At 59.7% G+C, this 106,810-nt stretch overlaps 4 protein-coding genes across 10 annotated transcripts; 1 reads left to right on the top strand and 3 right to left on the bottom strand.

Moving 5' to 3' along the window:
* Nucleotides 1-8,941: 8,941 nt before the first annotated feature.
* Nucleotides 8,942-72,159, bottom strand: CACNA1S (calcium voltage-gated channel subunit alpha1 S). Of its 3 annotated transcripts, none has more exons than XM_082450184.1 (44): nt 71,592-72,159; nt 69,897-70,002; nt 57,091-57,230; nt 54,855-54,997; nt 54,565-54,717; nt 52,098-52,303; nt 50,708-50,811; nt 48,905-49,050; nt 48,399-48,480; nt 46,448-46,608; nt 43,767-43,992; nt 43,060-43,267; nt 42,037-42,157; nt 41,615-41,729; nt 41,023-41,116; nt 40,272-40,341; nt 37,374-37,506; nt 36,640-36,769; nt 35,537-35,596; nt 34,188-34,294; nt 33,681-33,768; nt 33,316-33,423; nt 30,823-30,875; nt 30,455-30,601; nt 29,858-30,059; nt 29,312-29,470; nt 27,919-28,029; nt 27,022-27,105; nt 20,838-20,894; nt 19,923-20,051; nt 19,697-19,762; nt 18,937-19,028; nt 18,183-18,342; nt 17,050-17,177; nt 15,956-16,052; nt 15,538-15,640; nt 14,679-14,780; nt 14,298-14,422; nt 12,836-12,964; nt 11,877-12,127; nt 10,664-10,749; nt 9,880-9,971; nt 9,573-9,686; nt 8,942-9,455 (listed from the first exon to the last, which is right to left on the bottom strand). In XM_082450184.1, the coding sequence occupies exons 1-44, from the start codon at nt 71,741-71,743 to the stop codon at nt 9,204-9,206; spliced, it is 5,592 nt and encodes a 1,863-aa protein (XP_082306310.1). In that variant the 5' UTR covers nt 71,744-72,159; the 3' UTR covers nt 8,942-9,203. The 3 variants fall into 3 exon arrangements, with proteins under 3 accessions (XP_082306310.1, XP_082306309.1, XP_082306311.1); XM_082450183.1 differs by having other exon boundaries at nt 9,573-9,701; nt 71,592-72,155; XM_082450185.1 differs by lacking the exon at nt 20,838-20,894 and having other exon boundaries at nt 9,573-9,701; nt 71,592-72,155.
* Nucleotides 58,142-61,299, top strand: LOC309655248 (uncharacterized protein). The gene is made up of 3 exons (XM_082450241.1): nt 58,142-59,346; nt 59,929-60,124; nt 60,552-61,299. The coding sequence occupies exons 1-3, from the start codon at nt 58,840-58,842 to the stop codon at nt 60,914-60,916; spliced, it is 1,068 nt and encodes a 355-aa protein (XP_082306367.1). The 5' UTR covers nt 58,142-58,839; the 3' UTR covers nt 60,917-61,299.
* Nucleotides 72,160-72,848: 689 nt separating the features above from the next.
* Nucleotides 72,849-77,049, bottom strand: ASCL5 (achaete-scute family bHLH transcription factor 5). Its single transcript, XM_082450172.1, has 2 exons — nt 74,375-77,049; nt 72,849-74,108 (listed from the first exon to the last, which is right to left on the bottom strand). The coding sequence occupies exon 2, from the start codon at nt 73,758-73,760 to the stop codon at nt 73,233-73,235; it is 528 nt and encodes a 175-aa protein (XP_082306298.1). The 5' UTR covers nt 73,761-74,108; nt 74,375-77,049; the 3' UTR covers nt 72,849-73,232.
* A 12,456-nt stretch (nt 77,050-89,505) lies between these two features.
* On the bottom strand, nt 89,506-103,362 carry TMEM9 (transmembrane protein 9). Of its 5 annotated transcripts, XM_082450104.1 has the most exons (6): nt 103,271-103,360; nt 102,731-102,832; nt 101,600-101,691; nt 97,865-97,973; nt 95,709-95,840; nt 89,506-90,421 (listed from the first exon to the last, which is right to left on the bottom strand). In XM_082450104.1, the coding sequence occupies exons 2-6, from the start codon at nt 102,794-102,796 to the stop codon at nt 90,275-90,277; spliced, it is 546 nt and encodes a 181-aa protein (XP_082306230.1). In that variant the 5' UTR covers nt 102,797-102,832; nt 103,271-103,360; the 3' UTR covers nt 89,506-90,274. The 5 variants fall into 5 exon arrangements, with proteins under 5 accessions (XP_082306230.1, XP_082306228.1, XP_082306229.1 ...); XM_082450101.1 differs by lacking the exon at nt 103,271-103,360 and having other exon boundaries at nt 90,141-90,421; nt 102,731-103,152; XM_082450102.1 differs by lacking the exons at nt 95,709-95,840; nt 97,865-97,973 and having other exon boundaries at nt 103,271-103,362.
* Nucleotides 103,363-106,810: the final 3,448 nt, after the last annotated feature.

Genomic DNA, 106,810 nt, shown 5'->3' with positions numbered 1-106,810 from the left:
AGGTGGGAGACCCCTGCAGAGCATGGACGCCCCTGGGCTCAGCCTCCCTGGGGGCCACCTGGAGGAGCATCTGAATTTCATTTTACTCGCCCCAGGGCTACCCTGTGCCGAGGGTGTTACACGTGTTTTTTATAATCCTCACAACAGTCTGTGAGGCAAATACTGTCATTGTCCTCATTTTGCAGAAGAGGAAATGGGCTCAGAGGTCACTTGGCTAGTGTCGTGGTCATTAGCGCCTCCACCATATATTTCCGGCCCTCTGCCTCTGGCACAGGGCAGGCCGGCATGTCCTCACTCTGGTGTTAGCCGTGGCCCTGTGACTTCCTTTGACCAATGAAATGTGAGCAGAACTCACATGTATCACTTGTAGGTGGAAGCTTTCTGCGCCCCTGGCACCGCACACGAGTTGATGTTGTTTAGAGCGCACGCGAGGAATGAACTTTATGTTGAGCCACTGAAATTACGAGCCTGTGTGTTACCTTGGCAAAGCCCACCCTACCCGAACTGATGTCCTTAGTAAGGCGCAGAGCCAGAATTCTGGTCTGGAAAGATGCCTGAGGGCCCAGAGCCTCCCAGGACTCTAGCTGCCCACCTCGGACTCACAGACGCCCCTTTGGGCTTCTGGTCTCCGTGCTGCACGGAGCCTTGTGGGCAGGTAGAAGGGGGTAGCAGCCTCTCTGCTCCACCCGTCTCCACCCCGCATGATGTCTGCGGATTGCTGGCTCCTGTGCACTCACCAAAGGAGTGTGGTTTCCCATCCACCTCTGGCCGGCTGTGCTGAGCCTCCCTCAGCGGTCCTCAGGGACCACTAAGAAAAGCAATTAGAAAAATCCCAGGGCCTTTCAGTGCCACTGCCCATTGCCTGCCGAGGAACGGTCGTGGAGGTGGGTGTCGGGACACACCTGTGCTAACCCCCAGCTCAAAGCCTGGCCCTGCTCAAGTCACTCTTTCCCTCGGCCCTCACTGAAATAGGGCTGCCGCAGAGGGTTGGGTAACTGCCCAGAGACCCCAGACAGATCCAACTTCTCAGAGGCAACGTGCCAACAGCTGCCATTTCTGAACGTGGTGCCTGGTGCCGTGCAGAGCGCTTCAGATCTGGGCTGTCCTGTACGGCTCACGGCGCCCCCGAGGACCTGGGAGCAGCTATCATCCCCGTAAAATGAAGGACACCGAGAGTTGCCCAAGGTCGCACCACAAGTGGCAGAGCGGGGTTCAGACCCAAGCAAGCTGGTTTCCTGCTTCCTCCTGAGTCAGATCCCTGTGGAGGAAAAGGATGGTGGGGCCTCGGCAGCTGCTGAGCTGGGACAGTGAGGAGAGGGTCCTAGGAAGCCGCCTGCTGCAAAGACTCGGATGTGGATGTTCTAGCAGCTTTTTGCGGCCCCAGACTGGGATGAAAGGGTAAATGTGGAGTATCGTACAATGGGTGCTACTCAGCAATGAAAGGGACAGGACCATCGGTACACGATAGGGCGCGGATGAACCGCAGAATAACTGTGCTGAGCGGCAGACGCCAGCCCCAGAAGAGCCCGTGCCTTGTATGTCCACTGAGGTGGAAATCTAGAAAATGCAACCCGAGCCATCGAGCGGCCCAGCGGGTGCCTGGTTGGGGGAGGGTCTCGAACGGAGTCGGGAGGAGCAGAGGAGGGGTCACCAACAGGCGCCGAGAAATCATGGGGGTGGTGGACATAGCTTTTATCCTGGTGGTGCTGGCAGCTCCATGGGGGTAGACATTTTTCAGAAACAATCCAGCTGTGTACTTTGATTATGTTCAGTTTATTGTAAGTTAATTATCACTCAACAAACTGATTTTAAAAGAGGTCATTTGCTCTAACTTCATTGCTCACACAGAGGTGCAGAGCGGCCGGTGACTTACCCGGGTCACTAGGACAGTCCCCTGGAGTCCTGGCCACCTGAAGGTTAGCTGAGCCCTCTGCCTGGCCCCATGTGGCCTGTGGGCTCACTGAGGGTCCCCCTCCGGCAGAAGGAGGATAGTGATGGGGAATTAGGAGCACAGAGAGGGAAGGCGGATGCACAGGAGGGTGGACACCAGCCAGGGGCCGCGCTGGGGGAGCCAGAGACGAGGTGGCGCCACAGGCCTGGGGACCCGGAGACAGGAGGCGAGGGGGTGGAGCCCCCCCGCCCCACCTGGTGAGGAGGGGGAGACGGCCCTAGCCAGGGCCCCAGAGGAGCCATCCCCCTCCCACTCCCTCTCGTGCAATTAACAGATAACCCCACCCTGCCCGGGAGCTATTGATTTCTGTCCTGGAGGGAGCATCCTTTCTTTGGGTTTTAATAGGTATTTGCTTCACCCAAAAGCTGCAGAGCCAGTGGCCAGCAAAGGAGCATTTAACACTTTAAAAATAGGAGGAGAGGGAGGCGGTGGAGGGCGAGCACGCAGGATTAACCTCTGAAGTGCCAGCTCGGCAAACGTGCAGCCAGATTGAGGATGTTGTGGACAGTCTTGAGTGCCAGCACCCCAGGTGGCGTGTGTGCTCAATCTCACGGGACAATTTTAGGGGAATTTCAAGGGCCCTTTGACCGTGACAGCCTGCATCGGCCTGAGGTGAAATTATCTCTTGAGTCCCTGCCGGTGGGGGGTCACCCCCCATTCCTGACTCCGGTACCAGTTGACAGTGGGGACTCTGCCTTGAGGGAATTAGGGAGGAGGGAGGCTGTCTTTGACTTCCAAACTGGGTTGGAGGATCCCAGGAGAAGGCCCGCCTTGGGCGGAGGGAGTTCTAAGTCAGGACCTGAACTAGCACGAATGCGGAGGGGAGGGGCGCCCAGGTCTGCCTCCCACCCCCTCCCAGCCCCAGGCCAGACTGATGAGCGCGCCTAGGTCTGGCAGAGGAGGCGGTGGGCTCCGGGAGAGACAGTTGAACTCACGGTGCCTGGTGCAGAAGCCGCTGGGCCCTCCTGCAGACACTCCTCCTGGTCCCCTCTCAGAGGGGGCCCCTCAGTGGCGACAGGTGCCAGGAGCGCCCCCCTCATTTTGGGCCTGCACGCTGCCCGAGAACAGTCCTGACCTGGCGCCCACCTTGTGAGGCTCTCTCCCAACCGATGTGTGTGATGAGGACATCAGGACACATATAAACTGCCCCCAAACGAAAGGCGGGGCTCTGCTCCCCAGAGGGGCAGGGGCGGGCTTGTGGTGCTGGGCAGTGGGGAAACCCACCCTCATTGTAGTAGGCTAAATATTGTCAGACTGCCGATTTGTAGACAAAAGGGGCAGAATGTTGGCAATTTCAAGCGATTCCATCTAATGCCCGTTGTTTAGCAGTTTACTTAGTGTGTCTCTGGCATTTGCCCTCCCCCACCCCCCACCCCTCTTCCTTTCTTCCTTCCTTCCTTTTTTCCCTGCTGGGGATACAAAGTTGATAAAGAAATCTGCTACCTTTGGGAAACACTGTATACTTGGAATAACAAGCTGTAGCCTCCCAGTTATGACACAATGTAATAAGTGCTACAGTAAAAGTGAGTACTAGGAGTTATCAACTGAATAAAAAAAGCACAGGACGTGAGAGCTGTGAGTTCAGTTTTGTTTGGGGACTCACTGAGGACTACGGCCCGGGAGACAGGCTCTCGGTAGCTCTGAGGAGCTATTCCAAAGAGGTAAGGGGGGAGTCAGCATATACGCGATTTGGAGAAGGGGTACGTGCACTCAAGCACACCTCTCGGTCAGGGGCTGCTCGTCACCAGGAGCGGATGTTTCCAATGATGATTTTAGTGCTTTTCTAGGTATGAGAAGATGCAAGAAATTGGGCTCATCAAATCTGAAACTATATAACTCTCTGAAGGCCTGTTCTGCTGGTTTCTCACAAAGCACAGAGAGCCTCATTCCTCATCGCTCTGACCTCCTTTCAGGGGGTGTCGAAGGTCGGCGATGCAGTGTCAGTGACTTCATTCTTCTGGAACCGGATGGCGAGTGGCCTTCTCTAGTTGGCAGAGTTTCCTGGGGCCATCAGAGGGGCCCGACTGAGACGGAGGATGGAGGGCTACCGGGTGCAGAGAGGTGCTGGGCGCGTTGGGCTGCATGGGCTTGGACGGGCGCTTGGCAGGGTGTGGGAAGGGGCTTGGGCCAGATCAGTAGAGGACGAGGTGGGGTTGGGTCAGGGATTGTCCTGCGATCCTCCTGATAATACAGGGTGCCAGCAGCTCAAGAGTATCGTCCAGGCCCCTGTTGGACACCTGGCCTCACTGCTTCTCAGTGGGTAATTGACTTGGCTTTTCCCGGAATGGGCTCAACAGCAATACCCACTTCCCGGACGGTGTTGCAAAGGCTAAATGTGATATTGCGTCTGTCAGGAACAGCGTGAACTGGCCTTGATGATGTCAGCTATTACCATTCTCTGCATGAGGACACCGCTGGTGGAGATATTTTAAAGGGCCCACGACTAGAAGTGGGCTAGGCTGGGTCTGCAGGTCTCACTGGCCTCCTTCTGGAACCAGGCTCCTCGCACGGACTCGGACGCTGGGCTCCACGCGCTTTCCTCCTCTGGGTCTTGGTTTCCTTTCGTAACACGGTGGAATCTCCTCTGCTGATCATTTTATTTAAACAAACAGCCCTCAGCTCTCCCTCCTCTGAATCCTCCAAATCCCCGCATCTGACCCTCCACGTGCTGCTCTGACATCCTAGCGTTTTGAATTCGTGTTCGACACCAGAATTATTATTTTGCCCTGTGTATTTATGGCAGGCTTCTTTTAAAATGCTTCTGTTCCCTGGCTTGCTAAACTGGATTTACGTTCCATTTAGGAGATGGCAGTATGGCACAGGAAAAAGAAGCAATGGGATTAGAAAGCTTGGGGACAAATCCAGCCCTGCCCCTTCCAGCTGGGAGGCCCTGCCCCTCAGTCGCCTCATCAGTAAAACGGCAGCAGGAACCTTGGTGAAGCGGGGAGTGTCACTTGCCACCATAAGCTGTCAGGCCCAAGGCAGGAGTGACGTGTTACTGGGATCAGATGCCAGAAAATGGGTCAAGGTTAGCGCTGGGTTGTCAGTGCCTTTTCTAGTGACCTGTGGAGCCGGCCTCCACACCCGAGGGCTACGGCTGAGAACTGCAGGGCCTGTGGGAGGACCAGGCCCGACGCTGAGATGCTGGGCTGAGAGCCGAGCTGCCCGGCTTCCTGTGAGACACTCAGCCTCCTGCCATCGTAACCTCTGGCTTTTTCTGCAGCCAGCGTCTGACAGAACCAAAACAGCAGCTGCACCCCTTCCAAGGTCACTTTCACACCTTCCAGCAGCCTGCAAGCAGGAGTTTATCCCCATTGTACAGAAGGAGGAGCAGAAGCTTGAAAGGGTGTGTGAGCACCTAACATCGGAGCATGGAGGCAGGTGGAGGGACTCGGGGCCGCACGGGTCCAGCTCCAAGGCTGTGCTCCTTCACCTTGCAGAGGGCAGCCATACCCCTGCTTCAGGGACCTCTCGGCCCCATCCAGAGCCGGGCCTGGAAACGCACTGGGACCACAGCTGGGGTGCCTCCCCGCTCTGAGGAGGGCCTGGAACCGAGCCCAGCCTCCTTGGTCCAGAGATATGCTCCAACTGAGCTCCGCACCTTCCAGAAGGCAGGGATGGCTCCCCTGGTCCCCGCACCTGGCATGAGGCTCAGTGCCCACCCCTCCCCCAAGCTGCGCCCCGCCCCCTCTGGCAGATTCCCCCGGCCCCCCAGCAGCGGGATCCCAAGTCTGCAGGGAACTGGCCAGGAGAAGCTAGGCGTGCAGCAGACAGCGCCCTGGCCAGTGCCCGCAGGCGACAGAAGGTGGCCCACCAGCCCCTCTGGACACCGGCTCTGTTGGATGGCCCGGCTGACAGGAGGGGCCTGCCTGCTCCCCCCATGGCCCCAGGCCCTCAGCCTTCCACACCGTGTTCCTTTTGTACTTTATCTGAGTGGCCTGGCGGCCCTCTATGGAGAAACCCAGCGATTATTTGAAGGGGAGCTGGGGAGAGGCAAGATTTTGTACGTTCTGACAAATTAGAATGTCCTGCACGTTGCAGAGGAAACTGCCTGAACTTTCGGAAAGGGTGAGAGCTGGAAGGTTCCTCAGCGCCTGTGTGCATGTGTACACCTGTCACGTGGGCTGGGAGGCCCGGCACAGACGTGCCAAATGGCGCAGCCACTAGGGCTGTGGGGCTGGAGCCACATCGCCTGAGCTGAATCCCGCCTTGGCCCTCCTACCCGCTGAGGGGCCTTGGGCACGTTACCTGTCCTCTCCGTGTCATACTTGCAAAAGAAGGATGATACTTCCTTGGTATCAAGAGGATTAAATAATCTATGCAGAAGGCTTGGAGCAGGACCTGCTGTATTGTTGGTACTCTGTACATGTTAGGTATTGATATAAGATGCTCCGGTCCCACTTGTAAATGGAAACATCCTTCTATAGACCTTTGCAGCGTACGAAGCCCTTTCACGTGTGCCCCAGGTTTTTTAGTTTTTCAGCCATGCTGCGAGGTGGATTATTTCAGCTCCCCACCAAGAGGAGGCAGTGGAGGGGACAGTTTGAGCAGCTGGATGGGTGGGGCTGAAACTGAGGAGTCAGTTTGCACCTCTGCACCTCTGGAGGATTCCTGCCGCTGCCTCCCCGGGGACTGGGCAGTGAGGGCGCGAGGCTGCAGCCCTGAGCAGGTGACCCTGGGCGGGCGGGCTGTCAGCTAGGGCAGGACCACGCTTCTCAGCATTTCCCTGCATTTATCTGACAGTGATTGAGCCGCTCGCCTGTGTTGAAAAGTGCTTAGCTCTGGGGTTAAGGGCCAGCCTGGTGGACCTGCTCCTGCTTTTGTGGAACTCGGCCTCAGTCTGGTGTAAAATAAATGTCACAGAGCAGGGGTGACCCCAGCTGCGATGGGGAAACACACGTGCCCCGTCACTGTGCCACCTAGAGCGTTTGGGGGCATCCGGGGGATGCTTTCTGCAGGAAGTATTAGAGAAGCTGAGATGTGGAAGATGATGGCCAAGGGGTCCGTGGGGTTGAGGGTTCGGGAAGTTTCTCCCCAGAACAGCATGTGGCACTCAGAGGGGTGGGCAGCTGTCCCCGGCTGGGCTGCAGGGGGCTGGGAGGGCGAGCAGGCTGGCATGATGGCCAGGGCTGGGTCGGAGCTGCCTGTCAGCCCAGGCAAGGGTTCTGCACCATATTCTGAGGCTTTGGGGGCCTTTAAGGGTTTTAAGTGGGGGGATAAGACAGCAGGTTTCTCTGTTTAGAAGGATCAGGGTCAGGCTGGGAGGAAGGGGGGTTGGTGCTGGGAGGCTGTTCTGAGGCACAATAGACAAGGCATGAAACGAGGACTGAGTGTCAGGAAAGTCACCATGGGGAGGGGACAGGTTTGAGAAATACTTGGAGGAGGAGTCCCCAGGGCACAGTGGGGGAAGGTAGGAGTTCAGACAACGCTCAGACTCACGGGTTGAACAGGGAGTAGGGCCCTGAGGTCAGCAGGCTGCGGGGACGGGTGAGGAGGTCGACTTTGGACGCAATGTGCTTTTGGCACAAGTGGGACATTCGCAGAGCTGACAAGGAGAAGCAGCACAGGACCGGCGTTTGGAAGAGATGGGCCAGCTGCGCGGTGCGGATTATCAGCACCGCGTTAGGAGAGTGATGGGAGCGTCCGGGGGGCTGATCCCGCGGGAAGCAAGGATACAGGACACAGAACCCTGAGGACGCCTTCCCCGGAGAGGGGGCTGGCCTGGGGACAGGTCACAGGGAGGCTGCAGGACGGAGCACGGGAAAGGGGAGGAAACTCGGGGGAGCCGAGGCCGCAGGCCTTGCAGGAAGGAGGGAGAGGTGACGGCACCTCATGTGGGCTAGAAACCAGGTGAGCTGGGACTCCCAGGGTCTCAGAGCAGGGGCGGGGCAGAAGGCAGCCCACCGGGGCACCAGGCGGGCGCAGGGGAGGAGGAGCCGGCCCAGGTGAGAGACAGGTAGACAGGTGAGAGACGGCAGGTAGACAACAGGTAGCTGGACGGCAGGGGGACGGCCGGGACAGACGTGCAGGTGGAGGAGGGCCGTGAGGAGGGGCGAATGGTGGCTGGGCTGGCCGAGAGGCTGGCTGCAGGAGGAGTGGCTTCCGCTGGGGCGGGGGGCGGGGCGGGGAGCGAGAGGCGCAGCGGGCTGCCCATCAGGCTGGTGACAGGAGCTGTGGGAGGGATTTTCTGGGGGCATCTCTGTGCAGGAGGGAACAAAGCCTTGCTGAGGGTGGAGTGGGGGCGGGTTCTTGGTGCTGAGGTTTGAGGAGGAGGCGAGTGGAAATGGCTACTCTGACGGGGACCCCGGGTCTGCAGGGCACCGGGGGGGTCATCCCCCTGCCCCGTGCGGCCCCCAGTCTGGGAGGCCGAGGGGCCCGCCTGGGGGTTGTCAGGAGGTGCACGGGAGGCCAGTGGGAGAGCTGATGGTGGGGGGAGCGTCTGCCCAGGGAAGACGGGAGGGCACCGGTGGGACCTCAGTGCTAACTCTGCCCCTGGCTGGCTGTGTGACACCGGCACGCGAGCCACCTCTCTGGGCCTCCAACGTGGCATCTTCAACATGGACTCTCCCACTGCTTAGCAGGCTGTGGGGAGGACGAGCGGGTACCGTGTGCAACGGTGCTCTGGGACTAGGGTGTGTCTGCAGCCGGCACGTAGGAGGGAGTGGGGGCCACAGCCCGTGCCTCATCCTGTTACTCACTGCTGCTCGGTGGGGGGGAGAGGAGGTGGGCACTGCGGGCCCTGTTCCCCCAGGCCGAGAGCAGGGCCCCCCCGAGGCTCTGGGCCGTGGACTCTGGCCAGGACGGTGGGGAAGGGTGGCTGCAGGGGACCTGCCCCGGGGGGCTGCCCGGGGACGTCCAGGAGCACCGCCTCCTCCACGGTGGCCCCTCCACTCCTGCAGGAGGACGATGCAGAGGGGGCTCCGTGGAGCGGCGGGGGGCGGGTGCGGAGGGTGTAGAAGGGCCCCCAAAGGAGACGAGCAGAGACAGGTGCCCTGTCGCAGGCCTGGAGACTTTAATGTCCTGTTGGCACTGACCAGGCCTCTTTGAATGACCCCAGAAGCTCCATCCCATCACGCCTCTTGCTGGTGAGGAGAAGGGCCTGTCCATCTACCTCCTGACCTTGTGGGTGGTTCCTGTCTGTTTGTCCGTCTAGCTGCTGAGACGGGGGGCTGCCGTGCTGGGCCAACCCTCCCACGCCAGCCCCCCACCCTTGGCCATGCCGGCTCTAAGCCCAGGCTGACGCCCGTGGCCTTCACAGCCTGTGGGGAATGAGGGTCTCCCGGGAGCCCTGATGCTGTTCGAGGCTTCCCAGGGAGGACCCGAGGCTCCAACACCCCCGGCCACTGGCCACACCCTCCAGGGTCTCTCGTCCCTTGAGAAGCTCGGCGGCTGCCACCTCCACTTCCTGCAGTTCCATCTGGCAGGCTTCCGCCAGGGTGTGGCCCGTTGCCATGACGAAGTTAGCATCAGCCGCCAAGGTGTCCAGGCCCCCTCGAACCAGAGCCTGCAGACGGGAGAGGCGGCCGAGTGGGTCTTCCCGCAGAGCCTCAGCCCCTCTCCACCCCAGGCCATTGCAGGGCCACCCCGGGATGCAGTCCAGTGCCTTCCTAGCCCCCCTCACCTCTCGGATCAGCAGGGTCGTGGCTGGGGCCGGGCACCCGGGGGTACCATCCTCGGGGGGCGCTTCCTCGGGCAGGGACCCTGGGGTGGGGCTCCTCTCCTCGCGCACCAGAGACTCCGTCCCCACAAGCTGTTCCAGGTGCACAGAAGCAAAGACCCCTCAGGAAAGCCGGAGCCCACTGGGATCAGGAAGCCCCAGCTCTTCAGAGGGAGCCCCAGCCAAGACCCCCAGGAAGGGGAGGACCAGCGGTCCCGTCCCTTCTGCTGTTGAATTACCACTGCAAGCTCGCCGGCCTCTGGCCCATTACCTGGCAGGGGGCGGCAGGTGCCTGAGCTCCGGGTATCGCCCTCCGGGGCAGCTGTCCCTGCAGCCTCTCCCCATGGGACTTGCTGTGGGGTCCTGTGGGCCGAGGGCCAGAGGGGCTGCTGACTCCTGCTGGGAGCCCTGGGTCGACAGAGCTCCCCTTGGCCAGTCAGCCCCACCCTGAGATCCTCGGGGTCCTAGAGGGTGACACATGCCGAGGCCCAGCCCACCCCAGGCCGGGCAGGACTCCCCACTGCCCATCCCCCCAACTCTACGTGCCCTGGTCCCTGCCCTTGTGGGTTTGGGAGGGGATCAGGGCCAGAGCCTGACCAGCTTTGGCCAAGCTGATCTTGTGTGTGTGTGCGTGTGACTGTGCACGTGTGTGTGTGTGTGTTGCGGAACACAACAAGCACCCTCGTCTCCTGTGAACTCCAGCCTCCTCGGGCCCCTTCTGTCACACACAGCGGTCCAGGACCCACTGAGAGGCTGCCAGGTCATCTGCTGAAAGGCAGAGCTGAGGTGACAGTGTGTCCAGGGCTGTCTTCAGCCGGGGTGGAGGGGTACGAGCTTCCTGGTGTGCCAGGGAGGGCCCTTTCACAGTGTACCACCCACCCCCGGCTCCCTCAGTCACCTGGGTGGCCCCCTTCCTCTGCCTGGGTGAGCAGCTGGTTCCCATCGCCACAGGCTCCCAGCCCTCCCGGCCGCAGGTTCCCCAAGTGGACGGAAGAGCGGCTCCCCAGGCCCTCCTGGGAGAAGGTCAGCCCCTCGGGAGCACAGGAGAGACTGACCCAGGGCCCCCTGGGGCCGGCCGGAGGCTCCTCCTCTGGTGGCAGGCGTCTCTGTCTCCCCTGGGAGCTCCCCTTCAGAGTGGACGCTGAAATGGAAGCACAGCTGATGGGGCTACGGGCTCCCCCATCCCTGCCCTCTGTGGTCCCCACACCCTTTCCCTCAGGGCCTAGGCCCATCGCTGTGGAGTGGCCAGCCTCCTCTCCTCCGATCTGCACCCCTTTGCTCTCTGGCCCCTCCCACACCTGCCCAGCTCGGGCCTCACGCCCCTGCGGACACTGCGTCTCAACCTCGGTTGCACGTGGATCACCCGGGAGCCCTCACATCTGGTCTCGGGGTGTCCTGCCCAGAGCCCACAGTTCTGGAAGCTTCCTCCATGTCCCTAAGCAGTTAGGTCCTGGGCCCTCTGCCTGCTCAGGACCTACTCTTTGACGTCATTTCGTCATAGTCGGATCACATGGCACGTTCTCCCGACAAGACTGCGATCCTCTGGGGGCTGGGCCAGGTCTGCACGTCCACAGCACCCAGCACCGCGGTGACCCCACGTGCAGGCGCCCTCCAAGACTTGTGGGCTGAATTTGAGGGGTCTCAGGCCAGAAGGGGGTGCAGACAGCCCCAGCCTGGGAAGTAGTGGTTCCCCTGGCCTCTGCCCTGTCCCGCCCATTCCTGAGGTGGGGGAACCCAGCCTCTCCGGGCCAAGGAGACCCCCAGTCCCCGGGCCCCCTGTCTAGAATAGAAGCTCTGCTTGGAGCCCAGCCCATAGGCCACGATGGCCGAGACCCTCTCTGCTCATCCTGCTGTTTTTCCTGACACTCATGTAATCACAGATTATATTCAGCCCTGGGTTGGCGACATGGGAACCACCTGGAACCCAAATCCAAGGGTTGAATCTTAATTCTTCAGGTTTCATAGGATGCGCCCTCTCCTTCTAACCTAACGTGTGCCTTTCCGGGACCCGCCAAGACCATGGAAGAAAAGCACCGCTGGGCACTGACCGACACCGACCCGAGGCTGCCCCCTGCTGGCTACACACGTCTCTGCCGTCCAGGCCGGCCTCCTGCGCAGCAAGGTGTGGGCTGGACCCCAAAGGGCGCAAGGCAAGCAAAGCACACCCTCCACATTTCGGGGTGCCCCCAAAGGCCCGGAGCCCACTAACCACGTCTGCCCAGTCTCACCCCAGCCCCTACATGCCAGGCTGACGGTTGCCGCCACTACCTGGAAAATGCCGGGCTGTTGCCATGGTTGCTCTTGCCACCGGCAACGTTGGCGTTGGCATTGTTGGTGTTGGCACGAGCAAGAGGGTTGGCACTTGGATGTTGAGGGAAGTCCTCCAAGAAGACGGGCGACTCCAGCTCCTCCATCTCTATTTCAGTAAACTGGAGGGGTCTCTGGTTGGCCATGTGTGGAGGCAGGGAGCTGGTCCTTTCCAGGAAGTTGTCCACCTGGCCAAACAGGCCTCCGGTCCTCTGGGGGCGAGGAGGACAGGGGAGGGACTGAGAGAAGGGACGAGGGATGCATGTGCGGGGGCTGCCACCCTGGACGACCGACGGCGCTGGGAACAAGGCCAGAGGAGAACAGACCGGGCTGTGAGGCCGGAGAAGAGACCATCGCCCTCAGGGCGTTCTCAGTTTGATGGGGTAGACAGGACACCCCTAAGAGCTGTACGGGGACCAGACACGGGGACGGGAAACGCAGGGAGTCGGGGAGCCCGGAACCAGGCAGTCTGGAGGACGGGCTCTAGTCCCGCCTCCGAAAGTAACTTGCTGAGCGGTACTGGACACAGACGGTCTCTCTGGGCCACCATTTCCTCATGAATAACCCAGAAGGTTCCGCTGGGTGGTCGTGAGGGCCCCTCCAGCTCTAGGAGGGAGGACAGTGAGACAGGAAGCAGCTGGGGCCTCTGATGACGGGGGCTTCTGATGGATGGCCGTTGCCTCAGGCTTGTGGGGAGGGGAGGCCGGGGAGGCTGGGCAGAGGAAGGTGGGAAGGATGTGACACCTCAAGCAGGTGGGTCATTGGTTCAGAGTCCTGGGAGGTGTGGGCGGCGGGGATCCTCAGCCCCCCGTTCTGCGCGGCGGGGCTCCTGGCCTCCTTTCCGCTCCCTGGCCTGGGACGCACACGCACTGGCGTGGCCAGGGCCTCACACGCACTGGCGTGGCCAGGGCCTCACTCACCCGGAATATCCCTTCCTCCATTGCAGCCTCCACCATGGCTCTCTCCAGCTCCTCCTCGGCCGTCAGGTCTCCCGAGATGGTGCGGCGGATCTCAGGGGCTGCCTCTTCCTCAAGGGTCCGCAGTCCGGCCTGGGGACAGAGAGGGACTCAGTGACCCCTCCAGGCCAGGAGGGGAGGACGCACTGCTTCTCACGGCCTCCCCCGTTTCTAATCCCGGCAACCAAGGCCTCCCTGAAGGCCCAGCTCCACCCCACCCCCTCCTGCTCATTCGATCCCCCTGGGTTCCTGCTCTGGCCGCTGGGATAGTCCAAACCCTGATGGCTCCCAAGGCATCTTCTCTAGGCCTCACAGGGGGTTTCATCCCCCGCCCAGGCCTGCAGGCTGGGAAATCCTCTCATCAGTACAGTCTTTTAGACAAATGATCTCTTCCGATTGTACGTGCCATTTATACCGTTTTTTGAGCTGATCAAAGTTGATATCACCAGCAATGGGACAAAGCAAGACTGGTGTCACCTGATAGTTCGCAATGACAACACAGCATCACTTCTGGGACATTCCTGTCCAAGATGCAAGCCCTCAATCTGTCACGAGGCAACACTGCACAAACTCAGACCGAGGGACGCGCTGGCTGGGAATCTTCAAAGTGTCAAGGTCATTTCAAGGAGAGACTGAGGGACTACAGACTAAACAGATATGACAGCTAAACGCACTGTGTGATTCTGGGTCCGATCCTTTGGCCATAAAGGACATTACTGGCACCACTGGCGCAAGTTGCATGGGGCCTGAGGACGCCACGGGACCGATGCATCAGTTTCCTGATTTTGGCGGCTGCATCATGGCTATGGAGGAGGGTTACGGAGGAGGACGCCCTCGCTGGCGGGAAACACACACTCACCTGTTCTGGGTTGATGGGAATGACTCTCAAACGGTTCAGAAAGAAAATGTTTTTTGTATCATACATGCAACTTTTGAAATTGTGAGATTGTTTCAAAGTAAAAATTGAGATACATTTTTGAACACACAGCCCAAATACGTGAATATTTTTTGAATGTATCCTTTATGTGCGTTATACTTAACGTAAAAAATTGAAATTAAAAACGGGCAAGATAACCCAAAGTTCTACGTTCCTTTGCGTACCCAATGGGTCATTTCAAGCACCTCCTCTCCCCCGGGAAACCTGTCCTCTTTGGAGACCACTGCTCTCATCTAACCCAAGTCTCTCCCTTGTGTTCAGGGCATAGGACCATGGTTTTGGGTCATATCATCCAGGGCTGGAAGGGCTCCTGGTTCTTCCCTTGAGGTCGAAGCATCTTCCATCCAGAGCTGTCATCTCTCCCCCTACTCATCCTGGCTCCGTCCTGCCCTCTCTGCCTCCACCGCTGCCCCCAAGGACACAGAGAGGGAGCTGGAGTCTGGAGACCATCTCAGCAGTGGAGCTCCCTGGTGCTCGGGATGGGCTTACCTGGATCTGCACCGTGTCCTTCTTGGGCCGGTACCCATAATATTCCTCCTGGCGCCTCATGAACTTCCGGAAGTGCTCCTGGATGAGAAACGTGGCGTAGAACTTCCCCACCGTCACCTCGTCATCTGCAGGGGGGGGCAACAGGGGCTGGTGGGCATCTGAGGCTGGGGTCAGCGTGCGGGCCAAACGAAGCCGGGTCCAGGTGCCCCTCGCACCCCCCTCCTCCGCTTGCCGATGTGACCCCGGTGGCTGCCATGGGGCCCACCCAAGGCATTCACGGAGGGCCAGGCTGCTCTCAGACTCCCTTGGGGCTCCCTGGAAGCCACCTTTTCCCCTGTCCTCGGCCGCCTCTGGCCTCTGGTCTCCCAGAGCGGCACCCACCTCCTATGGGAGGGATGACCTGGTCCAGGAGCTTCATGCTGGTCCTCTTCCAGATCCTCTTGATGATGGCCCGCAGCTCCTCATTGGCCTGTTCAAAGTTACCTGGGGGCAAGGGACAGGCCAAGCCAACCGCACTTGACAAAGCCACCTAGCACTCCCCGAACCTCTCGCTCAGCAAACATCGGCTGGGTTTTCCCTTGGGGCGGCTGCTTTGCAGGGAGGGCATCGCCGTTCCCCTGGGGCAGCCTGACCCTCGGGTCACATACGCACTCCCCACTCCCCGCAGGCCTCGGCTTCCAGCACCTGGGTGGCTGATCCGAGAGGCTGTCGCCTCCCATCCTCCCCTCCACCTGCCCAGCAGCCTTCCATCCCCCACAGCCCGTGGTCTGTCCTGCCTCCTCCAGGCAGCCGTCCTGCTCCTCTGCTTCATGCCTGCGACGGTCCTGCTCATCTGGGCGGTAGCTCTGATGCCGCCGGGTCCCTGCGTGAGGGAGACCCCCATCTCCTCCCCCCTCCCATCCCGTCTGTCCTCCCGGCAGCAGGGCCTGCAGGTTCAGTGGGGCCCCGTGCGAATCCAGCAGCAGTCCAGCAGATCCCGGGGGGTCCCACCCCCGTGCTCACCCTGCCACTCCCTGGCCCACCCGCATCAGACCCGGCTGTGTGGGAACAGAGCCTTGGTGACCTTTGCCCTGCAGAATTTTGGGGCTCCCGCTGTGCCCTGAGGGGCATGAGAATGTTGTGGCCATGGCCTGGGTCCTCCCTCTGCTTCTCCCCGTGACTCTTGATTCCAACCTTTAGCTCAGATTCTGGTAGAATCCGCTAGAAAACTCATCCCCTGAGAGGAGGGGACTGCCCGCACCTTCCGTCTTTATCTTGAGCGCTGTGCGGACCAGGGCGAAGAGCGTGGCGTTGAAGGTGACCGTGCCGTCGCTGTTCAGGGGCATGTTCATGCCCACCAGCCGCTGTGCAGAGAGGGGGCTCACTGCCAGGCCGGGACCACTGAGCCGGGGGTCATCCTCACCCGGTCTGGGGGCCAGGAGGGGAGGGGACCGGGCGCTGGGGGGGGATGGGCAGGATGCCCTCCGTGACAGAGGGGGGGATGAATTGGAGACACTGTTGAGAGTTTAGGTCCCAGGGACGTGGGGACCCAGGAGACAACTGCTCTAAAATGACTCACCCAGTCGGGCCCTCGCCAGTGTCCCTGCCCCAGGGCCCCTGTGCCTCTTCCGGGGGTGTGGGCCAGGTGGGGGGCACCCCTCGCTGGCAGCTCTGGTTACCTTACACGCTACCCGGTGTGGGCAGAACTTCCCAAAGCCCAGAGGGGGCTGGATTCTTCTCAGCAGGGTCACCACATCCAGGTGTTTGATTCTGCCCCTGCAGGAGGACGCCAGACCTGTGCACCTGGCAGCCCCACCCAGACCTCCCTTCCTGCTCAGACAATGGCCGAGGGCAGGGGAGTCAGGAGACAGGGGGACGCTTCCTGATTTCCAACCATGCTTAGGGAGTGGAAGCTGAGTGTCCGTTTTAAAGAAGAAACGATGTTTGAATTCACTGTTGCCCACCACCAGGAATGGGCTGTCTTTTTTGGGGGGTGGTAAGAGGCCAGAATCCCCTCAGATACGGGATCTCTGCGCTGGAATCCGGACCTCATTTCTCCCATGGTGGAGCCTTCGCTGGGTTTTAGTCAAGCTACCTCGGGGCTCCTGGGATGTATTAATAGAAGTAGAGGGTATGGATCAAGGGAGGTGGACGCTCACTTCCAGGGACCAGTAGGGAGCTGGAGGCCGTGTCATAGGTTGCGAGGTTAAGTGAGATGATGCATGTCGTGCTTGGTACAGCACCTGACACCCGGGAAACAGTCATCAAATGTGAGCTTTTACCTTCTTGGAAAGAAGGTAAGGCAGCTGTGCTTCCCAGCGTTAAAGTGCACCCGAACGCCCCGAGGGCCAGGTTAATGGCAATGCAGATTCTGATTCCGTCATTCTGGGGTGAGGCCGGGGAGGTGGGGGGGGGGCTCTGCATCTTTATAGAGCTCAGCTTCTTGGTCAGTGGACCACACTCTGAGTAGCCGGGGCCTAAACTGCCTGGGGAGGTAGTGAGTTCCCTGCTCCTAGAAGCATCCAAGCGAAGCTGGATGACCAGCTCCCAGTAAAGGTAAGAGGGCTTCTGCCCTGGGAGGCTGTAGGATCCCTCCCAAGCCTGAGGAACTCCGAGTCTCTGACCCGGGCCCTCGGATAATAAAGGAAGGGGAAGCGCTCTCCTTCTCGTTAGGCTGGAGAGGGCCTCGCTGTCGGACTCCAGGACGGGCTCTAGACCAGAGGAGTGGACGGTTGAGGGAGGGCCCAGCACAGAGCCTGCAGGCGGGACTCACTTAGCCTCTGGGTCATACTCTGCCCAGATGGCCTTGAACTCGTCCAGGTGATGAGGGCCCAGGATGGACCAGTCCCGTGTGAGGTAGTCAAAGTTGTCCATGATGACAGCCACAAAGAGGTTGATGATCTGCAGGAGGAGAACCGTGGGCTCCGTGCTCGGAAAGGCAGGTGGCACGGAGGGTGGGGCGCGGGGGTAATGGGGGTGTCCACAGGATCTGGGGTCTGTAGGTTCTCCCTGCCTGGGCCCTGCCTCCGAGTCCTTCTGGCAACTACATCCCGCACACGAGCAGCCTGTGTCACTCTGCTCCGGCCCACGCGGTGTCCTCTGCCGGGGCTCCTGGGGCTCATCCTTAAAAATCCCAACCTCAGCCTCTCGTCTGCCCCCCAGAGGGATGCTGGTCTCCCCCGCGCCCCCCCCCCAACACCGCCCCTGTGCTGCTCTTGCCTGTTCTGTATTGTTGGGTGTCCCTTTGAAATGCAAGGTGGCACTCAGTGAGCGCCCTCAGGGCTAGGGCTGTGTCCTGTTCACCTTTCTGTCCCCTGCACTGAGCCCAGGGAATGTTAAACGCTCAAGCAAGCGTCTTAGTGAACATAGGAAAGAAAAAGAGTGAAGAGCGAGGGCCTGGGGCTGGGGGGCTCTTTTTCTCCCACGGGTGCAGACAGCAGCCCTGGAGCCTCAAAGCCACCTGTGCTCTGTTTCTGAGCCCACTGCCACCTCCTTCGGGACCTTGTTTCCAGAGTCTCGGCCTCCTCACTGGGGGGCAACCGCCTCTTCCAAGGAAGAGAGAGGGGCGAACGGCTTTACTGGAATTTACTGGCTTTACTGCAATAGACTTTACTCTGTCTGTTTTAGGGTAGAACCTCACTAAATTCTTTTGATTACTAATCGCTAACAACAACAGCAAAAAAGAACCAAGCTTTTAGCGACTCCTCTGGAGCACGCAGATGCACTCAGAACACGAAGCCACACCCAGGATGACCAGAACAGGGACACCCTAGCCAGAGTCCCGTCTCCTGGGTCCCTGAGCTAGGTCTCTGGGGAGACAGAGGCGACGGGAGGCAGGGGTGGGGGGGCGTCACCCTGCCTCAGCGCATCTCCCCGCAGCCCGGCCGCCCCGCCCTCGGGCCTCACCAGGAAGGCACAGAGCATGTAGAAGCTGATGAAGTAGTAGTAGGCGAAGTCGGTGCCACAGGTGCGCTCCTCCCCCGGGGCGTAGTCCGACTCAGGGTCGCACAGCTGGCCATAGCTGCAGGCCAGCAGGATCTCCTGCCACGCCTCACCCGTGGCACACCTGGAAGGCAGAGCGCCGTGGGCCTCTCACTCGGGGCAGCGGCGGAGAGCAGGGCGTTGGGGGGTGCAGGCCGGGCGCCCCTCAGGACCCCGGGTTCAAGTGTCACCCAGTGTGAGCCAGGCCCCACTGCCCCCCTGTGCTGCATGCGTTCTCCCCCAACTCTACCCCTCGTGGGGCGCCACAGGCAGGAACTGAACAAAGAAAGGGGGCTTCTTGGACAGAGGGGCAAAATGAGTCCAGGACTCAAGTCACCGCTGGGGCAGCAAGAGAGCAAGAGAGCTGACCCGGGGTCGGCGAGGCCTCACCCTCCCTCCAAGGGACATTCGAGCTCCGCCTCCCGCCTCAGTGCAATGAGGGTGGGGGGATCTGCAGGACCCCACTCAGGACCGGCTGCCTCCTTTTCGAGCCCCAGGGCACAGTGAAGACGAGGGCCACTCGCGCAAAAACGATTTAAACAGTGGCTCTGGCTGTAGGGGGGTGAGCATCCGAAAAGGACAGCAGAGCCTTGGCGCTTCAGCGCGCAGGGCCCACACACGTGAAGCCAGCCTGCCCCCGCGGACCAGAGGAGGGGTGGGGACAGCAGGGGCCTCTTGCCTGAAGAGCAGCAGCACGGCCTGCGGGAAGGTCTGGAAGTTGTTGTTCCGGTGGATCTGGGTCCCGTCCACCAGGGCGATCTTCCCGAGCATCTGCAGATCAGGAAGCACGCGACGGTGGCACCCGCATAGGTCTCCCCCAGCCCATCTCCCGCTGCCCCCTACTTCCTCCAAATCCCCTCCACTTCAGGCCCCGTCAGACCTGAAGCCGGACGAACTGGGCTGCAGTTGGCCCTTGAGCATCGCGGGGGTATAACTTTACAGACAGCACTTGGGCCTCCGTATCCGGGGTTCCGCATCCGCGGATTCAAACAGCCGCAAATCGTGTGGTACCGTAGTACGTATTTACCCAAAAAATCGCGTATACCTGGACACGCGCAGTTGAAACCTGTGTTGTTCAAGGGTCACCTGTATTATCAAGGTTGGGTGACGGTCTTCCCCTCGAGCCAAAGAAATCTGGGGGGGTGGGCCAGTTTTCCTAACCAAAAGCTAGTCAGTCAATGTAGGGAGCGCCCTGCTGAGACCACCTGAACCTCCGATGGGGCCTTGGAGAGCACTCTGGCCCTTGTCCGGCTGCCCACAAAGCCTCCCCGCCTCCACGCCCCGCGCTGCTTCTGCCTGACTAACGCTGCGCCGTCTGGGGACCACCTCCTTCTCTGGTCCTGCAGCTGAGCCCAGGGCTGCAGGAGGCCGGGCGGGGGAAGGGTCCAGCCTGCACGCACGCCGGCCCGGCCTCCGGAAGCTCTCCTCCCGCCCCTCACCTGCATGCCGATGACGGCGTAGATAAAGAAGAGCATGACGATGAGCAGAGCCACGTAGGGCAGGGCCTGCGGGCGAGGACGGAGGCTCAGCGCGCGGGGCTCCGCCGCCTGCCCCGCAGCCCTGCCCTCCCTTCCTTCACGTTCACCGGGGCCCCGCGGCCTGGGCGGCACGGACGTCCCCGCGGCCCCTGCGCAGCAAACCCCGGGGGTGGGCGGGGCCGCACACCTGGAAGGACTTGATGAAGGTCCAGAGCAGCGTGCGCACGCCCTCCGCGCGGCTCAGCAGCTTGATCAGCCTCATGACGCGGAACAGGCGGAAGAAGGCGCTGGAGATGCGGGCGCTCTCGTCGGGGTCCTGCGGGGCGCAGCCCCAGGATCAGTCCGGGGCGGGGGCAGGGGGTGAGGGCAGGCAGGCGGGGCGGGGCAGAGTGTGCGGTACGAGTCGTGGCGGGGGGACTCCCGGCCCGCCCCGCGGCCCCTGCTGAGCACTGGTGCTGGCCCTCCGGGGGCTCAGGGCCCTGGGCCTGCTCCGCTGGTGGTGACGCGGCTGGGCGCCAAGCAGTGCGCTGAGCGGACAGCGATTCGCCCCCGGGGGAGGGGGGAGGCGGCGGCCAGGCCCCGAGCTGCCACTCAGCCGAGGACCCTGGCAGCTCTCCCGCCCCTCCCCTAGTGTCCACCCAGTGCCAAGTCTCCCAGAAGCTCAGCTGCTCTGCGGCCATCAATTCAGTGGCCACACCCTGCCCCGCACAGGGCTGTCCCAAGCCGGGAGGCCTCTGCCCACGTGCCAGCCTTAGACACTGGATGACTCCGGCCGGGGAGAGCCCCCTGCCCGGCGTCCCGTGTCCCCACAGGCTTGGTGCTGGTGACCTGTCACTAAGGTTGTGTGTCATCCAGTTCTCTCTGGATGTTCCCATTAGCACAGAGGCCCTGTTTCCCAGGGCTCCGAGAAAGCCACTGCATCCATGCACATTCTAGTAGCACAGAGCTCCCACCCGTCCCCACCCGGACCTTCTGGGGCCTGCTTGGGGCAGGGGGCCCTGAGTGCGTCTGCCCCATGCAGCCCAGCGGCCAGGCCCGAGCATGCACGCTGCAGGGCAGAGCTGGCGGGCGAGCCCTGCAGGCTCATGCAGCCTGGAATTACAACGTTCCCGCAGCTGCCACCCAGGCAATACAGTCCCCCGCTGGAGGCCAGGAAAGTCTGTGGAGAGAGAGAGGAGGGGGTGGGGGGGAGGAGAGAGAGGAGGGACACGGTGGGAGGGAGGTGAGGAGAGGCGTCAGAGAGGACAGACCACATAAGAGTTAAAGAGAGAACAAGGCGGAGAGGCGGGGGGTTAGAGACCCCTAGTGGCTGCCGGTCAGGGTCGGGCGGGTGGGTGTTGAGGACGAAGCTGTGGGGACAGTGAGGCCACAGGCTGGGGGCAAGGGAGCAAGGAGAGGAGGGAAGACCGAAGACGGGCAGGTCCCTTCTCGCCTCCAAGATGCAACCTGTGTGTCTGGGGTCTGTGATGCTGGGGCCGTATGGGGGGCGGCACGCGGGAAAGTACCTGCTCCTGGTCACAAGGGGAGTCACACCCCTGTCTCCTGAGTCCAGGGGTGCTGGCCAGCTCCCTTGTGCTGCTGAGGCCCTCACCGGGGTCCCATCCTCTGTGGCAAAGGCCCCCTGGGGGAGTCTGAGACCCCCCAGCAGATGCATCTCTGCCCACACCCCCCCAGCCCCCCACCTGGAAGCAGGACCTAGGCTTCCATCTCAGGGCCAGGGTCTTAAAGGGTGGGCACGGGGTGCGGGGAGCAGCCTTTATTCCTGTTTACTCTGAGCTCCTCCCTTGGGCCACATTTCAGGAGAAGCCCTGTTTCTGGAGTCCTGGGATGGGGAATCATTGCTTTATCTCCTAATTACTTGTGGGGGGACTGGTTCCCAGTATGCTATTTCCCCACCAAGCAGCATTCTCCAGGGCAGCTTTCACCTGGAACACTGGTTCTCAGCCCAGGCTGGGCATCAGAATGCTGGGTCCCCACCCCGGCCGACTGCGTCAGCTCCTGGGGCCTGGGCCTGGCTTCCGGGTGTAAATGCACCCCAGGTGATTTCACATGCAGCCAGGGGTGACAAGCCACGTTCCAGACCTGTGCGGCCAACATGGTACCACCAGCCACACGTGGCTCTTTGGGTTACAGTGAAAATTACATAGACTTAGAAATTCATCTCCTCAGTTGCACTGGCCACGTTTCAAGTGACCAGTAGACACGTGCGGCTCGTGGCTACTGCACTGGACAGAGCAGAGCCGGGATTGCGGAGAGTGCTGACAGGATGGTGCCGCCCCGGTCTGCTCCCCGGTTTACACAGCAGGAATATAAATCAGTATTTTACTTCAAAGTCTTAACGTGACTTCAAGCAAACAGTCCTGGTTAGGGGCATCTGCTGTCCCTAAAAACCAAAAGGTGACCAACGACGCCCTCGGCCCTCCTGCACCAAAGAAACTGTTCTGATTTACCCCAGACTCCCCGGCACAGACCTCAAAACTCCAAGAAGTAAGTTGTAATTTGAGCTGAGACTGCGCTGGTGAGAAGTGCTGCTCTCAGACCCTGGGGCCTTTGGGGGGCTATTTCCCAGCAGGTGCCCTAGTTTGCCCAGAACGCAGCCTGCCCCCCTCGGCCCCGCCCCCTCCGGACCTGCTTGGATACAGGATGCCCTTCCCCACGCCCCTCCTCCCAGCTGCCCCTGGCAGGCACTCTGTGGGGGTGGGGAGGGGAATGCCTTGTGACTTCAACCTCTGGCTCCGGGATCTGCCCCTCCCTGTCCCCTGCTCCCCTCCTTCACCCGGCAGCCACCTCAGCTTCAGATCCTCAGCGAGGCCACCCTGGAGGGCGCCGCCTCTGGGATCCTGATCTCTGGCAGAACCCCCCGCCCACGCCCTGCTGGTTTTCATCCCACCCCCAGGCCTCATCCCCTCCGCCTCTCCTGGGCCAGCTCCTGGGCTCACATACTGGCTACTTGTACTGAGACCCAACGAGCCGGCCCTCAAGGCCACAACGATCCTGGTATCTGACCCCTTGTTCCAGGCCTCAGGGCTGCCAAGCATGACTCCAGGGAGCAACTGGGCAGTCGCCACCAACCCCGTCCCCCCGCCCAGACTCAGACCCCTGCCTCCTGGCCGTGTGGCAGCCCCATCAGCTTCCTGCGGTGGGTTCATGACAGCAGCTGTCCCTCAGAGGCAAGTCACACTGTCACACCCACCGCCCTCCCTCCCCGAGGACTCTGCCTGCTCCTCAGATGCCCTCGCGGCACCCAGCAAGGACACCGCCTGCCCTCCTCCCCCACACCCTGCCCCCTTTCACACTTTGCATTTCTCACGCTTCTGTCTTACACTCATCTTTCCCCAGGGCTCTGAATCGCATCCTTTTCTACCTCCTGTGAGACCCTAACAGTTTCCTCAGCGGTCTCTTCCCTCCTCCATGCTGGCTCCACCCACAGCCTCCGTTTCCTCAAAATGAATGGGAGAAAATATTTGCAAACGAAGCAACTGACAAAGGATTAATCTCCAAAATATACAGGCAGCTCATGCAGCTCAATAGCAAAAAAACAAACAACCCAATCCAAAAATGGGCAGAAGATCTAAATAGATATTTCTCCAAAGAAGATATACAGATGGCCAACAAACACATGAAAGGATGCTCTACATCACTAATCATTAGAGAAATGCAAATCAGAACTACAGTGAGGGGGCTTCCCTGGTGGCGCAGTGGTTAAGAATCCGCCTGCCAATGCAAGGGGCACGGGTTCGAGCCCTGGCCCAGGAAGATCCCACATGCTGCGGAGCAACTAAGCCCGTGCGCCACAACTACTGAGCCTGCGCTCTAGAGCCCGTGAGCCACAACTACTGAGCCCACGTGCCACAACTACTGAAGCCTGCGCGCCTAGAGCCCGTGCTCTGCAACAAGAGAAGTCACAACAATGAGAAGCCCGCGCACTGCAACGAAGAGTAGCCCCCGCTCACTGCAACTGGAGAAAGCCCGCACGCAGCAACAAAGACCCAACACAGCCAAAAATAAATTAAAAAAAAAAAAAAAAAAAAAAAACTACAATGAGGTATCACCTGACACCGGTCACAATGGCCATCATCAAAAAATCTACAAAGAGTAAATGCTGGAGAGGGTGTGGAGAAAAGGGAACCCTCTTGCACTGTGGTGGGAATGTAAATTGATACAGCCACTATGGAGAACAGTATGGAGGTTCCTTAAAAAACTAAAAATAGAACTACCATTCGACCCAGCAATCCCACTACTGGGCATATATTCTGAGAAAAACATAATTCAAAAAGAGTCATGTACCCCAATGTTCATTGCAGCTCTATTTACAATAGCCAGGACATGGAAGCAACGTAAGTGTCCATTGACAGATGAATGGATAAAGAAGATGTGGCACATATATACAATGGAATATCACTCAGCCATAAAAAGAAACGAAATTGAGTTATTTGTAGTGAGGTGGATGGACCTAGAGTCTGTCATACAGAGTGAAGTAAGTCAGAAAGAGAAAAACAAATACCGTATGCTAACACATATATATGGAATCTTAAAAAAAAAAAAAAAAAGGTTCTGAGGAACCTAGGGGCAGGACAGGAATAAAGACGCAGATGTAGAGAATGGACTTGAGGACACAGGGAGGGGGAAGGGTAAGCTGGGACGAAGGGAGAGAGTGGCATGGACATATATACACTACCAAATGTAAAATAGATAGTTAGTGGGAAGCAGCCACATAGCACAGGGAGATCAGCTCGGTGCTTTGTGACCACCTAGAGGGGTGGGATAGGGAGGGTGGGAGGGAGACGCAAGAGGGAGGAGATATGGGGATATATGTTTACGTATAGCTGATTTACTTTGTTATAAAGCAGAAGCTAACACACCATTGTAAAGCAATTATACTCCAATAAAGATGTTAAAAAAGAAAAAAAATGAAGGGGGTCTGCTGCCCTCTAGTAACCGCCTCCCCACAGACTCCGGTGAAGCTGTTTCCTGAACTGGCCGCCTTGATTTCCTGGCCCTGCAGCCCCTGCTCCATCCTTGTAACTGGCTCCAGTTCCCCAGTCTGCTGTCTGTCACCCCGCAGCTCACGGATAGCTCTCTGGTCCCAAGCCCCGTGGCCTTGCCAGCTGGAAGGCTGCGGAACCTCAACCCCCCAGCCTTCAGCCACCCCCTCCCTTCCTTGATGGGGCGGCTGCCACATTCTGGAGTCAGTGACCCTCGGTTCCTGGCCTGCGTTTCCAATGACGCGCCGCTCGTCTGCACGCGCACACCAGCACCCAACCCCAGCACCAGGGCAGAATCGTGGAGGTGGCCCCCCCATCCTTCTTCTCCTCGAGATACTGAGTCTCCTCGATGCCTTCCTTCCCGGGGCCCTGGGCGGCACTCAACTCGTCCCGCTGCACCTCCCAGAGCCGTGAGCTCCCCCGCTCGTCCTCACGTCCACCCCGACTCTCCCGGAACCCCTTCTGCTCCGGGGATGAACTGCCATTCCCAGAGCCAGCCCTCCCCGGGACACAGGGTCTCCTGCCCTCTCACCCAAGGGCTTAGCTCCTGCAGTCGCCCCTGTACTGCCTGATTCTCCCATGAGCCCAGGATGTGCTCTAATTTCTCCCATTTTCAAGAAAACTCTCCTAGGCTCCACGCTCTCCTCCACCTTCTAAGCCATTTCTCTTGGTAGCAAAAAGAGAGAACTGTCCAGGCTCACAGCCTGCCCTGCCTCTCCTCAGCCCACTCCAGCCGGGCGTTCCTCCCCGAGAGTCCCATGAGACTGTCGGGCCAAGCTCCGGGGAGGGACAACACTGGGCGCGGCCTCTGGACCTTCGCTCTCTAAATACCCTCTTCTCTCCATGGCTGGTCTCACCCCCTCCCACGACTCTAAATGCCAGTTCCTCCAGTAGTCTCCGATTTAGATCTCCAGCCTGACCAGCCTCTGCGCGCCAGGCTCGTAAATCCAAGCCTGCTGCAGTGTCTCCATCCGGATGCCCTGCGAGCGTCCTGAGTTGTCACCCCCCAAGCGGGACTCTTGGTTTCCGCCCCACACCTGCTCCTCTGGGAGTTGGCACATCACAGTAAATGGAAGTTCAGTTTCCTGGGCAAAATCCTTGTAGTCAGCGTTGATTAGTTTTCCTCTCACCCTGAATCAAGTTCATCAGCAAATACTATCCGATCCGCTCAGTGCTCCAAGCAGATCCAGTGGCTGGCTACTTCTCCCCTCCTGACCGCCCCCCGGGTGGCCCTTAGTGTCCCCTACAGCTTGCTTTCGGCACAGCAGCCCAAGGGATCCTCTGAGAACTGAGGTCAGAGCGGGTGTAAACGCCTCCGGGGCCCTCATCTCCCCCCAGAACAGAGCCCAGGATCACAAGCGTGGCTCTGCAGGGCCGACGTGATCCGGGCCCCGCCCTCTCTCTGAGCTCCCCTCCCCGCTCACTCCTCACCCCAGCCGCCAGGCCTCCCGCCGGTCCTCAGACACGCCCACATGCTCCTAGCTCCCTGCCCAGGCCTGCGCACGCCCCACCTCACCCCCCACCCCGCGCGGCCCACCCTGTGCTCCATGCAGGGCTGTGCTCGGTACCACCTGCCATCACCTCCCATTCCCTTCACTCGAAGGCTCCACTTGCTTGATTTTTCTTCATCACACGCGCTGGCCACACCAGCCACGCGACAGATTCATTTTCACTGTCCGTTCGCTCCCCCGACCACCCCCGCCCCGTGCTCTTGTTCCTTGCTATACCTCTAGCCTGTGGGAGGCACTCAGTATTTGAGGAGTAGGTGAAGGACCGCCTCCCGAACTGTGCCCCCTGCTTGTAGTCGCTCTCACCTCCTGCCCTTCGCCTCCAGGGTAACGTTTTAGAAGTGTAGCTTTCATCCTTCCACGGCCCTGTTCAGAGACCTCCAGCGGCGCCCACACTGCCGGCTGCACAAGGTCTGCACGCTCGTGTGCTTCTACTAACCGACCTCTCCGCGCGCCCCAAACCTTCTGTTCATTCGTCTCCCTCCTGCGCCCTTCCGGCAGCAGCCCTGCCTGTGCTGCTTGCTCCCACCTCCCTTTCCTTCAGGAACCCCTTCAGATAGCGCCACCTCCATGAAGCCTTCCCTGACCACGCCACCCAGGGACGACCTCTCCCTTCTACCGTGGCGCTTGCCGTGGGCCGCCTGGCACACTCATTGTGCCTGGAATCTGAGGTGTCTGTCTGCTCTACAGGATTTGTAACCCGGAGTGACGGGCTGCACACGCAGCGGGTACCCCGCAAGGGTCTGTGGCCTCAGCCCCACGCCAGCAATGGCTGTGCCCGCCCGGTACTCACGTCAATCTCACTGAGGATGACGTCGATGATGCTGCCGATGACAATCAGGAAGTCAAACACATTCCAGGGGTCCCCAAAATAGCCCTGGGGGGAGGGGCCCGGGGTGAGCTGTGGAGGGGAGGGGCTGGGGTCCCCAAAATAGCCCTGGGGGGAGGGGCCCGGGGTGAGCTGTGGAGGGGAGGGGCTGGGGTCCCCAAAATAGCCCTGGGGGAGGGCCCGGGGTGAGCTGTGGAGGGGAGGGGCTGGGGTCCCCAAAATAGCCCTGGGGGAGGGCCCGGGGTGAGCCGTGGAGGGGAGGGGCTGGGGTCCCCAAAATAGCCCTCGGGGAGGGCCCCGGGTGAGCCGTGGAGGGGAGGGGCTCAGAGGCCAGCAGAGTGCAGTGGTCCCTGTCCGGGGCAAGCAGAACTGCAGGGCCAGGCAGGGCTGGGCCAAGATGCCACTTCCCACGGGTGGTCCAGGGCCCCACCCACTCCCGCTCCCCTCCCTCCAGAGCATAAAGTGGTCCAAGGGGAGGGCAGTGTGCCTGGGAACTCAGGACTTGGGGTCCTGGTCCACACGGGGAGGTCCTTCATCCCCCGCTTGAAGCCCAGTCTGGTCTGGGCCTCGCAGGCAGACCTGACACGGGGGCCGGGGGTGGGCAGTGGACGTGGAACCCAGGACACAGCAGGATGCTCCCTGGCCCAGGGGCCGCTCTTCAGAGGCTTAAGGGAAAGGGGGCCACGAGACAGGCTCAAAGAAGGGGCGGGGGAGGGGCGGCCACATCTAGTCCTGCCGGCCAGTAGCGGCCTGCCCGCCCCGGGCTGAGCAGGGCGGGAGCAGAAATGCCGAGGGAGGGCGTCCTGCAGGACGAGGCCGTGAGGGCTCCACGGGAAGGCCTCATCCTGCCGCAGGACTCACCCTGGCCTTGAACGCCATGAGCTTGAGGATCATCTCCAGCGTGAAGATGGTGGTGAAGGCCACGTTGACGACGTCTGAGATGTGGTTCATCTGCTCTGACTGGCTGTAGTGCTGCGGAGGCCCAGGGAGGAGCTGGGGGCCGGCTCTGCCCCTTGCGGAGACACCCCCAGAGCCCTGCTTTCTTCTGCGGGGCCCTGCCCACCTTCCTTTAACCTCAGAAAACCAGAGCCCGCTCTGGCAATGTGCAGAATCCTACCAGGCCTACGGCCACGCCCTCTCCCCTCGAAGGACCGTGAGGGGAGGAGGAGGGGGCCGACCCTGGTCTCGTGAACAACACACGTCTGTTCCTGGAGGCCAGGAGGGAGGCCCCCCAGCAGGGCTCTGTGAGCAGCTCCCCGAGCCGTTTGGGTACAGGACCAGGAGGGCAGACCCCTGGTTCTAGGTGGGACCGCCACCCCCTGCAGGTGGCACCTGAGATCACCAGGCGCCCGTGCCTGCAAGCTACCCCAGGACACCGAGGCAGCCCCAAGCAGCGCCCTCGGCCGCCTCGAGCCTCCCTGTGACCCTCCTGAAATCGATGTCCTTGTAACATTTCCCAGGAATCTCTCACCCTTTTTAAAATAAAGTTGACACGACCGCACTTCCTCCACAAAACCTTCCCAGGTAGTAGAAGGATCTGGCGTCTCCCCTGCCCCGCCCCGTCTTGGCAGGGCTGCCTGATTCTGCTGCCCAGCTCAGGCCCCACGTGAGCCGTGGCTCATGAGCCCCTGTCCGCTCTGGGCCCGCTGGCTCCGTGACTCCCTTCCCAGACCCTCCCCACCGGCAACGCGTGGTCGTGTCACTGCCAGTGGCTGGGGCTCCGGGGCCAGGGAGCCTCGCTGTGTGATCCCATTTATGCGGGGCGTTAGGGGTCAGCTGCTTGATTAAGGCTTGATAACGCCGCTGCTGATTATGACTTGTCTGTAAAGTGTGCGCGTCTCCTCAGAGACACCTGTTCCCTGAATATTACATCCCCTTTTCTCGGGACTGGAGCTGACATTGCAGCCATCTCCAGCATCCGGATGTGCAACAGCAGGAGGAGAACAGAGAAGGCGCTTCGTGCTTCCCACACAGCCCCACCCTCCTGCGCAGCCGTCTCCTGGTTCCAGAGCAGCCACAGCCGTGTGTGCGCTGGAATTACGGCCCTAGTGAACCGCTGAGTGCCTGGCACCCGGGCCTGCGTCCAGTTCACACCCCTGCCCCACGTGGCACCTCAGCACAGTGCCTGGCACAGAGCAGGTGCCAGGAAGAGTCTACCGGGGGCAGTCAGCCTGGAGCCCCGCTCCCCCTGCCCTGCCCAGGCCCCGGCCTGGTGGGCGCTGGTCTCGGGGGGCCTGGTCCCCGGGGGCCTTACCTGCATGCCCAGGCAGATGGTGTTGAGCATGATGAGGGCGAACATGAGGTACTCGAAGTAGGAAGAGGTGACGATGTACCACACCTGGTACTGGTACGGGTTTTTGGGGATGTAGCACCTCAGGGGGCGGGCCTTCAGGGCGTACTGCACGCACTGGCGCTGAGACAGGACACGATGGGCAGGTCAGTACCCAGGGCCGCCCCCCACCCACGCCACGTCCATGCCCACAGGCTGGAGGGGCCCTGCATTCAGCAGGCCAAGGGCAGCTGTGGCCAAGGGCCTCTGCTGGGCTGTTGAGGGAAAGAGTTCCACTGGGCCGGGGTTCCCCTGGAACCATCACAGCCCATTTCTAGCACGGCTCTCACCCAGCCCAGGGGCTCTGGGCATCACGATGGGTCCACAGGAGACCCCACCCGACCACCGTGCGCTGCTTCAGGTGGGAGATGGGTCGGAGGTGGGTCTGGGATCAGCCCCTGCCCACGGGCCCTTTCCCCGGCCTGAGCCCTGGCCTGGTGGGCGGGGGGCCCAGAGCAGGGGGCCCAGCACCTGATTCTTGTCCAGCTCGCAGTTCTTGTACTCGGTCTCCCCCTGCTCCTGGAAGGTGACGATGACGAAGCCCACGAAGATGTTCATCATGAAGAAGGCGATGAGGATGATGTAGATGATGAAGAAGATGGCCATCTCCACGTGGTTGTTGTACACGGGGCCCTTGTCCTCCTCGTGAGAGTCAATGGCCCTGTACAGCAGCCTGGGGTGGGCAGAGGACAGAGGTGTGCCGGGCGGGGCGGTGAGGCAGAGCCAGGCCGGGAAGGGCGGGCTTGGTCCTCCCAGCTGTGGGGAGCCAGGGGGGGGCCTCTGGACAGTCATGCGAGGGGGGAGAAGGTAGGGCCCTGCCCAGAAAGGCTGAGCAGGTGGAAGGGGCCTGCCTTCCATCCTCCACGGGATGCCCTGGCTCCCCGCAATCACTCGGGCAGAGAGGCCTACACTGTGCCACCCCTGGTCGGGCTGTCTCTGGAGTGAGCGCTCAGCACCCCAGTCCCGTGCACACGCCGCGGGAGCCGGGGTGGCTTGCTGCAGGAGCACGGGTGGCTCCCAGGCCCTCCCCGGCCTCTGGCCGCATCGCCGGGCCCCGCCCTCACTCACTCAGGCCACCCCTCGAAGGTGGACACCGTGAAGAGTGACATCATGGCCGAGAGCACGTTGTCGAAGTGGAAGTTGCTGTGTGTCCACTGGCGGGGGCGCAGCTCCATCTGCGTGGGGTCCCCGTCCTTGTACACATAGTAGTAGCCCCTGAGGCGGGAGGCGTGGTCACCGCACTGTGCTCGCGGGTCCCCCTCCAAGTCCTCTGGGCCCCGGACGGTGAGTGTGGGGGAGGAGGGCAGGTCTGGACCGGGGACCCCTCCCGAGGTCACTCGAGGAAGGGGCTTCTGTGAGCCTGAGGGGCTCAGTTTCCCAGTCCCCCCGCGGAAGGGCCACCCTGCCCCCCCTGCCCCCCCTGCCCCCCCGCACACCTGCACTCCTCCTCTGTCATCTTGGACAAGTCATTGCAGCTGAAGAACTTCCCCTGCATCCAGGAGGGAGGGAGGGAGACAGGTTGTCATGGAGACAGGATGGAAAGATGGGGTGGAAGGGAGGAGGGAAGGCAGGGCCTGAGGGCAGCCTAACCGTGGGGGCAGGGCCCCAGGATAGTCTCCATCAGGTCACTGCTCCCTCAGCCGCCCGTGGGCTCCCCGCCAGGCAGACAGCTGCGAGGCTGGGAGCCAGCCCCTCAGACGATGAGCTTTGCTGAGTGCCCCAGGCTAGGCCTGAAGAAGGGAGGTATGGAGCCAGCTTGGCCTCTGCTTCCCGCTCAGGAGCCCCTGCCCCTGCCCGCACTGCTAGGGCTCCCCATCATGGAGCAAGAAGAGGGGCTGCCCCACCTCCCCACCTTCCTTCTCAGGCCCTGGGGCGGTGCAGGGATGGAGCCCAGCTGGGCCCGGATGACACATCTTATCTCAAAACTGAGCAGGGGGGCTTCCCTGGTGGCACAGTGGTTGAGAATCTGCCTGCCAATGCAGGGGACACGGGTTCGAGCCCTGGTTTGGGAAGATCCCACATGCCACGGAGCAACGGGGTCCGTGAGCCACAACTACTGAGCCTGCGCGTCTGGAGCCTGTGCTCCGCAACAAGAGAAGCCGCGATAGTGAGAGGCCCGTGCACCGCGATGAAGAGTGGCCCCCGCTCGCCGCAACTAGAGAAAGCCCTCGCACAGAAAGGAAGACCCAACACAGCCAAAAATAAATAAATAAATTTAAAAAAACAAACAAACAAACAAACAAAAAAAACTGAGCAGGGGTCCCGGCACGCCCGCTCCCCCAAGGCTGAGTAGGGGAGCTCTGTGATCCCCTCTGCTGACTGCGGCCCAAGCAGTTTCTCCTTTGATTTACATCACATATTGGGCGCCCACGGAAGATTTTGTTTCAACAAAAGGAGTTGATTGCTAGGTCTGACTGTGGCTAAATTAAGTTTGAATCCATAGATGCTCGTCTGGGTCCCTCAAAGGTTGGGAGAGGTAAATGCCTTGGCCAGGGACCCAGGAGCAGGTGAAGGCACGGCCACCCTGTCACTGCAGGCTCTTGCCGTCCCTACCACCTCCCCCTAATGTCACGGAGCAGAGGGTGAAGGTGAGGCAGGGGACGTTGGGGCAGGAGCCGGCAGAGGACACCGCTGCCACTGGGCAGGGTTTTGGGCACTTGAAACCAAACACCCAATCTAGTACGGAAAGCAGATATAGTACGGATACACGTGGCCAGTGCATTACCAATGTGATGTAAATGCCACCTGTACCTGGAGCTTGACTACCATCTGGGCAGGAACTGGGGGTCTGTCGATGAGAGACTAACACACACAGGGGGTTGGGGGTGGGGGAGCAGCTGCTCGCTCATTCTTTCGGGGAGCACGTCTTGGGGGCCCGGATGGGTGCCAGGGTGAGGATGAGTCCTGCAGAGACTCTGCCCTGAGCGGGTCCTAGGGCCCCCAGGCTGCAGAGGCAGAGGCTGGGGATGGGGCGGGGGGGGGGGCCCTGGCTGGAGCTGTGGGATAGGGCCGAGTGCAGGCCACTGTAAGCACTAGGTTTGGCGGCTAAGCTGTCTCAGTCCAGACGCCCCTCCCGCCCCTCCAGGCCAGAGACCAACAGGACCCGGTCCCCTATAGGTCCTCTGGGAGCCCCACCCTGACGGCCCTCCCCAAAGCCTGCCCCTGCCCATGGAGAGGGCCTTGTGGGGTTTGCTCCATGGCCGCCTCAAGCCCTAGCAGAGGCCCGGGCCCAGAGGAAGTGCTCCATAAGTGTTTGTTGAATGAATGAGTGATTGTAAGATGATGCCATTGTATGTGTAAGAATGACGGAGGTTACATAATCGTGATGGTGCTTTGCGGGTGGGAGCAGAGGGTCATGGAAGGAAGAGGGTCATGAATGTGGGCGGTGCCCTCAGGTGTCCGTGTCTGTGTCCTGCAGGTGATCTAAGAGCCAGAGGCATCCAGAGGTCGGCTGCACAGGAGAAGACGGCCTGTTGGGCTGATTGCCATGCGGGAACGAATAGCGGAGTTCTCCCAGGAAAGAGAACAGAAGCGGGGTGGCTCCCAGATGTGAAACGACGGACCCCCACCCGCGGAAGCTTGCGGGAGACACACCTGCTGGCGCAGGGGGTGCAGAGGCTGGGGCGGGTGTGTCCTGGAGGGGGTGGAGAGCATGACAGTGGGGTGGGTGCTGGCAGGCCCGGCAGGTGGGGGCCTTCATCGTGGAGAACCAGCAAGACAGCAGGTGGCCCGCAGAGCCCCGGGGGCCAGGTGGGGCGTCACCTAGGAACCAAACTCAGGCTCTCGACGGCTTAGCCTTACCCCTATGCGTTCAGGACATCTGCCTTCACGGTCTGGGGCTCCCCTCGTTTAGAGGGAAACAGACCGGCTCTTGCCTCGGCCCAAGAGCTGGCACCGGAGCTGGGGGAGTGAGGGCAGGAGGGGCTCACCTTGAAGAGCTGGACGCCGATGCAGGCGAACATGAACTGCAGGAGGGTGGTGACCAGGACGATGTTCCCGATGGTGCGGATGGCCACGAACACGCACTGCACCACGTGCTGGGGAGGGAGGCCCGGTCGGCACCTCTCCCCATCCCCTCGCCGGCCCGTGCCAGCCGAGGGGCCCCCAGGGCGCAAGCTTAGTCGCCTCCCGGCTTGTTGGGGGCAGAGAGGGGCTCATGGGGGCACGGCTGCCCAGCCACACCCCACCCCCATTGGGCAGAGGGGATGGGATGGGCCCAGCAATGGCCGGGCTGGCTGGCTGAGTGAGCCCTGGCAGCCCCGTTCTCCCCCGGGGTCCCGCCGGCCCCGCTCACCTTCAGCCCTTTGGCTCTGTTGATGGCCCGGAGCGGTCGGAGTACCCTCAGCACCCTCAGGATTTTCACCACGGAGATGGTGCTGGACCTGGCGGGCAGCCTGCTCAGCCCCCCGCCTGCCCCCAGCTCGCCGCACCCACGCCTGCCTCCCCCAGCTCCCCTTAAGCTCCGCCCCAGGATCGAGGCGCCTCCCGGCCCCTGGGCTGGTTTCCTCCAGGGCTGCCCACAGACCCCGTCTCTCCCATCAGACCGGAGCGCCCTGGGCACCGGGGCTGTGCTCCCCGTGGGGCTGTGGAGGGGACTCCCTGCTCCTGTCCGCATCCCCCCTGGTCTCCAGCACACGCTCTGCCCACCTAGCCTTGTCACTCAGTCCAGCTGGTGACAACCCAAGGGACCCCCCCCCCAACCCTGGCCTGTGGTCCCGAGAGACCGTCCCCTTGTGGCTCAGTGCCCACCAACCAACAGCGGCTGAGCTGCCGCTCTGGGGCCCCGGGTTGCCCCGCTCACTCGAGTCCTATGGAGATGAGGGACACGGCCACCACCACCAGGTCCAGGATGTTGAAGTAGTTGCGGCAGAAGGAGCCCTTGTGCAGGAAGGCCCCGTAGGCGGTCATCTGGGGAGAGAGGTGGCATCCTGGGTGGGGAGGACCCTGGGGACACTCCTTGCTGGGTCCTCAGGGCATTGCCCTGTTCTCTGCACCCGCTTCTGGGAGCACTGACACCTCTCACGGGCAGCGAGGCCAAGGGAGCCCTGGGTCTCCTTCCTTACCCAGCCACAGGGGGGTGCCCTGCCCTCTGCTCTGCAGAATAATACAATTCTTCCTCCTCCTCCTCCTCTCCCTCCTCCTCCTCCCTGGAAAGCATTTTAGGCGTGGTTGGGTCAGGCTGAACAGCCCGTCAAGGACTGAAGACCTTGCCCAGGCACCCACCCCTGCACGCGTGCTATATCTCAGCCCAGAAGGGCCACTTTCTCCTCTCTGAGCACATCCCAAACATCGCTGTACAATGCGTTTGCCTTGTTTTGTCCTCCTTGACTGCCCCTGCTCTCTCTCTAATGAAGTCCTGTCCAATTTCAAGGCCTAACTCTAAAGTCACCACCTCCAGGAAGTCCTCCTGGACCTCAGGGTAGCCACCATCTCCCTCTGATCCATTCCTTTAATAATCGGGGCCCTGAAAGAAAGGACTGTCCTCACTTCATACTGCAGCCGGCTCTGGGCCTGCTCTCCCTTCACGGCTCCCCTCTCCCCTCCTGGTTCACGGAGGTGAAGGCTGGGGTTCCGGGTTCCGGTCACAGATGGGAGGTCTCTGCCCCCAGACCCCATCCCCCACCAATGATGGTGTGAACCCAGTGTGTCCACCTTGAGAACGGGAGGGCAGCGGTGTGCTATGGACAAGGGGTGGGAGGGCCGTGAGAGGGCGGAGCTGCCAGAAACCCCACCCAGGGTGACAGCCACTTCTCTGGGATCCCGGGGGAGGCCTTTCCGCCGCTGGTAACAAAGGCCCGGGAGCAGATCACAGCTTAGGCTAGTTGTGCCTTGACTGTGGAAGAACGTGCCCCAGGCTTCAGAGACACGCAGGGGGCTCTGCTGAGAGCCCCACAGGCCGCGGGTTGGCTGTACCTCACGCCTCCACACCGCTACCTGCTTACCCACTCACCCCAGCTCATGAGCTGAGACCGTCCGGTCTCCTGGGTCCTGTGGATCTTTCCCTGCTGCTCTCCACCACCTCCTTGCTTTTCCCTCCTCCCTGCAACCCAGCCCCCGGTGAGCCCAGCCTGTGTAAGCAGGAGCCACAGCGGCTGGTCCTGGAGCCGCCCTTCGCCCAGGCTGGCTGGCTGGCTCGCAGCCTTCGCTCACCTTGAGCACAATCTCCACAGTGAACACAGAGGTGAACACGATGTCAGAGTACCCAAGGACCTGGTGACAGGGCAGAGGTCGGTGAGAGGAGGAGCAGTGACAGCATCATTACCTTCATCGGCATCACCACCATCACCATTGCCGCTACCATCACTATCATCACCGCCACCATCACCATCATCACCACCATCCCCACCACCATCACCATCCCCATCACCATCCCATCCCCACCACCACCATCACCATCACCATCATCACCACCATCCCCACCACCATCACCATCCCCATCACCATCCCATCCCCACCACCACCATCACCATCACCATCATCACCACCATCCCCACCATCATCACCACCATCCCCACCACCATCCCCACCACCATCACCATCCCCATCACCATCCCATCCCCACCATCCCCACCACTATCCCCACCACCATCACCACCATCCCCACCACCATCCCCACCACCATCACCATCCCCACCACCATCACCATCCCCACCATCCCCACCACCATCACCATCCCCATCACCATCCCATCCCCACCATCCCCACCACTATCCCCACCACCGTCACCACCATCCCTGCCACCATCACCATCCCCACAATCCCCACCACCATCCCCACCACCGTCACCATCCCCACCACCATCACCATCCCCACCATCCCCACCACCATCACCACCACCATCACCATCCACATCCCCACCATCCCCACCACTATCCCCACCACCGTCACCACCATCCCCACCACCATCCCCACCACCATCACCATCCCCACCACCATCACCATCCCCACCATCCCCACCACCATCCCCACCACCATCACCATCCCCACCACCATCACCATCCCCACCATCCCCACCACCATCACCACCATCATCACGGCTAATATCCAGCAACAAGAGCCTGTGTAGGCCCAATGCTGTGACAACACTCTTCAGAAGGAGTGGGCTGGGCAGTCTAGGCCCTCCAGGGATTTAAACTCTAAGCAGCTCTGATGCCCGCAGCCACACAGAGGACACAGTGAACTCTGGGCATCAGGGTGAGGTGTGCGGGTGACTGAGGCTGGACGGGGGTGGGTGCTGAGCTGGCCGCTGTCACCTGGTTCCTCACGGACTCAGTCCGGATGGGGTCCTCAGCAGCCAGCGCGGCACTGCTGAGCAGGATGAAGAGCAGGATGAAGTTGGTGAACCAGGTGGCGTTGACGATGCGATGACACAGGACGCGGATCCTGCGGGGGGTGGGGGGAAGGTCAGCACGCTGTGAGCTGGGCGTTCAGGCCCCAGCAGCCTCCGTCGCTGGCTCCCTCCCTCCCGGTCAGTGGAGGAGGACAGCCGGCATCTGGGTGGTCTCTGGCTGGCCTTGCCGGGCCCTGTCCCACCTTCTGTTCCTGCGGCCCCAGCCCCATCCCACACAAGCCCTCCCCCAACACTCCACGCCATCCCACGGCATCCCCACCAAAACAACGGGACAGGCCGATCTCCATCCCTGAGGCCGACAGCTGAAACTCCATGAGGACTACAGTCTGTACTTTAAAGGTGTAAAATTGTGAAGCCACTGAGAACTATAGCTTATCCCCTTGTCCTGCTCTTGGAAAGGAGCCAAGAGATGTGATCCCTCTTAGGAGGAAGTAACTGATAAGGCTTAAAGCATTACTTCTCCCAGAGATTCTAGCACTTTCAACTGGGCACAAGGTCTTAAGCTAAAGGAGTGACTTTCTCACGGTGTAATTGTAGGCCCAGGGAGTCGGGAGAAGGGGGCCTTCTCAGAGCAGGAAGCAGCCCTCTCTGAGAGCCCCACCAACCACCCTGCCCCGCCACCGAGGGGCCACCCACTTATTGGTGGGGCTGAAGATGAAGAAGGCGCTGGCTTCTGGAATGGGCACCGCCTTCTCCTTCAGCTGCAACTCGGCCAGCGGGCGGGGTCGTGGGCTTATCGGGATCTCGGGCTCCTCTTCCTCATCATCTCCTGTGGGGGAGGGGAGAGAGAGGTCGAGGTGTCTTTCCACGTTTCACTGCTCCCCTGGCTCCTGAACCCAACCGTGAACCCCCAGCAGCCAGCAAGCAACACGGGGCACGAGGGCACCAGCAGAGTCCAGCCAGGCACCTCCCTTCCTTGTGGCACACGGGGCTGAACTGTCCAGACAGCTGTCAGCCTCAGAACCTCCCCGACGTCGGGCCAGGAGCAAGGTCTGGGAGCCTTGCTGTTGCGTCTCCTGTCTCGGGGCTGGGCGCACCACCTCGAATGCTCACGAGCTGGGGGTGCCGGGGGGCCCTGCTTTGCACGAGGCCGGAGTGCTGGGCCCGACCCCGCCCCTGACCCTCACGCCAGGCAGGCCTCTGACCCTCCTGAGCGTCAGTCCCTCAGCTCGTGACATCGACGAGGGGCAGGAGGCCTGTTGAGATAAATACACTCGGAGCTTCTCTCCTGGGGTCGGGTTCCAAACACCATCATTCAGGGAGGAACTGCCAGCACGGAAAGAAATCAATATTCTTTTCTTCCGGGGCAGGTGTGGGGTGGGAGGGGGTGGGAGGGGGAGAGGGCCCCTCGGGCTCATTTGCTGAGTCTCAGGGCCTTGTGAGAGGGAGCTGTCCCCCCAGGTCCTCAGCTCCAGACTGGGGGCACTGTGGGAAGTTGGGGTGCCCTTTCCTTTGTCCCCTCACCCACAGTTGTCTCCTGCCAGCCCCTGGCAGGGTTCTCCTGCTCTCTCCACCACGGCGGCCCGTGCAGGGTCTCCTCCCGAGACCCCACTTCTTCCTCCCAAAGAGCATCCTAATGGGACATTTCCTGCCTCGCCTGGGACCAAGGGCCCCAGAGGCACATTTTATGCTTAATCGCAGAGACTGTTAATTCTTAGAACTCGCGTATTTGCTTTCTTTTTCCGCCTTAATTCTGAGTTTCTCTGTCCGCGCCCACCGTGTTAACTTCGTTGTGCATATCTTTCGTTGTCAGCCATTTCAGATTATTTTTGGAAAGAAGCAAGATAAACACATTCAGCCCCCTTGGTAAGAACGCTCCTCCGCAGCCCACCCCACAGCCCCTCCCCCCACCCTCCCCCTTCTCCCCAGCCCCTGCCCCTCCCCCACCTCAGGTTTCCTGGCTCAGCATCTCCCACCTGCACAGCGGCCATTCCCATCTACTGGGAGATGGTTATTAGATGAAACAGATCAAGTTGAATTATTCTAAAACCCAAATGTCCCTTCTGGCAGGTATTTGAAGAATTATCATTAATCTTATCTATACCAGCTCCATCCTCCCCACATTTTACTTATCAAAATCTTTACATTTTACTTTGCAAAATCCTTGCATTTTTTTCCTTTCTTCTTTTTTTTTTGGATTTCTATAAGGCTTTTTTTTCCAGTTTTAATATTTTTTTACTGAAGTGTAGTTGATTTACAATGTTGTGTTAATTTCTGCTGTACAGCAAAGTGATTCAGTTATACATATATATACATTCTTTCTTTTTTATATTCTTCCATTATGGTTTATCATAGGATATTGATGAATGGATAAAGAAGATGTGACACACACACACACACACACACACACACACACACACACAATGGAATACTACTCAGCCATAAAAAAGAACACAGTAATGCCATTTGCAACAACATGGATACAACTAGAGATTATCATACTAAGTGAAGTAAGTCAGAAAGAGAAAGACAAATACCATATGATATCACTTATATGTGGAATCTAAAATATGACACAAATGAACCTATCTATGAAACAGAAACAGACTCACAGACATAGAAAACAGACTGGTGGTTGCCAAGGGGGAGGGGGTTGGGGGAGGGATGGAGTGGGAGTTTGAGGTTAGCAGATGTAACCTTTTATATATAGAATAGATAAACAACAAGGTTCTACTGTATAGCACAGGGAACTATATTCAGCGTCCTATGATAAACCTTCATTCTATTTATTGATTGCCTATCTGGTGCCAAACACTGCTATTTGGAGCACAAAGGGTCCCCCCTGGAGCTTAGACTCACGAGCGCAAACAGATGCTAATCAGCTGATTCCACAAATAGACATGAAATCGCACCAGTGACCCAGGGCTGGAAGGACCCAGGAGGGAGCTAAGAGAGATCGACAGCTCTTGGGCACCAGCCTCTCCCAGGTGGCCTTTTAACCTTCACCGGCTTGGGTGTTCCCTACAAGTGTTCCCTCCTTGGCACCGACGAAGAGGGTTCCCGCTGCAGCCACAGGCTGTCTGCACCTGCGAGGCGCGTGTAGCGCGTTCATGGCTGTGCACTACCCACCCCCCGCCCCTCCACCCTGGTCTCCTTCATGCAGATCTTCTTCCTGGTCATCCCCTGCGGGACACGGACGGTGTGAGCAGCCTGCCCATCTCCTGCACCACACAGGCGGATACACCCCCCTCTGTGAGCTGTTCTGTGTGGCTGGAGGGGCTGGAACAGACGACGTGGGTGCCCACGAGGCTCTGGGCTCCTCGAAAACCAGGTCCTTAGCCCTGAAGCGCACAGCCAGTGCTCAGTAAATACTGGCTGAATTAATTGAAAATAAAATGTGTACATTTTCCCACTGTGTGTATTGTAGGGAGAGGCAGGCTGGCAGACGGCTCATTTGCAATACGAGGTACGCAAGGGATGTCTGAGTCCTGATCTCCTCGTGGATGGGTCCAGGTAGGGGGACACACAGGAGAGATCTCGTCCCTGGGGAGAAGTCACCCCAGCACACCCGCCCCGGGGTCCCAGGACTCTTACCTGGGAAGTCGGCTGACGGGTAGGGGTCCTTCACCTCATTGACATTGGATTCAAACTCATCGATCTTCAGCTGGAGGAAGGAACACGATGAAGGTGAAAATCCAAGCTGTGGTCCCCACCTAATGCGCATCGACTGGAGGGCCGTGCGGGTGTCAGCTCACCTAAGCCTCCCTGTGGCTTGGGGCGGGGTGAGGCAGTGGGTGCTATTACGTCATTCCCGTCTTACAAAGGAGAAGCCAGGCCCAGAAAGGTCAGCCAGGCCGCCCAAGCTACCAGGACCCCAGCCCGTCTGAGCCTGAGCCCCTCACCCCTGCTTAGTTCTCGAGAAGAGAGTGGATTTCCCCAGGCCAGGACCCCTGCTCTGGGGGCCAGTTCCTGCCCCTCTGAGCTCTGCTTCCTTGGCTCCAGGAAGGCTGAGCAGGGCCAGGCTGACAGGCGGGGCAGGGCTAGGAACGGGGGGAGGCTGGTCTGGGCAGCTCTGTGGGGAGGGGGACACCCTGACTGGGGTGGAAAGCTGGGACTCAAAGGAAGTCTGGTTCCTGGATCGGGGCGTCTGTGTCCTCAGTGCAAAGGATTCCCTGAGACGGAGCTGCCCTCAGCTGGCTGGTGCCCTCAGCTGGCTGATACCAAGGCAGACAGCCCCTCTCCTGCCTCCCCCTGCCCCCCAGCACCCTAAGGCACCAGGCGAACAGGGGACTCTCAGAGGCCCCTCCCTGTGCGGCCCCTGAGAGCGCCCCCGTGACGGGCTCACCTTGGCCGTGGTGGGGATGCCCTCCCCCTTGGGTTTCTGCTCCAGCTTCTTGGCCACTGTCGACTTCTCCTCCTCTGACTTGTCTGGGAGCCCCCTGGGTTGGAACACCAAGAAAGCCCAAGGTGGAGGCCCAACTGGAAGTTTCTGGGGGACGCGCCCAGCCTGAGGACACTGCAGGCTGACCCCGCCCACGGGCCGGGCGCATCGCATCCTCCCTCCGCAACGAGGGAGCAGGATGGGCGGCCCGCCTGCAGCAGTGCAGGGAGCAGGACGGGCGGCCCGTCCGCCCGAGACCGCGCAAGCTCAGTGTCAGCCAGGCCCAGGGGCCGAGGCCGCAGAGGGTTAAACAGCAAACTCTCAGGTGCCGGAGGCTCAGCAGAGGGAAGGGACTCCCTCCAGGAAGCCTGGTGACAGGGCGGAGGCCCAGCCTGCCTGCCGACTTGCCTCCAGCCCTGCCCCGGGGACCTCAGAGACTCAGCCATCAGCCGCTGGGGCAGGCGTCACAGTGGTTTGGCCTCTGCTCCCCAGGGAGCCCCTTGCCCAGAGCGGGCGGAGCCCTGCGTGTCCCTCCTGCTGGGCGCGCCCCACTCACTTGGACATCTTCCTGCGTCTCCGCTCCTCAGCCTTGGCTTTCTGGGCCGAAGTCAGGCTCTCCGCCTCCGCCAGGTTGTCTACCGCGATGGCCAGGAAGACGTTGAGCAGGATGTCTGGGGCGGCCCGCTAAGGAGCTCGGGCGGTGGGGAGGGACGCCTCTGGGGGTGGGCTTGGCAGGACCTGCCTCCTCCTGTGCTCCAGGCTCCCCATCTTTCTGGGACTGATTCCTCCCACCTGTCACCAGTCACCCTGTGTTCCTCTAACCTCCCGCCGGAAGGAAATGTCCTACAGCTATACCCGCACTGCTACCTGCTTTGTCCCACCTCTCCACCCCAGCAGAAGGCCTGGGCACCCTGACCCCGCTTTACGCCCAAGCCCCCTCCCCAGGCTCTTTTCTGTGCCCTGCGTCTGGGGGGATACAGTTGCCGCAGACGAACAGGATGATGAAATAGATGCAGACAAGCACCCCGGGATAGGTCGGGCCGCCGTAGGCCAAGATCCCGTTGTACATCACGGAATTCCAGTCCTCACCTGTCAGCACCTGGAAGGGGAGGGAGGGTGGGCGACACAGAGGGACTTGAGGGTCTTCTCTAGAGACTGCATTGTCCAAAAGTCCCCTTCCAACTCTGCCCCCAGACCTGTCCTCTCTCTTCAACCACGGCCCAGGGTGAAAGTCCCTGCTCTCCTGAACCTCTTCCAGGGGTCGAAAACCTTATCGTTGGCTCTTCGGGGCCAAGGAGCTTGATTGTGGCATCAAGGCTTCCACGAGCTCTGTTCCTAAGGCCCAGGCTTAGCTGTGTTGCCCACACTGGACCCCTTGCCTTTCCAGCCCCCAGAAAGAGTATGAAATGTCAGGTGCCTTGAAAGGCAGGATGCCCGACCAGCCAGTGGGGTGAATGAAAGAACAAGGGTGACACCATGTGTAGGGCCGGCCGGTTGCCACAACTGCCCTTCCCACTGGCAATACCGAGGTGGCGTCCCTGAGTACTGGCCCGACAGAGAGGAACGTGTGTCCGCTCTGCGCTCAGGCAGCTCGTTCCGGAGGCCAGCCGTGGCTTTAGTGAGCGGTGGCCAAGCCATGTCCCCGCAGTGGGAAGTGGCTTGTGATCCTCTGGGGCTTTTGCAGCCTTGGGGAGGGACAGCCCACCTTGTCTGACCTTGCGCTCAGAGATTCTAGTAGCACGTGGGAGAGAAAGCTCCCTGCGCTCCCAACTCCTTCACTCATTAACTGCTGCCCTACTGTGGGCCAGGGCTCTGCTGGGCGAAGGGACGAAGACACACAGGACACACTGGGCACAGCGCCCAGCCTCCAGAGCGTGGAGGAGACAGGCGACTATGGCCTGGAGGGGATGCGGGGGCCCGGAGGGTGACGTCAGATCAGGGAAGGCTTCCTGGAGGAGGTGATGCCCGATCTCCAGTGGCAGGCAGCGGGCTTTAGCCTACCTGGAAGACGCTGATGAGGGCCTGCGGGAAGTTGTCGAAGTTGCTGCGCCGCACCTCCGTGTCCTCAAAGTTGTACCTGCCCCCGAAGAGCTGCATGCCCAGGAGGGCGAAGATGATGATGAAGAGGAAGAGCAGCAGCAGCAGGGAGGCGATGGAGCGGATGGAGTTGAGCAGCGAGGCCACCAGGTTGCTCAGAGACGTCCAGTACCTGGAGGAGACGGGCAGCCCCCACTGGCGTCCCTGCAGTCGGGGCGGCTTGGGGGAGGCTGGGGGCTGGTGGGATGCGGGGGGCCGGCAGGGCTGCCTGGATCCGGGCTGCACACCCAGCCTCCCTCCGCCAGAGCACAGATCTTGGTCTGTTATTTCATTCTGTTAGTAGGACGGCCGTTTAGCTGCTGGTGCCACCACTAGACTCTGAACCCCATGGGGGTGAGGACCACTCCTTCCCGTGCAGCCCCGGCCCAGGCGGCCGTCCCACCACTGCCCCCTTCTCTGCCCTCCTTCCTCACCCCCCTTCTCCTCCTCCCCTTCCGTCTTCCTTTCCTCCCTCCCGCTCCCAGGCTCTTCTTTTCCCCTTTCTTCCCTCTTTTCCGCACCACAGACAACGGTGAGAGGTAAGAAGAGAGGAGAGGCCCGAGGTGGAAGGGGGAAGGCGCTTTCTCCTGCAGAGGCGCAGGCTGGGGCAGTGAGGGCAGGCGGGCGCTCACTTGGTGATCTTGAAGATCCTGAGGAGGCGGATGCAGCGCAGCACGGAGATGCCGAGGGGCGTCATGGCTCCCGACTCCACCAGCAGGATCTCCAGGAGGCCGCTGCACACCACGAAGCAGTCGAAGCGGTTGAAGATGGACATGAAGTACTGGCGCAGGCCCAGCCCGTACATCTTCATCAGCATCTCCACGGTGAACAGGGCCAGTAGCACCCGGTTGGCGACGTCTGCAGGGTGGGCCACGCAGCTCAGGGTCACTCTCCTCCCTGCCCTGCCTGCCTTGGCCAAGCCCTCCACCGTGGACACCCTCCCTGCATTTTCAGGGCATCTTCCTTTCCCTGCCCTCCAGATCCAGGAAAACCTGGTGAATTTTCACCACTGAAGGAACACAATCTAGATTTCTAAAAAACTAAACGACCCTGTGTTCAGCAGGTCCACCCTCCTCACTCCACCGATCAACCCATGAGCATTTTAACCCCATTTCCCTGATCTCCCAGAAGCACTGACACTGTTGATCAGCCTCTTGCTTTTTTTTTTTTTTTTTTAAACTGGCGGGATCTGAGTTCCCTGAACAGGGATCGAACCCGTGCCCCCTGCAGTGGAAGTGCAGAGTCCTAACCGCTGGACCGCCAGGGAAGTCCTCTCTTGCTTTTTTCAAATGTTCTCTTTCCTTGGCTTCCAGGACCCCACATCCTTCTGCATTTCTCCTGCTTCTCCTGTTTCTCCTGCACCTTCTCTGCAGATGCACCCCTACCTCACCCCTGAGTGTTGGACTTGAGCTGTGCACACGAGTACACACCATCCTCTGGGGATCTGGTGATGTCTTCTAAGACCACAGCTTCGATTGCCATGCCTGCCAATGACTCCGGATTTTGACTCTTCAACCCAGACTTCTCCACTTGAGTCCCAGACCTACTTTCCATCTGTCTCCTCAACATCTCACTGGGATGTCTCGGAGGCACCTCAAACTCAACATGCTCAAGTCTAAGCTGATAGGTACTGCCCGTCCTCCCCCATCCCCCCAAAATACGTGATCACTGACTGTCCTCCCCATCTCAGCAAGTGGCACTGCCATCCATCTATCTGCATAGGCCAGGAACCTCAAATTCATCCCTGACTCCTCTTCTTGGGCACTGTTCACATCTTGTCCACATTTGGTCATTGACAGTGCATTGACAATGCTTGGCACATTCAAGGGGCTCTCAGGAAGATTGGTTGCAAGGAATAAATGGATGGATGGATGGATGCAGGAATGGATGCATGGATGGATGGATGGATGGATAGATAGATGAATGGGTGGATGGATGGATGAATAGATGGATGGATGGATGAATGGATGGATAGATAGATGAATGGGTGGATGGATGCATGCATGAATGAAGGAATGGATGCATGGATGGATAGATGCTTGCCTGGATGGATGGATGGATGAATAGATGGATGGATGGATGGATGGATGGATGGGTGGATGGATGGATGCATGCATGAATGAAGGAATGGATGCATGGATGGATAGATACTTGCCTGGATGGATGGATGGATGAATGGATGGATGGATGGATGGATGCAGGAATGGATGCATGGATGGATGAATGGATGGATAGATAGATGAATGGGTGGATGGATGCATGCATGAATGAAGGAATGGATGCATGGATGGATAGATACTTGCCTGGATGGATGGATGGATGAATAGATGGATGGACGGATGGGTGGATGGACGGATGCAGGAATGGATGCATGGATGGATAGATGCATGCCTGGATGGATGGATGGATGGATGAACAGATGGATGGACGGATGGGTGGATGGACGGATGCAGGAATGGATGCATGGATGGATGAATGGATGGATAGATAGATGAATGGGTGGATGGATGGATGGATGAACAGATGGATGGACGGATGGGTGGATGGATGGATGTATGCATGAATGCATCTGATCTGTAACATTGTTTCCTATCTCCTTTCCATAGAAGAAGACAACCTTCTTTTCTATTTTCCTTCTTTTATCTCTTTCATTATTTTATTTTATTTTATTTTAGGCCACACTGCGTGGCTTGCGGGATCTTAGTTCCCTGACCAGGGACTGAACCCGGGCCACAGCAGTGAAAGCGCTGAGTCCTAACTGCTGGACCGCCAGGGAATTCCCTCTTGCATCATTTTAAACATAGTGTCTTCCTACTATCCAACCTCCCCTCCTCTGTAATCCTCCTCTTGTTACCTTATATTTACCTCCACTGTTGCCCTCCCTATATTGACGTGACATCACTTATCAATATCTGTCTTTTCTTCTGGCTCAGGAAGCTCCTTGGCGGCAAGAGAGGTACATGCCTTCTCCGTGTGCCCCGCGTTCTTTTCTGGGCCTTACACAGAGTATGTTTGTAATACATAGTTAGTGAAAGATTACTGTTTCTGGAGTAGAACTTGAACTTGGATACATGAAGTGCTCAATTACTGGTCATCTGTAGGTCCAGTGTCTGTATTTGTGATAATTTTCCCAGACATCTGGTGAGCACCTGGAACGTCCCCAACTTGTTGCTGTTATTGCCCCTGGTAATGCCACGAGGAAAAGGGTACCACTGCCTAGAATTTCTAGAAAACAATGTCAACATCTAACTGACTTCTTCTGCAAAACCTGAGGTGCCGTTGGCCAGCACTGGCCATCAGCCGCGTGTCTCACCTTGCAGGTGGGTCAACCAGAGAGGTTGGTGGTGGTGCTCCGAGGCAATCGACAGGGTGTTGAGGGCGACGATCAGGATGACCAGCCAGTAGAAGACCCTGGACTTCACCGCATCGTGGCACTTCCAGCGGAAGACGCGGTTCCACTGCCTCCAGTGTCGGCTGAGAAGGTGGGGGGGCGGGGCTGAGGTTGGGCTACTCCAGCCCCTCCCCAAGGCCGCCTTCAGGCCGCTCCAGCCACACTTAGTCTCACCACCCACTCCCTCCTCCAGCCACGTGAGAGGGCCGAGGACGTGAGCTGCAGAGACAGATTGCAAATCTTGCCTCTTACAGCAAATGTCTTCACCTTTCAAAGGAGAATAGTGATGATGCCGACCTCGGGGGGAATTAGAGACAATGCCCGGCGCAGAGTAGGGCTCCATGTGTCTCCACCTTAATTAAAGCAACACTGGCATGCCCCGTTTTGCCCGTCATAAAGGCAATTCTTTAACAAATTGGTCGTATCTGGTGTAGGGGAGGGTACGCAGAAAGGCACCTCCACTGTCAGATCGACCTTTGTGCAGCATTTGCCAAGGTTAGAACCTGCACGCCCTTTGACCCAGCAAGCCTGTTTCTAGGAATCTGCCCGGCAGAAACGTTCACCCTTATGCACAACGGTTCCCTGTGGCACTGTGTGTATTGCCCCAAACTGGACAGATTACATAAACAGACTACAACATATGCACACTGTGGAATATTTTACATTCAAAGATACATCAAAAGACAGTGTGTGAGCTATCACACCTTGCAAAGATGTGGAGGGACCTTAAATGCACGTCACTAAGTAAAAAAAAGACGATCTGAGAAGACCACACACTGTGTGAGTCCAATTAAACGACATTCTGGGAAAGGCAAGACTGTGGAGACAGGAAGATCAGTGGTTGGTTGCCAGGGGTGGGAGGTGGGGTGTGAACAGGCAGAAACAGAGGATTTTTAGGGCAGTGAAAATACTCTATATGATAGATACTATAACGGTGGGTACGCATAATTATATGTTTGCCCAAACCCACAGAACGTCCAACACCAAGAGTGCGCCCCAACGTAAACGATTCACGTGGGGTGACGATACAGGTTCATCAGTTGTAACAAATGGACCATCTGCTGGGGATGTTGATGGTGGGGGGCGCTGGGCGTGGCTGGGGGAGGGGCAGGTGGGCAATCTCGGCACCTTCGGCTCAATTTTGCCGTGAATCTGAAACCGCTCTGAAAAAAGAAAGTCTTAGAAAAAAAAAAAAAGGTTTGTGTCTGTATAAAATTGCCCTCGATAGAAAATTCTAAATTTAAAACGTCAGTTACTAGTTTATGTGTGGATTGTATTCATTTATCCAATGAGCCCTCCTGTGTGCTGGGCACTGTGTTTGCTTCTGAGGTGACAGTGGTTAATATGAGAAACCTGATCGTGTAATAAGTGAAAACAAAACCAGAAAAAACTGGGGTGTGTGTGTGCGTGTAAGAGAAATGAAAGCGAACAAGAGGCTTCAGAGGGATACAAATCTAACCGTTACCATGGCTACCCCTTTGAAGGGCAGAGAAGGCCTTCATCTTTTCTTTGATGTTATTTCTCTATTGTTGGATCTTTCAAAACCACAGTCATGTATGAATTTGGAAAAGGAAGCAGCCAGTCAGACAAAACACACGGTCCTCTCCAGCTTCCTGTCTCCAGCCCCCTGCCCGCAATGCTCATGGGGCTCACAGGCTAACTCCCCGTTCTGGAGCAGAGCTTTCCAGGACTAATTACCCCACCGGCTCCCAGCTTCTTCCTTACGTGGTGAGTAAATAGGTCATCTGCCCAGTGCCCTCCAACTGCGCTAAGGGAAAGCGACCCAAAAGCCACCTAGGGCGGTGACCGGGGTCTAACTACACGTCTCAGGGAGCTGCGGGCTGGGAGGACCCGCAGCTGGGCAGATACTCACATAAACTGGATGACTTTGTTCAAGCCTGCGATTTCGTACAGGCTCTCTGTGTCCGAGCCACCTTCATCCAAAGCCAGCTTCCCTGGGGACAGACAGGTACAGTTGGCCAGGCTTCCGGGCCGCTCTGGGCTGGACACACCTGGAAAGGGCCCGCTGACTGGGGACACCTGTGACAGCGACCCTGGGTGGGCCTGGACCCTTCCCTCTGCGCTTTCCTGAGCCCTAGAGAGCCCGCATCGGCGGGGAGGGCGGATCACCAAGGGGCAGTGCAGCACTTTGGTACTTTGTGCTCCGGGAGGGCCCAGGGCACACCAGGCCGCCTCCATTGCAAGGTGTCAGGCTAGCCCCCTAGGGGCCGGGTTTTCTTATCTGCAAAGTGGTGATGCCGTTCCTGCCTGATGGGCCCCCTGGGGCTGCAGCGGGGTAGGGTGTGGAGGTGCCCCTGTGGGAGCTGACCGCGAGGGCAGCTCTGGGGGGGCCTGCCGACCTCGGCCCGTGACTCCAACCTTCTCTCAAGTCGTCCACATCCATGACCTCGCCCTGCGTGATCCAGCTCAGGTAGCCCCGGAAGTCCTCGTCCAGCTGCTGCTTCTCCCGCAGCTTCTGGAAGGTTCCCCTGGACTTGGCCTTCTCCCGCTCCTTGGTGAATTCCCTGCAGTGGAGCAGGGGCGGGGGAGGAAGAACGCAGTGGGAAGGATGGAGCTTCCTGGGGCGAGGGAGCCCGTTCTGCGGCTGGACGTGCCCCCCCCGGCCCAGTGTTGCCTGGGGTCCGGGGCCCTTTAGGGAGGCTGAGGGGCGGCCCTCTCTGCCATCACCAGCCCCGCCCTCCAGGGCCCCTACCTCGTTCCTTCTTCTCCTCCCGTCTCATTTCTCCCGCCTTGTCTTGGGTGACCTTGGACATAGGGTCCATGACTGTCCATTGCCCTAACAGAATTGCCATGGACCCTCCGATTTTCCGTGCTGCCCTGACCCTTTAGGCTGCCTGAGGAATTTAGCTCTGCTTACAGACTTAAGGCCCTGGGGGACCTGCTCCTGGGCAGCACTGGAAGGAAAGGACCCGAGGGTCAGCGAGGGCTCAGAGCAGCAGAGGGAGCCCTTGGCCCCAAGCAGGGTGAGGAGGGGAATCCAGCCCCGTCCTCACTGGGCTCTGAGGGGTGGCCTGGGGGCAGCAGGGTCGGCTCACACCGCCTGCACCCTCAGCTCTGCCCAGGGCAGGGTCCAGGAGGGGTTCTTGACCGTTTTGTGCCCTGGCCCCTTTGGGGGTCCCGTGAACCTATGGGCCGCTCCTCAGAACAATGCTGTAAAATGCTCCAAATGAAACCATAGCTTGACAAAGGAACCGATGTGTTAAAACATAGCTGTTGAACTATAAAGTGGTGATAAAGTAATATATACGCTTCTTTATTGAATCATTAACTAGCAAGATCAGCTGCAGTCTAATAACTGTCATAATTTTGAAGTAGTAATATTTGCAACACCTGTGATATGACAAGGGACTCCTGCTGGGACAAGTCGTGGGCAGAGCTGGTACCACTTCATGAAAGGAAGCGCTGCATCTCAGTTAGACTCGAAAAAATAAAGGCAAGTTCTTCCTATTTTAGTCCATGGACCCCGTGAATTCTATGTCCGGAGTGCCTGGAGGGAAGCTCCTGCGGCGGGTGATGGCAAGGCACAACGGGGCTGATGGCCACTTCCAGGCTGCCCACCGTAGCTGGGTGGAGCCGTCACAGAGAAATAACGACCGTGAGTACTTAGCACTTCTGATGTGCTGGCCTCCATTCTAAGTCCTTTATAGGTATTAACTCATTTAATCCTCCCAACAGCCCTGTGAAACAGGCACTGAAATTATTCGTATGTGACAGATGTGGCTCATGAGGCACAGAGAGGTTAGGTAATTAGTCAAAGGTCACACAGCCACCAAGCAGTAGTGCAAGGGTTTAAACTTGGGACTCTTGCTCCAGAGTCTGTGTGCTTAGCCCGAAGGGCATGCTCAGTGCCGAGATTCAGCCCAAGCACCTCCAGGGACAGGAGGCTGGGGTCTCAGGGGCTTCACGTGGACAGAAGGAAGCGAGGATGGGAGAGGGCTTGAGGAGAAGGGAGAAAGGTGAAGACTGGAGGGGCTCCTGCCTGCATCTGTTCTCTTCCTGGCTAACAGGGAGCATGCTCCTGGCTAAAGGGGACCCAGGGATGAGTGGGGGTTCTAAGCCACATCTCCCTGCCCACTTCCTCCCCTCCTCCCCCGCCCCCTCCTTTCCCCGCCTCCCCCCCTTCTTCCTCCCCTCTCTCCCAGCTGTCTTTGAGCCCCTTACCCGCTCAGGACACCCAGCACCAAGTTGAGGATGAAGAAGGAGCCCAGCAGGATCAGGGTGACAAAGTAGATCCAGGGCCACTCGTTCCCAATGGCATCGTTGACCTGGTCCAGACGCAGGTGTGAGCCCCATCCCCGACGTGAGGGCTTAGGCCCCCTTGTCAAGCTGGCCCACGCACCGCACCCGACCCCGGGGGCAAGGTGAGAGGCCATCTGGGTCCAGAGAGGGAGCCTCTTCTAGCCTGAGGGCCTGGGACTGGGCCTTGCTGATGGCTGCCTGGCCGGTGGGACTGACCCCTGCCTCCCTCCAGCCCCCGGGCTCCCTGCCTGATCCTGTCATGCCGGCCACCTCCAGTCGGCCTCTTTACAACCGAGATTTCTCACAGTGGAAGAAGCACTAAAAAGCCTTGGCCCGCGCTTGGCCGGCTCCTTCAGGAAGCACGTCTGTGACCCTGGATGAGGCGCCAGCATCTCTGAGCATCGTTCCATCTGCCCCCTGAGCTGATGTGGGAGCTCCCTCCTCACAGGCTGGTCACGGGCAAAACAACATGCGTGACCGTCCTTTGAAACGTTTAATAATTGGCTCCCATAATCCGAGTGTACGAGAGCTACTCACACTAATCCTTTACATTTGCAAAGCATTTGATGGGTTTACAATCGTCCCCCATAGGCAGTGTCACCCCGCGGCTGAGCTCCGGGGTTGGAGCCGGATGGTTAGAGGTCAATTCTTGGCCGTGTCGCTCACTAGTCCAACAGCGGCCAAGTTATCGAACGTCTCTGAGCCTCGGTTTCCTTATCCGGAAAATGGGATCAATGCCTCCCATCGTTGGAGGATCAAAAAAGAAATGCAACCTAACTCTCGTAACACCAAACAAGTAACCTTCTCCAACAAGAGAACTTCTACAGCACTATGTGCCCGCACTGTGGTAATTCAGTTAATGCCCCACTAACCATCATAACCACCCTATGATGGAGCTAGTATTTTCATTTTATAGACGAGGAACCTGATATCCAATCACATTTTTATGGGAAAGCAATCTTGACCAGCAGCAAGAAGAGAGACTCAAAGGGCCCTTCCTTCCTCAGGAAATCTGACATTCCAGGCCATCAGGAGCAAGTCACTCACAGCCAGGCTTAGGGGCAAGTTAGGAGATGAGACCAGAACCCGCAGAGCTCCTGGTTCCCATCCCTCACCTGCTCTTGGGGCTGTGGACACAGGTGGTACCTCGGCCTCCTCCAAGGATGCTAGGACACACACCTGAGGCCCAGAAGGGCTCCCCGGGGAGGGGCGAGGAGAAGCAGCAGACCCTCAGCCTGGGACTGGCAGGCCCCACCCGCTCCCGGCGAGCCTGTGTTGGGGAGACAGCCGGCGGGCTCGGGCCCAGACCCACCCAGTAGAGGACGTCGGTCCAGCCCTCCATGGTGATGCACTGGTACACGGTGAGCATGGAGAAGCCGAAGTTGTCGAAGTGGGTGATGCCGTGGTTGGGGCCTGGCCAGCCGCCCCGGCACTCGCTGCCGTTGATGGTGCAGGGGCGCCCTGAACCCGTCCGGGCACAGGGCGACGGCTTCTCGTTCTCCACCGTGGCCACGATGTCTGTGGGCAGGCGAGGGTGGTAAGCACCGGCGAAGGGGCAGCAAGGGGGCAGCAGGGTGCGGGTCTCAACATCAGGTTAAAGTCGGGGAGGCGGCCTTGCTGGGAGAGTGTGGTGCAGACCATGGGGAGCTGGGCTGAGGGCACGGATACGGATATGGATACGGCTACAAGGATACGGACAGGGATACAGGCGTCTGCAGGCAGGAGCTCAGGCCCAGGGCCTCAGCGGAGGTGCGGCTTCTATGGACTACACCTGATGAAGCAGATGTGACGTATCGTTTGTCCCCACAGAGTTTTGTAAAAGGAGGCAGCAGCCCGGCAGGGGCGGAGGTGTGGGCCGGGCCTCACGCTCCGACTTGAGAGCTCTGTCTGGGATACAGAAGTGGGGACGCGCCCCGATGCTGGGATGCGCTGGACAGACATGCAGACTGGGGGTGGGTCTGCTCTTAGGGGGCGTCCCCAGCAGGCCTTAGCATCCAGGGAGCCCCTGAATGGTGCTCTTATTGTCTCTAAAGCCTGCAATTTGGATGACATCTGGGTCCCCTTTTCCCCTGGGTAGGTTTGGTCTCCTTTTGTGTTCAGAGAGGTCAGATCGTGAGAGATGGAGTGGCCTTCCTTAACCATGTTACCACGGGGCTCAATCCTCAGGAGATGGGACGGGGGGCACAGATGGTCCTGAGCTTGGCGTGTGGTCCCCAGCCCCACGAAGCTGGGTAGCCCCCATCCCAGAGGGGCTTGGTAGCGCTACTGGTCAGCACTGGTCAAGAACTCGTGTGAACACCAGGCGAGACCCTCGAATTTCGTTTGAAGATTGTGCTAGAAAGCCCCCTCCTCTCTGTCCTGCTAATGCCTATGAGAGGATGGAGATTTTTATGGGGGCAGGAGGAGGCTGAGATGGGGCCGATTAGGAACAGGACCAGCGAAAACGCTGTGAGAGCTGTCGTTGGAGCTGGGTTGCCTGTCCCCTTGGGGGAGCGCAGGGAAGTGGGGAGGGTCCCCCGAGACTCTGCAGGTCTCCGCCGCCGAGTTAGAGGCTCGTCCTAACAGAGGTCACCACTGTCTTGTGCCGGGTCCTGTCCCCGCATCCCCAGTGTCAGCGGCCCTCGGCCCGGGGAGGCTGAGGACCAGCAAACCGCTGCCACCTGAGAGCAGGGACCCAGGAGTGTGGTCCATCCTTTCATAAAAATGCCCAGACTCTATGTGCCCCCTCGTTTCTCATTCTTTGAACAGATGTAGGGGCGGAGTTTTCCAGATCCCACGTGACATGTGATGTCGCAACAGACCGAATGCCGCGATGGGAGAACTTGGCCGACATCCACTAAGCCAGGTCAGTAAAGAGGTCCAGAGAACATGTAAAACGGTACCACTCTTCTCGCCAAACATTTTTGGTTTGGTTTGGGAAAATAAAGTTATTTTTCAATAATTTTTTTCAACTTTGAAAAAAGTATATTATTTACATTAGTATGTAAGTGGTCTATTACTGTTCTTTTTAAAATGAATTAATAAATGAATACTATGACATTTTTCTCGGTTTTCATTCCTAACACCGTACACATCAACAGACAAAATCTATATAAAGAAAAACTCTTTGGGACCCTCAATAATTTTGAAGAGTGAAAAGGGGTCCTTTTTTTCTTTTTTAATTAAATATTTTTTTTTTGGCCACACGGCATGCAGGATCTAAGTTCCCTGACCAGGGATTGAACCCACGCCCTCGGCAGTAAAAACGTGGGGTCTTAACCACTGGACCACCAGGGAAATCCCCCAAAGGGGTCCTGAGAGCAAGCAGTTTGAGAGATGCTGGCTTAGAAGGTATAGCTCAAGTTCATCCAGGCCCCAAGGTAGCTTATCTCTGACCACGGGCCATTTGGCCTTCCGGTGCTTTCTGAGTCCCATTCAGACCCCACCCTGTGGGCCCTGGACTAAAGCTAAGACTCCAGCTACAAGGCAAGTACAGACAGAAATTCGGGCTGATCTTGAGCCTACATCTCAATCCACAAGCGGCCAGAAAGCCTAAGGACACCAGCCTTATCTGGGGCAGGGGTGCTTCAGAGCAAGAACCTGACCGCTCACTCCCCTTGCCCCCTGACCCCAGCAGAGCTGTTTCCCCCCCCCAATCTCCCTTGTCCAGGAGAAACCCATCCCCAAGGTCAGCGGGTGGCGGAAGCAACGACCTAGTCCTGGGGCTTCTCCACGGCTGGGTGAATCCCCGTCCCGAGACGTCCCCAGACCTTCCCGACAGCCCGGCCCGGGAGGCTCACCCGTCCCGATGAAGTAGCAGGTCTTGTGCATCTTGCCCTTGAACAGCTCCAGCCCGATGATGGCGTAGATGGTGACCATGAAGAGCACAAGCAGGGCGATGTGGAACAGGGGCAACATGGCCTTGAAGATGGAGTTGAGGACCACCTGCAGGCCTGCGGGGCGCGAGGGCAGGGGGAGAAGGAGGACTTAGCCCCCCTCTTGGTCTCCTGGCCCTCCCTCGGAGCCTCTGGGACACCACGGTAGGAGGGGGCCCAGAGCTGGGGCGAGGGGGAGGGGCTGTGCCACCCACTGGGCAGCCCGGACACCAGCCGGAGCGGTCTGAGCACGCGGAAGGCCCTCAGAGCCTTGACGTCCAAGCCCGCGCCTTTGCTGCTCATGGGGGCCGTGTTGCTCTGGATGATGTTGACCTGCTCCAGAATCACGGTGAAGACCCTGAGGAGGAGAAGAGGGAGAGAAGACGGCCCCGCGGTCAGCTAAGCCTCTGCCCCAGGGGGCAGGGGCCCTGTGTCCCATCCATGCTCAAGGTACCAGTGGAAAGACTGGGGGGAGGCGGGAAGGTACAGTTCATCAGCCGCCAGCTCTGGTCTGGTGACGCCCGTCTGGGGGATTTTAGAAAAAATCCTGAGACCCTGTTCAGGCTCAGTAAGAAGAGTGTTGGGTCCATTTGTGATGGCCCCTCTGGGTCCTGAAGGGGGCTGAGATGCTGGTGCCACGGGCAGCTACGGTCAGGCCCGGGGGCCGAGTACACCCCGTGGTGGGTGGAGGGTTCCAGCAGCCCCACACTCGTGGTCGGAGGAAGGGGGAACGCGGAGCAGAGAGCCCGGAGCTGGTTCTCCCTCGGGCTCTCCTTCCCTGCATTTCTGCCAAAGCCCCTTTATGGTCCTTCCTGCTCTCAATTTACTCAGATTGCCATTATCCTTTGAGGTCTATCTCAGGTCCTTCTTCTTTTTTTTTTTTTTTTCAGGTCCTTCTTTATGAATCCTTCTGTTGACATCTGGACCCCCCGGGCTGCACCGCGTGTGAAACAACGGTGCGCTGTGTGGCCTTGTTCTGCACAGGCTCGTGGCCTCCAGCCAGGCGGTCTGTCACGGGCAGAGGCTGATTCACAGAATTCTCTTTTCCCTGTTGTGCCTAAAGCAGCACTGGGCAATTAGTAGATAAGCAACATAATTTTTATTGAGTGGAAGGGTAGCCTAGTGGTTAAGAGAGCAGTCTCTGGAGCAACAGTGCCTTGGTTTAAATCCTGGCACTGCCACTGGCTGGCTGTGTGACTTTGGGTGGGTTGCTTGACTTCTCTGTGCCTTACTTTCCTTAAATGGAGAAAATAAGAGGATTGTTGGGAGAATCAAATGAGATGGTACATGTAAAGCACATAGTAAGTGTATGATAAACGCTGCTGTTATAATTAGGGCATGGCTACCAAATCTTATGTTATGGGCTCAACCATGTTCCCCCCACTCCAAGTTCATATGTTGAAGCCCTAACTTGTGGGGCCTCAGAATGTGGCAGTATTTGGAAATAGGACCTTTAAATCGGTGATTCAGTGAAAACGAGGCTGTTCAGGCGGGCCCTAATTCAATCGGACTGGTGTCCTTGGAAGAAGAGGGAACTTGGGCACACACCAAGGGTGCGTGTGGATGGAGGAAAGACCACGTGGGGACACAGCGAGAAGGTGGCCATCAGCAAGCCAAGGAGGGAGGCCTCAGGAGAATCCAGACCTGGCCACACCTTGATCTTGGACTTCCAGCCTCCAGAACAGTCAGAAAATACATTTTTGTGGTCTCAGCCCCCCAGTCTGTGGCATCTTGTTATGGCAGCCCAAGCAGGCTCATACAGGTTATTAAACGTCTGTTCTCATGGACGCAAATAACAGGTGCTCAACACGGGTCCATGGAATAAACGAATAGATGATAATAAAGCATGAGAAATTTATGAACGTCCAGAAACTGCTGGGCACTGGAGCCACTCACACGTTTCCAGTTTTGTGTGAAGAGAATAAGGAGGGAATTCCCTGGTGGCGCAGTGGTTCAGAATCCACCTGCCAATGCAGGGGACACGGGTTCGAGTCCTGGTCCGGGAAGATCTCGCATGCCATGGAGCACCTAAGCCCATGTGCCACAACTACTGAGCCTGCGCTCTAGAGCCCGCGAGCCACAACTACTGAGCCCGTGTGCCACAACTACTGAAGCCTGCATGCCTAGAGCCCGTGCTCCACAACAAGAGAAGCCACCGCAATGAGAAGCCCGCGCACCACAACGAAGAGTAGCCCCCGCTCGCCGCAACTAGAGAAAGCCCGCGTGCAGCAACGAAGACCCAACGCAGCCAAAAATAAATAAAATAAATAAATAAATTTATTAAATAAATAAAAGAGAGAGAATGAGGAGACTGGCGGTGACTGGCTGGGGAGTGTGTGACCCGTGGGCGCCCCCGCTGCCCCCGGCCCACACCCCTGCACTGCTGCACCTGCCTCCGGGCCCTCGGGCAGCCCGCTGAGCTCAACGCCACCCCACCCAGGCCTCACTCACCCCAGGAAGACGATGACGAAGTCCAGCACGTTCCAGCCGCTGCGCAGGTAGGCGTCCTGGTGGAACAGGAAGCCGTAGGCGATGATCTTCATGGCGGCCTCGATGGAGAAGATGATGAGGAAGAAGTACTCCAGCTTCTCCTGTGGGGAGAGGCAGTCACACCACGGCTCCCCTACCTCCGCACTCTGCCCCTGCTGCTCTGCGGCCTGATCCACACGCGTCCCCCGCCACCAGCTCCCTCCCTCCCGCGGGTGGTCCCTCCCCAGGGGGCCACACAAGGCTGCCTCTGCCATTTTGTGTTCTTAGCTGATCCCTAGCTGAAAATGCCACATATATTTCCATCTGGTTCATTTCCTATCTTACTCACTACAGTATAAACTTCATGAGGTGTGGGGATTTGTGCTATTTTTTTTTTTAATGACTTCACCTCTCAGGCCTAGAACTGGACGAATAAATGAACGGTCAGGGCAGCCCCCAGAGTGAAGGCCCCCAGCTGGCTCCTGTTTGGGCGGCTTTCTCCTCCCTCATCCTGAGGACTCACACACAGTAGGAGGCGGGGGGCATTCCTCGGGACTCCAGCTGGGCCTGCCTGGCTGGTCAGGGTCTTACCTCTCATGCACTTTTCTGTAACCCCCCGGCCCACCCCAGCGGCACACACCCGCTGCAGGCAGCCTGTTAAAGGGCACGAGTACCGTCACGCCGGGTGGGTGTCGGGGGTCACTGTGCCTGGACGAGGCCCCACAGGTCGGAGGCCAAGGGTTTCGGCTTAGTGTCCCCTGCAGAAGGCCTTGCCCTGTAGGCCGGCTCTCTCAGCCCCCCTTCCTGGCCCGGTCACCCTTCCCTGTCCTCTGGGCCCAGGAGAGAGCTATTTCTGAAGAAGCAGGTCACTCTGTCAGAGCTCCAGGCTGACACCGCTGTCCTTGCAGCCATCCCTGCCAGGCTGGCGGCTTCTGAGAGCTCTGCACACGCGCCCTCACCAGCTACCCCCCTCCCCAAGCCCGCCCCGCCCCGGACCGGGCTGCAGCCCTGCAGGATCACAGGAGCGCGTAGAGAGAACTGGACCACCGTCCTCTGGATCTCACAACCCAAGCCCGTGTCACCGTCAGTCACCCACACCCACCCCAGAAAGCCCGCCACCACCGGGCCAGCACACTACAGAGCCATCGCTGTATTGGGACCACACCGCTAGTGACCTGGGAGAGAATTTACTTTAACTTCCGAGTGGGTAGATGTGGAAAGCAAGGGAAGAGGTCGCCAGCGGCTCATTGCTATGGATCTGGTCCCAGAACCCTCCCAACTTGGTATTCAGAGCAGTTTCCTGAAAGCAAGATCTCCCTTTGTATGTTGAGGGGGAAACTGAGGCATATATGGGCTAAGCCTGCTTTCCTTAACCTGGACCCTAATTCCTTCCACCAACTTGTAATTCCAAAGCTTTCTCCTTCCTCCAGAAAACGGTAAGGTAGGGTTAGAATGCAAAGCAGCACCGTTCCATTCAAGGGCCTGTGTAGGGCCGCCGGTGGGAATTGGGGCAATCGCTCAGCGGAGAGGCCCTGCCGAGGGCGTCCGGGCGGCCCCTGCGAGGGGGTGGGTGCAGCATGGCCACGGCAGGGCTGGGGGGTGGTCCATTCCCCCGCAGGGCAGGCTGCCCGGGAGGCAGACACAGCATTAGAAGAGAGGCAGGAGGAGTAGAGTGAAGCTGAGTCAGTGTTTAAATGCCCACGTGGCTGCCACCCCAGGGGCAAGGCAGAAATGGGCTTCAGGGGAGGGGAAACAGGGCCCAAAATAGTTGCCGTGCTCACAGGCCGGGCGGCCGGCCATGCACCCGGGAGGGCTGCCCACACCTGCCCCTGCCTGTCTTGCTGCCGCCTGGCTCCCAGGGAGCTTGTCGAGGGCCATGGGGTCCCTCAGGCTCCGCGGCCCGACCCTGGAGCGCCTGGAATTACAGCACTCTGCGTGGGAGCCCTGCATGCGCACACCCCATCCCCCCGCCCTAGGAGAGGCAGGGGGACGTGTTCCTTCCTGTGTCACAGAAACTGTGCCACCGATGTCACACTGGGTGGCCCCCGAGCCCCTCTGGCCTGGGCCCTTTCCCTGGATGCCGTGGGCGGCGCTGGCTGTCTGTCCAAGATCCACGTCATCAGCCTTCCCAACCCCCCACCCTCCCATCCCCGCTTCCTGAGGCGCCCCCCTCCAGCGGGCAGAGAGAAGCAGGGGGTCTCTGGCATAGGGGTTCTCTCAGCAGCTCTGTTTCTTCGGGTGAGTTCCTAAGCCTCCGCGAACCTCAGTTTCCTCGTCTGTAAAACAGAGATGGCGATTGCTCCCTGCCGGAACCAGCGGAGGACAGGAGACCGTCGTGTGGGAGCGTCCGCCTCGCCGGGCCCCTCCCGACGCTCGGGGGGTGACAGCCTTTCCACACCGCGTGCACTGGTTCTCGCGGACCTGTGGTCCAAGTTCTTGTCTGGGCTCCGTCCGGCCCACCTCTAAGCCGACCAAACACTCCCTGCCCCAGAACCCACTCTTCCGAGGGGTCTCTGTCTTGGCCAATGGCACTGAGTTGCCCAGTGGGGACACCTGGGGTCTTTCCGGACCCCTCCCGTTGCTCTGCCCTGGGCACCTCCACCCACCCAGCCCAGGCCTTTCTGCTCCCTAACATTTGCTGGATCCGCCTGCACTCTGCACCGGCCGGCCTGTCCCCCAAACTCGCACAGCCTGTGTCCCCACGCCTCCCCGGCCTGTACGACCCCTTGACAGCCCCCGTGTGACGTCCAGGCCCCAGCTCTCCCGCTGCCCCGGTCCCGGCGCCCCTGCTCACAGCGGCCCCTCTGCCTGTGTCCCCAGGTCCGTCACCCAGCAGACCTCTCATCTGCCCAGACCCCTCTGAGCCCCCAGGGCGAGCTCCTCCTGTGTGTCCCGCAGTCCCCGTACTGTTGTGCGGCTCTCCACCACCCTCCGCCAAACTGCAGCCCCCCGAGACCACGAGCGGGGGCCCCAAGGGCGGCGGTCCCCCTGGTTTCTCTGCCACAGGACAGAAGAGGTGACGTTCCCCCATCAGCAATGGGAGTTGTGCGGGGGCCAGGGGCACCCGTGGGCAGCTTCCCTGAGTCTCTGTTGGTGGTGGCTAAGGGGAGGCTTGCGGCGGGACTCCCCCAGCCCACCAGGCAATTCCAATGTTCACCCTGGGCACGGCTCCCCTCCCACCCCCGAAGATCTCTGGGGCTCAGGGCTTTCGCCCTTGCTGTTCCCTCTGCCTGGAAGGTCCTTCCCAGATAGCCCCACGGCTGCTGTCTTCTTTCTTTAGGACCCCAACTCCAAAGTTGCCACTGAGGCCCTCCGGACCCCTCCTCCCCTCCCCCAGCTGTCTTCTTCCCCTGCCTGGGGTCTTTGTCAGCAGCTGTCACTGCTTGCCATGCTCTGTTTCTCTCTTTCCTTTGACTGTCCCCCCCCCCCCGACCTGAATGTAGAGTCCAGAGTCTTTGCTGTGTCACCTGCGTCTAGAACCACGCCGGCCACGTGGGTGCCTGATGTGTCAGTGTCCCTGGCGCTGGTCCACTGTCATCACCCTGGGATGAGCGACGTAGAGGCTCTGAGAAGCAGCACTTGGGAACCAGAGCGACGTGCCACAACCTCCAAGCACGTGGGTGAATCACAGACCAACGTGGGCTGTGAGTCCCACACGGCACAGACTGTGACATGGTCCCGCGTGGGAGGACAGCTAGTCAGCCCACAGCAACTTAACAGCAATTTAACAGCAACAAACTGGTCTTGCCTCACAGATTGTCTGCAGAGCTCTGCTCTGGGGTACACAGTACTGCCTGGCACACAGTAGGTGCTCCAGAAATGTTTGTTGAACGAATACACAATGGAAAATTTAACCTCTGCCGCCACATACCTCAAAAGCAGGTGTGGGGGCTTCTCTGGTGGCACAGTGGTTGAGAATCTGCCTGCCAGTGCAGGGGACACGGGTTCGAGCCCTGGTCTGGGAAGATCCCACATGCCGCGGAGCAGCTAGGCCTGTGAGCCACAATTACTGAGCCTGCACGTCTGGAGCCTGTGCTCCGCAACAAGAGAGGCCGCGATAATGAGAGGCCCGCGCACCGCGATGAAGAGTGGCCCCCACTTGCCACAACTAGAGAAAGCCCTCGCACAGAAACGAAGACCCAACACAGCCATAAATAAATAAATAAATAAATAAATTAAAAAAAAAAAAAAGCAGATGTGGCCTCGCCATCTCTATTCCTGAGAAGGGACGCTAGACCCCAGGCCCCGTCCCCCCTGGCCCCCGGACCTCAAGGGAGGACCATAAGCCTGTCTGTCTCTGAGGCGAGGGCTCCGATACCAGCTCCCTAGAAGGAAGGACCTTAATTACCAAACGTCCCTCCACAGACAGGCCTCTCACTGGGCCCCTGGGGCCACGCTTGGCCGGAGGTGGGCCTGGTACGTGACCCTGACCCACAGGCCTTGCACCTGCTTCTGGGGGCGCTGGAGCCAGACCCTCCCAAAGTCCTGGGCTGAAAGCAGCAGGACTCAGGCTGCATCCCCCGCTCTCACTGCCTCTATTTTCGGGCTGCGTCCTCCCTCTCCGAGGGTCAGCTACCCTGGCCCGACTGCTCACCCGCCCTGGCAGGCCCCGGACTCTGTGGGGAGGGGGTGGGAGTGGGCTGGGCTCCCTCCAGGGGGCCTGCGCGGCCTCAGTCTCCCTGTCTGACTGCAGAGGGGCTGCACTCCTGCCCCAGGCACCGGGGCTTGCCCGACAGCTGGCCTGGGCCCCAGCCTCCCAGCCCCCCGGCAGCCCCTTGGAGGGCTCTGGGATCTGCAGGGTCCACAGAAAGACCCTAACAGGCTGGTCGGGGCAGGGCTGCAGAGAAGCCACAGGCAGCTGTAGTCACAGGTCCTGGGAAGGCGGCCGACCCATCCCAGGGCTGAGGCTCCTTCCTTAGGGTCAAGGCACTGGGACCTGTTAGGACACAAATCTTACTTGGGGGGGGACGGGGGTGGCATTCCACTCTATTTGTTAACTCTTTAAGGCATGTCTGCTTCAATGAGCCAAAGTGGATTTGGCTGAGGGACGGGGAGCTGGTGCTCGTAGGGGGGTGGCCCGTGGTGGTCCTCACAGCCAGCGCTCGGAGCAGGCTGGCGCGCACTGCTGCCACGAGATGCTTTTACAAGTCAGTGACTGTTTCCCTCCTGGAGTCATCCCCTGTCTCGCCCCTTAAGCAGATGCTGGGCCCTCTGCCTCGGGAGAGGTTTGGAGGCAGGTCCCGGCTGGTGGTTTCCTGAGGCCCAACCCTGGTGTGGGAGGCATGGTGGAGGCATCTCCCCAGCAAAACAGAGACCCACCCCAGGGTTTGGAGGTTCAAGGGTAGATCAACCTTGGGCCTGCTTCCTAATAGCACCCTGAAGATGTGGCTGGGTCTGGGAGAGGGCCCTGAGGACCCCCGGGAAAGCAGGGTCCAGGCTTGCCAAGGACTCCTGCTTCCTGAACTTCCTGAACGTGGAGACAGCGGACAGTGGCCTGGGGAACCATATGGCCAGAGCAACATGGCCTCGGCCCAGCTGGACAAGGCCCTACAGCCCTGCTTCTTGGTGCTGCCTGAGACCTGGGGCTGGGGCAGCAGGATGACCAGAGAACAACCCTGACTGAAGTTCTCTCCATCCCAGAGGGATGTGGGCTTAGGACCCAAACAAAGTTGGTTTCTAGGAATAAAGATGGTACTTCTTGGGCACCCCAGTGGTGGGTTGAGCTTCACCCCTACTCTGCTGCTTTTCCTACGTGCAGCTGAGGGATGTGGGGCTTGGAGGGGAGTGGGGCTCCGGCCCACCTGCCCCGACTCAGCCAACAGCGTCTCGGGGAAGCCGGCCTGGCATCCTGTGACCGCGCCACCCACAGGTGTCCCGGGCCCTGGCATCTGTCTCCATGACCACCTCAGCCTCCAAGTCTGGAAAATGACCTGTTGGAGTGAGGGAAGTGGCTATATTTATCCCGATGAGCTCTCACCCAAATGGATGGGGTCTGAGCGGGCTTCTCTACCACCCTGCCTTCCCCTTGTCTTCCCGCAAGGGGAACCAGCTCCCACGGGTCCGGGCGGGTCAGGCATGTGGGGCAGTCCAGACAAGGGAGCCAGCGGAGCTGAGGGTCACAGAGGAGGGGCCTCTTCGCCTGGGGTGGGGTGGTGGTGGCGGAGGAGGGAAAGCAGGGAGCCCACCTGGGAGAGGGCGGGAGATGGTACTGTCTTGGGTAATCGTGGTGGCAACAGCTCTGGGTCACTAAGCTTGTGTGCCAGGCCCTGTTCTAGCCACACACACACAGTTCATCCTCACAGGGACCCTGAAGGGGGCACTCTTACCCCCAGTTAACAGATGAGGAAACTGAACCACAGAGAGGTCAAGTAATTTCTCCAGGATCGCTTCTGAGTGGCAGGGCCATAATGGGAATCCAGGGTCCGTGGCCTCAACCACGCCGTGCTGGGAGGGGGAGAAGGGGCACCCAGGGACCCCTGGAAGGGCTCATCGGATCCTGTCCCTCGCCCCCCAGGCCTGGGCTCAGAGGGCCTTGGCCGTGGGCTAGGAGCACTGTGAGGGCAGAGAGGGGACAGCACGGCCGCCTACCCAGCCACCCCGTGTGCCTGCCAGACACTCGTCACCATGACGGTCCTGGGAGGGCAGTCCCCTGCTCGCCCAGGCACGGAGGAGGGCTCTGGGGCTCACGGCCTGGAGAAAGCTGCCACCAAAGTCAGCCAGAGGCGCTGTGGCTGATTGAAGGCCCGTGCTTTGCCAGGGCTCCCCGAGACCGACCGGCTTGCGCCAAGCGCTCAGGGCGTCTGTGAAGGCTTTGTTCGTCCACCGGCTCAGTGCCTACGCGGTGCCTGGGGTGAGGGGTGCAGGTGAGGGTGGGGGACTCTGAGTCCCCTGGGTGGGAGAGGGCAGGCTCCGAACGGGGCCTGAAAGCCAAGCTTTCCTGTCATTTTGCCAGAAGCTTGTCCGGTGGCCCCGGATTGGATGCCTGTGCCCTGCAAGTCCAGGGTCTCTGACGGGCCAGGCCAGAACTGGGGTCCTTCCGAGGGGAGGTGGAGTGGGCTGTGGCCTCAGCAGGCACATTCCGGACCCTAAAAAAAGACAGCGCCCTGGATGCCAGAGGCTTAGCCGGCAGCAACCGGAGCCCCAGGAATGTGCAGGGGCCGCAGTCTGAGGGCAGGCGGGCTTGGGAGGGAGGGAGGGAGGCCCCGGAGGGGAGAAAGGCCCATCCAGTCCCGCCGGCCTCCCCGCGCCTGCAGCACCAAGGCTAGCTTGACCCGTGTTACCAAAAACCATTTAGAGCTCGGAAATCAGGCACCGTGTCCTTGTTGGAACCTTTGCTAACAGGTCTGGCCAAGGAGTCTTTCGTTGTCTAGGGTGGGTTTCTCAGCCTCAGCACTCCCCGTATTTGGGGTGGGCAGCTCTTTGTTGGCAGGAGCGGGGCTGTCCTGTGAGTTGCAGGGGGCGGGGGCGGGGGAGGTGTAGCAGCACCCCGGCCTCTGACCTCTAGACGCTAGCGGCGCTCAGGACACAGGCCCCTCCCCAAGTTCCAGGCTCCGCCAAATGCCCCTCCCCTGCCCCGCCCTGAAAACCACTGACCTGGGGACCGTACCTTTGTTTGAGTCTCAGGATTCTGCCCAGTAGAAACACAAATGGTTTCTGCCTGATAGAAACCGCCATCCCATGGACACACTTTCATTGCCCTGTAGCCAGCTCAGCGTCCCACCCGGCAATCCTAGCCTATCACTTTTTCTCCAATAGCATAGATTCCTGTTTCTCAGATTCTCTTTGAGCCAACTCTACCCTCCTCCTTGTTCTCTTACGCGTTGAACTAACCTCTGACATGCGTTCCTTCTATATTTTAATCAGTTTTTACTTTCAGTTTGTGGGCAAAGTGATAGATAGATCATTTCTAGCCTGTCCCAAGAACTGGTAACTCTGGTCACTGCTGTTGTTTTTCCACGTGGGTCCCCTCAGGCTGGCCCAGGCTGGAATGGAGACCCTCCCAAAGATTTCCTTTAATTAATTCAGTCAGGGGTCCCCCAGGAGCAGGGCTCCTGCAGGCCTCAGGGAGCAGGTAGCCCTTCGAGGGGCAGAGCTGGACTTGCAGGGTCCTGGTCTGGGCTGGGGGCCAGCGCCCTGGGTGCTGGCCTCAGCCTTCACCTCCCTGCCCTTCACTGGCCCCGGGGCAGCTCAGGGTCTATTCCATCCTCCTGCTTCCCTGACACATGGTGCCCCTTTGTGACGGGTGTCCCCAGCCTCCACTCGCCTGGGAGAACCCCGGGACAGCTGTGTTAGCCGCTGGTCCTGCAGGCCTAAAGCAGCCTGCTGTCTGGGGCAGGTAGGGGTGGGGCTGGATCTCAGCATCTGTCCTGGCCTGGACGGGCGGCACCTCCACAGTCAGGAGAAAGTGGGGTCGCACGCAGGGAGGGGCCGGGACCTGCTGTCCTGGGACCCGGCCCCCCCAGGCCACTCCCCAGGGAAGCAGAGACCACTCTCCTCCTGTGTCCCCTTCTGATGTCCAGGGAGCCACACCCAATGCCCCACCGAGGGTACAGGTCTGCCCGCGGAGTCCACTGGGCATGCGCTGTGCCTCCGTTTATTCATCTGTAAAAGTGAGAAATATAATAGTGCTGCCTTGGGGGGCCGTGGTGGGCATTCAGGGGGATAATGCACTGAGAACATCAGAGCAGCGCTTGGCATGGGGCAGGTGCCCGGCAGCTGAGGATGAAGACGATGATGGTGACGACGATGATGATGATTGGCTGGAGGATGGGGCCGGGGCCGGGGTTAGGAAAGCCGTTCAGATGAGTTGGATGTTGGAAGGAGAGGAGAAGGGTTAAAGAGATTGGGGACAGATGGTGGGTGGGGTGAAGGAGAATTTTTTGTCTGAAATAATCCTTTGGTCATAGCTGCCAGGGATTATACACTTTGACTCTGGGACAACCCGGAGTCTCTGTGACCAGGGGCTTTGTGGCTGGGGAGCCCACGCCGAGGCACTGTGACCCCCGCATGATAAAGATTCCTTGTGTCGATAGACAATGTGGCATAATTTATAAGGGCTTGACTCATCCAGAACCTTCTGTGAACTTTATGGTGTTATCCCCATTTTACAAGTGAGGGAACTGAGGGCACAGAGAAGTTAAGTAACTTGCCCAAGATCACACAGCTGTAGCTCCAGAGCCCACTGTCTGAACCACCATCGGCTTCTCCAGCCAGGCTGATGCAGCTTTCAGCCTCAGTAAGAGCTGGGGGGAGGAGGAGGAGGGGGAGGAGGAGGAGGAGGGGGAGGAAAAAGCTCCCGGAGGGCCCCCCTGCCTCCCAGGGGAGATTGTTCCCAGGACAGGTGTCGAGGCTTCCCTCCCACGAGCGAGGGTGCCAGCTGCCTCAAGTCTGCACATCAGGCCCCTGTGGGAAGGCTTTCTTGCCGCCTGACCTTTCCCCCTTCACCCCAGCTAGTCTGCAGTCACCCAAAGTGAGGGAGCTTCTGTCACCCAGTGCTCAGACCTGCAAATCTACGTGCTGGGTGGACGCAGCCTCTGCACCTGCACCATCTGGGGTTGACCTCGCCGTCCCCCTCCCCCAGCAGCCTGCTCCTCCCCCAGGAACGCCTGTCTCGGAAAGTGATACCACCGTCTGCTCCGTCACCCCCTCTGAAACCCAAATGTCACCCTCGCCGTCTTCCTCCCCTCCCCCACGCTCTGTCTGCACGCCCATCAGGCACCGAGGCCACAGATCCCCCCTCCTAAATCTCCCACTTCTCCGTCTTCACCGTCACCTGGGCCTCAGTTCCACTGGACACCACTTTCCCTGCTTCCGCCCACCCTGCCAGCCCCCCTCGCTCTACCTGATGGCCTGAGAGATGCTCCAAATCCCAGCCCATCTCTCTCTACTCATGCCCCCAGCCCTTTGCCCACGTGGCCCCTCACCCAGAGCTCTCCTCCTGCGGGGCTGCGACAGCCTCTCCTCCATGCCCCACCCTCATCCGGGACCTGCTCCAGGACTGGCCTGCCCAGTGCAAGATGCAAGTGCAGGGCGCTTGTTCACAACCTGTGCCATTAAAGTGCTCAAATGCCTTCCTTCCACGCTCCCTTTGTCAGCCTATCATGGTGGGGTTTATGGCCTATTTAGTGTTTTGTGGAGGGTGCAGACCCGCCCAGGCACCTCCCCTCCGTGACCCAGCGCACATGCCGCCCCCAGCCATGCCCTGGCCCTTCACACGGGCCCAGTGCCTCCACCCAAGGAGACACTGAGCACCGGGAGGGTGGTGGGCCGGAAGCTGGACCCTGCAGGGCCCTCTCTGAATGGGCCGTGGTGCTGTCAGCCCAGGCTGGGGACAGCCACCTCTGTGGTTGTCCTGACACACCAAAGGGCACGTGTGCCAACCCTGACGCTCCCAGGACCACGCCCAGGCTCTGCCAGGTGGCCTCCCAGGGGACTGAGCTGAGAGTCTGTCCTCAGAGACAGGGGAGGGGTGGGAAGTGACAGAAGGCAGGACCACGAGTGAGCCACGGCCCCGTGCCCTGTCCCCGTCGAACTTCACTTACAAAACATGGACTCAAAGATGAAATTATCAGATGTTTCGATGCCACCCCAGAGCATCACCCCCTGAGCACAGGGCCCTCCCGAGTGCAGGTCACACCCCGTGAAGCCAGCCCTGCCCTCCAGGCTCAGGTCAGACATGCCATCCGCTGGGGCCACCCTGACCCCCCCCCGGTCTCACTCAGGTTCTCCTCCAGGACAACGTCCAAGTGCACCCAGACCTTGCATATTTCCCATTTCATTTTAACTGCTTGTTTGATTGATTGGATGAATTAATCTCTGTCAAGATGGGAATTATGTCTGTTTGGTTCACAAGTAGGTTCCCTGTACGTGCCAGGGATGTAACAGGCACACGACAAATATCTGTTAAATAAGTAAGAAAGTTAGTGCAGAGTGGGTCCTTGGGCCTCCCTTCTCCCAACCACGGTTCTGTTGGATGACTGGGGGGGGTCCCAGACCTTCCTCAGATTCCTACAAAGTGGCCAATAGGGCGAGAAAGAGAGAAAGCCCCCATCTCCCTCCCTCCTGCTCTAACTGCGCTCCCTTCCCTCTTGCTGGCTTTTGTGGAGATCAGCATATAACTACAAGTAGAAGCGGGGAGGCCTCAGCTAGGAGCTGGCTGTGTGACCTTGAGTATCACCTGCCCTCTCTGGGCTTCACAACAAAGGGTCCCTCACTGATGAGCAATGACCCACCCAGCTCTGACCTTTGACGTGATGGTCGTTACTTTGGGAAGGTTTCCGGTCCGGTTCTGCCAGGGAACTCATCACCCTGTCTCTACGAGCCCTAGAACTTACCCAAGACTCCGTCACTCAGCCCACAGGCCAAAGGCAAGCACACAGCACCGTGTGAACTTTTTAGGGCAGTTGTTTTGTTTCAAGATGGCAGGCGACATACCCACTAAAGTCTGATTCTGCACCTTCAAGGAGGGTGGAGTTTCTTTCCAAAATAGTCAACTTCTTAAGGAGTTGAAATGGAACCGAGGCCCCCTGATATGAACTCCTAAAGGGTGGAGTGGATGCAGGGCCCTCCTGGATTCCAGAGCATAGACAAGGGACCGGCCTCATGGGGCCCAGGCTCCGAGAAGCACCTTCCCCGCCTGCCTCACCGCAGGCCCTGCCTGCTTTGAATCCCACTCTCTGAGCTTTTCCACTTATAGCCAAGCACACACTTAGAATTCCAGCTTCTCCCCAGCTCAAGATAGATTCCCATGGAAACCAGAGCAAAGCAGAGGCAGAAATAAATGCCATCCTTTCAGGCCCTGGACGCATGCTGACAGCTCTCCTTCCGCCCACCCCGCAGAGTTAGTGCAGGAAAAGCGTGCTGAAAGGGCAGGTCCATCGGCCTGTCCCCTCAGGAGCCTGGTAAATGCCCGAGGACAGCATCTCCAGGGGCTTCCCCAGGGGCCCTCGTACTGTCACCACGTTGGTGGCACAGCTATACAGGCCAGGTCTGAAAGTCAGAGCCCCGCGTCTGAGACCCTATGAGAAGACGCGTGCATGTGGGTGACCCCCTGAGCCTCGGTTTCCTTGTCTTGTAACGGGTCTAATAACGTTACTGACTTCACGGGGGCAGTTACAGGAAGTGAAAAAGACAATAATGTAAACTATTTAGCACAGAACCTGGCATCTAATAAGCACTTAATAAATGTCAAGCATTTTATTATGATCTAGCTCTTGGGTAAGTCCGTCTTTTACGCCCCTTAAGCCTCAGTTTTCTCACCCGTAAACACAGTGAGGTGGGGAGGAGCCAGGACAGCCTGATTCTGGAAAACCCCTTCCAGCCGTGGCCTTTTCTGGCCTGTGGACCTGCTACTGGTGACGGAGTGAGGAGAGCGTGGCTCTATCACATGTGCTCTCCCTCCGTCAAACCATCGCGGAAAGGCAAGCTCCACAGAAGCACGATCCTTCCGGGTTACAACCACGGAAGGGAACTCAGCATTCAGCCCCCATCGTTGGCCTTACAAAGCCTCAGTTTCCACATCTGTCAAATGGGACTAGTTTAGGGGCTGTGGTGAGGAGGACGTGGCTTACTCTCGTAAGGAGCTCAGCACAGCGCCCCTGGCACAGCGGGTACTTGCCCAGTGCTGATACGATGGAATCCAAAGCTCTGCAAAGCTCTGAGCCACTCAGCCAGTCCTGCAGGTGGTGGGGACGTGGGGTCTGTACCCTTGGGGGCTGTAGCTCCAGCATCATCTACCAGCCCGCAGCCTGGGCAGCAGGCCGGCAGGAGGAAGGGAAGACCCGTCTTACCAGGCCGAGGTTCAGGGTGTTGCTGTCATCCTCCGGCATGGGCAGGTACACGGCCAGGGCCACACAGTTGGCAAAGATGGTGAGTAAGATGATGGTCTCGAAGGGTCTGGTGCAGGGTTAAGGAGAGCCCTCGAGTGAGGCGTGGGATTTGTGGGATTAAGGGGAAGAGCGCGCTGGGGGTCTGTCTGGACTGACTACAAGGCCAGGCTGATGGGCCCACGTTGCCCTCCTGCAGGGCACAGACGGGGCCGGGCTCCTGTGGGGCACCCGCCTCCCTCTCCTCCTACAGGGAGCGTCCACTGAGGCGCTTTGGGACCACGAGGCTCTGGCTCCTGGCTGGGGGCTACTCAGCCTCAAGGCCCGGGGAGACTTAAGCCCCCGTCTCAGTACCTACCCCCCCACCCCCTGCTCTACCGACCACCGCTCTCCCCGCTCCGCGGAGCCACGGCCAGACACGCCGCGGCGCCCTCACAGAATCAGCAAGGGAGGCTGGGGCTGCTGCGGCCTGGGCTAAGCACCCCCGGGAAGGGGGCCGGAAGGGATGAAGCCTGGACTCTGCAGCCTGAGGAGGGGCCGGTAACCGACGGTAACCGACGGCATCCGTGGCCCCAGGGCCCTGCGCCCACCCACACAGGCCCTGCCAGCCGTTTTCCGGAGGGCACTCCCACCAGGCTCCCTGGATTTGCTGGTGAGCGGCACAGCCTCCGGGGAGGCTGACCATTAGAGGGCGGGTGTGGAGGGCACTGAGGGGGAGAAGGGGGGAGGGCCGAGCTCTTCGTGCGTGGTTGGGGGACGCCCTGTACAGATGGCTAGAGGGAGACCCCATGCCCTTCCCAGCCACCTTCTTCTGGGGTTTGAAGAGAGGCGGCCTCGGGGCAGAGGACTGGAGAGGGGACAGGATGCAGGCGAGAGAGACGGGTGGGGAAGTCTGCCCCCGCCCCCCAGACAGAGGAGGGCACGAGGCTCCTGGGTGCCGAGCAGTGCCGAGAGCGGGCAGGGCTGACTCCTACCCAGACCTTCCGGCTCCGCCTGGGTTTTCCTTGTCCCTCCCGCTCCCTTACTCTCCTTTCTTCTAGGCAACAGCTGGTGGGAGCCTGGTCTTCCAAAGCCCTTCAGAAGTATTTCAAATATTCCCGACCAGCTCACTCAGCACCCACTTGACAATGGCCTCCCCCCTCTGCATCTCCTTCCTCTCTTCCCCAAATAAGCTGGAAATTGTCATCATTCTTCCTCGCAGAGCTAATGCCAACATAGAAGGGGGCTCATGTCCCTGTGCCCACGTGGTGCCTCCCACCCAGGCCTGCTGTTCACAGCAGAGCTCGGTGCAGGCCCATCTCTCCTCCCCACCCGGCCCGCTGTCGCCTCCCCCCACCCCAGCCCTGTCCCATATCCCAGGGAGGCTGAGAGGAGCCCTTGACGCTGGGGACTGGGGATTTGGGCACACCTTCCAGCACCTTCCAGAGACACTACAGAGGCACCCAGGCTGCCTGCAGGACCTGGGCCTCAGCCCTGGGCCCTGGAAGTCCCGCCGGTTCCCCCTGCTCCTCGGTTGAGGGCTTCCTTCCCAAAGGCTCCCAGCTCCATCCCCAGGCCCCGGTCTCCGGCCCCCAAAGCCTGTGATCTGTGAGCCCCGCTCCTCCCCTCCCATGACACACACACACTCTCTCCGTGCAGCCCCTTGGCCCTGAAGGATACCTCCATTCCACGATGCTGATGCAGGCCTTCCTCACGGGGTTCTGGAGAGTCAAGCAGAACAAGGCCCGGGGCGGCCTGGGCAGGACCTCGGGAACGGGCTTCTTGGGCTGTTTCTTCCTCAGGCCCTCATCCTGGTGCAAGGACGGCTCCATGGCTCCCGTAGCCTCAGCCTCTCCTGCTCCCCACCCGCTGCCCTCTCTTCCCCGAGTCCCCAGTGCCCCTGCCTTGGGGAGCGGGCGGCTGAGCCCCTGGGCGAGCCTGCCCTGCTGAGGCAGCCGGGGCGGGCCGGGAATCACTCTCCCTGCTCCCAGCGAGTAAAATGAGCCTCCGCGGGCTCTCTGCTGGCCAGCCGAGCTCCCGCGGCCAGGCAGCTGTCATTCCTCCCCAGCCCAGCCAGTGACAGCCCGGTGTGTCCCCAAGGAGGCTGGGGGTGGGGCTGGGGGCTCACACATGGGTCTGGGCTGGGGCAGAGGGAGACAGGATGGAAGGTTCAAGGCTGGGGCGACGGAGAGCTCACGAAGTGCTACGGAGCCTCAAGCTTCAGACTAGCTCCTTGGTGTCAAGGTTCAACCCACCCCTCCCCGCAGGCCCATGACACTGTCCAGAAAGGGTGCTGGGTGGTCCAGCGCAGTAGGAGTCCACAGCCCTCCCTCACATCTCTGCCTGCAGCCGTCAGGCCAAGATCCTGCACCCTCACCCCATGCCTGCGCCCCGTGGGGAGGGCTCCTGGGTGTGCCCACCTTTCTCTCCCCCCCAGCCTGCCCCTAGCTGTGCAAGGGGCGGTGTCTATCTCTGGGACTCTGTGCCCTCCCCACACTGCCCCTGGCAGGTACTAAGCTCTCTGTAAATGTTAGTTGAATGCATGAGCTAACAGAACACCCCACACACCCTGGAGGCAAGTGCTTGAGTGGGAAGGAGACAGGGCGCCAGAGAAGGGAAGGAGGACAACGACCGGGGAACCACAAAACCCAACGTCTTTATTTAGCCCCTTCGTGCAAACACAGCACCGGTACACCCACGCGGTCCCCACGCCCACAGAGTACAGTCTGAGGGGGGGACACGCAGTCCTCACCCACCCCGGGGGCGGGGGGGGGGGGAAAGGGTCACACTGGGGCGTGGGGTGGGTAAGGCCCTCCATTAAGGAAGCCAGAGGGCGCCACCAGCGCACACACTCCGCCGCCTCCTGGGCTGAGTGCAGGCTGAATCTGGCCTGCGCCTCTCCCTCTGGGCTCCTCTTGGGGGCGGGGGGAGGTGACAAGCAAGCCCCCGAAGCGGACGCTGGTGTCTGAGGCCATCTCGTGGAGAGCAGGGGCGTGGCGTGCGGACCAGAGCAGACCCGCCTCCTGGGCTGCGCCCGTGGCCACGGAGGACGGAGCAGGACCACCACGACCGGGGTACCTCCGACCTTCCCCGGCGCGGGGCTGAGGCCGAGCCGGAGCCCGACCCTGGGGTGGCCGGCATGGACGGGGCGCGCGCCCTCGCCGCCCCCCGACAGCCGCTCTGGCCTGTCTCGTGCCCCTCGTCCACCCCCCCCGCCCCCGTCCCCCTGCTGGAAGAGACGGGGCCGAGGTGGCGCTGGCGGAGGGAGGGTGCCGCGGACGCCTGAGCACCCCGAGCCGAGCCCGGGCGGCCCCAGCCCGCTCAGTGGCTGCAGTCCTCCGACTCGAAGAGGGGCGAGGAAGAGCAGCAGGAGGGCTCGGACGAGTCGGGCGCCAGGGAGGGGGGCCCCCGGGGCTCGCGGGGCCCGGGGCCGTCGGGGGCGGCGCTTAGCAGTTCCTGCAGGTGCTTGATATAGCGGATGGCGGCGCGCAGGGTCTCCACCTTGCTGAGCCGCTTCTCGGCCAGGGCGCCCGGCAGGTGGCCGCGGAGGCGCGCGTAGCCCTCGTTGACGCAGCGGACGCGCTGGCGCTCGCGCTCGTTGCGCTTCTGGATGAAGGCGGGCTCGAAGGGGTAGTCGCCCGGGAAGGGCGCGCCGGGGAACGCGGCCGCGTAGGCGTCGCAGTAGGGCGGCCGGGCGGCGCCTGGGTACAGCAGGAAGGGCACGGCGCCCAGAGGCTCGGCGCGGGCCGGGGTCGCCGACCGGGGAGGGGGCCCGATGCCCAGCGGCCGGCAGCCGGGGGGCGCCGCGGGCCGGCGGGCCGCCAGCGCCCGGCAGAAGTCGTCGTTCATGGTGCCGCGCGGAGCCGGACCCGGAGCGTGCCCCGAATCGCCCCGACTCGGGGTCTGCGCGCCCTGCCCGCGGAGCGAGTCACATCGCCAGCCGCAGCTCCGGGCGGCCGGACTGGTCAGGGCTTCTTTTCGCTCTGGGAGCAGGCTCCGAGGTCCCCCTAAGGCGAGCCATCGCGGTGGACTGTGCGGGCACGTCTCAGAGCAGCCGGCGGGGATGCGGGGTGGGCGCGGGCCTTCCCAGGGCGCAGCCCTGCGGCTCCAGCGGACCCCGCGCCAGGGTCTTGGTCGTCGCGGCCCTCGGGGTCCCCGGGCTGTGCGCCGCGCAGGAGAGGGTCCCGGCTACCGTCTCTAAAGAAGAGGGTGAACATATCAATTAGGAAGGGCCTTGCATCGTGGGCTCCTTTGTGTCACCCCACCCTCCAACGCGACTGTAAGCGTCCTGAGGGGAGGCAGTGGGCTGCAGGAGACATACACGCAGAGCAGGGTTCAAATGCCGGTTCACACCTTAATGCTTGGGTGCCCTCTCTGAGGCACAGTTTCCAGTATGGAGATAATTAAAACATCCCTCCCAGGAGATGAATACTGAATGAGGAGCAAATGAGAAAAATATATACCCAAAGACGCCTCCTCCAGGGCCTGCCTTACAAAAGGTGCCCAGCAATGTCATTTCCTTTGAGGAACAAGTCTGGTCACTCGCACCTGCCAGGGCCTCACATCTGGAGGCTCCGAGCCTGCTTACTGAGTCGGCAGTAGAAACCCCAGCGGTAGCCATAAGGCAACTAAGGGTCAGACTCTTTACTGAAGGCAATGCATCTTTGGTTCAGAGGAACCCGCATGTGGTCAGGACTTTCAAAGCCCTCCCGTGTGGAGTGGCACCACCAAAGCTCTCTGTGCCCCAGTCCCGGGGGAGGGGGGGCTGGGATGTGCCCCCTCAGCCCTCCTGGGTTTGTCCTTTCTGCCACTCAACACAAGTGCCTGTGATTTCAGCTCCGTGTGGGCAGAGCGTGGCAGGCTAGAGAGTGCACAAATGCTTGTTGAATAACTGGGAGGGAGGATGAGACAGGAAGCTGGGCTGGGAGGGGGTAGGACTAAGTCACACACAGCCCCTTTCCCAGACTCCAGGATGCTCTTATTTCAGAAATAATTGGCCTGGGTTGCATTTAAGTGCCACCAACTCCTCTCACCCATGGTTATCAGATTCCACTTCGTTGTCATTTCCTCTAGGCATTCTCTCTGACCCGCCCCCTCCCCGTGTGTCCAGTGTCCTGTCGATGCCATCTTGCACTTGTCACGCTGCCCTCCCCACGGGAGATCTCAGGGTTCCCTGAATGAGCAAGTGAGTGGGTGCTGCAGCCCACGTGGACGGGGATGGGGCAGCGGGGCCTCAGATGCCAGGCCAAGCCTTCTACCTGACAGAAGGGCCGGCTCTGTCCCTGACAGGGGAAGGTCGCTGACACACTCAGGTTCCCGAGAGTCTCCTGCACCTTCTCGTCTTTGTCCTTTATCCAGGTCCCAGTCTGTTCCCAGCTAGCTCTGCCCTCCACGCTGAACGGAAACCGGGAAGAATGAACAGCGTTCAAAGTACTGCCCTCGAGAGACTGTGTGAGGCTGCAGGACAAAGTCACATACCCCTCTCCTGCTCCACGGCCTTCGAGGGCTCCCCTTTGAAGGGAAGTGTCCTTCAAGGGACGGTTCTAGAAAATCTCTTCCAAACACCCCTCGGCTCCGGACGCTCTGCTCATGCCCGACCTCACCCTTGGCTGACACGGACCCTGCGGGTCCTGGGGGCCTCTCTGCTCCCCCCCAGTCCTGCCCCAGGCTGATGGCCTGAGGTCTCCAGCCCCCAACATAGACTTTCCAGGCTGTGCATTGAGTCTTCAACCAGATAGTAAACCACCAGAAGGCAGGCCTTTCTCCCATTCTTAGGTGGTGCCCCTCAGTCCTTTGCCCAGTGCTGGGCATGTAACGAGTGCTCAAAATTATTTGCTCTCAGTGCTTTTGTTTTGTAAAAATATGGGATCCAGACTCTCCTCTCCTGCATGATCCCTGTCTATTCATATTTGACTTAATTATTTAAATATAATTTGATTGAGGTCAGAAGCTTATTTACATCTAATGACAATTTTAATAAATACAACTTGATATCTATTTGTGTCGGTTCAATATTCAATACCTATTCATTTTCCTTACATGCTATTTACATTTCTTATGACTATTCAGAAAAGTCACTCAAGCAAGAAACCTCACAGCTTGACCATGTATTTCTTGAACTAGTTCTCTTTTTACTGTTAGAAAAGGACTGACGACCTGGCAGCGAGCTCAGGTGAGGGCACAGTTGCAGGTGAATTGTGATCTGCATTTTCCTCCGCGGAATGCTCTACCCTGGCGAGGAGCGGAAGGACACCGGGTAGTAGGTTATCCTCAAGCGGCCTGAGAGCACGTACTTACCGAGAGCATCTGTGCATAGGACTGCCCTAGGCTCTGGGATGGAGCGGTGAACAAAACCCGTGGTGAAATAATAATAATAGTAATAATAAAATAATAATGATAATAATAGCGATCGTTTATTACTCTTGCTGTGCAAGGCATCGTGCCAAGTGCTTTACGTGAAACATCGCACTTAATTCCTACACAATTCTTGTGAGGTAGGTGCTAATCTCATCTGGTTGTACAGGTGAGAAAACGGAGGCTTGTAAAGGTTAAGTTACTTGCCCAAGGTTCCACAGTTAGTGATCTCATGAACTAGTAAATGCTAGTCACCCCTACCCTTCTCCCCTTCCCCCCGATTCCCTCACTATTTCTCCTAGAGCTTCACATTTGAACCTGAAGTTCAGAGGGGCTTGTGCTGACCTAACATGAGTACCTTACTAAACTATGACTCCTGTTGAAGGGGATGTTCCACTGCAGATTCTGATGATCATGCTGTTTGAGCTCCTGCCCTGGTAAGAGTGGTACCACAGGTCACCTGGGTGGTCCTTGGGAAGGTAATGGCCCCTTGCAGATGCTCTTAGGAGGATGGCCACGGACTTCTGTCGTTGGGAGGGGAGGACCGAGTTTAACTAGAGTCAAGTACCGGGAGCCGTACCCCTGGGAACCTGGTGAGGAACCCCCTCGCCTGAGCTTAAAAACACGAATACTGGATCCTCCTTAACCTGCAGTACCTGGACAGGATCTGACCAGCAACCGAGAACCAGCCCACGGGCTCAGCTCCCGGACTGGGCGGAACCAGTTGTCGACAGCGACACCGTGTGGCCGTGAGGAGCAATGGCAGTAGCAGGTTGCTGAAATTCCAGGTTGCTGAAATTCCAGGTCCCGACTCCGTCATAATTACTCCCCCTGGGGACTGAATCCCCCGGTCTTCTGGAAAATTCGGGGTACTGGAGGACTCCCAAGAAGAGCCATGGGGTCTCCCGTTAACATCGACTACTTTCCTCCCTGAGTGGGTGGATCAGTTCACATGACTTCAACGTTCATTATATACAAATACATAAAAGACGCATCATTAAACATATTTTGTTTTCTGTAATTTGTTATTTGTATCAGTATGAAGCAACTCACTAGCTAAAAGCCTGCTTCTGAAATAGTGCGTGGGGGGCTGGCCCCGCCCACGTGAGCACGGAGGAGGCTACTGGAGGGAGGGGTTGAAGCAATACTCTCCACCTTTCTAGGGCCCTAGTTCCTCCCGGGCGGGGCTCCTTGCCCTCGGCACCTCAGGTGTACTTTCCCGGGACTGGGACGAGATGTGCTCGGCGGGAGGAACCCGATCGTCCACGAAGCTCACTGCCCGACGGAGCTGTCCCGGCTGCCCTTTTATGACCAGGACGTGTTCACAGTCATGCCCGGCACAGTCATATTGTACAAGGAACGTGGTGACACCCAGCCCAACTTGCAGCATAGTCAGGAAGCCACCAGTGGGGTCTCCTGGGCCTCCTTCCCCAGTCCTAGCTGCTCCTAATTCTGCATCAGGTGGCATTTGCCCCCCAACAGCTATTAGCTCCTTGTGGTCACATCCTGCCAGAGGCTCTCCCTACCACCCCCCATGGCACATCATTACAACTTCTTGTTGATGGTTTCATGAGCATGGCCTACCCACCCCAGGCCGTCCCTCTCCTAGGAGTCCAGCGTCACCCGACCCCATCTCCCCCTTTCCCCAGCCCTACACCCTTCGTGGCCAGCAGGCAGCCAGAGAGCACTCTCCCCGGAGCCCTTCCTGACCCCGTCTCCTGGCCCAAGGTGTAAACTCTAAGTGCAAGAGCTCCTGTCTCATGCTTCATCTTTGAAACACACAGTCCCTGTTGCATAAATGTTTGTTGATTGACACTGGGTATCCCTGGGGAGGGCTGAACCATCTTGATGGAGCAAAGGGGGCTGTGACCTCTGAGTGGGCTGGACCATCTACAGAGCAGGTAACATAATTCTCCCTTTCCAGGTTTTCTAACTGTCTTCACCGGGACCGGAGCCAGAGGCGAGGGACTGAGACCAGAAATTGGTTGACTATGTCACTTCAAACTCGGAACAGGGCTCGGGAAGTGGCTTTGGGAGAGGTGAGCTCGCTGCCCTCTGCCTCTCCTTCCACTCAGGGGTTCCTACAGCGGATCGTGTGTGGTGGAGCTTATCGGCACCTTCATGAAGACATCTTCCAGAGCCTCTCCTACCCCTGCCATCCCAAACTGGGAGAATTTGTAAGGAAACCAAGGACTCGGAATGACAGCACGTATGGGCTTCACCCATCCCCTGCCTCCAGGCAAGGTAGCTGCTGAAACCTTTCCCTAGAGGGCTCCACGGCCAAATACATTGAGAAATGCAGCCCCTTTATTCAATCCCTGGAGATCCCCAGGGTGCATCCCAGAGAAAGCCCTGCAGTAGAGAAAGCTGCTTGCATTTAACCCAGAAATCCGCAAGTGGACCTCAGAACGGTTTGTTGTTTTCTTTTTCTCAAGCCTCCTAACATCGAGTAGAATACATTTCAGGGAATTCTACCTTAAAATCTCCAGGATAAGAAAATGATTTTTCTTTTTAAAATAAGAACTGTCACAATCTCCCTTCGGAGTCTATCTTATAGCCTGTAATTACTTCTAGGAGGATAACCTCACCACTCCCTCCTTATATATTCAACACACCCAACCAAACGATCATTTCAGAATCTCCTCGATACCACGCTGGATCTGACCAAGGAGAAGGGCAGCCAGGCCCGGCGACCATGACCCCACAGAGTGCCCTTGAGGGCTAGAAACCAACGCCTCCTCTTCTGGGCAGCTGCAGGGCTTGGCCGGCTGGTCTCGGCCTCTGTGCCCCTCTGGTCCAGTGATGAACGAGGCAGTGTTATTCACGCACGGACCTCAGCCCAGAACCCGCCTAGCCCCCCTCATGCCCTCCGCGCTGTGTTCCCGGCCACGGGGTTTGCCCCAGGCCGCTGCCTGCCGCCACTTCCCGAGAGGAGCCATGCCGAGCTCTGAGGCAATGATGGAGCCAGGTGCCCAAACACGGGGACGCTCGGCTGGGACTCCGGAAGGAGGGGAAAGGCGTGGGGAAGGAAGGCTGCCATGGATTAGGTGGCTTCCGATGCCTGGCCTTGCTGGGTGCCCTGCTCTCCTGTCTCCTGTAACCCTCAGCCTGTTTATAGAAGAGGAACTGGAGGCTCAGAGAGGCTGGGACAGCTGCTCAGGGTCACACAGCTGGGGTGCAGCTCACCAGGGTCTGTTCAAGGTGATACACGAGGACCTTCTTAGCCAGGTAGGCGTGCCCAACTTTTTGGCAGGAGTCCTGATCTTTATAGGATTTCTTGGGGGCCAGAGTTGGGGGAGGGGCTCGTCCTCTTCCTAATTCCCTTGACTGTACCTGGCATGTACGACGCTGGGGAGTCACAGGAAGGTGTTTTTGGAGAGGGCTGCCCCCAGTCCCCAGGAAGACTATCAGGCTCCCCGGAGCACCTCACGGGCCCGGGAGCCTCGTGTGAGAGGCAGCCCCACAAGCAGAAAGCACGCTTTAGGCCAGACTCTCCTAGACTGAATCCCGGCTCTGCTTTCACTGGCAGAGGCGCTGATTCTACAGACCTCAGTTTCCTCACCTGCAGAATGGGCGCAGTGACACTTCAGAGGTTATTGTAAAGATAAGAGGAACCTATGTGGGTCACCTGGCACCTAATAGGAACGGAATCACTGGCAGCTGGTATTGCCAGCACGGCTGGGGCGGCCCTGGAAAGAGCCCCTGAAGCTCTAAGATCCTGGGATGTGGCTCTGACAGGCCTGAGTCAGCAGATGCCACCCCCGACACTGCAACTGGACACAGCACCAGCGCCCGCGTCCAGCGGCTCCCCAGAGCCACGTCTGTCCTAATAAACGTCCAGAGGGAAAATTCTGTACATGAGGGCCTGACCCTTTTCTCAAGTCTTTGAAGGATTAGGGTAACACAATTCTCTAAATAAGGTGAATGTATTCAGTGTGCATCCTACCGCCTGCCTACGGATTCACCCGCCAAACCTCTCCTGAGCCCCTTCCGGAACCCCATGGAGGGCGGGGTTCAGCAGAGGACCACCCGGACTGCTGTGCCCAGGTGGGTGGACAAGGCAGGACTGCACCTCACACTTCCGCTCTGAGTGCACTCTCTACAGCCCTGGGAGGTCATCGTCCCCATGTTCCATACGAGGAGATGGAGGCACAGAGAGGTTAAGCAACCTGCCCAAGGTCACACAACTGGTACAGGGCAGAGCTGGGATTCATACCCAGGCACTGGGGCTCCTGAGTAAGTGAGAGGTAAGAGCCAAAGGAGGTGAGGAGAAAGTGAAGACACCAGCGTGATATTCTCCGTGTCAGGCACTCTTCTCAGTGACACTTGTGTGTGCACACGCTCACACATGCATGCACAGTCATTGAGTCCTCACTGCAAGGTAGGGACTATCATCACCCTTGTTTTACAGGTAGGAAAGCTGAGGCACAGAGAGGTAAAGGAACTTTCCCAGGGTCACACAGCTGATGAATTTTGAACTTGGCATTCGACACAAATTGGTGTACACCTTGGGACTGGCCAGGCATCCCTGTCCTGTCCAGGAATGAGTCTTTCTTAACAGCCCAAGAGAGTGAGTAAACCTGAGACTCAGAAGAAAGTCTGCTCCAGACGGCGTTCCTACAGCCCCACGCCCATCCGTGCCCCCCGCTGTCAGTTACACCTCAAGGGGGAGGAAGGGGCTACAGCTTAGGTGCCAGGACATCTGAACTCTTGGCCCAAAGCCACCAGTAAGTGCTAATGTGACTCGGTGGACAAGCTTTACCAAGAAAAACGGCCTCTCACCAGACTTCAGAGAGGATGTGTGTAGGAAGAGCTCAAAGGGGTCCAAAGCCTTGTGGGAGTGGCGCTGGGGGTGCAGGACGGGGGCTGGGGAAGGGAAGGCAAAGGCAGGACCCTGACCAAAATGTCCACGGGAGCCCAGCGTCCAGCCCGCCTCCTGGCCAGAAGGATGCACGCTGCTGTCGAGTGCACTTCTGGTGAGGCCCTTCCGGTCGCTGCCTGCACACGCATGCCCTCCAGGGCGGTTCCGAGCCCTTGGGATTAGTCACTGCTAACTTCAAGGGAAAAAAAGAGGAAGGGAAATCATCCCATGGGCGCTGTGAAGGCACCAGCAGCCTCGAGCGGGTGATTCTGCGGAGGACGGCGGCTCTGACCGGGAAATGGGGCTGTGTCTGAGCCTCCCTTGGTGATGACCGGTCCCCTGGGGCGGGGTTCACGGGCAGAGGGGGCAGCGCGGAAGCCTCCGCCCCCTGCCCCGACCCCTCTGGGCCATCAGCGTGGCCGTCTCCCCACCACCCCCAGGCCTGCTGCCAGCTGTAGCACCGACATCAGACAGAGAACCGTGCCTGGGGCCCAGGTCATCGCTGACTCAGGGATGGAGGAAAGGGGCTCCCTTTGCCACAAAAGGGAGCCTCCCTTCTAGGTGACTCGCGGGGGAGAAAAACCCCCCCCGGAGCCACAGAATAAACGTTTGAGGTTTCCCGAGGCCCCTCCCGACCATCGATTTGGGGCGTTTGTAGGTGGGAAGCGACCCTGGCTCCGGGGCTCCCGGGACGCAGCGACACCTCGGTCTGCAGGAGTGGGCAAGCTGACTCTCGCCGCTCACACACAGGTCTCATTGGGTCGTCAGCGCGTCCTACAAGGAAGGGGTCTTCAGCCCCGTGCCACAGGGAGGAAGGGGCTGGCAGGGCCGGGGCAGGCGCCAGGTGGGCCCCCAGGTCCCTCCTGTGCGTGCGGGATGCCCAGGACCCTCCCGGCTGTCTCATTCATGCAGTTACCACGTTTTAGAGAGAATCGGAGCCCTCTGCGTCTTGTCGAAAACGTGGCTTACGACGGGGGCTCTGGGGCCACTTCCCAGCCAGGACCGCGGGCAGGCCATCCCTCCTCAGCGGGGCGGGGACGAGCAGCACCGGCCCGGGGGAGACCCCACCGGAAAGCACCCTCGCCGCCACCTGCCTGGCTCCCGGCTGCAGCCCTGACCGCACGCCCGTGCCGGACGTGCCCATCACCACGCGCGTCTCCCGAAGCATGGCTCTGACCGCGTTGCTCCCGTGGACAATCCTTCGCTCCCTGGACCTGCACGCCCTCGCTGGGCGCTGAGGGGCCTCAGCTCTCTGCCGCCTCCTGCCCTCTCTCCGCGCCCGCAGCCCAGTCCTCAGCACCCCCCGCCTTTCCTCTCGCGTCTCCCTCCCCGCCTGGGGCTGCTCCCCTCCTGGGGCGCCAGCCCCGCTTCCCAACTGCCCATCCACGTCCTACGCCTCCTTCCAGAACAGTCTGGGTCTCTTCTTGTCCACAGTGCCCCCTGCCCTCTCCTGCTCTGTTCTTTCTCTTTCTCCCCCGAATGCTCAGGCCTGTGCGTTTGGGGACGCTCTCCCGGGGGCCCCCGGCCTGCTGTTCCCCCCCCCAACCTGTGTGCCTTGTACTCCCTCAGAAGAAGGGCAGGCCCGTGCCTCCTGCATCCCAGCCTGTGGCAGGGTGGGCCCTGCTCCCGGCACCCAGGGGGTGCCCCCGCGTGTGGTCACCTGCGAGTCTCCCAAGCTGATCGGAGAGCATCACCGTGAAGCAGGTGCTCTCACGGGCCACATCTGGTATCTAATGTTGGCACGGAGCAGCTCTGCAGAGGTTCTGGGCCTGAAAATGTGTAACTTTTCTATCCAGACGTTTCCTTTGGGAGCGGGGTAAAAAGCACAGGCCCTAAATGGAGGAAACGTGGGGTCTTAACAGGAACAGACCTCGGCTGACTTGACAAGGAGGCAGGGCACCCTTCACTGGGCACCTGCCAGGTGCTCACAGCTATTTAATCCCCTCGAGGTGACTTTTCATCCCCCATTTTGCAGATGCGGAAACCAAGGCTTGGAGAGTTTAAGTGAGCTCATGTTTCTATAAATGGCAGGACTGAAAAAACAACAAAAATATTTCTCCACCCCTTGCTCTGTGCTGGGCAGTAGCGTGACCTCTTGGCTCATGTGACCCTCACAATGGTGTGACGAGGCAGGTACCATGTAACAGGTGATGGGAGAGACCAGACAAGCCGGTGGCCTGTGGCCACACAGCTGCTAAGGGACGGGGCTGGGATTTGACCCTGGCAGCCTGCTCCAGAGGCAGTGCCCCCAACCACTGCCCTGCGCACCCAGGCCCGCTCCCACGTCAGACACGGGACAGGCCCTCCCCTGCCCTCACCCCTCACATTCAGCTCCTTTTCCGGGACGCCTCCCCCAGCAGATCCCCAACCAGAAAATGCACACTTTAGTCTCTGGATACTGGCAGGCGGCAGGCATCCAGCCCAACCCAGAAAGACGGCCCGCTGGTGGAGATGCCCTCGGCAGCTCGGCTAACGTCCCCTGCTCCCCGCAGAGGTGGGTGCTGGCCCCTACCAGCAGGTGGCCGGCTGCTTTCTTTCCCAGGGCAGGTGGCCGAGCCCTGCCTAACTGTGCTCCAGGCCGGCGGAGGCGTCACGATGCCCGTTACCTCTGGTGCTGCTCCTCCCGCGCCGAGGCTCCACTCCGGTGACCGGGGCCTCCCGGAGGACCAGCCAAGGTCCCGCCGTCGCCCGCGGCGTCCTCGGCCGCCTCTGGCCGGCTTCCCGCCCCAGCACAGGAACCAGGTACACTTTACCTGATTAAGCTTCAAACAGTGACACACCCAGAAGGGGAGGGGGAAGGGCGGGGTGGGGGCACCTGTGATCTGGGATCCGCTCCGAGGAGGAGACAGGGCCACCCTGGCCTCCGCTGATTGGCTCCTGAGTACCCCAGCAAGACGCACGAAGCTCCGGCCGAGCCCAGGGCAGGTGGAGATGCTGTCCTCCAGGGCTGCCCGGCGCAGGGCCAAGGGAGGGCTGGCACACCCGGCCCGGGGGCGGGAGGCTCGAGAGCCTCTAAGACAGGTGTCTGTGCAGCAGGAGGGCTTGAATGGGCGCTCGGGCAGTGCACGGGGTCTGCAGTGAGGAAGTCCTAACGGTTGGGGGAAGCCTGCCCCGTCTCCAGACTGGCTTTGGTGACACCAGTTTGGGTGCTGGGTGATCACTGTGCGCCCCTGGGGCTGAACCGGGAGCTAGGACGCCAGCCTCTGCAGGGACGTGGCTCCAGGACTCCCGGGCAGCTGAGCCACAGGGGCCCTTGGAGGTCACCCAGGCCACCCTCCTCGGCGGTCAGCGGATGAAGCTGGCGCCCAGCGCGGGCAGGGGTGGCCCAGGACACACAGCCGGCTAGTGTGGCCTGTGGAGCGACAGCCCAGCTCTGTCTGGCAAAGCCTGCTGAGCTGGGGGAGTCAGCAGGAAGGGGGGACCTGTGTTCTGGCCCCTGCCTTGTCACCCTGTCCCGTGTGGAGGTCCGTGCTGCTTCCTCGTGGGCAGAAGGAGCGTGGGGAGTGGGCTGAGGGGCCCACAGCACCCCTTGTGCAGCGGTGGGGAGACACCCCTGCCTCGTAGACACAGGCCATACCCACCAGGCACTTACACACTCACCCCGTGAGATGAGTTGCTATTCCCGCCTTTCAGCTGAGGAAACAAAGACAGATTAACTTGCCCAAGGCCACACAGCTGGAAGGGTCAGCGCTGGGCCTGGACTCGGGCAGTCTGGCCAGTGTCGCCGTGCTTGGCTGCTACACGATGAATCCTTTCTGGTAAGGTCCAGGGTTTCCAGCCCGGGGTCTGTTTGGAGCCTGGTCTGAGCCGCCCTGCACCATCGGGCCATCAGAGCCTTGTCAAGACCCCCTCTCAGTACTCTGTCACCCTATTAGGCCAATGGGGGGCACTGGAATCTTAAGTTGTCCACAGGTGTCAGAGCTGATGGTGGCCCAGAAACCAACTGGCCTCACCAAACCAGCATCATTGGCACGCGGCTCCTTCCAAAATTTCTTCCCGAATTCTGCCATTTCTGCCATGTCTGAGTACCATTTGTACTCAGTGTCTTCCTGATATTTTTCCTTACGTGTACCCACTTCCCTCCTTTTACTTGCCCTTCACATTAACATTCACAAAGTCATGCAGTTCATGTGCTAATTACCTTTTGATCTAATGCACAGTAAGATAATCACATAACTACTAGAAGAAAAAGTGCTCTTCCGGGCACCACCTGGAGTCGCCTTGCACATGTGGGCCGCCCTTGGGGAACCACGGGCTGGTTTCAGGTCCTCACTCTCCATCTGGAGAAGCTGAGGCTCGGACAGATCGTCTGCACCCGGTCGCACGGCGAGGGACAGCAGGGCCGGGGCAGGGCCAGGCTCCGGACGCCCGGTGGAGCCTTACCCTCTGTGTCTGCCCTGATGCAGGAGGCCGAGGAGGCCAGGGGCCTCGGGTCAGCCTACCTCCGGCTGCTTGTCCCACACCCGGGGACAGGGGGCCACAGGACTCATCGCCCCCCAGGAAGTTCGGGGCAGAACTTCCACAAGGTGGGATTTGGCTGAGGGGTCAGGGTTTCTGGAGTCCTAGAGCCCCTGATGTCACGGTGCAGGAAGTCCCTCTGGCATCTACAGACCCTGCCTGGCTGGCTGGGGGTTATGCTGTCACAGAGATGATGTGAGTGAGAAGACCCAGCACCCAGCAGGGTTGTTCTAAGCATTTTAGACACAGTAACAGTGTAGTCCTTACACCCCCATGAGGTGCCCACGCCCCTGCAGTGAGAGGCAGAGCTGGGGTCTGCACCCGGCTGCTGGCCCAGAGCTCACGCTCTTAACGCCCCACCCGCCGTACTAGATGGAAGCCCAGCCTTCCGGGGTTTTGGTGCCTGCCCCTCGTCTGATGAGCACTTACCACAGGCCAGGCCCCGGGCCCCGGTATCATTACGGAAGAGGAGACTGCCTCGGACAGGAGGGATCGGAAGGGCGGAGCGGGGTCAGGAAGCCAGGTCCCTCCCGCTTCCAGGCCTGCTCCCTGGCCCGCGGGAGTTGCGCGGCACGGAACGCAGGTGCTCAGGGATGGACAGAGAAGCCAGGCCCGGGCATCCCTCTTCCGGCCCTCAGTCACCTCTTCAAGCTCTGCCCCCACTTCAGCACGCCCAGGGCAGGGCAGTGACCCTTCGGAGCCGAGGGACACAGAGCCTCCTGGGCACCTATGGCTGGCACCCCCTCCACCCCGGGTGAGCATGTGTCTGGGGGGCCGTCAACGCCCCTCCAAGGGCCACAGAGTCCCCACCAGTAACTCCTGCCAATTTGTCTGGGGTTAACGATCAGAGGGGCAGGTGGACAATGGCCTCAGTAAAGCACTCAGGCCCTAGGGGAGTTCCCTGTTGGCCTAGTGGTTAGGATTCTGGGCTTTCACTGCCGTGGCCCGGGTTCAATCCCTGGTTGGCAAACTGAGATCCCACAAGCCACGAGGCGTGGCCAAAAACGAAAAAAAGAAACCTCAGGCCATAGGACATGGGGAGCCCTGGAGAGTCTTGAAGGAGTGAAGTGACATGATCAGAGTAAAGCGAGCTCCCCGGCGCTCCCCACGAGAACCCCAAGAGAAATGATGAACTGGGCAGTGGTTGTCGGGCAGAGGGGAGGAAACAGATGCCACAGATGCCCCAGCTGCCAGGACTTCGTGAGTGACCGGCAGTGGGACCTGCAGCCCAGGGAGACTCAAGTCTCCAACGACCCCCTGGTTTCCGGCTTGAGCACCTTGGCGACTGGTGGCACCACCAACGCAGATAGAGGAACTAAAAGCAGCCGATTTCCAGGCAAGGATGCATTTATTTTCGGACGTGCTGATTTTGACAGGCTCTGTGGGCCCCAGTGGGGAGGGTCTGGCTGAGAGCCAGGTAGAAGGTCTGTAGCTGGGGATCAGGTCTGGGCTAGAGTTGGAGATTCTAGAATTAACATCAGGAAACCACCAGAGAGAAAAGCCTCGGAGAAAACTTCCACGTTAAAGTGTAGATTGAGCTAAGCGGCCTGAGCAGGGAGGCCCGGGAAGCCACGGTATCTGGGGCGAAGGATCCAGTGTCAGCGCAGCATAAGGGCTGGGAGGGCACGAACGGAGGACGCGCTCTGGGTCCAGCAGTTACACTCACCAGCACCTCCACCTGTGGAGGGCTCGGGGGAGGGACTGAGTGGGGACAGGGAAGGGACCCCCATAGCCAGAGTTGAGCGTGGAGCCCACAGATGGGCCTTTCAGGACAGGAGACTTGAGTGTGTGGATAGGCTGGGCGGCACAGGGCAACAGGACGAGCTTGGAGGTGATGGCGGTCCCAGGGAGAGGGGACGGGTGGGTTGGCCTTGAACAGGAAGCAATCTCCAAGATGAAAGCAGTCGAGATAAATAGGAAGGAAAATTGCAGGTGCAGGTAAGGAAATTGTGAGATCACACCTAACGGCCTTGATTTTCCCCAAGCAGTGAGGCAAGACTTCCCACGTTAGGGAGAAGGGGACAGAAATACAGGAAGCTTGCCTAGGATTAATGCCAAAGGGCGAATGGCCCCCTGGATGGGTGGGAGATGCGGCAGAGACGGTGAGCCTGCAGGGGGCCCTGCTCAGTCTTGTGAGTTGCAGAACTGAGCTGCAGGGCCGGGAGCAGCGGGCGGGTGCTGGTAACGGGGCAGGCTGGGCTGGAGACCCGTGGTTGAGGATTCGCAGGGTTAAGAATGATGCAAGGAAGCCAGAGAATGAAGGAGCTGGAGCTGGTCCGGGTTAGGGGTGGAGGGGGGGGAGCCCAGGATCGGGATGGCCCCTCGCTCCCTGTTCCCCGCACGTGTCGCTTGACCAATTCCAAGGCTCGGTCCCCAGGGCCAAACCCAACAAGTTCTTCCCAGGTGGGAACAAACCTTTGCAGAACAGTGTGGCTGGTGGCTTTGATTGGAGACAAACAGGACTTCTGAACACAACACTAGAACTTATTTCTCAGATGAGGCGGGGGAACAGTTCCTTGTGGCCTCTGCTGAGCTGGCTGCACGGACCCTGCTCCGAGGTCACTCACAGAAAGGCGCCGAGGCACACCTGGGCGTAGTTGTCCGAAACCAGTGTGTGCGCGAAGTCAAAGCACGTTGAGAGGCTTGGTTACCGGCTCAGTCCTTAAGACACTGAAGAATCATTCCTAACCTTTTACATTAATTTATTTTCATATACTGGGCTTACTTATAGTTAACAACAGCTGCCTGCTACAGACCAAATCCTTAAGACTACCCGACAGGTCAGATCACCTGCAGGACTCAACCAAGACGCAGAGAAACAACAGCACTCGAGGTCTCCCCTGGGCAGTGTGGTTCAGAGGAGTATCTGGCAATGTGAGACACCGATTTCTGGATTGATGGTTCTTGATAAGCTGACACACCCGTCTACCCACTGTTGGAAAGCGTCCCCATCGTGGAAGAACTCGCGGCCCACCGAGGCCTCTGAAGCAGCGTGTGGCCTGGCCGGCACCAAGTGTACGCTGGGCGAACTAGGGCGGAGACACAGCCGGCACTGGGTCCTCTGCACGGCCACCTGCAGCCCACGTACCTCCCGCTAACCCACCACAAGCCTCATGCTGGCCGGGCACGCTGGCCCAGGACCCGTCAACCCGGCCCCTCCACTGTGTCCCTCGCTCACTTCCAATGCCAACCCCAAGTCTCTGCTCCTCCGGAGCCCCGTCTACACATCACCCGGCCCGTGCCCCTCTGTACCTGCACATGGCTCTGAACTTGGGCACATCTTTGCAAACTGAAATGCCCACCCCACCAAGACCCTGGCTCAGGGCTCCACACGGAGGCTTCTCAACACTTTGACCTGGACAAACCCCGCGGGAAGACATTCAATCAGATCCAGCTGGGCCGCCAGGCCCTTGTTTCTGCCTGGGTCCCGGACGCACCCCCGCCACACTTCCGGGACGGATGGATGGATGTGACTCAGCCCCGGCGGTCCCTGGACGCTTCTCCTGGCAGCGCTCCTCCCCTGGCTGCCCCCATCCCTGAGTACCCGGTGGTTTTCATTTGGGGAAACGTACGGGCTTTTCAGTGAGCGCCACGTACTGTATCTGTAAGATACTGCCATCAGACACTGTTCAGAGTTTCAGGGGACTCTCCCACAAAGGTGAAACACAAATACACTCAGGACAGTTCCCAAGGGCCAGTTCGCCCCCTGCCCCCTGCAGGGAATGGAGCCTGAAAGGAGCAGCGACCCCGCCCAGGCCCCCCGTGGGCTCCGTCCGCCACAGCCACCTGGACTGTCCGCGCCCTGCCTCTCTGCCTGGACCCCTCAAGGACAATGCTCCTGTCCCCTCTCTGGGTCCACCTGTGAAACACTCTTAGTCCTTGAAGTCTCTTGAGATCCACAAAGTGAGACAAATAAGACAATTTCGCAATGCTTCCTTGATGTACAAGTAACAGAAGGATGACATTCCTCTCCATGCACTGGTACAATGAACTCAGGGACAAGTGTCAATCTGAGGACAGGAGCCCAGGCGCTCAGAGCCACCGCTCGGCCTCGGGGTCCTGTGGTCCCACCAATGGCTCAGCAATTGCAGACCGGGGCGGGGGGGCATTGCCTGGCTTCCTGAAGTGGGAGCGGGGGCCAGGAGGCAGAGTAAGCGGGGTCCTCGGCTCTGCCTGCACTGATGGGAGAAGAGGAAGGGGAAGAGAAGCTGGAACAGCGTCCAGGTGTGCCCTGAGGACAAGGGTCGGGCTGTGGCATCAGCCTTCCCAGCAGAGCCGTCCCGAGGGCTGGAGCGAGGCCACGCCAGGGCCGAGGAGTCGGGTCGGGAGGAAGCCGGCCGTGCCTTCCTCTCCCACACTCAGTTCCTGATGACCGAGCTCCCAAGATCTGGAGCCGGGAGGGTGGTGAGGAGGGAGCAAGGTGACAGGGTCGCTCCAGTCCCGAGGCCCCCAGCCCTCCCCCACTGAAGACCGCCTGAGCAGGCCAACAGACCATGGACCCAGCGCTCTTCCTAGATTATGCAGCTGAGCACATGTCAAAAGAGAGGGAGAAGGAACAACGCCCCGGGCTTTAAAGGGGAGACCCGGAGGGTGGCACTGAGTGGGGAGAGTGGCCAGCTCCGTCCAGCCCTGGAGGCTGGCAGGCGCGGCCTCTGGCGCTGCCTTGACCGTGACCTGGCGGCACTGCTGCCTAGCTGAGCATCTTGTGCCGATCGAAGACCGTCTTCCGCTGCTCCTGCACCTGCAGCTTCCACCGCTGCTGCGCTCCCTCCACGCGCTCCAGGACCGTGTTCGCCCGGGGCCCGGAGAAGGTGGCGGCCGCCACGGAGCGAGCGTCCTGTTGCAGGAAGAAGAAGAGGCTTGGCACCGAGAGCCGGGGGGTCTCAAACGCCTGACATGGAAAACAATGCGAGGAGAGCGACCCCAAAGGCCTCCCCGAGGGCACACCCAGCACAGGGCGCCCGCGGCTGCGGGATGGGCGGGGGCCTGGGAAGCGGGGGCTCTGGTCAGGCCCGGCTGCACCCCAGACTCGCTCCTGACCCTCAAGAGGAGCGCGGAGGGTCAGCACAGAGGACGCAATGACCCTGTCGTTTGAGGAGAGGCACCACGTGCCCCCACTGCTGGTAGCGGGCTGCAGAACTCCTCGGCCCTGCCAGCCACGGCCAGGACAGCAGGGAGACCCCCAGGACCTGCTCTGCCAGGGGCTGGGACCCCAGCTCACTCCCCGAAGGACAGTGTCTGGCAGGATGGAGCTGGGAGCTCGCCCTTCGTGCCCATTCCAGAGCCGCTCCGGCCGCCCTCCCCGCTCTGCCCCCATCCCCTACCCCCGCCCTCAGAACTGCTGCTGTTGTCAAAGGCAGCATCTTCCCCTAATTACCACTTCTCTGCCTCTGAAGCTCCAGAGCCCATGCATTTCCTGCAGGACCTGAACCTGATCTTTGGGGGGAACTGGAGCCGAGGGCCAGGCACACAGCCCGGAGGATTTCCTCCCCAGCTCTCCCTGCCTCTCATCTCCTGCCACACACCTCTTAAGGGATTAGCACACCTCTCTAAGCCCAGGGCCGCCCAGCAACTGCAACTCTGCTTCTAATGCCCTGAGCTGGCACAGCTTCTGTTGCCATGCAGCTGCCAGGCTGGGGAGGTAGGGGCGGGGGATGGGGGCGAGGGGAGGGAAGGCAGCGCGCCGGCGGCGGGCGGTGAGGCTGGCATGTCGTCACTGCCGCCCGGAGCTCTGCCCAGGGTGAGTTAGAGACGGACGCTGCCCCCCGGGAGCCCTCAGCCCGGGACCCCGAGGAAGCCTGCTCTGCCAGGCTGGATGAGGACCACGGCAGCACATCAGGGGCAGGTGCCGCAGCATCAGAGTCGAAGCCAGGACCCTGGGTTCTACAGCTGGGCCCTGGGGGGCCACCTTCTCCCGGCCTCGGCCACTTCGCAGCTGTGTGTCCCTGACAAGCCACTTGATTTCCCCAAGCTTCAACTTAGCAAAGCCGGTCTTCCTAGGCTTCTCTGCCTATACCGTCAACAGGAATTACATTCACTTGATGACCCAGTGCGGAAACACACGCACACAGCTTCATACAACACTCAGCATGACGCCCTCTGACGTCCTCTGCCCTGCTCCATCTCACTGTTTGCAGTGCTGGTCACGACTCAGGAGCTCGTGGGTGACGCCCCACACCAACACACACGGTGTATGACCAGGAGCGGGGTACGGCAAGGTTACATACAGTGACACGTGTGAAGTCCTCAGCACACTGCTGTCAGAGTCGGACCCCGCGCGGTGCTCAGTTTCCTTCCTCCCCAGCAGTTCACGGCGGGAAGATGACTGTGGAATCAAACCTGGCTTTGCACCTGGGCTCTGACCCTGGAGCACGACCTTGGGTGACACTGTGTCCTCTGAACCTGCTTCCCACCCACGGATGGAGCCTGCAGGAGCGTCTTCACAGGGACAGTGGGCGCACAGCGTTTAGCGGTGCCTGGCAGATCACAAGCGCTCAATTCACAGCAACTGTCAGTGTGAGACCCACTCCCGGAGCCCCCAGGCAGGAGGGGGGACCTGCCCTTGAAAGGTCACCGGTGTCACTACTTTTCAGATCGTCCCTTCCCGGTTCAGGACCAGCCTCTGAGTGGCTGTCTAGGTGAAGGGGCACTGGAGACCCCCGTGGGAGGCTGTTGGTCCCCCAGGACCGAGCTACCCCGGCTCCGGGGCTACTGGGACTTCTCTCCCCGCCGGCCTGCCCACACTCTCGTCCTCCTGGGAGCCTGGGGGCAGGCCTGGCGGGGCGGAAAAGCGCCTCCTGCCCCCTCCTTGCACCCTTCCTGGCCCCAGCTGCTCTCCTGTCCCGTCGGGAGAGTGTCTGGAGGGAAAGCAGAGGGAGCCAAGAGCAGCGCATTAAGGAACAGCTGAAATTCACCACATTACCACAGGACCACTTGTTTTTCCTTCATGTAAAGTCTTGACAAACAGGTCCTAAGCGGGGAAAGCTGCAGCTGAGAGGCTCTGCACTTCCACCGCTAATAGTCTGATTAATGGGTATTAGAGACGCCAGGTCTCTCCTAGAAACGCTCAGAGTGGGGCCTGGTCCTCACTGGCTCTGCCATAGGAGAGATGCTACCACTTCCAACCCTCTTACCCCCCAAGCTGGGCCTCTGGGCAGTGAGGGCAGGAGGGGGAGCCCCGCCGACCAGGAGGAAGGTGCCTGCTGCCGACGGGGCTGGACAGGCCTGAGGGTGAACGTCCCTGGGTGCCGGGCGCTCTCTTGGCGCTGCACCTGGATTATTCCCAGGCTCACGAGACTGGCTTATGGGCTGTGTGATTCTCATCTGCGGCTCTGCAGCCCAAGGTCACAAAGGACTTGGACCCGTGTCTCCCGAGCCCCACATTCAAGCCCTCTGGGCTGGCTGAACCGTGCGCGCCTGGCCTGGCCTCCCTGCCCCCGGCCTCTGGCCTTGCTCTGCCCCGTGACTGCCTGCAGCCAGGCCCTGCCCTGCCACCCCTCGGCCTTCCTGCCAGCTTCAGGTCAGGGCCCCGGTGAAAGGTCTTGCTCTCAAGGCTGCACAAACACTTGTAAAGCCGCACACACGGCATCACAGCAACCACACTGAGACAGGAGCTCAGACTCGGAAAACTAACCAAAGGGTTACACACCAGGACAGCGAGTGCAGAGCTGGGACTCCAGCCCAGGATCACAATCCCAATGCCACGCTCCTAACGGCTGGGCCACGAGGTCCTGACGGCCGTTCTAGAGACGTCCGCCGGCCCCGCCCTTCCTCGTCCCCCTTCCTGCTCTGGGCTCAGGGGGACGAGGGCCCTGTCCCTCTTGGGCTCCTCGCCACCCTGGGAAGGGAGGGGCCGCGCAGCAGCCCGGGGTCCCCAGCTGCCATCACTCCTGCACACCCCTCTCTCCCCCCCACTCCCGCCCAGTGGGCTGTGGTCTCGGGGGACCCTGCAGAGCTGAGGCCCACACAGCGAGGCCCAGAGACACCCACAGCCTCGCAGGAACCCTTCCTTCTCTCTCTTCCAAGGAGGCCAACCTACACATCTAGCACAGCTCTGTTTGCCATTTCTGCCTCAGCAAAAAGGCTGGCTTCCTCCTTTCAAAGGGCGTCTGAGCCGGGGGATTAGTCCTGATGCTGCTGGAATCAGGAAAGGCAGCGCCCCGCACCGGAGGCCCACCGGGCCGGCCGGCACCTTCAGAGGGAGCGGGGCTTTCATCTCCTCAGCGCTGTGGGCCAGGCCCCCTTCCTCTCTGTCCTCGAGCCCCAGGGCAGGAGATCCCAGCTACAGGAATGGGGAGACGAAGCCAAAGGGCCCCCATCCTGGGATGCGATCGACCCCCCGACTCCTGCGGTGTGGAGGGGAGACTTCTCAAGGTCACTGAGTTGCACAGGCCTAGAGCCTGACTTTCTTCCTCTTGGGGTGAAAGCTAAGTCCCCCGCCCCGGGGGGACCCCATCCTTCTTAAGCTCTTCAGATCATTTCCAGAGATCCAGCTCACCCACACAGGGCCTCCTCCCCTTGCCGGCCCCAGGCCCGGGCGCCACCACGGTCTCCGCTCCACTCCACTCAGCTCCAGAGGCCCCAGCACTTAAGCAGCCCCTCCCCACCATGGAAGAGCCCCGCTGCCAGGAAGCCTTCCCACACTAACACCGAGGAAAATTCAGCCCCCAGCCTCCCCCGCCCCTCTCCTGACATCCTTCTATCCCGCACCCCTGGCTGGGGGCTCTGCCCCGGGCTCGGACCCTGAGGGTGGGCCCGAGGTCTGTGCGTCTGTCTGCACGGGGCACCTGCAGGACCTGAGTACAGCGGGAGCAAGAATCACAGGGACGGGATGAGCTGGGGGGCCCAGGATGGGGTCCATAAAGAACCGTGCGGCTTGCCCTCCCTTGGGGCTCTGCAGCCAGGTGGCACACATGCCGGGGGCGCCGCAGGGAGAGGCCGCGGAGCCGTGTAATCATGGCCCATCTCTCAGTCGCTCCCCAGCCAGGACTGCATTACCGCACGCATCCCCTAATCCCGGGGTACTCACCCGCGCCGCTCTGCCCCCAGCAGAGCTGCTATTACCGCGCATTAATAACCAGGTAGGCGCGCGAGATTTCCTCCTGGACAAAGACCACCCAACTGCCGGCCCCCCGCCTCCCAGCCCCAGCTCCACCGGCCGGGCGCGTGTCAGCAGGAGGCTGGGGGCGCCCACCCCGGAGGGTCCGTGGGGTCCAGGCACGGGCCAGGCCCCCTCCCTCCCTGGCGTGTGCAGGCCTGCCCCGTGCGGCCGGGCAGCTTCGCGCTGAGGTCTGAGCCCCAGCCCCTCTTCTTCGTGGGACCCTGCCCTTCCCAGCTCCACCCGCCGCGTGCGATGCTCTCAAGGGCGACGGCCCGCCGGCGTGCAGCCTAAGCCTGGTGCTCCGGCGACCACTCACCCCTTCACCCCGCTCACCTGTGTCTCTGCAGGAAGAGTCCCTCTTACACGTGTTAGCCTCCCGGCTGTGGTCCCTCCACCCCGGCTTTACGTAAACCAGGGTGAGGCCAAGCACTCCGCACCTGTGTACAGCTGGTCCCCAGGGAAGCAAGCGTCCTGAGCCCCACCTGCCTGCAGATGCCACCCTCTGGGGCACCCCTCCTCCCTCACTGCTGTCTCGGGCACACATGGCAGCTGTGCAGGCCCGAGGGGGTGAGCTCGAGGGGCACAGGCCGGGAGCCCCCGACACCGTCACAGCTCTGTGCACGGCACACACCACCTCTCACTCCCAGAGAGCTGTCTGCGCCTCCTGTGTCCCACCCGGGGCTCCCCTGACTCTCCGGGTACGCTCTCCAGGTCCACTGCCAGCCCAACACCAAGGTCCGGGCACCCACACGTGGCTGCCTGGCGGGCTCACTGCCCCTCTGCCAGGAATGCGGTGGGACAAGGAGGCTCCCCGGCCCGTGCACTGACGCTGCCTGGTGCCACATCAGGGAAAACTCGAGGCTGCCCCCGCTGAGGAAACACTGCAGTCCGGGTGACGCGCAGGACACCGAACGGGAGAAGAGGCGACCGGAGCACTGGGGGAGGGGAAGACAGCCGCCACCTAGGCCCCAGGGACGCTGTGTGCGGCGGAGGGACCGGCGGGGCCGCGCTCAGAGCCCGGTACCTCGTTCTCCTCCTCGTTGTGCAGCCGCTCGGTGTAGGCATCCGGCTTTCGGATCAGAGGGTCCACCAGCATCAGGAAGGCCATGTAGAGCAGGAGGGCGCCCACCACCGACAGGTAGATGACGATGATGACCTGCGAGCGGAAGAGAGCCAGCTCGCCCTGTGGACGGCCACCTGCCGCTCCTCTCCCTTGCAGTCTGTCTTCACCGGGCAGCGCGGCCTCAAGTGCTGCCTGCAGACGGGCCAGGAGACCGCGGGCGCAGAGAACGACCCACTCCACCTTTACTGACTGTGCCCTCGGTGGTCGGGACCCCACGAGAACCACCAGTTCTCTGGCAGCACGAAGATGACAGATGAGACGCCCCCAGGAGCGGAGAGTGGGGAGGGGAATCTGCCCGGCCAGACGGGGGCGGGGGGAGCGCCCGTATGAGTGGGAAGTACCGAACCCTGCTGAGGGCAGCACAAGGTGACGGGGTGGGAGCTTCAGTCCCAAGAGGGCGAGTCACCGTCAGGGGACAGAGGGGACAGGCAGGCGGCCACAGCCCCTCCCTGTCAGTCACAGCAGAAGGTGAGGCTGGGGCAGAAAGACAACTTCCAGAATCTCTTACATGCCTGGAGAGCCTCCCAAGCTGCAGTCATTTTTGTTTTACAGAAAGAAAGAGTCAAGGAAGCTAATGAGATGTTTCCCAGTGTGGGTACTCCCGGCACCTTAGGCAGGACTCCCCAGGACACTGCCCTCCACGGTCAGTAACACACCGCAGCTACTGGGGCCACAGTCCATCTCCAAATGTCCCCCAGGGGCTGACACTCACCTGATGCAGACCCCCAAGGCCACACCATCACCCTCAGTCCAAAGAATACTAAGTGGTGGATGTGCCTTGAACCCAGATTTGCTGACCACAACTCCTATGCCTTTTCTCTCCCTAACCGCCATGCGTCGCTGCCAACCCTAGCCAAGGCGCCTACGCTACGATGGGAGCCGAGCTTGGTCCACAGCCAAGTCCAGCTGGACCACGCCCCTCCCTGACCAGGGCATCTTTAGACAGGGTAAAGGATCAGAACTCTTGCCTGTACCCCAGGAAGCGGGGGGCGGGACAGGGCTGACTCTCTAACAGGCTGAAGCTGGAGGGGGGTCTCTCTGGTCTCTTAGCAAGGACTAGAGAGAAACTGGGGGATTAGGAAGTGTATCTGATGAGGTCCCCACGTCAGGAAGTCCCTTCCAATCTAAGGTCTTGGGGACCTGGTCCCCCAAGCGTGGGGCCAGGGGATAAGCTCAGAGGGGAAGGGGTGATGGTAGGGAGGGCGGACAGGCAACCGCTTCCACCTCAGACGGGAGAGGATGAGCACCATGGGCCAGGCAGGGAGGGCAGCGCGGAGGACCACCTCCCCTCCAAAAGAGCCTCAAAAGGGAAGCCCGATGGCAGGCTCAGGGCTGCTGCCAAATTCCTGCGGGTTCTTTCCTGATGCTATTTCCAGACCCTTCACCAGACACGTAGAAATAAGCTTAAAAGCTGGACCAGGAGGAGCTTGTGTTGGAAATCGGCAAGCATGGCCTGGCTCGCCCTGGCTGGGGTGTGGTGGTGCTGGGGGATCAAGCCTGCCTGGAGGGGACCAGGGACCAGGCCTCTCCATGTCCTCACTGTGTGTTGGTGGCCATTCCACCACCTCCCCTGAATTCACTGATGCCCAAGAGAATGGGGTTCAGGGGACGCAAGGGGGGCATCTGACGCCCATCCTGCCAGGCCCGCAGCTCTGGTGTCGCTCTGGAAGCTTAACCAGACTGGAGGCTCCGGAGGGCGGGCTACCTCCTTTCCAACATCCCTTACGGTGCCCCGGACACAGCGGGAGCCCCGAAAACGTCTACTGAACAAATGGAAAGCGAGAAGGTAGGGGAAGATGGGAAGCGTCGGGGAAGGGGTCTCCAGCCCCCCTCCCAGGTCCTCCCTGCGAGTGTGATGGCGTCAGAGGGGAGAGCGGCTCCAAGGGGGGGTGGGAAGGGGGTCCCTGGGCTGTGACCCGGCCAGCCTGGGGGCCAGACCCCCAGCCCCAAGGAACGCTGCAGAAGGAAACAAGACGGAGGCAGAGGGCAGGGCGGGGCCGGGCCACGCAGGGCCCCCAGGGAGAGGGGGCTGGGCCGCGCAGGGGGCGAGGGGGCACCTTGATGGTGGTGGTGCTCCGCTCCTCGTACTTGCACTCGCACAGCAGGCAGTAGGCTTCCACGTCGTGGCCGGGCACCGGCATGGGCTCCACCACGTGCAGGCAGTTGCTGCAACAGACAGAGGGCTGTGGGGGCAGCCGGGGGGCTCCCCAGGGAGGGGAGGGTCTCTGAAGGGTCAGGCTGGCGGGACCCCTTTCCCAACCCACAGCCTCACGAGGCCCTTGCCCTCCGCGCCTCACCGGGTGGGTGTCCCAGCGGCACAGACTCCACCCCACCCCACCCCAGTCCCTCGGGTCCAGGGTCTGTCCCCGTGGCAGGCAGCACCTCCGCCAGCCCTCCTCTGACCCACGAATCCACCACAAGCCAGTGACTCTGCCTTCTTCAACATCTCTGAACCCCACTTCCCTATCCCCTCCCACTGCTGTGTCTCAGCCGGGCCCTGCCCCCAGGAGCCTGGCACCCTGGGCCTGAGCCTCCTCTGGGAGCTGCGCCTCTGGGAGCTGCAGGGGTGGTGCCAGATGACCCTCCAGGCCCTTCCAGCTCTGGCCCCGGCTGTCCCAGGGGCCCTCAGGCTCAGGCGGGGATTCTGGCAGAGGCGCCAACAGTGTGGGCTGGCATGTCCTCCACAAGCCTCCGTTCCCCCTAAAAGTCCGTATGTGGAGGGTGTGATTTCACCTGAACCTCTGATGACCCCACTTCCAGCGCTGGGCACGTGGCTCCCTGCTCTAACTCAGCCCCTGCCCGGGGAGGGGCCGCCGGACAGGGCCAGGTCCACACGCAGCACTGGGTCATCACTCCTGGGACCTCCCCTCTCCCGGGGCCTCTACCAGCCTCCGAGGCTCAGATTTCTCCCTGGGTCTGGAAGGTCACTCTGGTGCACCAGTGGGACGTGTGGGTTCCCCGCAGGGATGTGTTCTCTCCCCAGAGAATCAGTGAAACCGTGACATGTCCCTTTTTGGGGATCAGTGATAGCGCCTTAGGGCAGAGGGTTACGGAAGGGCAAGCTGGTTTAAGTCTCTGCCGTCTGCAGGTGACGTGTGTCACTTCTCTGGGCCTCGGTGTCCTCATGGACACAACAGAGGCTGAACTTGATCAGCGTCCTTCAAAATGTGCTCCCTGGGGCACGCCAGGACCCTCTGTGCCGGAGGGTGGGAGGGAGGGGCCGTGGACGCTCCCGCTCAGCCGGGGCAGTCCTGACTGTGTTTTTACACAATGTGTTTCCAAAACAGATTTGTTTGAAGCCTGTATTTTTAGCAGGGTGAGAGACACTGCACTAGCCAGCTCTGGGACTGCCTCTATAGTGTACTCCTCGGGGAGCTCCAGCATCAGGGCGAAGGTGGCGGGGTTTCCGCCCCTCACAGGCACGAGGACCCCCAGCACGAGATGGAAGAGCGCCTGCCACACGGGAACGTGGCCTGTGCGGCTCAGACACCCTGGCTTCAGCCCCTCAACCAGGGGAAGGCCCAGGTGTCCTCCTCGCAGTGGAGGGACCATGCGGAAGGGGGCGGAGGACACACCTGGTCTCCTCTGGCCCCGGCCTGAGGTCTAGGATCACAGCGTCAGGCCCCACCCCTCCCCTAAGGGGCTCCAGGCGGCCTGCGATGCCTCCCCTCCCTGACAGGCCAGGGTCGCTGGGTCCCAGAACCCCGGGGTCTTACGTCCCAGCCTCAGGTTCCACCCACCAGCCTTGGTGGAACTGTTCCTCAGGCAGCCCCCTAATGCTGACTGCCCAGGGGAAGGAGATAAACCACAGCCTGAGAGGTCCAGGTAGGACCCCGTCCTCCGTGGCATCCACGCTTGGCTTGGGGCCTTACTGTGGCCCCAGCGCAGAGACAGGGCTGGTACAATGTGGTGGTGCCTGAGGGATGTAGCCTTATTACCTAGTGTCGGGCTGAGACAGTCTAGCCGTTTATTCCTGACGCTATTTGAACTGTAACCACGAGATACAAAGAGGTCACAGGGGCTTCCCCAGGACTCCAGGTCCTGGGGCTCTGTAACTCCATCAGGACGGGCAAAGACAGAAGGAAACATGGGTTTCCCTCTTGGGCTGTGGCGTAAGTCGGATGACGGTCACCTTCGTGGCCTCTAGGAAGGCATAACAATATACATCACTAATACTACCAGCTGACATTTATACGGCCTCAGCATGTGCTGGGAATTGTTCTAAGTGCTATACTTACTTGTACATGCGTTGCACAAGTGTGCGCTTGCACACGTGCACGCACGCGCACACACACTCTTATTTAATACTCAAAATACTGCCACCGCTTTACAGATGAGGAAACTGAATACACTGGGGATTAAGCAACTTGCTTCACAATGTACAAGGAGCAAAGCTAGATTGGAAGGCAGGCAGGGTCGATCCAGAGTCTGCATCTAACCAGACTGGTTCTCAGAAAATCACACACTCAGAGCTGGACAGGTTCAAAATCCCCAAATGCTGCTCTGGACCAACTGCATCACGATCACTTATTTAAGAAAAAGTTTCTGCCGTGCCCCACCCCCCATATTCACTGAATCAAAATCTTGGGGGTGGGATGGTATCTAACGTACAGCGTGGTGACTATCATTAACAACACTGTATTATATACACTTGAAGTTGCTAAGAGAGTAGATCTTAAATGTTCCACCACACCCACACCTGCACGGTTACCCTGTGAGGCGATGGAGGTGTTGTCTAACCTTATTCCACAATAGATACATGTATCAAATCACGAAACCTTATACAACATCACATGTCTGATTCATCTCAATAAAGCTGGGAAAAACAACAACAAAAAAACCCCAAAAATCATGGCGGAGGGGGTGCTGGGACTCTGTATTTTCTCAAAGCCCACCTGGTGATCCTGATACCTGACCAAGTAGAGGCCACGCTGACCTGGGCTCCCCCGTGTGGCGTAACCGCTCCATGGGGACCTGATGCAGGCATCACCGCACCTGCGCTCAGGGCCCTCCGGGACGAGGAGCCCCTGCTCCTGAAACGGCCTGCACCAGAAACGCCTCGACTCACACTTCAGTCTGGCTCCCTGGAGCTCTCCTCGCTGGCCCCAGCCCTACACCCAAGCCACACGGTGCGCCTCAGAGCACGCCAGCCCCTCTCCTGCCCTCTCAGCTGCATGTGTCCCCAAATCCTCTCCGTCTCAGACTGTAATTCCTTAAACCGTTCTTTCCAGGAGAGCATGTTGAAACTTGCCTTCAACAAGCTGATGTCCTTTCTCTGAATGATTTTTTGATTATTTCTCTCTTTTTTGAAGTGAGGCATCCAGAAATGAATTCAAGACTCCAGGAGCATAATGTAAATTCTCTTTGGGTCTCAATCTCTGCAACTATAAAATGGGAACACAACCCACCCCACTGCCTTCCAAGGTGGTGAGACACTGGCACCAAATGACGCGTGTAACAGAGCTTCGCCAAGAGCACGCAAGTAGGCGAAAGATCCCACGGTATGTGGCTCTAATGCTTACCTCTCCCAGCTTCTCTGTTACCATTTTGCAGATATGAACAAACACCCAAATCAACGCAAATCAAAATAACAAAATCCACTCCTCTGACCAGGAACCCCTCAGCTGGAATTAAAGACATGTGGACCCTATTTCTATCGGTTGTGTGACCAGGGACAAAATATTCCTTTGTAAGGTTCTCCATAGAAATGGGAGAGCAAGTTTATCCTCCAGGGTTCCATGAACCCCAGTCAACACCCACAACCTCAAGGGCCAGCCTGGGCAATGCCTTACCAGTCCTTCTGTGACACATTCTGGTTGTAAATGTGTCCACTGATGTTTCTATATGGTGGACAGATGCATTTGCACCGGATATCTTCAGAACTCTGCAAGAGAAAGCACAAGTCAGGTGGGCAGGGCCCCTGGGTTCAAATTCTAGCAAGACTCTCAACTTTCAGTTCCCTGTTCCATAAGGTGACCATATGAATGCTCTCGATCTTCCCCCAGGCCCAAGTTCAGCAGGAACGACTTCTGCAGGAAGGATGCTACATCACACGGTCCTCAAGAAACTGTCTGGGGGCGCGAATGATACCCACGGAAGGCTGCCCAGGGCTGCCACTCCCAGGTAGGGGGCTTGGGGGAGGGGCAAGCAAGGTGGCAAGGCCCAGAGCAAGGTGCTCTGGGCCTCACACCTGTGTGTGTACCCGGGTCCAGCAGTCTTGGCGGCTGGCCTCTTCCCCCAAGCCCACCTCCAACTTCCTAGGTTAGGATCAGGGAAGGAAAAGGCTGGGGTGAACCAGAAAAAGTGGACGTTTCCATGGAAACACTCAAGCAACCCCTCTGCAAGTTCTCCCTCCCTGGAATGGGTCAGAGACAACAACACAAAATTTTCATTCGAATTAGCATTCCTAGGAGGAAGTGGAAACAAACCCTGAGACTCAGTCTGATTCAAAGCCTCAGTGATCTTCATAATCTCGAATTCCCAAACCGAGCTCCAGGCCATTACCCCTAAGGAATGGAAGTCACCTCGAGTCCCAGCTCGAGTCCCAGCTCGGGGGTGGGTCCCCTCCACCCAGCAACCCGCATCTGTGCAGACTTCACACTCCTCACATTACGCCCACTCCTTAGGCTACTGGAAGCTCCGACTAGGGCAGAAGGCACCCAGGAGCAAAGGAAGAAGGTACTGAGAACTTAGACAACTTCCCCAAACACAGAACCCTGACTGGAATTCCACCTCCGGCGTGCCAGATCCAGACGCGTGCCCCGCAGACCCCCCCTCTCCTGGAGGCCTGCAGCCTAGGGCCGAGAGAACATGCCCCGGCACGACGGCCCGAAGGGGAGTGAGGGGCCGAGCTGGAGCAGTAGCCCCACCCCACCCCCGGGATGCCGAGGCGCAGGCAGGGTGGTCGTGCACGGGAGCTGCACCTTGTTGGCTTGGGCTGGGGGCACCAGCAGACTTCCGACCACGGCCACCAAACACAGGAGCTTCATGCTTCTCAGACTTTCGGGGCCGGCAAGACCGCCCACCTGGAAGAGAAATACTGAGGCGGAGAAGGGGCGGGCGGCCACGCAGCACCCTCGGCCCCGGAGCGAACCGCCCTGCTCGGGCACGGGAATTGGGTGGGAGCTGGGCCCGGGGTTCTGGGCCTTCCAAGCCCGGTCCGCGAAGGCGCTTCCCTCTCCCCCAGGCCTCGACTTCCACAGCCAAACTGGCGCGCCGGGCCGCGGGGCCTGCTGGGCGGGGCCACGGGCCTCGGGTCCGCCGGACAAGGCCGGCCAGCGACCCCCATCTCGCGTTCCTCCGCCCTTCCTCATCACCGCCCGCAGCTCCTCCCGCTCGGGCCGAGAAGAACTTGGGGCGCGGAGTCTGGGAGCCCCAACCCCACGGCCGCCGCGGAACCCGGACCCCAGGGCCCTCGCGACCCCCGCGACCCCCGCACCCTCCTCCAACGCACGTCTGCTAACCTGCGAACCCCGCCTCGGCAACACGGGACGCGGCCGGCCCCGCCCCTCCAGCTTCTATTGGCTGCGGGGGATGTCGCCGAGGCAACAAGGCCCGCCTCCGCCTGGGCGCCGAGGCTCCGCGCAAGGGAGAGGGAGACATTTCTCAACCCGATCAAACAGGAAAAGGGAGCGTCTGCAAGCGAATGAGAAGCTGGGAAGGTGTGGCCTCCTTGCAGCCGCAGAATTCCACCGCCGAGCTCGCTTCTCCCCGTGTTCAAAACCCAGGGTTTCGGAGGGGGCCTAAGCTGTTCAGTCTTGCCGTTTTATAGAGAAAGCACTTGATAAACAATAAGCTAGAAACAACAATAACGATAAAAGCAGATTCAAGGGCTCTGTCCTCATCCACAATTTGGAGATGTTATCTGAGTCGCATCTTTGCTGCAGAGGGCGGCCCCACCTCTCCTCCCCGTCCCCGCCAGGAGGAGGAACCCGGGCGGCGAGGGGCGGGCTGGGCCCCTGAAGGGTGCGCCCCGCAGCTGCCAGCCTGGTCCCCTGGTGCTGGTTCTGGACCCGGCAGATGGGGGCAGGATGTGCGGGGGGCGGGGGAGGTCCGGGCCGCTGAGGGGCAGGGGTGAACTCGGTCCAGCTGCAAAGGAAAGAGAGAGGAGTCGTCCGAGTCTAGGGCACCGACCCTGGTGAAGACACCTGGGCTTTGGTCCCGCTCTGCCACTAAGCAGTGGTGTTACCTGGAAGACACCTCCCCTCTCCCGCCTCTGCTTCCTTGCCTGAAATGAGTTGGTTGTATGCAAAGACCCTTCAGTCGATATTTTGGGATTCCGGGGCGGGGGGGGGGGGCTTGATATGGCCCGCACTGGGGGCCGGCCTGAAGCCCGCCCCCCCGTGCAGGTACTGTGGATTGTGGTGGGCACTTCCTGTGGGGATCTCTGGGTTTGTGTTGGTCCCTCCTACTGATATGTGTCCCTCCCTGTATCCCCTCCACCTGCAGGGTCCCTGTTTGCTGAATTGGGTAGATTTAAAATCCGCCAGCCAGAGGACCGGCAGGAGGCACCACAGTGGCACACAGAGCTCGTGGGCTTTGACCCTAGGCCAACCAGGGCACCAATCCTGGTTCCTCTCGTACTAGTTGTGAGGATTGGGGTGGTTGGCTTATCCTTTAGAGAGCCTCGGTTTCCACATCCATAAAATGGGGATAATATGACCTACTTTCAGGATATAACGAGTCTATATGTGCAAAGCACCTGGAACAGTGGGGGCTCTGTCAATGGAGACCATAGCTCATTCTGGAGGTCAGAGTGGCTGCTTTGGGGAGCAGGCTGGGACAGAGAGAGGATGCCTGTCACGTGGGGGCAGAAGGGACAGTTCAGGCACTGGAAAAACACCCTCCATCCCCCCCATACACCTCCTATGTGGTGGTGGAGACCTTCTTGGGGACAAAAGCAGAGGGCCGAGTCTCGGTCACCTCCAGCGCATGGTCCTCTGACACCCGACACTAAAGTTACCCAGTGCTGGTCTCACCATCTTCACCACAAAATGGAAGCGAGGCCTCCCAGCTTCCTCTGTGCAGCAGCATCCCGCACTTCTCAGGAATGCAAGGATGTGTGTATCAAATGATCTTTGACTCTGTTCTCTCCTGTCTGCACCTCGAGTCTATGCCAGCGACCCTAAGGGACAGCCATCATTGCCCCGCTGGCATACTGCACTCTGTCCTCCTGCTTCCATCCTGTCTTCCATCCAATCCTGTTTTCAGCACCTCGCTCACAGCTCTGTAATCCCTGCAAGCACCCTATCGCATCAACTCGAGACCCCTCCACCTGGTGTCCGAGCCCTGGCCCTCCCATCTCAGCTCTGGTTACCCCCCGCCAGCTGTCTCCCACATTTGGCTTTGCTCATACCAGTCCTCTTGGCAGGATGACATCGCCCCCTCAGCCTGCATCTCTTTCAGACCTCTGCCCCAAGCGCCTCTCTTCCAGAAGCTTTTCCCAGGTAGCCCTACCTGACCCAGTGCGCCTCGTTCCCACACGTCCTCTGTGGGCCCTGCGTTTAAGAGCCAGGCCATTGAGAGGAGTCTGAACCTCTTTATTCAATCCAATTCCACAAGCGTGTGCCGAATACTGTCCAGATGCCCCAGGGGACACACAGACAAGCCACATGTGAACCCTGCTTTCAAGACGTGTCTTGTAGAGAAGGCATGTAGCCAGAATGTAATTTAATATAGTTAAATTCTATAGAAGAGTTTCTGCACTAAAATGTTTTTGGAACACTAGGCGCCCGGCACTGTGCTAGTTGCTAGGATATATCAGTGGACAAGAGAGACCCTGTCCCTGCTGTCATGGTACTTGACATATATTGCAGGAAAATGACAAATCAACAAGCCGTTACAATCCAGGGTGCTGGAAGCTGTGGAGAGGAAGACCTACAGAGGCCCATGGGCCAAGTCAGTCCGGAAGGTGGAGAGGATGCTTTGAAGGTCACGGGGGCTACCGGAGCTGGGCCAGTGTGGGGCAGAATAATGCCCCCCCCAGATGTTCATATCCTAATTCTGGATCCTGTGAATATGTCACCTTACGTGGCAGAAAGGACTTTGCAGATATGATTAGGTGAAAGCCCTCGGGATGGCGAGAGGACCCTGGATTATCTAGGTGCACCCAGTCTAATCAGGTGAGTCTTTAAAAGAGGAGAAGCTTTTCTGGTTGTGGTCAGAGAAAGATGTGAGGACAGCAGCGGGGTCAGAGACATTGAAGGTGGAGGAAGGGGCCACGAGTCAAGGAATGTGGTGTCCTCTAGAAGCTGGAAAAGGCCAGGAAGCAGACTCTCCTCTGGAGGTTGCAGAAGGAACCAGCCCTGCTGACACCTTGACTTGAGTTCAGTGACACCTGGGTCGGACTTCTGACCTACAGAAATGGGATATCATAAGCGTGTTTTCCGGGGTTTTTTTAGCCGTGCCACGCGGCATGCAGGATCTTAGTTCCCCGATGAGGGATTGAACCCGTGCCCCCTGCGGTGGAAGCACGGAGTCTTAACCACCGGACCGCCAGGGAAGTCCCAAGTACGTGCTGTTTTAAGCCACTAAATTCACGGTAATTAACAAATTTAGAAAACTAATTCAACCAGGAAGGGTGGGCCAGGTTTGGCACAGAACACAGGAGCAGGGTGGTGAGGGGATGGCGTCCCGAGTGGAGAGGGGGTAGGAGGAGCAGAGACGGGCTGGGAGAAGGCATGTAGCGGAGGAGCGTGGGCTTCCATGTGGCTCAAGCCCAGGGCACGTGATGGGAAGGGAGGGCAGAGAGATGAGCTGGGGCCGGACCTTCGTGCCAGCAGAGCCTGGGGGAGCTGGGGGATGAGCGGGGCTGCGGCTCGGGTTCTGGGACTGGATTGAGACGAGGCAACCTCAGGAACAGGTTCTGTGCAGCAGAGGAGGCCAATCCTGCTGCTTCCTTGTGGGACTGTTAGTCTTCGTCCTGCCCCGAGTTTGGAGCCCTAGGGCTCAGGGCAAAACGCAGGCCCTGGTTTCCCTCTCCCGTACCTGCTTTTACCCGAACA

The sequence above is a fragment of the Balaenoptera physalus genome, assembly GCF_965194825.1.
Source record: "Balaenoptera physalus genome assembly, chromosome: 1".
NCBI classification, from domain to species: Eukaryota; Metazoa; Chordata; class Mammalia; order Artiodactyla; family Balaenopteridae; genus Balaenoptera; species Balaenoptera physalus.
The sequence above is the reverse complement of the archived record's forward strand: the minus strand, read 5'-3'. Positions and strand labels throughout refer to the sequence as shown.

Coding starts and splice junctions, on each gene's coding strand:
- LOC309655248 (XM_082450241.1), top strand. CDS start 58,840: ATGGGCTTCAGGGGAGGGGAAACAGGGCCCAAAATAGTTGCCGTGCTC. Junction 59,347..59,928: donor CAGCAGCTCTGTTTCTTCGG/GTGAGTTCCTAA, acceptor CTGTGTCCCCAG/GTCCGTCACCCAGCAGACCT. Junction 60,125..60,551: donor TCTGCCACAGGACAGAAGAG/GTGACGTTCCCC, acceptor ACCTGAATGTAG/AGTCCAGAGTCTTTGCTGTG.
- CACNA1S (XM_082450183.1), bottom strand. CDS start 71,743: ATGGAGCCGTCCTTGCACCAGGATGAGGGCCTGAGGAAGAAACAGCCC. Junction 48,481..48,904: donor TGTGGACGACTTGAGAGAAG/GTTGGAGTCACG, acceptor GTCTGTCCCCAG/GGAAGCTGGCTTTGGATGAA. Junction 12,128..12,835: donor TGGAGGAAGGGATATTCCGG/GTGAGTGAGGCC, acceptor CCTCGCCCCCAG/AGGACCGGAGGCCTGTTTGG.
- ASCL5 (XM_082450172.1), bottom strand. CDS start 73,760: ATGAACGACGACTTCTGCCGGGCGCTGGCGGCCCGCCGGCCCGCGGCG.
- TMEM9 (XM_082450100.1), bottom strand. CDS start 103,120: ATGAGGAAGGGCGGAGGAACGCGAGATGGGGGTCGCTGGCCGGCCTTG. Junction 101,692..102,730: donor CCCCAGCCCAAGCCAACAAG/GTGCAGCTCCCG, acceptor TTTCTCTTGCAG/AGTTCTGAAGATATCCGGTG. Junction 90,422..101,599: donor AATGTGTCACAGAAGGACTG/GTAAGGCATTGC, acceptor TTCCTGCAACAG/GACGCTCGCTCCGTGGCGGC.